Raw genomic sequence first — 140,967 nt, forward strand, 5'->3', positions numbered from 1 at the left:
CTCCTCATAGTCAGCATGAAGATCTTTCTTCTTCTTCTGCCTGGTGGTGTCATTCACCTTCTGGGCCATCTTAAATGCGGAGAGGGTCTCTTCGTTGCAGTACTTTTCCAGCCTCTCTAGCTCTCTTCTGGTGTCCTTTCCCCTGTTGATGTACATTTCTTTGAGGGATTTCTGCTTTGCAAGATTTTCCTTTGTCTCCTGCAGCTCTTGGATCATCAGGATTCTTTCGTTCTTCTCCTTGCAGCAGTGTTGCCTCTCTCTCTCCAACAGTTCAGTGAGCTGCCCCACATCCCGGCGGAGTCTTTCAAGCTCCATCTCTTTACCGTTGCCCTGCTGTCTGAAGTAAACAGTTCTGTTGTTCCCTCTTGCTTCGGTTGCTTGCTGCATTTTCTTTGGCTGGTTGTCGTAGACACAAAGAATTGCTGCTGTTAGAGTTTGAAGATTGTCTCTGATGAACAGAAATATCTAGACAAAGTCTTGCTTAGTGATCGTTGAGTAGTCTCTCTCTAAGTGCTGACACTTGTTGAAAGGAACAAAACGATATGACTGTCTGGACAGCAGTTGTCTTATTTAAACATCTGATGAGTCATCAAAGACAAATAGAATGCAATCTGTCCTTTGAAAACTCAGAATGATTCCACTCTTTGTGGCTTTGAAGAGTTCCGAAGTTCAATTTCTTCATCTACTCTCTTTTCCCAGCGTGTTTACATTTAAAATCACAAAATGTCATCTAAATGTAAAAACAAGGGCCGCCCCACTAACACTATATGTGTGTTATTAAAACCTATTACTGATCCCAGATTGACTGGGACTATATTTTAATTTGATAAATCTTTCCTGTATCTCATGTCAAACATGCTGTATAATGGCAACACTTGGTAAACGAATGCTTTTGTTTTTTTGTAATACCCCAATATGGGTGTAATTCACACCAATGTGCATAAAACATCTGTAGAAGTAACACAACAGTTTTCATGTAGCTGTAAGTGTGCGTCAAGGGTGAGCTGCTCCCTTCTTCTTCCTACCTGTTCCTCCTGGGCCTCCAAAGCATGCTTTTCCTTAAGTATTGCAACACGAGCAAGAAGTGCAGCTTTTTCTGCCTGTACTTTGATGCAGGAAGAGGATTTACTTTTACCACTGGCTGCACTTTTGCGGTTAGAGTGTTTACTGGTAACATTTGATATGCTGTCATCAGGTCTGACATCATCAAAAGGGTTCACATCAACATCATCATTACTGTCATTGTTTGTCAACCAATTTTCAACATCAGAAATGAAACCCTTCTCAGCAAGCATTTTTGCAGAAAACCATGTATCTTGTTTATCCCTTTCATCAGTGGGCATCCTCCAGCGAGCCAAACAAGTCTGGGGGAATCCAACGTTGAATCTGCCTCTATGCAACGATGGCGTTCTTTCACGTTCTTTCAGCTTCCAATTGTCCAATTTAAAGCTAAGTTTTTGACTTAATGTAGTGGCTTGATCTTGCGTATCAAAAGTTTGCCACTGAGGGGCTGATAGCCTACCGTACTTAATTGACGCGCTGTTTCCGTGTTTCGTGGCAATAATTCAATCAACTCCGTGCTGTCACACTCAAAACGGGTTTATCTGAATCATTCATTTACAATACATATTCTGGTTGTCTACATACACTTATTCCACTATAACTTGAATGTAAAACAAAGCCAGGATAAATGTTCCATTCACGATACATTTCAACAGCGCGTCAGTTAAGTGCGGAAGGCTATCAGCCCCTCAGTGGCTCAAACTTTTGATACGCAAGATCAAGCCACTACATTAAGTCAAAAACTGTGTGCCTCTCACGGTGGGCTGCTCACCTGTCCGTGATTAACTCTTCCTCTACTTGTGACCTTCCCAACACCAAAGTGAATGTGCCCCCTACTGTCACCACAAGGAACTACCACAGAGCACACATACATACTGAACACACAAATGGCTCTAACAGTCAGTATACAGTTTCATTTTTTTGACACAAAGACTACAGAAGCCTAAATGACGCTTTCTATTGACATAACCTGTTCACCTGATGAGAACAAATGTCAATATTGTCACAAACACAGCAACGGGAAGGCCTTAAACTACTCTGATTCTGAGATCAAATGAGTGTATTGTTAAAGATACTTTAAATAAATATTTCAACCCCTTTTGAGATGTCTGAAGTTTGATTCTATCTTTTTCCTTTTTCTTCTTTTTTCAACACTGTGGCTTTTTTTTTACACGTTAAGCATTATGACTGATATGTTCTCGTTAAACAGTAATGTAAGTCCTGTTGTGTTTATCACCTTTATCCATCACTTTCATTCATCGTTAAATATCACACTATATCTCATGTATCGCTCAAATATTGACAGCATGTTCTTAGTAACATATCTCTACAATGACATAAAACAAGCCACAACTCTGTGAAGGGAAATGATGTTATTTTTTCTTTTATTATTTTTTCAAGTGCAAATTGGAGGACAATTAAGAGTAGCCAATTAACCTATGGTGAATGTTTTTGGATGTTTGGCAGGAAACCGGAGCGTCCCGGAGAAAAACCTGCAAAGGTTTGGGGAGAACAGACAAACTCCACACAGGAAGTTCCCCGCTGGTCAGCAGGTTCTTCCTGTGAGGCCACAGTGCTAATCACTGTAACCACCATGCCCCCATAAGATGACGTGAAGTTTTCATATGTCACCTTTTTGAATAAGCCTTATTACAAAACATGTTTTACATGTGAAAAAGGTTTATCAGTTAGGGGGTTTTAAGGTTGGGGAGGAGGTGGGAGGGTCGAGGAAGAAGGTTCTTTTTTTTTCTTCCAGCTTTGAGGTTTTACGAGCCCCAGTGAGTGTCTGAATTGTTTCAGCTTGGACATCTGCTTCACTGGCTCTTGAGGCTTGTCTTCAGATGCTGCTGCACCCTCCTCCACAGATTCCAGCTGCAATGTTTCTTCAGCTGGAGATCCCTCAGGTCCTGAAGTTACATCAGGGACGGTCACCTCCATGCACAGCTCATCTTGAGTCTCCTCCCGGCTGGCTCTCTTTCTTCTTGGGAGCATGTACTCCTCCCTATTGGCCTTCAGTTCACTGGAAAGCTCCATGTTTTGTGAGGTGAGAAGAGTGATCTGTGTTTTGAGCCCCTCCACCTCTTGACATTGGATGCTCTCCTTCTCCATGAATAGCTGCTGCAGTCCACTGATCTCCTGCTCCATCTTTTGCTGGAGGACAGCATTTTTAGTGTTCAAATTCCAGATTAAAACTTGGCTCTCTGCAATTGTGTTGTAGAGAGACTTGTTTTCTGTCTCAAGCTCTCGCTGGCGGTTTTCAGTCTGCTGTTTCAGAGCGAGAACATCTGTTTGGTCTCTCTGGCTGAGCTCGTCCGTGGACACTCTTAACTTCTCCTGTTCTTGTTGGAGAAGCGTTGTCTTGTCCTTCTCTTGCTGGAGCTCAGCTGTGAACTTCTCTTGGCTGGCTTTATAAGCCACTTGCAGCTTCTTATACTCCTCCTCCATGCTCTTCTGATTGCTGAGCTGACTTCTGAGGTCGTCCAGCTCAGTCTGGAACTTGATGTCCTTCTCAAAAGCAGCCTGCTGCAGGACAGCAATCTCCTCGGTGGCCTTCTGACAGAGGGCTTCCTGCTCAGCTCTCAAGGTCCAAATCAGCTGCTGGTCTTGGGACACTCTTTCTGCGTGAGCCTGGCTTTGCTGTTCCTTCTCACGCAGAAGGGATTCCACCAGCTGATTGGCGGCGAGCTTGTCAGCTTCATACTTGAGCTTGAGCTCATGGTGTGAGACTTTGAGGTTGTCTACTTCACCTTGAAGGACATTGTTTTTCTCCTTCTCACCCTGGAGGTCAGCACTGAACTTCTCAGTACTAACTAGGTGTGCCACCTTCAGCTCCTCATAGTCAGCATGAAGATCTTTCTTCTTCTTCTGCCTGGTGGTGTCATTCACCTTCTGGGCCATCTTAAATGCGGAGAGGGTCTCTTCGTTGCAGTACTTTTCCAGCCTCTCTAGCTCTCTTCTGGTGTCCTTTCCCCTGTTGATGTACATTTCTTTGAGGGATTTCTGCTTTGCAAGATTTTCCTTTGTCTCCTGCAGCTCTTGGATCATCAGGATTCTTTCGTTCTTCTCCTTGCAGCAGTGTTGCCTCTCTCTCTCCAACAGTTCAGTGAGCTGCCCCACATCCCGGCGGAGTCTTTCAAGCTCCATCTCTTTACCGTTGCCCTGCTGTCTGAAGTAAACAGTTCTGTTGTTCCCTCTTGCTTCGGTTGCTTGCTGCATTTTCTTTGGCTGGTTGTCGTAGACACAAAGAATTGCTGCTGTTAGAGTTTGAAGATTGTCTCTGATGAACAGAAATATCTAGACAAAGTCTTGCTTAGTGATCGTTGAGTAGTCTCTCTCTAAGTGCTGACACTTGTTGAAAGGAACAAAACGATATGACTGTCTGGACAGCAGTTGTCTTATTTAAACATCTGATGAGTCATCAAAGACAAATAGAATGCAATCTGTCCTTTGAAAACTCAGAATGATTCCACTCTTTGTGGCTTTGAAGAGTTCCGAAGTTCAATTTCTTCATCTACCCTCTTTTCCCAGCGTGTTTACATTTAAAATCACAAAATGTCATCTAAATGTAAAAACAAGGGCCGCCCCACTAACACTATATGTGTGTTATTAAAACCTATTACTGATCCCAGATTGACTGGGACTATATTTTAATTTGATAAATCTTTCCTGTATCTCATGTCAAACATGCTGTATAATGGAAACACATGGTAAACGAATGCTTTTGTTTTTTTGTAATACCCCAATATGGGTGTAATTCACACCAATGTGCATAAAACATCTGTAGAAGTAACACAACAGTTTTCATGTAGCTGTAAGTGTGCAACCCCGTCTTAATCATAAAAAGTACCACATAATGTGTGCTTCATATTGCAGACAAACATTGAAGTGTTCCACATGAAGCAAAGAAAGGATTTATTTCAAAGTGAATTAGTCAGTATACAGTTTCATTTTTTTGACACAAAGACTACAGAAGCCTAAATGACGCTTTCTATTGACATAACCTGTTCACCTGATGAGAACAAATGTCAATATTGTCACAAACACAGCAACGGGAAGGCCTTAAACTACTCTGATTCTGAGATCAAATGAGTGTATTGTTAAAGATACTTTAAATAAATATTTCAACCCCTTTTGAGATGTCTGAAGTTTGATTCTATCTTTTTCCTTTTTCTTCTTTTTTCAACACTGTGGCTTTTTTTTACACGTTAACCATTATGACTGATATGTTCCCGTTAAACAGTAATGTAAGTCCTGTTGTGTTTATCACCTTTATCCATCACTTTCATTCATCGTTAAATATCACACTATATCTCATGTATCGCTCAAATATTGACAGCATGTTCTTAGTAACATATCTCTACAATGACATAAAACAAGCCACAACTCTGTGAAGGGAAATTATGTTATTTTTTCTTTTATTATTTTTTCAAGTGCAAATTGGAGGACAATTAAGAGTAGCCAATTAACCTATGGTGAATGTTTTTGGATGTTTGGCAGGAAACCGGAGCGTCCCGGAGAAAAACCTGCAAAGGTTTGGGGAGAACAGACAAACTCCACACAGGAAGTTCCCCGCTGGTCAGCAGGTTCTTCCTGTGAGGCCACAGTGCTAATCACTGTAACCACCATGCCCCCATAAGATGACGTGAAGTTTTCATATGTCACCTTTTTGAATAAGCCTTATTACAAAACATCTTTTACATGTGAAAAAGGTTTATCAGTTAGGGGGTTTTAAGGTTGGGGAGGAGGTGGGAGGGTCGAGGAAGAAGGTTCTTTTTTTTTCTTCCAGCTTTGAGGTTTTACGAGCCCCAGTGAGTGTCTGAATTGTTTCAGCTTGGACATCTGCTTCACTGGCTCTTGAGGCTTGTCTTCAGATGCTGCTGCACCCTCCTCCACAGATTCCAGCTGCAATGTTTCTTCAGCTGGAGATCCCTCAGGTCCTGAAGTTACATCAGGGACGGTCACCTCCATGCACAGCTCATCTTGAGTCTCCTCCCGGCTGGCTCTCTTTCTTCTTGGGAGCATGTACTCCTCCCTATTGGCCTTCAGTTCACTGGAAAGCTCCATGTTTTGTGAGGTGAGAAGAGTGATCTGTGTTTTGAGCCCCTCCACCTCTTGACATTGGATGCTCTCCTTCTCCATGAATAGCTGCTGCAGTCCACTGATCTCCTGCTCCATCTTGTGCTGGAGGACAGCATTTTTAGTGTTCAAATTCCAGATTAAAACTTGGCTCTCTGCAATTGTGTTGTAGAGAGACTTGTTTTCTGTCTCAAGCTCTCGCTGGCGGTTTTCAGTCTGCTGTTTCAGAGCGAGAACATCTGTTTGGTCTCTCTGGCTGAGCTCGTCCGTGGACACTCTTAACTTCTCCTGTTCTTGTTGGAGAAGCGTTGTCTTGTCCTTCTCTTGCTGGAGCTCAGCTGTGAACTTCTCTTGGCTGGCTTTATAAGCCACTTGCAGCTTCTTATACTCCTCCTCCATGCTCTTCTGATTGCTGAGCTGACTTCTGAGGTCGTCCAGCTCAGTCTGGAACTTGATGTCCTTCTCAAAAGCAGCCTGCTGCAGGACAGCAATCTCCTCGGTGGCCTTCTGACAGAGGGCTTCCTGCTCAGCTCTCAAGGTCCAAATCAGCTGCTGGTCTTGGGACACTCTTTCTGCGTGAGCCTGGCTTTGCTGTTCCTTCTCACGCAGAAGGGATTCCACCAGCTGATTGGCGGCGAGCTTGTCAGCTTCATACTTGAGCTTGAGCTCATGGTGTGAGACTTTGAGGTTGTCTACTTCACCTTGAAGGACATTGTTTTTCTCCTTCTCACCCTGGAGGTCAGCACTGAACTTCTCAGTACTAACTAGGTGTGCCACCTTCAGCTCCTCATAGTCAGCATGAAGATCTTTCTTCTTCTTCTGCCTGGTGGTGTCATTCACCTTCTGGGCCATCTTAAATGCGGAGAGGGTCTCTTCGTTGCAGTACTTTTCCAGCCTCTCTAGCTCTCTTCTGGTGTCCTTTCCCCTGTTGATGTACATTTCTTTGAGGGATTTCTGCTTTGCAAGATTTTCCTTTGTCTCCTGCAGCTCTTGGATCATCAGGATTCTTTCGTTCTTCTCCTTGCAGCAGTGTTGCCTCTCTCTCTCCAACAGTTCAGTGAGCTGCCCCACATCCCGGCGGAGTCTTTCAAGCTCCATCTCTTTACCGTTGCCCTGCTGTCTGAAGTAAACAGTTCTGTTGTTCCCTCTTGCTTCGGTTGCTTGCTGCATTTTCTTTGGCTGGTTGTCGTAGACACAAAGAATTGCTGCTGTTAGAGTTTGAAGATTGTCTCTGATGAACAGAAATATCTAGACAAAGTCTTGCTTAGTGATCGTTGAGTAGTCTCTCTCTAAGTGCTGACACTTGTTGAAAGGAACAAAACGATATGACTGTCTGGACAGCAGTTGTCTTATTTAAACATCTGATGAGTCATCAAAGACAAATAGAATGCAATCTGTCCTTTGAAAACTCAGAATGATTCCACTCTTTGTGGCTTTGAAGAGTTCCGAAGTTCAATTTCTTCATCTACTCTCTTTTCCCAGCGTGTTTACATTTAAAATCACAAAATGTCATCTAAATGTAAAAACAAGGGCCGCCCCACTAACACTATATGTGTGTTATTAAAACCTATTACTGATCCCAGATTGACTGGGACTATATTTTAATTTGATAAATCTTTCCTGTATCTCATGTCAAACATGCTGTATAATGGCAACACTTGGTAAACGAATGCTTTTGTTTTTTTGTAATACCCCAATATGGGTGTAATTCACACCAATGTGCATAAAACATCTGTAGAAGTAACACAACAGTTTTCATGTAGCTGTAAGTGTGCAACCCCGTCTTAATCATAAAAAGTACCACATAATGTGTGCTTCATATTGCAGACAAACATTTAAGTGTTCCACATGAAGCAAAGAAAGGATTTATTTCAAAGTGAATTAGTCAGTATACAGTTTCATTTTTTTGACACAAAGACTACAGAAGCCTAAATGACGCTTTCTATTGACATAACCTGTTCACCTGATGAGAACAAATGTCAATATTGTCACAAACACAGCAACGGGAAGGCCTTAAACTACTCTGATTCTGAGATCAAATGAGTGTATTGTTAAAGATACTTTAAATAAATATTTCAACCCCTTTTGAGATGTCTGAAGTTTGATTCTATCTTTTTCCTTTTTCTTCTTTTTTCAACACTGTGGCTTTTTTTTACACGTTAACCATTATGACTGATATGTTCCCGTTAAACGGTAATGTAAGTCCTGTTGTGTTTATCACCTTTATCCATCACTTTCATTCATCATTAAATATCACACTATATCTCATGTATCGCTCAAATATTGACAGCATGTTCTTAGTAACATATCTCTACAATGACATAAAACAAGCCACAACTCTGTGAAGGGAAATGATGTTATTTTTTCTTTTATTATTTTTTCAAGTGCAAATTGGAGGACAATTAAGAGTAGCCAATTAACCTATGGTGAATGTTTTTGGATGTTTGGCAGGAAACCGGAGCGTCCCGGAGAAAAACCTGCAAAGGTTTGGGGAGAACAGACAAACTCCACACAGGAAGTTCCCCGCTGGTCAGCAGGTTCTTCCTGTGAGGCCACAGTGCTAATCACTGTAACCACCATGCCCCCATAAGATGACGTGAAGTTTTCATATGTCACCTTTTTGAATAAGCCTTATTACAAAACATCTTTTACATGTGAAAAAGGTTTATCAGTTAGGGGGTTTTAAGGTTGGGGAGGAGGTGGGAGGGTCGAGGAAGAAGGTTCTTTTTTTTTCTTCCAGCTTTGAGGTTTTACGAGCCCCAGTGAGTGTCTGAATTGTTTCAGCTTGGACATCTGCTTCACTGGCTCTTGAGGCTTGTCTTCAGATGCTGCTGCACCCTCCTCCACAGATTCCAGCTGCAATGTTTCTTCAGCTGGAGATCCCTCAGGTCCTGAAGTTACATCAGGGACGGTCACCTCCATGCACAGCTCATCTTGAGTCTCCTCCCGGCTGGCTCTCTTTCTTCTTGGGAGCATGTACTCCTCCCTATTGGCCTTCAGTTCACTGGAAAGCTCCATGTTTTGTGAGGTGAGAAGAGTGATCTGTGTTTTGAGCCCCTCCACCTCTTGACATTGGATGCTCTCCTTCTCCATGAATAGCTGCTGCAGTCCACTGATCTCCTGCTCCATCTTGTGCTGGAGGACAGCATTTTTAGTGTTCAAATTCCAGATTAAAACTTGGCTCTCTGCAATTGTGTTGTAGAGAGACTTGTTTTCTGTCTCAAGCTCTCGCTGGCGGTTTTCAGTCTGCTGTTTCAGAGCGAGAACATCTGTTTGGTCTCTCTGGCTGAGCTCGTCCGTGGACACTCTTAACTTCTCCTGTTCTTGTTGGAGAAGCGTTGTCTTGTCCTTCTCTTGCTGGAGCTCAGCTGTGAACTTCTCTTGGCTGGCTTTATAAGCCACTTGCAGCTTCTTATACTCCTCCTCCATGCTCTTCTGATTGCTGAGCTGACTTCTGAGGTCGTCCAGCTCAGTCTGGAACTTGATGTCCTTCTCAAAAGCAGCCTGCTGCAGGACAGCAATCTCCTCGGTGGCCTTCTGACAGAGGGCTTCCTGCTCAGCTCTCAAGGTCCAAATCAGCTGCTGGTCTTGGGACACTCTTTCTGCGTGAGCCTGGCTTTGCTGTTCCTTCTCACGCAGAAGGGATTCCACCAGCTGATTGGCGGCGAGCTTGTCAGCTTCATACTTGAGCTTGAGCTCATGGTGTGAGACTTTGAGGTTGTCTACTTCACCTTGAAGGACATTGTTTTTCTCCTTCTCACCCTGGAGGTCAGCACTGAACTTCTCAGTACTAACTAGGTGTGCCACCTTCAGCTCCTCATAGTCAGCATGAAGATCTTTCTTCTTCTTCTGCCTGGTGGTGTCATTCACCTTCTGGGCCATCTTAAATGCGGAGAGGGTCTCTTCGTTGCAGTACTTTTCCAGCCTCTCTAGCTCTCTTCTGGTGTCCTTTCCCCTGTTGATGTACATTTCTTTGAGGGATTTCTGCTTTGCAAGATTTTCCTTTGTCTCCTGCAGCTCTTGGATCATCAGGATTCTTTCGTTCTTCTCCTTGCAGCAGTGTTGCCTCTCTCTCTCCAACAGTTCAGTGAGCTGCCCCACATCCCGGCGGAGTCTTTCAAGCTCCATCTCTTTACCGTTGCCCTGCTGTCTGAAGTAAACAGTTCTGTTGTTCCCTCTTGCTTCGGTTGCTTGCTGCATTTTCTTTGGCTGGTTGTCGTAGACACAAAGAATTGCTGCTGTTAGAGTTTGAAGATTGTCTCTGATGAACAGAAATATCTAGACAAAGTCTTGCTTAGTGATCGTTGAGTAGTCTCTCTCTAAGTGCTGACACTTGTTGAAAGGAACAAAACGATATGACTGTCTGGACAGCAGTTGTCTTATTTAAACATCTGATGAGTCATCAAAGACAAATAGAATGCAATCTGTCCTTTGAAAACTCAGAATGATTCCACTCTTTGTGGCTTTGAAGAGTTCCGAAGTTCAATTTCTTCATCTACTCTCTTTTCCCAGCGTGTTTACATTTAAAATCACAAAATGTCATCTAAATGTAAAAACAAGGGCCGCCCCACTAACACTATATGTGTGTTATTAAAACCTATTACTGATCCCAGATTGACTGGGACTATATTTTAATTTGATAAATCTTTCCTGTATCTCATGTCAAACATTCTGTATAATGGCAACACTTGGTAAACGAATGCTTTTGTTTTTTTGTAATACCCCAATATGGGTGTAATTCACACCAATGTGCATAAAACATCTGTAGAAGTAACACAACAGTTTTCATGTAGCTGTAAGTGTGCAACCCCGTCTTAATCATAAAAAGTACCACATAATGTGTGCTTCATATTGCAGACAAACATTGAAGTATTCCACATGAAGCAAAGAAAGGATTCATTTCAAAGTGAATTAGTCAGTATACAGTTTCATTTTTTTGACACAAAGACTACAGAAGCCTAAATGACGCTTTCTATTGACATAACCTGTTCACCTGATGAGAACAAATGTCAATATTGTCACAAACACAGCAACGGGAAGGCCTTAAACTACTCTGATTCTGAGATCAAATGAGTGTATTGTTAAAGATACTTTAAATAAATATTTCAACCCCTTTTGAGATGTCTGAAGTTTGATTCTATCTTTTTCCTTTTTCTTCTTTTTTCAACACTGTGGCTTTTTTTTTACACGTTAACCATTATGACTGATATGTTCCCGTTAAACGGTAATGTAAGTCCTGTTGTGTTTATCACCTTTATCCATCACTTTCATTCATCGTTAAATATCACACTATATCTCATGTATCGCTCAAATATTGACAGCATGTTCTTAGTAACATATCTCTACAATGACATAAAACAAGCCACAACTCTGTGAAGGGAAATGATGTTATTTTTTCTTTTATTATTTTTTCAAGTGCAAATTGGAGGACAATTAAGAGTAGCCAATTAACCTATGGTGAATGTTTTTGGATGTTTGGCAGGAAACCGGAGCGTCCCGGAGAAAAACCTGCAAAGGTTTGGGGAGAACAGACAAACTCCACACAGGAAGTTCCCCGCTGGTCAGCAGGTTCTTCCTGTGAGGCCACAGTGCTAATCACTGTAACCACCATGCCCCCATAAGATGACGTGAAGTTTTCATATGTCACCTTTTTGAATAAGCCTTATTACAAAACATCTTTTACATGTGAAAAAGGTTTATCAGTTAGGGGGTTTTAAGGTTGGGGAGGAGGTGGGAGGGTCGAGGAAGAAGGTTCTTTTTTTTTCTTCCAGCTTTGAGGTTTTACGAGCCCCAGTGAGTGTCTGAATTGTTTCAGCTTGGACATCTGCTTCACTGGCTCTTGAGGCTTGTCTTCAGATGCTGCTGCACCCTCCTCCACAGATTCCAGCTGCAATGTTTCTTCAGCTGGAGATCCCTCAGGTCCTGAAGTTACATCAGGGACGGTCACCTCCATGCACAGCTCATCTTGAGTCTCCTCGCGGCTGGCTCTCTTTCTTCTTGGGAGCATGTACTCCTCCCTATTGGCCTTCAGTTCACTGGAAAGCTCCATGTTTTGTGAGGTGAGAAGAGTGATCTGTGTTTTGAGCCCCTCCACCTCTTGACATTGGATGCTCTCCTTCTCCATGAATAGCTGCTGCAGTCCACTGATCTCCTGCTCCATCTTGTGCTGGAGGACAGCATTTTTAGTGTTCAAATTCCAGATTAAAACTTGGCTCTCTGCAATTGTGTTGTAGAGAGACTTGTTTTCTGTCTCAAGCTCTCGCTGGCGGTTTTCAGTCTGCTGTTTCAGAGCGAGAACATCTGTTTGGTCTCTCTGGCTGAGCTCGTCCGTGGACACTCTTAACTTCTCCTGTTCTTGTTGGAGAAGCGTTGTCTTGTCCTTCTCTTGCTGGAGCTCAGCTGTGAACTTCTCTTGGCTGGCTTTATAAGCCACTTGCAGCTTCTTATACTCCTCCTCCATGCTCTTCTGATTGCTGAGCTGACTTCTGAGGTCGTCCAGCTCAGTCTGGAACTTGATGTCCTTCTCAAAAGCAGCCTGCTGCAGGACAGCAATCTCCTCGGTGGCCTTCTGACAGAGGGCTTCCTGCTCAGCTCTCAAGGTCCAAATCAGCTGCTGGTCTTGGGACACTCTTTCTGCGTGAGCCTGGCTTTGCTGTTCCTTCTCACGCAGAAGGGATTCCACCAGCTGATTGGCGGCGAGCTTGTCAGCTTCATACTTGAGCTTGAGCTCATGGTGTGAGACTTTGAGGTTGTCTACTTCACCTTGAAGGACATTGTTTTTCTCCTTCTCACCCTGGAGGTCAGCACTGAACTTCTCAGTACTAACTAGGTGTGCCACCTTCAGCTCCTCATAGTCAGCATGAAGATCTTTCTTCTTCTTCTGCCTGGTGGTGTCATTCACCTTCTGGGCCATCTTAAATGCGGAGAGGGTCTCTTTGTTGCAGTACTTTTCCAGCCTCTCTAGCTCTCTTCTGGTGTCCTTTCCCCTGTTGATGTACATTTCTTTGAGGGATTTCTGCTTTGCAAGATTTTCCTTTGTCTCCTGCAGCTCTTGGATCATCAGGATTCTTTCGTTCTTCTCCTTGCAGCAGTGTTGCCTCTCTCTCTCCAACAGTTCAGTGAGCTGCCCCACATCCCGGCGGAGTCTTTCAAGCTCCATCTCTTTACCGTTGCCCTGCTGTCTGAAGTAAACAGTTCTGTTGTTCCCTCTTGCTTCGGTTGCTTGCTGCATTTTCTTTGGCTGGTTGTCGTAGACACAAAGAATTGCTGCTGTTAGAGTTTGAAGATTGTCTCTGATGAACAGAAATATCTAGACAAAGTCTTGCTTAGTGATCGTTGAGTAGTCTCTCTCTAAGTGCTGACACTTGTTGAAAGGAACAAAACGATATGACTGTCTGGACAGCAGTTGTCTTATTTAAACATCTGATGAGTCATCAAAGACAAATAGAATGCAATCTGTCCTTTGAAAACTCAGAATGATTCCACTCTTTGTGGCTTTGAAGAGTTCCGAAGTTCAATTTCTTCATCTACTCTCTTTTCCCAGCGTGTTTACATTTAAAATCACAAAATGTCATCTAAATGTAAAAACAAGGGCCGCCCCACTAACACTATATGTGTGTTATTAAAACCTATTACTGATCCCAGATTGACTGGGACTATATTTTAATTTGATAAATCTTTCCTGTATCTCATGTCAAACATGCTGTATAATGGCAACACTTGGTAAACGAATGCTTTTGTTTTTTTGTAATACCCCAATATGGGTGTAATTCACACCAATGTGCATAAAACATCTGTAGAAGTAACACAACAGTTTTCATGTAGCTGTAAGTGTGCAACCCCGTCTTAATCATAAAAAGTACCACATAATGTGTGCTTCATATTGCAGACAAACATTTAAGTGTTCCACATGAAGCAAAGAAAGGATTTATTTCAAAGTGAATTAGTCAGTATACAGTTTCATTTTTTTGACACAAAGACTACAGAAGCCTAAATGACGCTTTCTATTGACATAACCTGTTCACCTGATGAGAACAAATGTCAATATTGTCACAAACACAGCAACGGGAAGGCCTTAAACTACTCTGATTCTGAGATCAAATGAGTGTATTGTTAAAGATACTTTAAATAAATATTTCAACCCCTTTTGAGATGTCTGAAGTTTGATTCTATCTTTTTCCTTTTTCTTCTTTTTTCAACACTGTGGCTTTTTTTTACACGTTAACCATTATGACTGATATGTTCCCGTTAAACGGTAATGTAAGTCCTGTTGTGTTTATCACCTTTATCCATCACTTTCATTCATCGTTAAATATCACACTATATCTCATGTATCGCTCAAATATTGACAGCATGTTCTTAGTAACATATCTCTACAATGACATAAAACAAGCCACAACTCTGTGAAGGGAAATGATGTTATTTTTTCTTTTATTATTTTTTCAAGTGCAAATTGGAGGACAATTAAGAGTAGCCAATTAACCTATGGTGAATGTTTTTGGATGTTTGGCAGGAAACCGGAGCGTCCCGGAGAAAAACCTGCAAAGGTTTGGGGAGAACAGACAAACTCCACACAGGAAGTTCCCCGCTGGTCAGCAGGTTCTTCCTGTGAGGCCACAGTGCTAATCACTGTAACCACCATGCCCCCATAAGATGACGTGAAGTTTTCATATGTCACCTTTTTGAATAAGCCTTATTACAAAACATCTTTTACATGTGAAAAAGGTTTATCAGTTAGGGGGTTTTAAGGTTGGGGAGGAGGTGGGAGGGTCGAGGAAGAAGGTTCTTTTTTTTTCTTCCAGCTTTGAGGTTTTACAAGCCCCAGTGAGTGTCTGAATTGTTTCAGCTTGGACATCTGCTTCACTGGCTCTTGAGGCTTGTCTTCAGATGCTGCTGCACCCTCCTCCACAGATTCCAGCTGCAATGTTTCTTCAGCTGGAGATCCCTCAGGTCCTGAAGTTACATCAGGGACGGTCACCTCCATGCACAGCTCATCTTGAGTCTCCTCCCGGCTGGCTCTCTTTCTTCTTGGGAGCATGTACTCCTCCCTATTGGCCTTCAGTTCACTGGAAAGCTCCATGTTTTGTGAGGTGAGAAGAGTGATCTGTGTTTTGAGCCCCTCCACCTCTTGACATTGGATGCTCTCCTTCTCCATGAATAGCTGCTGCAGTCCACTGATCTCCTGCTCCATCTTGTGCTGGAGGACAGCATTTTTAGTGTTCAAATTCCAGATTAAAACTTGGCTCTCTGCAATTGTGTTGTAGAGAGACTTGTTTTCTGTCTCAAGCTCTCGCTGGCGGTTTTCAGTCTGCTGTTTCAGAGCGAGAACATCTGTTTGGTCTCTCTGGCTGAGCTCGTCCGTGGACACTCTTAACTTCTCCTGTTCTTGTTGGAGAAGCGTTGTCTTGTCCTTCTCTTGCTGGAGCTCAGCTGTGAACTTCTCTTGGCTGGCTTTATAAGCCACTTGCAGCTTCTTATACTCCTCCTCCATGCTCTTCTGATTGCTGAGCTGACTTCTGAGGTCGTCCAGCTCAGTCTGGAACTTGATGTCCTTCTCAAAAGCAGCCTGCTGCAGGACAGCAATCTCCTCGGTGGCCTTCTGACAGAGGGCTTCCTGCTCAGCTCTCAAGGTCCAAATCAGCTGCTGGTCTTGGGACACTCTTTCTGCGTGAGCCTGGCTTTGCTGTTCCTTCTCACGCAGAAGGGATTCCACCAGCTGATTGGCGGCGAGCTTGTCAGCTTCATACTTGAGCTTGAGCTCATGGTGTGAGACTTTGAGGTTGTCTACTTCACCTTGAAGGACATTGTTTTTCTCCTTCTCACCCTGGAGGTCAGCACTGAACTTCTCAGTACTAACTAGGTGTGCCACCTTCAGCTCCTCATAGTCAGCATGAAGATCTTTCTTCTTCTTCTGCCTGGTGGTGTCATTCACCTTCTGGGCCATCTTAAATGCGGAGAGGGTCTCTTCGTTGCAGTACTTTTCCAGCCTCTCTAGCTCTCTTCTGGTGTCCTTTCCCCTGTTGATGTACATTTCTTTGAGGGATTTCTGCTTTGCAAGATTTTCCTTTGTCTCCTGCAGCTCTTGGATCATCAGGATTCTTTCGTTCTTCTCCTTGCAGCAGTGTTGCCTCTCTCTCTCCAACAGTTCAGTGAGCTGCCCCACATCCCGGCGGAGTCTTTCAAGCTCCATCTCTTTACCGTTGCCCTGCTGTCTGAAGTAAACAGTTCTGTTGTTCCCTCTTGCTTCGGTTGCTTGCTGCATTTTCTTTGGCTGGTTGTCGTAGACACAAAGAATTGCTGCTGTTAGAGTTTGAAGATTGTCTCTGATGAACAGAAATATCTAGACAAAGTCTTGCTTAGTGATCGTTGAGTAGTCTCTCTCTAAGTGCTGACACTTGTTGAAAGGAACAAAACGATATGACTGTCTGGACAGCAGTTGTCTTATTTAAACATCTGATGAGTCATCAAAGACAAATAGAATGCAATCTGTCCTTTGAAAACTCAGAATGATTCCACTCTTTGTGGCTTTGAAGAGTTCCGAAGTTCAATTTCTTCATCTACTCTCTTTTCCCAGCGTGTTTACATTTAAAATCACAAAATGTCATCTAAATGTAAAAACAAGGGCCGCCCCACTAACACTATATGTGTGTTATTAAAACCTATTACTGATCCCAGATTGACTGGGACTATATTTTAATTTGATAAATCTTTCCTGTATCTCATGTCAAACATGCTGTATAATGGCAACACTTGGTAAACGAATGCTTTTGTTTTTTTGTAATACCCCAATATGGGTGTAATTCACACCAATGTGCATAAAACATCTGTAGAAGTAACACAACAGTTTTCATGTAGCTGTAAGTGTGCGTCAAGGGTGAGCTGCTCCCTTCTTCTTCCTAACTGTTCCTCCTGGGCCTCCAAAGCATGCTTTTCCTTAAGTATTGCAACACGAGCAAGAAGTGCAGCTTTTTCTGCCTGTACTTTGATGCAGGAAGAGCATTTACTTTTACCACTGGCTGCACTTTTGCGGTTAGAGTGTTTACTGGTAACATTTGATATGCTGTCATCAGGTCTGACATCATCAAAAGGGTTCACATCAACATCATCATTACTGTCATTGTTTGTCAACCAATTTTCAACATCAGAAATGAAACCCTTCTCAGCAAGCATTTTTGCAGAAAACCATGTATCTTGTTTATCCCTTTCATCAGTGGGCATTAAAGGCACCAGAGAATCATGCGCAACTTTTGCTTCCCCACACAGACAAACCATTTTTTCAAGTGTACATTTTACCTCTTTCACCCTGCTGCGCTGCATGAGCTCCAGAGTAATTTTTCTTAGATTTCTGGCCTTATTTAATTGATCTTTTCTTATATTTTGTAGCCTTTCTACTTTTTCAGCCAGAGCTTTGTAAGTTAATTTAACAGATCTTTTACCCTTTACAGACTGTGTTTCATTAACGTTACCCATTTCCGCTGCAGCCGCAGCAGGATCAGCTGTTCGAGCCGCCGCCGGATCAGCTGTGCACGCAGCTGCCGGCTCGTCAATTTTACCGTCCATTATGTCCCCGTTTTGTTTATATTGTTCCATAACGCACGTCCAGCACGAACATTACAATCGATCACAAAGTTCAGTCTTATTTCGCAACGATCAGTTTATTTTTGGCAACCAATGCATTGGGATTACGCTCGCAAAGTTGTGTGCACACATTTAAACATGGCCATGGTAGCGCTACCCATACCTCAGAGTCGGTGGGCGCCGTTGAGTTGGACTGGTCTGACAACGATACCTTTTGGAACACGCTGTCGGCGGTGTGCTGAAAGTCAAAAAAGGATTTATTTTACATATTTAAAATACATTTAAACTCATCGTTGTTAGACTAGCAGTTCAACGCTGCTCGCTGCCTTCAATGCGACATATTGCACAGCGACATATTGCACGGCGATGATCGGCGTCCTCCTCGTAACCAAACGATGCACCCGGCGTCCTCCTCGTAACCAAACGATGCACCCGGCGTCCTCCTCGTAACCAAACGATGCACCCGGCGTCCTCCAGCGAGCCAAACAAGTCTGGGGGAATCCAACGTTGAATCTGCCTCTATGCAACGATGGCGTTCTTTCACGTTCTTTCAGCTTCCAATTGTCCAATTTAAAGCTAAGTTTTTGACTTAATGTAGTGGCTTGATCTTGCGTATATCAAAAGTTTGCCACTGAGGGGCTGATAGCCTACCGTACTTAATTGACGCGCTGTTTCCGTGTTTCGTGGCAATAATTCAATCAACTCCGTGCTGTCACACTCAAAACGGGTTTATCTGAATCGTTCATTTACAATACATATTCTGGTTGTCTACATACACTTATTCCACTATAACTTGAATGTAAAACAAAGCCAGGATAAATGTTCCATTCACGATACATTTCAACAGCGCGTCAATTAAGTGCGGTAGGCTATCAGCCCCTATGTGGCTCAAATTTTTGATACGCAAGATCAAGCCACTACATTAAGTCAAAAACTGTGTGCCTCTCACGGTGGGCTGCTCACCTGTCCGTGATTAACTCTTCCTCTACTTGTGACCTTCCCAACACCAAAGTGAATGTGCCCCCTACTGTCACCACAAGGAACTACCACAGAGCACACATACATACTGAACACACAAATGGCTCTAACAGTCAGTATACAGTTTTATTTTTTTGACACAAAGACTACAGAAGCCTAAATGACGCTTTCTATTGACATAACCTGTTCACCTGATGAGAACAAATGTCAATATTGTCACAAACACAGCAACGGGAAGGCCTTAAACTACTCTGATTCTGAGATCAAATGAGTGTATTGTTAAAGATACTTTAAATAAATATTTCAACCCCTTTTGAGATGTCTGAAGTTTGATTCTATCTTTTTCCTTTTTCTTCTTTTTTCAACACTGTGGCTTTTTTTTACACGTTAACCATTATGACTGATATGTTCCCGTTAAACAGTAATGTAAGTCCTGTTGTGTTTATCACCTTTATCCATCACTTTCATTCATCGTTAAATATCACACTATATCTCATGTATCGCTCAAATATTGACAGCATGTTCTTAGTAACATATCTCTACAATGACATAAAACAAGCCACAACTCTGTGAAGGGAAATGATGTTATTTTTTCTTTTATTATTTTTTCAAGTGCAAATTGGAGGACAATTAAGAGTAGCCAATTAACCTATGGTGAATGTTTTTGGATGTTTGGCAGGAAACCGGAGCGTCCCGGAGAAAAACCTGCAAAGGTTTGGGGAGAACAGACAAACTCCACACAGGAAGTTCCCCGCTGGTCAGCAGGTTCTTCCTGTGAGGCCACAGTGCTAATCACTGTAACCACCATGCCCCCATAAGATGACGTGAAGTTTTCATATGTCACTTTTTTGAATAAGCCTTATTACAAAACATCTTTTACATGTGAAAAAGGTTTATCAGTTAGGGGGTTTTAAGGTTGGGGAGGAGGTGGGAGGGTCGAGGAAGAAGGTTCTTTTTTTTTCTTCCAGCTTTGAGGTTTTACGAGCCCCAGTGAGTGTCTGAATTGTTTCAGCTTGGACATCTGCTTCACTGGCTCTTGAGGCTTGTCTTCAGATGCTGCTGCACCCTCCTCCACAGATTCCAGCTGCAATGTTTCTTCAGCTGGAGATCCCTCAGGTCCTGAAGTTACATCAGGGACGGTCACCTCCATGCACAGCTCATCTTGAGTCTCCTCCCGGCTGGCTCTCTTTCTTCTTGGGAGCATGTACTCCTCCCTATTGGCCTTCAGTTCACTGGAAAGCTCCATGTTTTGTGAGGTGAGAAGAGTGATCTGTGTTTTGAGCCCCTCCACCTCTTGACATTGGATGCTCTCCTTCTCCATGAATAGCTGCTGCAGTCCACTGATCTCCTGCTCCATCTTGTGCTGGAGGACAGCATTTTTAGTGTTCAAATTCCAGATTAAAACTTGGCTCTCTGCAATTGTGTTGTAGAGAGACTTGTTTTCTGTCTCAAGCTCTCGCTGGCGGTTTTCAGTCTGCTGTTTCAGAGCGAGAACATCTGTTTGGTCTCTCTGGCTGAGCTCGTCCGTGGACACTCTTAACTTCTCCTGTTCTTGTTGGAGAAGCGTTGTCTTGTCCTTCTCTTGCTGGAGCTCAGCTGTGAACTTCTCTTGGCTGGCTTTATAAGCCACTTGCAGCTTCTTATACTCCTCCTCCATGCTCTTCTGATTGCTGAGCTGACTTCTGAGGTCGTCCAGCTCAGTCTGGAACTTGATGTCCTTCTCAAAAGCAGCCTGCTGCAGGACAGCAATCTCCTCGGTGGCCTTCTGACAGAGGGCTTCCTGCTCAGCTCTCAAGGTCCAAATCAGCTGCTGGTCTTGGGACACTCTTTCTGCGTGAGCCTGGCTTTGCTGTTCCTTCTCACGCAGAAGGGATTCCACCAGCTGATTGGCGGCGAGCTTGTCAGCTTCATACTTGAGCTTGAGCTCATGGTGTGAGACTTTGAGGTTGTCTACTTCACCTTGAAGGACATTGTTTTTCTCCTTCTCACCCTGGAGGTCAGCACTGAACTTCTCAGTACTAACTAGGTGTGCCACCTTCAGCTCCTCATAGTCAGCATGAAGATCTTTCTTCTTCTTCTGCCTGGTGGTGTCATTCACCTTCTGGGCCATCTTAAATGCGGAGAGGGTCTCTTCGTTGCAGTACTTTTCCAGCCTCTCTAGCTCTCTTCTGGTGTCCTTTCCCCTGTTGATGTACATTTCTTTGAGGGATTTCTGCTTTGCAAGACTTTCCTTTGTCTCCTGCAGCTCTTGGATCATCAGGATTCTTTCGTTCTTCTCCTTGCAGCAGTGTTGCCTCTCTCTCTCCAACAGTTCAGTGAGCTGCCCCACATCCCGGCGGAGTCTTTCAAGCTCCATCTCTTTACCGTTGCCCTGCTGTCTGAAGTAAACAGTTCTGTTGTTCCCTCTTGCTTCGGTTGCTTGCTGCATTTTCTTTGGCTGGTTGTCGTAGACACAAAGAATTGCTGCTGTTAGAGTTTGAAGATTGTCTCTGATGAACAGAAATATCTAGACAAAGTCTTGCTTAGTGATCGTTGAGTAGTCTCTCTCTAAGTGCTGACACTTGTTGAAAGGAACAAAACGATATGACTGTCTGGACAGCAGTTGTCTTATTTAAACATCTGATGAGTCATCAAAGACAAATAGAATGCAATCTGTCCTTTGAAAACTCAGAATGATTCCACTCTTTGTGGCTTTGAAGAGTTCCGAAGTTCAATTTCTTCATCTACTCTCTTTTCCCAGCGTGTTTACATTTAAAATCACAAAATGTGATCTAAATGTAAAAACAAGGGCAGCCCCACTAACACTATATGTGTGTTATTAAAACCTATTACTGATCCCAGATTGACTGAAAACTATATTTTAATTTGATAAATCTTTCCTGTATCTCATGTCAAACATGCTGTATAATGGCAACACGTGGTAAAAGAATGCTTTTGTTTTTTGTAATACCCCAATATGGGTGTAATTCACCCCCATGTGCATAAAACATCTGTAGAAGTAACACAACAGTTTTCATGTAGCTGTAAGTGTGTAACCCCGTCTTAATCATAAAAAGTACCACATAATGTGTGCTTCATATTGCAGACAAACATTGAAGTATTCCACATGAAGCAAAGAAAGGATTTATTTCAAAGTGAATTAGTCAGTATACAGTTTCATTTTTTTGACGCAAAGACTACAGAAGCCTAAATGACGCTTTCTATTGACATAACCTGTTCACCTGATGAGAACAAATGTCAATATTGTCACAAACACAGCAACGGGAAGGCCTTAAACTACTTTGATTCTGAGATCAAATGAGTGTATTGTTAAAGATACTTTAAATAAATATTTCAACCCCTTTTGAGATGTCTGAAGTTTGATTCTATCTTTTGCCTTTTTCTTCTTTTTTCAACACTGTGGCTTTTTTTTACACGTTAACCATTATGACTGATATGTTCTCGTTAAACAGTAATGTAAGTCCTGTTGTGTTTATCACCTTTATCCATCACTTTCATTCATCGTTAAATATCACACTATATCTCATGTATCTCTCAAATATTGACAACATGTTCTTAATAACATATCCCTACAATTACATAAAAAAGGAACAACTCTATAAATGGAAATGATGTTATTTTTTCTTTTATTATTTTTTCAAGTGCAAATTGGAGGACAATTAAGAGTAGCCAATTAACCTATGGTGAATGTTTTTGGATGTTTGGCAGGAAACCGGAGCGTCCCGGAGAAAAACCTGCAAAGGTTTGGGGAGAACAGACAAACTCCACACAGGAAGTTCCCCGCTGGTCAGCAGGTTCTTCCTGTGAGGCCACAGTGCTAATCACTGTAACCACCATGCCCCCATAAGATGACGTGAAGTTTTCATATGTCACCTTTTTGAATAAGCCTTATTACAGAACATGTTTTACATGTGAAAAAGGTTTATCAGTTAGGGGGTTTTAAGGTTGGGGAGGAGGTGGGAGGGTCGAGGAAGAAGGTTCTTTTTTTTTCTTCCAGCTTTGAGGTTTTACGAGCCCCAGTGAGTGTCTGAATTGTTTCAGCTTGGACATCTGCTTCACTGGCTCTTGAGGCTTGTCTTCAGATGCTGCTGCACCCTCCTCCACAGGCTCCAGCTGCAATGTTTCTTCAGCTGGAGATCCCTCAGGTCCTGAAGTTACATCAGGGACGGTCACCTCCATGCACAGCTCATCTTGAGTCTCCTCCCGGCTGGCTCTCTTTCTTCTTGGGAGCATGTACTCCTCCCTATTGGCCTTCAGTTCACTGGAAAGCTCCATGTTTTGTGAGGTGAGAAGAGTGATCTGTGTTTTGAGCCCCTCCACCTCTTGACATTGGATGCTCTCCTTCTCCATGAATAGCTGCTGTAGTCCACTGATCTCCTGCTCCATCTTGTGCTGGAGGACAGCATTTTTAGTGTTCAAATTCCAGATTAAAACCTGGCTCTCTGCAATTGTGTTGTAGAGAGACTTGTTTTCTGTCTCAAGCTCTCGCTGGCGGTTTTCAGTCTGCTGTTTCAGAGCGAGAACATCTGTTTGGTCTCTCTGGCTGAGCTCGTCCGTGGACACTCTTAACTTCTCCTGTTCTTGTTGGAGAAGCGTTGTCTTGTCCTTCTCTTGCTGGAGCTCAGCTGTGAACTTCTCTTGGCTGGCTTTATAAGCCACTTGCAGCTTCTTATACTCCTCCTCCATGCTCTTCTGATTGCTGAGCTGACGTCTGAGGTTTTCCAGCTCAGACTGGAACTTGATGTCCTTCTCAAAAGCAGCCTGCTGCAGGACAGCAATCTCCTCGGTGGCCTTCTGACAGAGGGCTTCCTGCTCAGCTCTCAAGGTCCAAATCAGCTGCTGGTCTTGGGACACTCTTTCTGCGTGAGCCTGGCTTTGCTGTTCCTTCTCACGCAGAAGGGATTCCACCAGCTGATTGGCGGCGAGCTTGTCAGCTTCATACTTGAGCTTGAGCTCATGGTGTGAGACTTTGAGGTTGTCTACTTCACCTTGAAGGACATTGTTTTTCTCCTTCTCACCCTGGAGGTCAGCACTGAACTTCTCAGTACTAACTAGGTGTGCCACCTTCAGCTCCTCATAGTCAGCATGAAGATCTTTCTTCTTCTTCTGCCTGGTGGTGTCATTCACCTTCTGGGCCATCTTAAATGCGGAGAGGGTCTCTTCGTTGCAGTACTTTTCCAGCCTCTCTAGCTCTCTTCTGGTGTCCTTTCCCCTGTTGATGTACATTTCTTTGAGGGATTTCTGCTTTGCAAGACTTTCCTTTGTCTCCTGCAGCTCTTGGATCATCAGGATTCTTTCGTTCTTCTCCTTGCAGCAGTGTTGCCTCTCTCTCTCCAACAGTTCAGTGAGCTGCCCCACATCCCGGCGGAGTCTTTTAAGCTCCATCTCTTTACCGTTGCCCTGCTGTCTGAAGTAAACAGTTCTGTTGTTCCCTCTTGCTTCGGTTGCTTGCTGCATTTTCTTTGGCTGGTTGTCGTAGACACAAAGAATTGCTGCTGTTAGAGTTTGAAGATTGTCTCTGATGAACAGAAATATCTAGACAAAGTCTTGCTTAGTGATCGTTGAGTAGTCTCTCTCTAAGTGCTGACACTTGTTGAAAGGAACAAAACGATATGACTGTCTGGACAGCAGTTGTCTTATTTAAACATCTGATGAGTCATCAAAGACAAATAGAATGCAATCTGTCCTTTGAAAACTCAGAATGATTCCACTCTTTGTGGCTTTGAAGAGTTCCGAAGTTCAATTTCTTCATCTACTCTCTTTTCCCAGCGTGTTTACATTTAAAATCACAAAATGTGATCTAAATGTAAAAACAAGGGCCGCCCCACTAACACTATATGTGTGTTATTAAAACCTATTACTGATCCCAGATTGACTGGGACTATATTTTAATTTGATAAATCTTTCCTGTATCTCATGTCAAACATGCTGTATAATGGCAACACGTGGTAAAAGAATGCTTTTGTTTTTTGTAATACCCCAATATGGATGTAATTCACACCAAACATCTGAGATAAACATATTTGTATCAAGTTATTTACTAAATTATGACAACAAATTGAATTTCATAGTCCTCACTGTGACTGCTGGGGGATATCCAGCTTTCCACTGATCCTCAAGTAAACAATCAACAAGGGCTTTCTAGCGCAATTTCAATACACAGTTATTAAAAACATACAAATAGATTTTAAAAAACCAAACAGGGTGTTCTTTCTAATGGTCTCGCTAATCCCAAAAGATAGTCACAAAGCAGAGCCCTTAATATAGCCTATTATTGTGCGAGTGTGTATTTAATGGATCAGTTGTTTATACTATCTGTTACCATTAGTCCACATTTAGCCTCATACAAGAGTTATTTCATCAAAGAATAGCTCAGCAAAAAATATTTAGTAATTTGTTGGGAGAATATTGTGGTTTATGAATTTATTTTCGCTTGAATATCATTGTGTGTACATTTTATTCGAGTAGGCCTCACAGTTGTTTGGGTTTTTCTTCAGTCATATTTAATTATTCGGGATGGTCTGGTTTTATCTACCTTGACTTAATTAACTGATGGCCCTGCCCCGACCCCTTCCCCCCCCCCTCCCCCCTGTCTCCTCCCTCTGGGCGTTCCCCGCGTGAAGATCTAACACCCTAACTTCTGGAGGCAGCCAATCAGATTGTCTCCTTGCTACGTCACCACAGCGCTGACACAACAACAGCTCGTATTGATTTGTTTCCTCTTTAGCATTAGCATCCGCAGCGTAGCCACTGATAGACTGAACGTTTAGAAAACTTAATCGGAGGTCCAATGTTCATCTGTGGTCTATGTCATCTGTCTTTTGGCGTTACTGTCCGCTAAAGGCAGCAATAACAGAACTGCCGACGCGCTGTTTAGCTGCCAGGCTGCTAGCTAGCTGTAGCTAACATCGGCGATCCAGCAGAGAAAGATGGGGTCCATCCTGAGCCGCAGAATCGCTGGTGTGGAGGATATCGATATCCAGGCTAACTCGGCCTACCGTTTTCCACCAAAATCTGGTAAAAGATCCGACAGTGTTTCGTGGTTTAGTTCAGCTCAGACACACGCATTCATCATCTAAATGAGAGGAAAACATCACGGCACACGACGAACATATAGCTTCATGTTATTTCTCTCCTGTTGAGTTGCACCAACTAACTGTACACAATGTTGCATTTGTGATTGTAAAGATGTGACGTTTATGAGCCTGACTGTTGCTTAAATGTCTTGCTTTATGCTGGAAATAAGATATTTACAGTATACAGACGTAATGCTTCTGATGGCGACGTCCAGGTGATCTCCGTAATCACAATGCGTGAAACATTGTATGAACAGCACTGTTGCAGAATACACAGACGTGTACCGAGTTTCTTTTTTTATTATTATTTTTAATTGAGTTATAGAATTGCGTACATCCACAAACACGCCTCTCATTTCTCCAAATTATTTCAGCGTCCCAAGAGGCACGTTTTTCTCAGAGAAAAAATGTCAAATCTGTGCAAAAGAAAATGCCTTTTGGTCTTTTGTTTGAACTATTTCACCTTGTAGAAAGGATTCCTTCAGGTGGTTTAAGCCTAGTAGGTGGAGACAGGTGTGTCACCGTGAATTGAGGGAAATCTGACTCAGCTGAAACAAAGTTTAACACCATAAAGACCAGGAGACATTTTATTGTCACCTGGCATTTCAGGTGATCATATAATCTAAGAACCAATGTGCTGATAATGGACTTCCTGGAAATAATACATTGTGTTTTTAAGGGTGGTTTAAAAACTACACTTGTACAAAAAAACAAACATTTTGAGTAATTCATTTGCTAATTAGATTCAAGCTACCACCCATGCTGACCCAGTTTAGTTATTATTTTTCCGGCAGGTTTTAATTGTCTTGAAATGTATCTTTTCACTAAACTGATTGTAGCACATTTATAACACTGTCCCTCCTGTTATCCTCAGGGAATTATTTTGCAAGCCACTTCTTCATGGGAGGAGAGAAGTTTGACACGCCACATCCAGAGGGATACCTCTTTGGAGAAAACATGGACCTGAATTTTCTTGGAAATAGGCCGGTACAGGTGAGAATGGATGAAGAAGGTACATTTGAATTCATCCCAGCAGTTCATTTTTTTTTACTCTCTATTGTTCAGACATGCTACGCACACAAAGGCTGAAATACACATGCACAAACAGGTAGCCTATAGAGATGTACAAGTGAGAGGGCTGACATGGACGAGTGTCTCGGCCTGGACAGTGCCCAGGAAGTGAACTTGCACCTGGCTGCCCAATTTCAAGTTATTGAAGAGGTTTGAGGCACTCAGGGGGGGAGTAGACAAAAAGGTTTTATTTCATCAGCACTAAAGACTAAAAGAAAATGCCAACATGTTTCAGGCATACAGGCTGTACTTTGCCCTGGAGAAGGCAGGTATGGCTGTGACTTCCCCCGCTGTGGCTCAGACCTAATCAATACTAAGTTGGATCCTCACACTGAAGACCACCAGGGGGGCAAATTATTTTTGAAAATGTTTTATCGTTTTCCACACCCATGCAGCATGCACCCATGCTTTTTTTTTGCCAAATTTCAAAACTTAGACTGTACAGAGACTTGAACTGATGACCCTCTGGTTTCCAAGCAGAGTCCCTACATACTGAGCTACTGAGTCCTTGTTTCCTTCAAGGTCTTCTGAGATTTAAGAACTGTATTATCGCCACAGCTTTAAAGCCTTTTTTTTTATTTTTATAAAGGGCTTGTTTTTGCTCATAGAATGAGTCATGATTTCTCATCATGATCCTTTACATTACTCTCATTATTTCACCAGTTTCCATATGTGACACCTGCACCCCACGAGCCAGTGAAAACTCTGAGGAGTCTTGTCAACATCAGAAAGGACTCTCTGCGTTTGGTCAGGTAACGACAACAGAGCAATACAACATTATGAATCACCGTAAAAGTCGAGTCAACGCTAAAGTTTTGACCAACCTTTTGATCTTGATTCTAGATACAAAGACGACTCGGACCCAGTGGCTGAAGACGGGGGAAAACCAAAGGTTCAGTACGGCGTGGAGTTCACCTTCGATGCTGATGCCCGGGTGGCCATCACGCTCTACTGCCAGGCGTTTGAAGAGTTCTCCAATGGGATGGCAGTGTAAGGACTTCTTAAAGCGCCTTCATTTTAGACAGGAGTCGCAGAAAGTGTTTTCCTCTCTCTCTCTCTCTCTCTCTCTCTCTCTCTCTCTCTCTCTCTCTCTCTCTCTCTCTCTCTCTGAGAAGACTGTTACCATATAAATAGATTTTTTAATTATCTGACACATAACAGGATTTGGATGTTAAAAACCAGAGACATCTTAACTCTGTTTCTTAGAGCACAGCAACCAGAATAGATACGCTGGGTCCTTAGCAACCACCGGTAACCATGGATACTGCAGATATGATTTGTGAAAAGATGAAAGCAATATTTGAAACTGAAGTTATTTTTTTCATAATGAGAGTGAAAGATGAGCTATTCCTCCAGGATCATAGAGAACAGATCCTGCTCCTGTTGTGCTCTGCTCTTGAGTTTGTTTTTTTTCTTTCTTCCTGTCAGTCAAACTCTTGTTGTCTTTAACGCTCTGTGTAACATGCTGTCTGCAGGTACAGCCCGAAGAATCCATCGCTGGTGTCTGAAACTGTGCATTACAAGAGAGGGGTGAGCCAGCAGTTCTCCATGCCGTCTTTCAAAATCGATTTCAGCGAGTGGAAAGAGGAAGATGTAAGTATCTGCAGCAGTAAGTTTATCTCCAGTGTTGTTGGCTTGTTTCTGCTGATACTGAGGAGGCACATAATAAGATATACAACTTTTCCCTTGAAGCTGAACTATGACCTGGACCGAGGAGTGTTTCCCATGGTGATCCAGGCCGTGGTTGATGAAGGTGACGGTGGGTTACTATGGCTACATAACATTCAGATAGTTTCTATTCTTTATTGATACTGGCTTGCAAAAAGTTTAGAGACTCAAACAGCTCAATATTTGGATCAAACATTATTCTGTCTTTTCTTTTTAAGATTGCCTCGGACATGCACACGTGCTATTGGCAGCCTTTGAAAGAGTAAGTATGCATCATATGAAATGAAGATACTTTCAGTCATCCTGAAACAAGATCTAATCCATGCTTGTTTGTTTTCTCACCCTCAGCACGTTGATGGCAGTTTCTCAGTCAAGCCTCTGAAGCAGAAACAAATCGTACGTTTATGACTGCCATTCTTAATTGATTTAGTGGAATGTATTGTGAATTTACATATATATATATGTATGTATATATATTTTACTGATTTTTTTTCAGCCGTAATCCTTGTCTGTAAATTAAGAAGCACATTCTGAATGTGCTCCAGAATGTGGTTAATGCAGTGCTTGAAGTTTTTTAACACAGAGCATCAGAGGCCCTCGTTCTCATCTGCAGCGTGAGAAAAATCTGTGCCGAGCCTCATGGGAGTCGCAGTAAAGCAGATCTTCACAGACCATGTTGAATGTAAACTTAGATTGCAAAGAGCTCAACGATTTCTTTTCAATTTAGACTCTCTGGTTCATTTGGAAATGTATATATGTGAGCTTTGGGAAACATGAAACGTAAAACACTTAAGTTTACGTCCCTTTTTTCCAGGTGGACCGTGTGAGCTACCTTTTACAGGAGATCTATGGCATCGAGAACAAGAACAACCAAGAAACAAAGGTCTCGATTAAAATACTTCCTCGTGCTCAAATCACTTTGCTGAAGGAGTCAATCAAAGTTGAATCTCATTCGAGTAACTCTGGTTTGATTTTTTTTTTTTTCTGCCTTTTTCAGCCGTCAGATGATGAGAACAGCGACAACAGCAACGAGTGTGTCGTGTGTCTGTCCGACCTGCGAGACACACTCATCCTGCCCTGCAGACATCTGTGTCTGTGCAACTCCTGCGCAGACACTCTGCGTTACCAGGCCAACAACTGTCCCATCTGCAGGCTGCGTAAGACCTCTCACTTAGTTTTAATAAATCTTGTAAAGCTTTATTTGTTGAATAGCTAATGGTTCATGTATATATTATTTACAATGTTGTTGGTGTTCATTTTAAGCGTGTGTTTCTCTCCTCAGCTTTCAGAGCCCTGCTGCAGATCAGAGCAGTGAGGAAAAAGCCCGGCGCTCTCTCCCCGGTGTCTTTCAGCCCCGTTCTGGCTCAGACCATGGACCACGACGAACACTCAGTGAGTCTCATGCACACCTGCGTATAATCAGTTAAAAATCTGCGTGAATTTGCTCGGATGTGCAGCGACATCAAAAGGGAATCTGAGATAATTTAAGGTGCATACCGTATTTTAAAGGTTTGTTGTGATATGATGTCCTGCAGTAAAAACAATGAAAGGGACAGCGTCCATAGAACAGCTGGAAAGCCTAACTTAAATGATGCCAACACTTCCAAGTAATAATATACAGCATGCAGCTGCTTCATAGCAAAGTCCTGAAGCTGCCAAACTCCTGATTACACTTTGTTGTACATTGGCAGAAAACACGTGCACATGAAATGCAGCAGAACGTTTCACACTCATATTGCAAATTTTGAGCCCTGTGAAAGCGCGTAGCGTTAGCAGTGAAATGGCTATCATCATTCATTTTGCTGACATTTTTTTTTTTAGTCACCACTCCTCCTCGACTATGTTCTTCTCTGCAGGGCACAGACTCGGTCCCTCCCGGCTTTGAGCCCATCTCACTGTTGGAAGCTCTGAACGGTCTGCGGTCAGTGTCTCCTGCCATTCCATCCGCCCCCCTCTATGATGACATCAACTTCTCGGGGGGTGTGGGAGGTGACGGCCGGCAGCTGAGCTCCCCCGAGCATTTAAGTGACGGCAGTCTGCAGAAAGGCAAAGTCAGCAAGTCGCCTGACAGGTAAGCATCTCAGATTGAATGTGAAAAACATGGCTGTAAATGATCAGGATAGGACGGGAAATAAAGAGATATCCTTGCATGTGTAGCCTTAGTGACACCTCACACTACATCAGGCTCTGTGAGTTCAGTTAGTTCTTACATTTATATCAGATTTTCTTGAGTGGAGGACAGTTTACTCATGATGTATATTTTTCTTATGATTTTCTGTTTTCTTTAACCTTTCTGCTTTCTTCACAACTGCAGCACCCTTAGGTCTCCGTCCTCTCCCATCCAGGAGGAAGATGAGGAGAAGTTGTCCGAGATGTCCGACGCTCAGCCACACACGCTGCTGTCCAGCAGCCCCGCCCCCACAGACGTAAGCCGCCACTTCCCCACCTGACATTTAAACTCACACTCTGCTGCTAACAAAAAAAAAAACTTAAAAAGGATTTATCTCATTCTCCTCCTCTCAGGCCACAGCGACCGAGGACGCTGCAGAATCCCTATCTCCAGATGATGGTGAGTACTCTCAACCAAACAGTGACAGTTTCTCAGGGATTTAGCTGTATTTACATTTTCTCTCATGTGTGCTTCAGAGGACAGGCCCCCTTCTGGAGAAGACATCCTTCAGGACTGCAGCAGTGAGCACAGCAGCTTGACCAAAACAGAGAGCGACCCAGCGGGTGACTTGTCTCTGCCAGGTGAGAAAAACTTAAGAGGAAGAGTCAAGGACAATATTCTTTCACATCAGCTTAGCAATTGATAGCAATCAAAACTCAGACTGCCTGTTTCTTGCTAATTTTTAACTTCTTCAAATGTGATTAATCTTTGAATGTCTCTAATGTCTCTACTCTTAAATTCTTCTGTGATTGCCTCTGCTTTGTATTTAACCCTGAGCTCTTGTGCTCCCGTTTCCTAACCCTCTTCTGTTTCCTGCCATTCTGTGCCTTCTTACTGCCTCCCTTTGGGCAGCTCTAGGTCCTGATTCCTGCTCTATTGGTATGGAGGAATAACTGTGGTATGTAGGCTTTCCTATCCGCTCTGCTTCTCTTGTGTATGAGCTCAACCCTGTTCTCTCAGTGAAGGAAACGATGGGTTATTTATTTCCAATGACAATCCAGTTTCTCAACCTAGACTTTTATCTAATCAAACAATGTTTCTCCATTCATGTGAAGTCTGATCGGCTAGCTTCCTTGCAGCCAATCAAAGTTGAATCTGTTGCATCTTTGTCTCCAGGCTCATCCGAGTCAACAGAAAGCCTGAAGAGTCAGAGCACAAACTGCTCCAGCCAGCCTCTGCTGTGTCCCGCGAGCAGCCTTCATCTGGAGGACGAGCACCTCGACCCCTGACTCTAATGCAACATTTACACCCCCCCCCCCCTTCGTCCTTCAGAACTGATTTCCTCTCTACAAAACAGATCATTCAATCCCTCTATTCCTTTCCCTCTCACAATCCTCCTGTGTGGTCAGAGCTGACGTCAGGCCCCTGAAAGGAAGCCCCTGAAAGGAAACCCCTCAGGACGTGGGAGGACTCTTGTTCATTCCTTCAATGTCTTTGACTTTAGAGAAGAAATTTGACACCACACAAAGATGTTCCCTGTGTCTAAGGGTATGATGGTCCCCCCCCTCCCCCCCAGCTCCAAAACATTTCAGCTCCTGTCAGATGGTGTTGAGTTGTGTGTGTGTGTAAGTCGGAGTAGCCGTGTAGTAATAACGTGGATTCCAATGAAATTTCACTACCGGTTATGGTGGTGCTTTTTAAGCACACTTAAGAGAAATGAACTCTGTATCAGCTGTTTGACACCAAGTTCAGAAGAGTTTGTAAACTAAGTTTAGATATTGTATCCATCAGTGACATACATGAATAACTTTAACTTGTTTTTTCCAGCAATTTGCTTTGAGTTATGAGCAGAAATCTAAAAAAAAACCTAAAAAAAATATGAATTATATGTCTGTGTGTCTATTTGAAGTGATTTTGCACTCGTTTATAATCCATTCCTTATAACAAAGAGTTTATAATGAGATTAGTTGAAGTCGTATGCAGTCTCAAACATCGTCATGTCTGTTTTTTTTATTCTATCTATGTGATATCTATGTATCCTAACTACTAGAATCATGTATAGTAACTTCCAAATGGTATACTATATTACTTATTCAAAGAGATAATGAAGAAATAGAGCTACGTTCAAGGACGATGCACATTATTTAAGCGTCAACATCCTAACAGCTGAGCACAAAGAGAGCTAACAAACTGCAACAAGCGTAGATACTCCAGCTACATACATGCTGACACAATATGACACATTGTGCTTGTCGTAGATGTGGCAGATGTCTGTACAGTCTTTTTGTGGCAATGCCGGTGTCTGCTTATGTGGTATAGCTTAAAAAAAAAAAGGGGGGTCAGGTGCTTAAATTTCTTACCTTGGTCCTGTATGTGTAGCGCCATGCATATAGATCTTTGTGCCTTGACTTGATTATGGCTGCCTGCTTGTTGCATTGGACATTAGTGTTCTTATTAATGCCACAAACAATACATAGCTGTTTCCAGCCCATAGACAGGATTTTTGATGCTGATGTACAGAGCCCTTTTTTTTTTTTTTTTCTATCGCAAGCCTCATGCTACTGGAAAAAAAAAATGTATCGTCTTATTGTGTTTTTTTGCAATATTAATTTGAAGTGTTTGTTGACTTTTGTTATGACTGTGTATCAAATATGCATTAAAGGTTTGTATTAAGGTTGTTTGATCGGAAGGAACACACCCAATGCACTAAATGCAAAACGTTGCATTTCAACAATTTGGGCTAGCATTTGCATGTGAATTTGTAAAGGTCTGAAACATTTCATTGCTTTTTTTTTTTTTATTGAGATGGTTATTTTGTCTTTTTATCCCTCTTTTCTTCTGTGCCATTTCAACTTGACACCGTGCCTTCCTCTTCCTGTTCTGACCACGGTTGACCTGGTATCCAGGATCACTCCACAGTAGGTGGTCTGTGGCTCTCTGTTCAAATCAGTTCCTGTCTCTCCTTGTGTGTATAACAGCATGTGAATAACAATAAAGACCGATGATTCAGTACTTCAGCTCCCAGTTGTCTTCTGAACTCATACAATTTTGATGATTCAAATCTGTTGAAATATCCACAGATATCAAGACAGTGGCTGAATTACTTCATTTAAATTACATTTGACCTTGATGTCCTGGTCTGAGATTAACAGGATGTTTTTTTTCTAATTCAGGGTATCTGGACAAAGTGATTTATTGATTTATCACTAATTACACACTGGGATTACTTGTGGGAAGAGGTGGGTTAAAAGAAAGATTAATATGCCTCAGGTCAAAGGACGCAATGCATAATAATGTAAAAAAAAAAAAAACGTTTCAAAAGTACTGCCAAGGTATGAATAAAATACTATTTATGATCAGTGACACTATTTTTTATATGTTTTTTGTTGATTGTGAGCTTCAACATGGAATTTTTGTCTCCTTCACACATATTACTACATTGATACGTCATGCTGTAGTTAGAACAAATCAAATATTAAATTGTTGAAGTCGGAGGAATGTGTTCTGAGCCTGCCTTACCAGCCGCGGTTGACATAAGTCCTCTATATGACAAATCAGGCAAATCAGCGCCGTCTGCTGGCAAAGTAACAAACACAATTTGGACCATGAAGCCAGGCTTGTCAGTTAATTAACTGATGAATAAACAAAGTCTGGTGGCAGCAGGATGAAGGATAAAACACAACCTGCACTGCCCTGTCAACAAGTTCATTAGATGCAACCCCAGTTAAGAGGATGAATAACACACACACACACACACACACACACACACACACACACACACACACACACACACACACACACACACACACACACACACACACAAGCCTCTCAACAAGTGTCTTTGAGCAGGTAAAAATAGCAATCTGACTTCTGTTGACTCTGTACGTCTATTATATAAAATGCGATACAAAGTGAGTAATCTGCCTGCAGCAGTTGTTTTCACATTAGTACAGTTGTTATCAGTCACAACTCCACCTACAAGTGCCACACTTACATTTAATTATTAACATGTAAATATTTGAACATGTTTTTTAGTCGTCTATATCAACAACTTTTGTCACAGCTGCTTTGTGCTGATGTCATTTCGGATTGTCTATCATTTTATTTAACATTGGTAATGAATGTTTTCTTGTATGGCTAATCATTGTTGTTGACTTGTTTCTTGATGTAATAAAAAGCTAACTTCATAGCTAAGTATTTCAAATACAGTTTTTTTCAAACAAAGGCCACAATGTAAGCTAATCCCCCTAGTACTGTATCATTTTAAGACATTAGTCAATAAATAACTTTAATGTAGGTTTATAGGCTTTGAAATTTATATGGTTAAAAGTATGTTTGTATCAGGACTGAAGAGGATTAGGGCAACTGAAATGGGAGGGTTCTGACTTTTTTTTTTTTTTAAACTTCAAAACTTTTAAAAAACTCAGACTTTTACCTGAGGGTAAAAGTTAAAATGTAGTGTCAGAATTCTGACTTTCATCTCATAATTCTGACTTTAATCGCAGAGTCAGAATTCTAAAAATCAGTGGCCCTAATCCTTTACCGTACTTTCTAATAAGCCTTTAATGCTCAGAAAATGATGGATTGGTCCTTTCCAATTGTGACAATATTCCAACTAGTTTTGTTTTTCACTTTACGTATAGATATTTATAGAGAGGTTTTAACTATAAGTATTAAAACATGAAATATGCTAAAAACGTGCTTTACTTAGATCAGCCGTCTGTGTGTGACAGTTCATCACAGTTTGATACAGTATCTACCGTGCGCTCTGAAAGTTTCCTACGGTGTTTCACGTTACAAACAAAATGCCATTCTTCAGCAGTATTGGTTGACTGCAGCTCAGCTAGAATGACAGGTGTACATTAGTGTACAGTTTAATAAGTATTCTGGTTTCAGTGTTGCCTCAAGCTTGCCTGTAAAAACATAATACAGTGAGAAAATGTGTCTGCAAGTTTATTTGTATACACACATGTTGTTAATGTGAAAACACGATCCGTATCAGTTTAATGTCAAATGTTACTTATCACAGTCTCAATTTCAAAATTCCTGTCTCCATCTGAATTCTTTAAAAAATATTTTTGGCCTGTCTGAAAATCTGAAACATGTTTTAGCATTACAAAAAGAACAGCTTGTCAGTTGGTTGGTTAAAACGGGCTGTTTTAAAAGGCCGTGAGGTCCACCACTTTTTACAAGCTGCACAGATTGACAAAGCAACAGGTCAGAGAAGGTCACCTCATCCCTGGACAAGCTATGTTTTTTGCTTCTGACCTCTGATTATCACATGAGGAAAGAGGATCTCATTTTCGATTGGCCAGCTGTGCAGATGATGTGGCAGATTTCCCGTTCATCACCGTAGTGAAATCCGAAAAGATTACACTGATACAAAACAATTCTAAGTATTCCTCTTGAAGCTCTCAGGGCTGCATTCAACAATATGAGAGCTGAGCCTGTGGTGTGAACTCAGTTTTTCAGCAGAATACCTCCAAAAACAGCTAACAATACACTTACTAAATATTACTAAACATTGTTTGCGCAACCATAATAAACTACAAATACATGACAGGACTATCTTATGTATTAAATGAGAAATGATTGAAGAGGGCTTTAGGATTATCAAAAAAATACTTTGTGAACTTTCAGAACTTGTTTGTGTGTTGACAGCCAATCAAAAGTCTGTATAACCAGGTTTACCTCAAGGCAGTCAGAGCAAGTGCTCTCTCATTTAATTAGTCTGTGCTAAACCTCTCTGAGGCATGAAATCATCCCTACAGTGATCCACACAAATCTCTCTCTCCTCCCCCCCCTCACTCCTTTAGCCCACACGCCCTTGATCTCTGAAAACGTGTATCGCTGTATCCCATCACACCCGGGTCTCTCTAATCCTGACCCTGAATAACACACACCTGAATTTATAGTTAGTGCACGTGACAGTGTGTACTGCTAGGTAAACACTAGTTCAACAATTCAATTCAATTCAATTCAATTCAATTCAATTCAATTCAATTCAATTTTATTTGTGTAGCGTCAACTCATAACAAGTGTTATCTCGAGACACTTTACAAAAAGCAGGTAAAATACCTTACTCTTTGTCTGTTAACATTACCAAAGAGCAGGTAAAAAGACCTTACTCATTGTTATGTTACAAAAAGCAGGTAAAAGACCTTACTACTTAACAACAGCTTTCCCTTTTGAGGAGCGGCCGCATAATTCTTATCCATAAAATGGCATCATCACAAAGTAACACAATTTACATAAAGTCTAAAAATATCCAACACTTTCTTAAACAAGGTACAAGATTAAAAAAAGTTAAAAAAGTTAAAAACCGTAGCAAAAGTGGGTCAAACTTGAGAAAATTATAAAAAAAGAATAATGAGAAGCTTAATTCACAGAGCTGTCTGTCAAAAATAGAACGCTGAAGAAATATTCTAAGAGTGTGTCTCAGTGTGTCATTCGGAAGCAGGGGGATTTAGAGACTTTGGAGGCACGTGCAGCTTTCCTGCTTTGAGACACCTACTTTACAGCACGAGATCTGAGACAAAGAAAAGGAGCTGGAGGAGAAAGCAGGAGAGACAGGAGGCTCAGCATCTTGACTGAGTGAGTGAGTTAACTTGTAGTCAGAGCTGTTGGACAAACAGAGAACAGAGAGGTTGTTTCTTTTTGTTTTGGCAGGGCATGACTTTCTTTTGGAGCATTGTTCACTGCATCAGTATTCGGCTGGAGTTATAGCAAACAAATTGAGAGAGTATTCCTGACAAATAACCAGAAGAGCATTTCTTGTGTTATTGAAACATCATGGCACAGGTCTGCGGCTCACCGTTCCTCAAGCCTTTTTTCCTGAAGACGCCCGTAAGAGTGGTAAACCCACTGCGACAGAGAAGACATACACTCCCTGCAAGTGAGTTCAGGAACCTCACGCCACAGGACGCCATCAGTGTGTTTGAGATTGAGAGAGAAGGTACGTCAAGCTTAAACAATAAAACGTCATACTCCGTCAAACTGTGTTTGGCAAATTAATCACATAGTAGGCTATGTTCAGTGTCTCAATGAGGAATTTCTAGCATATCTTCAACACTGCTTTTGGGTTTTCAATAACCTTTTTGAGAAGACTCATTCATTTAATCCTCTCTGTTCTTGTTCTTTGTCCTAATTACTCACAGAGCTTAACCCACAGTCTCAACTGGTTCTTTTCTCTCCGCAGCATTTGTCTCTGTGTCTGGAGAGTGTCCTCTTACCCTTGATGAAGTGCTTAACTTCCTTGGTCAGTGCCCTGAGCTGTCGCTGGGCTGGTTTGAAGAGGGCCGGCTGGTGGCTTTCATCATCGGCTCTGGCTGGGACAAGGAGAGACTATCACAGGTAGGACTGAACATGGACTATATCAAAATATCAGACAAATCTGGTTTTACCCTTAAATAGTGATAGTTGATAGTTGAGTGATCTTTGGTAGCATTTTGGGCTCATGGGTGCCTTAAAATCATTATTGTAATCCCCTCCCTTACAGGAAGCGATGACTCAGCATGTCCCAGACACCCCCACTGTGCACATCCATGTGCTGTCCGTGCACCGTCACTGTCGCCAGCAAGGCAAAGGCTCCATCCTCCTGTGGCGCTACCTGCAGTACCTGCGCTGTGTGCCGGGTCTCCGGAGAGCTCTGCTGATCTGCGAGGACTTCCTTGTGCCCTTCTACCAAAAGGCGGGTTTCAAGGAGAAAGGGCCATCGGCCATCTCCGTATCGAACATGCAATTCCAAGAGATGGAGTACATGGTCGGCGGGCAGGCGTACACAAGACGGAACAGCGGCTGCTAGTCTATCAGGTCCTACCCCCCCCAACCCCACACACACTCTGTCCACTTACCTCTAACCTGAACTCACGGCAGAAAAGATTAACAAAACAAAGCTGACAGATGGACAGATAGTGGCAAAGAGCCAGTGTGCAGCAATAGACCTCATCCAATATTTGTTACAAGGTCTGTCTGTTCCTCCGATTGTGAGCTCCTCACATGACCTCACTGAACAAGGATGACTGTTGAAGGACTGAGGGAACCAGGAGGGGTTCCTGCACAGAAATGTAAACAGTTGCTTTGCATTAGATGTGAAACAGACATCAAATAATGTCCCCTCTGTTGTCAGTATTATATTGGCTTATTCAGTTTAATATTTTTTTTATTGTAATTTGTCAAATAACTCACAATCCAGTGTTTGCAATGTGATTTTTTTTTAGCATACATTAGGTATGAAAAGGACAGCTGTGATGAATCCTTCCTGTAACAACTGATAACAGGAAGTAACCTTAATGATGTACATATTGATCATGTGGCCATAATAAATATTGTGTTGTGAACTGTAAATCTGTATGATGATAATAAATAAATCAGAAGATGATGAATAAGTATTTTTCGGGGGACGACAGTAGCGTAATGGTTAGTTCGCATGCCTCATGTAGGGAGGCTGTAGTCCTCCAAGCGGGCAGCTTCGGCTCCGACCTGTGGCTTTGTTTCCTTGCATGTCATTCCCCTCTCTCTCTCTCTCTCTTCTCTCCCTGATTTCTGACTCTATCCACTGTCCTACCTCTTAATAAAAGGCATAACAAGCCCCCCAAAAAACCTTTAAAAAAATAAATAATTTCAAGCCATAAATAGAAATCAAAGACCATTTTAATTTGTACATTTTCTTTTTTTCTGTTTTCTGTTTCAGTTACATGTGAGTAGACAGGTAGCTAAAACACTACCATGTTCAGAACAATCATCACTTCTTGGGAAGCAATACACCAAATAAAGAAAACATTCGAGTGCTCAGCGTAACGTAACAAAAATATGGCAGTAGTTGGTACATTTTTCAACAAGGCACCAAAGGTATCAATGTAAGATGTTTGTCCCTGCTTTTGTATGAAGTTGCCTGAATAACAATACAACCTTTGTCTTGTTTTTTTTTTTTTTTGAGTGTGACTGTAAATTAAAAAAAAAAGAGATATTCCTTGTCTCTGTACCAGCGGTGGCTTCTCTTATTCCTGTCTCACGTGTGTGTAGGGCAGCTGGGAGCTTTGATGAAGTTCGGAATTGTGGTACCTTTGTCCCACTAGACAGTGAAGGCAGGACAAAGACTGCACAGGAACAAGGAAGTGATTAAAGGGAGTCCTTAAGAGGAGTGGCATAGGTATTGATACTGACAGAGTAAAAAAAACACAATTATATTGTCACAGTCACAGAGAGTGGGGAACAGAGTATACGGCTTTGAACATCTGCTAGTCCGCATCCTTTGACCTGATGCCTCCCAGGTTGTGCTCACGCCGTCCACAGCTCAGTGGAGGTGAGCGTTGAGGTCGTACTTCTCGCAGAATTTGTCCGTGAAGGGGATGCAGGTGAGCAACTCGCACCAGTCGCACTTGATCGGGTAGACGTAGAAGAGCACCACGAGGCCTGAGAAGAGCCCGACAAACACCAGCAGGAAGACGATGATCTGACAGCGTTTGCGGTACAGGTCCATGCGGCCGAAACTGATGTAGGGTAAGAAGGCGAAGGACAGGAAGAAACCGGAGATGAAGCCACTAATGTGGGCAAAGTTGTCGATCCAGGGCAAGAGCCCAAAGGCAAAGAGGAAGAGCACCACACACAGCAGCTTGGTGAAGGCTCTCCAGGGCTGCGCCAGGATCTGCCAGCTCTGAAACAACTCGACAAACAGGCAGGCCAGGATCCCGAACTGAGAGCCGGCTGGCCCCACCTGAGACAAAGACAGCAGGGAGATGTTTGTTTGAATGTTATGTGCATTTTGAGATGTGCAAAGACAATTTGCAACACATTTAGAAAAGTCTAAGAGAGCTAATAAATGTGAAGGTTATAAAAGGAAGCTGTCAATCAATAATAATGAGTGTATACTTCTGGTGAAAAATTGGACACATCATTTGTGATATAGTTGCTGATCACCTCTGCTCTGTAGGGCAGGAAGATGGCAGAGGCTAAGTTGCCAGTGATGCCACTGATGATGTAAATGATTGAGATACGCAGCCAGCCAGCCAGCTTCTCCAGGTCCCTCAGGATGGTCATCTGGAAAGCCACCGACACCAGGCAGTGAAGGATCCTGGGGAGAAATGGACACAGCGCTCACGTGTGTGCAATGTGACCTGCTGTATGTCTGCCTAAGTATGTTGAAAAGCCTTGATGTGTTGGGAGGATAATTCCTCTGAGTACAAGAGGGGGAAAAAAAAAAAAAAACCCTCAACAGCCCATCGACAAAATCGCTCTCCGTCTCTGTGAAGCTTAATGAGTTCGTGTAGCGAGGGCACTTTGTTTAATTACCCAGAGGACAGATAACAGACAAGCTCCAAGATGAAGCACTGCTCCTCTTCACAGCGAGGTCAGCTCCTTGTGCTGAGTGTCTGTCTTCATATATCACAGGAAAATACATTTCCAGACACCGCTGATAACCAGTTATGTAGATATAGCTGGTGATGGAAATTACGTCTCTTTTTAGAAGAGGTGGGGGAAAAAAATCGATTTAGGTAAAAAAAAAAAAAAAAAAAAAAAAAAATCAAGATTCTTATCTTCTGATATTTTAAATAGATTCATAACTTCAAAAAAATTGACTCAGTAGAAAGCCAAATGGACCGGAAGAAATTCAGCAAGTCTCACAGATGACTTGATCCTGGAGTATGTACTAATTCCAAAATAGACTTTAAATCGTGTCGAATCGTGAGACACCAGAAGATTCCCAGCCCTACTTTTCAGTGATCCGGATCATTTGGCTCAGCTAAGAGAAGAGCAGTTTGATTCAAAATTGGCGCTTCTCTTGGTCGCACTTTAGCTTAATCAGCCAAACATTTTACTGAGAGCATTCATTGTAATTACACTAAATGGTGTATTCTTCAGAATCACACTATTTTATATGATGTTTGGAATACACATTAGTGTGATACCACTGAGCAGTAGATGTGGAAACGAAAGATCATCCCTTCATTCTGTTGTGCTAAACAGGAGCTGGTTGGTTCCCATTGTTTGCAGTGTTTTTCTGTCTTCTGTCTAATTTCTGTCTATATGTCTTTATCTTTCAGTACATTCCTTTTGTTGTGACTATGAGTACAACAGGAGCTCCTGACAATTTCCTTGTTTGTGACAGACGCGACTCTGATTTGGATCTTTTAATAATCCTGCTCCGTCACTGCTGTGTACAAGCACAACGATGCAGTACATCCGTATCAGACTGTCGGTCCTTCTCAAATTGTGCTTTCACCGATCCATAGCATGACCTTAAGAGATAAATGGTGCTTCAATAAGATCACTAAATAAAATCTCTCTAAATAACACTCAGTAGTTGTAATATGAAAACCTTTCTCATTTTTTTGCCCAACTGTTCTGCCAGGTACATATTTAAAAAAGTACATCTACTTTCAATGATCTGGACAGCTTCTGACTCACCCAGCATGAAGGAAAAGTGACAGCCAGAGTCTGTAAAACTGATCTGGGATCTCAGGGTTGAGGAATGGCAACAGTCCACAGACATCATCCATGCAGTGCACCTGGAGAAAGTTTCAAAGTTTCACCAAAAAATCTTGTTTGGTGTTCAGTAAGTACTCACATGCACACTAGATTTCAAATAGCAGCACATGCAGCCAAAAAGAAGTTTGTCATTTGTGTGGAGAAGGTCAGCAGCTTACTTGAGAGCAGAGTGTTGCCTCCTCGTGAAAGTAGCCCTTCATGAAGTCGCAATACTCCCGAGATGTGATTTCACACCTTGAATAATAAAAAAACAACAACAAAACACATTTGCTAAATCAGTACATCCTGAGTCGTACTAGTCAAAAAAAAAAGAAAAAAAGAACGCTTGTCAAAGGTCAACTTGCTCTCCTCACCTCCCTTTGGTTCCGATGCAGCAGGGTCGGCCTGTGATGGTACAGTCTATGTGAGGCAGGTTGGTGTGGTTTCCTGTGTTGTACCTGGTACAAATCTGAAAGTCAAAGCATTTTTTTATGTTGTTTTTTTTTTTGACGCAGGGATTTAAATTTGTAACGTTTCAAATTGTAAATCCATAAATAAAGAAGAAACATAATAGAGCGTACATGTCGATTTGAAGTGATGTGAAACAGTCCTAACAAGCAGAGCGAGAGAGAAATAACTTGAATATGCCGCTAGTAACATCAAAGGCAAATGTATCCATTGTTTGCATGGAATACATTTACAGACAGACCCTGAGAGCAGCGATTATTTTCAATGTTTTTTCAAATTTTTACATTCTTCTGATGCAAATCAAGCTATTTTTAAAATACTGGAACAAGAACAATGAATTCCTTTCAAGCTTTTCCTCAACGCCCAATCAAATTGCGGATCTTATTCTCTTTCTATTTCCGTGTATAACATTAACCCTTTTCACTGTATTATATGAACTTCCTGTTTTATTCTCTGCTCTTGTTATTGCACCCTAGACCTCTCTGATGATTTTATTTGTATCAGCCTCTTCTCTCTTCTCGAGGATTTAAAAATACAAAATGATAATGTTGACGAAGATGAGGATGAGATAGGAGTCCCTGCTTTACGTCTTTATACCAGACGGGGTTTTCTTTTTTACTCACTGGCCACTTGGTGATGTCGTCCGGCCATTCATGAGGTGATACTGAGGCAGGCTCTAAACATATCCTGTAGTGAAGATGGACATATCACGTTTACCAAATTGCTATGAGGAGATTTCACCTTTAATCTGCTATGAAAAGTCTCTTACCTCGGATCCTGGTGGCACACAGAGCCGTGTTGTCTGTCTTCACCATTTAACTTGGGCGTGCTGGAATGCTTGGGCCACTTCACCCACACAGCTAGAGTACTCTGGAAATGAAACCACAAACGGAATCGGTGAGAAGAAGTAACCCGCCACTTTATTTATTTCTTTTTTAATTCAAAAGGTAACGAAACAAATAAGAATTTGGGGCGTTCACACACCGAGCATTCCTCCTCTGAGGTTTGGAGGCATCCAGAGCGATCGTTCCGCACACAGCAGGCGGAGTTACGCTCGACAGCGCTCTTTTCCCTGATAAGATCGTGCACCTGCTTGTCCTGCCGCATGCACGGAGAGAATTTGGCCCCCAAGTGGATCAGAGATTCCTAACACAGGAGAGATGGAGGAAAAGTCAAAGTGAAGTGGACATCGATGAACAAGTGATTATTTGTTTGTGTGTTTTTTTTTTGAGTGCTTACCGAGCTCGGCCCGATCCAAAAGTTCTCCTGCTGTACAAACTTGACATTTTCATACACACCTTTGTTTCTTAAAACCTGAATAAAAAGAAAAAACAAAGAGTAAAGTCAATATAGAATGATGTGACGATAATAAATGAAGATATTATAACAAAAATGTTCATTCCAACAGAGCTGTAACTCACAGAATCAACCGTCTCATGCTGGGAAAAGCCCACTGGTGCAATACCATAGATACAAACAGCCAGGATGGTGATGAGCAAATGGACAAATGTAATCCAGTATGTAAAAAAAGGCCTGGAGGAGACAGAGAGGATGTATATTTTTAAAATAAAGCAGTGCTCATTCTGAATCATTGAAGAAATCGGTTATTATCCTGAGAGGTGCGGTACCTGTGGTCATCCATGTCCTCGATCTGCCTCTTCACATAGCTGTCGATGCGCTTGCGGTAGGTGCGGTTTGTGAGCTTCCCCACCATGCCCAAACCATAGGGCCTCTTTTCTCGGGCGAAAAGCTTCTTGACAGGTACAACGATGCGCTGGCCACGCCGCTGTCCAGTCACACTCACCACCTCCTGCCGTAAGGGCACCTTTGGTGGTCCGGGAGTTCCTTCTTTGGCTTTCCGCCACCCTCGCTCCAGAGGTCTGAAAGAGTACACAGCAGAGGAAGAGAAGTCTGTCATCTATTCTCTAGTATTTTAAAGTAGATCTAAAGGGGACATATTATGAAAAATCCACTTTTGCAGTGTTTTTGAACATATATTTGGGTAACCTGAGTGTCTACCGACCCACAAAATGTGAAATAAATCCATCCAGACCTTTTTTAGTGGTCTGCATAAGTCTTACAACACAGAGAAAAATGCTCCGTTTCAAATATTCTCAGTTTGTGATGTCACAGTGGGATTCTGGTAAAAAAATTCTGGTATCTCCACCCATGGACTCCATCCCCAGCCTAGAACAAAACATTTGCGCAGGTCTGCCACTTATATTCTCTCTACAGAGGAGTGATGTCTCCCAGGAAAAACTCATAGGGAACTCATCGCATTTAAAGAGACACGCACACCAAAACGGAGCGTTCTGAGAGAGCTGGTTTATACAGGGATCAAAAACCTCCTCTGATGCTTGATTCATGTTCTACTTTGACTAAAGCACAGCACAGATGTTTCATTTAGACCACAGGGGACTGTTTGAAAAAGTGGAAAAGGGCTATAATATGTCCTCTTTAAAGCTTGTATGGGCAATAACGCGGCCACAGTTCAGTAACTCACAGCATGAGATGACTTCTCTCCAGCTCCGACTTATCCAGGGCGCTTCCTGTCAGCTCCGTCTCATCCTTCTTGCCGCTGGGCTCGACGTCTTTCATAGCGGCCTCAGACGGAGACTCGAACACCTCGTCCGTGTAAGTGGACAACTCCTCCTGCATCAGAATATCCTACAGAGAACATTCATCATCCCCGTGGTTTGAACATTAATATTCAACTGTTACATGAACATGGTTACATAGGAACTCCCTCCAAACATTACTGTTGTTCCCCCGCCTTACTCTGGCAAAGAACGACGTGTCCAGCTCATCAGGAAAGTCGACCATGTCCTCGTCCATGAAGCTGGCCGGGGTGAAGCTGCGTCTTTGGGCCCGTCTTATCGTGCTCTCCCGTAAGGAGCGCCCCTGAGATTCAAAGTAATACAGTATTAATGAAGTCCAACAAGGAACACTTTGCTACAGTTTTTTTAGGCATTTGTTGTCCTGTTGATAAATCGTATTTGTTATTTTTTTAAAACTTTGAACATATTTATTTTTAAACTGTTGATCATATTCGTCCGGCTTACCTTCACCAGTGCTGCCGCCGCCCTGAAGCTCATCTTGGCCACTGACTCCCTCTTCCGTCGACGAGGCAGTCGGTTGAGACCTGAGCGGGAGCTGGTGAAGGAGCAGAGGGAGGCAGCTCCAGGGGTTATAGGGGTCTGAGGCACGCTGTAGCCATCCACCTCTTCCACCATGCGAAAGGCCCGTCCTCGCGCCAATGGGTCCACAATCTGGAGGACAAAGAGTTCAAAACGTGGTAGTTCTAAAGTGTATTTAATTATCATGTGGTAAAATTGAACCTTGAAAATTCAGCACTCGTCTTTAATATGATTAAACACAGGCTCCGATTCCTCAAATATTATAAAATGTTTTTCTTTTGTAACATAAAACTGTCTAACATCTGCATGACACATTTAAAGAAAATTAAAGGAACAGTATGCTGCAAAATAAGCCCTACTTCTTTACCTTTTGCATGCCATGCTGTGAGGAGGGGACATAGAGAGGAGGCGGGGTCTCCGTGCTGGTTAAGGAGATGTTGTCCTGGCTGGGCAGATCCATCTCTCGGATCACCTGCGGTTTCAGCTTTCCATAGCGCAGGCTGCAGTGGCGCAGGCTTTTCCTCTGCCATTTCTGGGAGGCATCGCCGTCTTTACTGACCCCGAACCAGTCAGCTGTTCCCCTAACACCACAAACATCTCGACATCTCAGATGGGGGTTCACACAAAAGCTAACAAGCATGCTTCATTTCTCACAGAGAGGTTTAATGCTGTCTGGTCAAACGTGTCAAAGAAGTAACGAGGCATGGGACTAATGAAACCACAATTTCAAAGGTCATAGAGAAGTGCTCTACATAATACGAGTTATTGGCAGAGTAGGCGGGACAAGCCCAGGCATGTTTATTTCCAGACACATGGGATACACAGGTAGTGAAGTAGAGAAGGGAGATTTGTGTCTTTTGAGTGAGCCAGATCATTTCACACGGTTTCCAAATGACTCTCCATTCAGCACTTCTTCCGGAAATTTATCAATCAAAAAAGGGAATGGATCTATTATGGAAACATGAGCCCATATACTTCTTAACTCATTTAATGTTTTATACGACCCCAATTCCTAAAAATTTGGGACTGAAATCCAATATTTAATTGAAAAAAGAGACAACATGTTCAAGTTTGAAACTGAGGAGTTTCATTGTTTTTGCATAATAAAATATACATTGAATTTGATGCCGGTGATACATTTACAGAGTAATTTTCACCACTCTGTTGCATCACTTTTTCTTTTAACAACACTTTGTAAGCGTTTTGGAAACTGAGGCGACCGATTTCTTTCATTTTGAAAGTGGGATGTTTTACTATATTTGTCTAATGTAATATTGAATAAACGTTGCACAAAATGTAAGGACATTTGTGTTTGGTAGATTATTTCTTTTTTTGTAACAATGCTTCTAGGCAATAAATATAATACCAATGGAAAGCCTGTTTATTTCGCTTTTAAATGGTGCCACATTTGTAAGGAACATGCATTTGTGGGATAAGCTCCCATGAAATACTTGCCAAATCTTCTCTGCCAATGCCGAACAGCGCCCTCTTTTTGATAAGTGTCTCGTGATAATATTTGTTATGAACTGGCGCTATATAAATAAAGATTGATTGAATTTACAGAGAACACCAAAACAAAACAAAATCTGCACTTAAGTGTGAGTCGGCTTTCAGCATTTACTTCAAGAAGCCTACTTGTTCAGTACGACACATCATTAGAAGCCAGGTACACACACTGCTACGCCTACCAAGTGTCAGTGGACATAAACTCAAAGTCTACATGTTCAAAGACAAGGAGAGAAAGAGGGAAATTACTTGAGTTCTGATGCTGCGGTTACATTCCAATTCATTCAGATGTAACTTATCTACACTGGCACAAACAGACAGCAGATTCAATAAACACACACAAAGGAAGCACATTTTTTATCTTCTCCTATCTCCCTTTTATCCCATTCCACCCAACCGCGCTGAAAATGTACACAATCGCGTTGTTGAAGTTGAAGTCCTAATGAGTACCAGAACAAACATTGTTACTGCACCCTGAGGGCAGGAAGTGGAAGTGGAAACATTCTTCAAAGGAGAGTTGAGGCGAGCTGGCTGTTAATTACCAGGTGCAGAGTCAGTGTTGAGGAAAGTTTGGCTATTTCTCACTAGTTAATGAAGCTCTTAAAAAAAACAAAAAAACAGACAGAAATAACAGACATGTTTTACTCGTCCTGTTCTCTCAAAATACAGAATATACAGTCCATACTTTGGTCTTTCTTTGCCACAGCGGGCATGACCTTGGTTACATAAGTATCAGTAAGTATGACTGAACAGAAGACGTATGTAATCTCCAGATTCGTCCAGATGTTTGATATTTGACAGATTTGAGTAGAAGCGGCTTTTCTCCCTTTGCCAGGTCGGTCATTACTGTACTTCTAAATTAAGAGAACTGTGTTACAGGGAAATGACGGCTATTTTGGTTTCAGGTTGTCTTGTGACTCATTTACTCAAAAGAATGTTTGTTGCTACTGTATGACTCACAGATGCAATACGTATCACTGTCTGCATAAAGCAGCATTGGCATGTCAGAATTAACATTGCATTTCTCCGGCTGTACCTGAGCAGAGTTCTGGAGAGTGAGTGGTGTTTCCTGGTGCCGCGGCGAGCAGCCCGCTGCCCCTTAATAGGCACCGTGTTAATCCGCTCAAAGTGCACCCTTCTGCTGCTGTGACCAGGCAGAGCAGGGCAGGAAGGAAGGAAGGAAGGTTGCAAAGGGACAGACACAGGGAGAAAGAGAAGAGACAACAAGACGCAGTGAGAAGGAAAAAAAGGTGCAGCTGGACAGTGCTGTAGCCACCATGCAGACAGAGCAAAGCAGATTGTTAGGTCGTCTTTTTATTTATGCATACAACGTTAGGATAGTTATTACAATGAACCCAAGATTTTATATCAGATACAGCCATGCAATTTAGAAAAAAAAGGAAAGGAATGAAGAAGGACACAGGCTCCCAACTTCCTTCATTTAACTCATGGGTATTGTTTGAGCATTCCAAATGTAAAATACACACAGTGTGGCCTATAAAATGTGAAAAATAGCAATAGTTGCATGTTTTTCTGCAAATATTGTTTCTCATGTTAGTCTTCAAATATGCTGAACCCCCTTCAAATCAAGAAATCAATGCATGAATGGATGGATATGCCTTTACCTCTTTATGGTCTGAGTGATGGATGACTGGCGTTGTAAGACAGGTCGCCGGGTGTCAAAGAGGTCCCGGGGTGGGGACTGGAGGTGAGAGGTCTCCACTGGCATGCTGATGCTGCGCAGGAACCCCTGCCTCTTCATCGGCTACACAGGAAAGGATGAGGAGGAGGACAAAAGTGTGAACACAGTGGTATGAACAAAGTGAAAAGACTTGACGATATGGTTGACAGTGTTGAGAAGTGGATTTCCAGCCAGAGCGAGCACCTGAACAAACGTGGGAGGCTCGTCCAGTGACATCTGAGCTGTGGGAATGTCCAATCTGAGCCAGGGAGGTTTCTTCCTCTGCAGGCTGCTGGTGCTCTCCCGCCGTGGTTCAGCCATGTTCTCTGTCCCACCCCAGGCCTGCCAGCTACACAGGAAGAGAAGAAGATGAGGAAATCATTAATCACATGTTACCTCTAGTTACTCTCATGACAAATCGACATGTAAGCCTGTTGTTTGCGGCTATAAACGTAATGGTCAACATAATTGTGTGTTGCAAAATTGTTTCACAAGAGGGTGCTAAGGCCCCTTATTTGAATCAAGCATGGGTGGTCATATATTTCTGTTCAATGAAACTCCTCTACAGCTGTACTCTCGTCCCTTGTTTTGCTCACAGTGCCTTTGAAAAAAAGTTATAAATCATAGTGCTCGAGAGTGAGGAAGTCTCTGGTATTAAAAAGAATCCCTTAATCATAGAGTTCAAATTAAACGTAATCCCTTTGTTTGGCTAAAAAATTTTCCTCTTCCAGGAGACATCTACAAGAAGCTAACGATTGTGCTTGCTTCCCAAGACGAGGCCTGTGGGCCTTTAAAAAGGCTGCTCAATAAAAAACCGCATCAGCAGCCTTGTTATCACACCACTCTAGTTTTATTGCCCCCCACCACCCTAACCTCACTTCTCCGAGGGCCTGGTGGTTCATTTCCCGTCATTTTCTTAATTCCCATCATTCCCACGGAACAACATGAACTGCTTTAACAGCACACACAGCCATCTTTGCAATTTCAAAGATCCTGCTGTTTCCTTAAAAAAAAAAAAAAAAAGAAGAAGTTGTGAACGAACATTTATGCGTCCATTATTTATTAAAGCAATCCGAGAAGAGGAATGCAAAAAAAAATCTGCCGGGAACAAATGTGTGGTGATCTGCGAAAAATGGGTGTTTCCTCCACTGTGGAGCTGTTGCTAAACCAAATGAATTTGAAAAATGCCTTCCCGTCAGTAAGTTATTTCTGCTTCAGAGTCCCATTGAGTTGAAAAGCCTCACAAACACGGCCTCATCACACACTAATTCTTCGAGGTAAAATCGGGCACTCACAGGAGCAGCCACAGTAGGTCACGTCCTGACGTCTCTTGTTACAAGTCCAGCGCTTTGGAAGAGAAGTCTCCAGTTTCGAATGAACACATCTGCTTCACATTGCACTTTTTAATGCACCACAGGCTTCTGTTTTAGCCCAAGTGATGACAGGAAGTGTAGCCAGTGGATTTCAGCAGAGACTGGAGTTAAAAAAAAAACTTCAGTCAGTGGGCAGCAGAGGTCATCACCTGAGTGTTCATCTTTAAACACAGTCAAGCTTTTGCTTACAGATGTTTTCTTTATTCTCTAGTTCACCCGAGGACTCAGGTGTTATTTGCTATATCCCACTGCTGGTATTACTGCTTTAATAACGTTTGTGAAAGGAGAACATCTAGGTTGGATGATGTTAACTCAGCAGTGTGTGCATCTTTCTGTTGGAAGTGCAAGTATTCATCCTTCATTCATCATCTCACTGGATGCTTTTTGCATTGACTGCCAGGATTTTATATCGAATGCTGTTTGACCTTATGTGACATTGTCTAGACTGAATCAAAGCATGCTGCTGCCGCCGCTGCAGAGAGAGGTGGTCAGATGAGGACAAGTAAACAAAGTGCAAAGAGACACAGTCTGCTAAACTCTGCTTTCACTTGCGAGTTCATGTCCGCATGACTTCACTCGTTCTTTTTTAGCATTTCTAAAGAAAGCGGCCGCAAAGCCGTTTGCCTCTAAATGCACTGAGGAGCATCATCGCAAGTCTTTATCTATCTCGTGCACTTGCTTGCTAACATTAGAGAAATGCAAATCTGTCACCAGTATCCCTGCACGGCAGCCATCTCTCCTGCCCCCGGGGCCACAACACCCAACATTTAATTACTTTCGCCATCAGTTCAAACAGCGGGACTCCTGATACAGAGCAGATCAGTGAAGGGAGGGGGGGGGGGGGGGGGGCATCAGCTTCATCGTTGCGGATTGGAACAGAGTGGGAATGAAGGGAAAGCAGACAGTGGGGTCCAAGTTTTCCTCCATGCTAAACACCGTTTGATTGCTTTATGCCTGTTTCCCCTGAATGCTGTGTTGACGCTGCTCCGCCTGCAGATACTTGACAGAGCGACGGCGGAAGCGAACTAAACAACACTCATTGTTCCTGCACGGCACTTCCTTCTCCAGCTTTAGCCTCTTTTCCTGTCTACTATCTCCCACTATACCTTTCATCACTACTCACATGCAGAATCTGTGCTTAGTGTTTTCCATTTGAAAAAAAAAATAAAAATAGCTGCACTGTTGTTTTTATTGCCTGTTGTCTTATTGCTATAGCCAGATTAAACCGCCTCACAGGAAGATTTTAAAATGAAAGGAGAGCATTGCCTAAAATATGCGAAAGCTTTAAATGACAGCGAGCAAAGATACCATCACTGAACATCTTTGTCTCACACATCACTAGGAAACATTTTCTGACATGAGCCAGGAAACAGAAGTCTTGAAGAAGATGCCAGCAAAACTTGAAACAGTCATGAAAGCATGTAGCTACTGTAGTGGTTGTCTGTTAGCCCTCAACCAGTTGGTCGCTGCCCAAGATAAAACCTCCAAACATTCAACATACAGCAAAGCTGAAGGCCTCCGTCTCCCTCTTTCTCTCGTATCTGCTTCCAAAGTCAACATGGCTGGTGAACTGGCACGGGCCTGCAACTCGTGTCTCAGGAGGAGTTCATATACCCCTGAACAGTTGGCACGGTCGCTGCTCAGATGAAAGAATCATGGCTACATGACTGACTCAGACTCCGGTCTCACTCAGAGAGAACTCTGAATGCCACTCTCTGCGTCAGGTGGAGGATTTGGAAATCGCTGCTCGGAGAAGGCCGGACACAAGGCCGGTTGCTGTCTGAGAGCGACGAGTCTTCATTTGCAGGGTGTCCTTCAGAAGGAGAGATATCCTTGGAAGAAGGAGAGTTGATTGAATTTTGTGTTTGGCATTTATCCAGCCTGGAGGATTAGCCCTCCAATAACAGTGCGTGTAGTCTGTTCATGGTCAAGTTCGACCGTCGTAGAAAGTCAAGTGTAAAGCAATAGCTTAGTAAGGCTAAACTACAATGATATATACATTAAGCCTGAGCAACGCCATACTGTAGCTACTACAGCATCCAGTCTTATCTGACCTTCGAGGATGACTGTGTTCATTTCTGGTTGAGATCTCACAGGGCAGCATTTCAAAGCGGTTAATAGTTTCCCACAGTGTTTACATTTCCAGCACTGATTCGGCGCTCTCATTCTTTGCGCCGTGATCTTATCCAGTTTATCGAAATCTTTTGTTTTGACGTCAGGATTCTCATCTGAAGAAGAAGCAGAAACAAAAACCACACCCATAACTTTGCACAAGAAATGGCTTCCTGCCGTCTTTTCCCCCCCTCCTTCCGTCCTCGTTCGAATCCAACACTTCCTACTCAATACACGAGAAGTTTGTAAATGCTCTGGGCTGACACTGTCTCTGCAGGCCACTTCTTCTCTCCATTAAGCAGGGGGGAAGACAGACAGGCGGACAAAACACAGAGGACAAGCTCTCCAGGTGCGGGGGACGTCCAGCGGGCTTTAATGACTGGAGCTGACAGGCATAACACCAGCGCTCTCATTCTCTGTCTGCGAAGCCACAATCTATTGTAATACGCCCCGCATACAAACTCCCCGGCAGAGAGAGGTTTTTTCCATGCCATCATTTAATGTAATCACTTTGTAATGGTCTCCAGTCAGGCAAAGCAAGGAAGGCACTGGCTTATTACAAGAGACGCCCAGCTGTCACAGGTGAGGCTTAAAGTCAAACAGAAGACGGCACTCAGTGGTTTGAGTTTTAAAAAAAGGCACCCTTGAAAACACTCAATCCAGAGTAAGAAAGAAAGGCTCAGTGAAGTTCAGGGGCTGTGCTGCTGCTTCATCTGATGACTCGTGTGTTTCAAGTATGTCATGAGGCTTGCATAGCATTGCCCTCCTGTTTCACATTAATCATTAATCAAACTTTAATCCGGTTATGGCCTGTTTTCTTTTTATTTTCTTTTTTTTATTGGATTCCTCAGGATTTTCCTTTTCCTCGTTTAAAAATATTCAGTCAATCGTCATCACTGCTCATGAAGAGAAATGATCAACATAAAAGACTATCTCACTGTAAGCATGACTCTACAAAGTGCACAGCTCTATATTGGAAGAGTAGTTATTGAATATTAGATTTCTGGGAAGGTCTTGTGAAATATTTGCACATTCTTGAAATCTTCATGCGTTTCTAAATCCCAGCCCATGCCATACCCGCATTCCTTTAGCTCCTCTGGCTGAAACCAAACCGGGCTGAAATGGCAGAGGAGGAAACCGCATGAAGTCTAACCATAATGGACAGGAGCTGGCTGGATTCCGGGTACTTTGTGTGCTCTGCTGCTGTGTGCTCCTCTGCAGGAGGCAGGCTGGTTGCAGCCGTGCAGAGGGAAGCTGACATGAGGCGTTGAGGTTGGTGAGGCCTCGGACTGACGGCCAGGTAGGACTCTGTTTACACTGGACAGGGATTACAGAGTCAGGGTGGACAGTATGAGAGAGGAATTATGGCATAGCATGCAGGGGCAGGCGCCATGATGGATGACCTCATTTATTTAAGGAGTGAGAAGTCCGGATACCTCATTCTTAAGAGCTGCGGCACTTCCTGCCCTCAAGCATTCGTTCTTCCTTTCTCTCATCCTCCCTCTCTTCCTGCATGCCGCTTCTGATTATTGTCAGAACATTGTTGAACACTCTGGATTTAATCGCCGTGTAAGCGTTAACTTCACAGTTTATGATTTAAGTTTTAAATTCAATCGTTTCAGTATAATGGACGTGGGGGGGGGAGGTGCGCGGGCAGACGGACACTGACACAAACACTTCAAGGAATCTTGGTGTTCATGCGTTACTTTTAATGACAGTGGTCCTGTTCTATCGGAAAGGTATCCTTAAACGACTTCTTTAACTGATTTCCGACTCTATCCACTATCCTAGCTCTACAATAAATTAACTTGACCTTCAAGGGGGGCGGGAGGTGCCATTGGGGGGAGGGCGGGCTGCCCCTCTAATATAATGGTAGGGGAAACACTGATGGAAGCATGATCCAGATGGACAAACATTTTACTCTCTTCACCGAAAACCAAATAGCACCAACAGGTTATGTTGGTTTTGCTCATTCTCTACCTGTTAGTCACTTACTATAAATGCTCCTACTCTCCATTGTTTCTTGTTTCACGCCATGCTACAGGCTTTGCTTGAAACTGGAAACAATGGAGGGAACTCTACTCTATTCAGGGAGTCACTCTCTCAACTAATAATACAAGAATCTTTTTTGGCAACAGCTCTCCTCACAGAGAGAGAGAAAGAGAGAGAGAGAGAGAGGGAGAGAGAGAGAGAGAAAGAAGACATTAAAAAGTGAGTCAAATGAGACGCTGAACGTTGTCTTGTGAAATAAACCTCAATATACCGAGGCTGTACTGTAGTTCTCCTAAACAGGATTTTGTAATGATGAGCAGAAACTCGTGACCTCATCGTCATTCCAGTGAATGGGTGGAGGTATGTGAAACAAATAAAAAAAGCAACAGCCACGTTTAACATTAATGTTTGACACTTTATAACCCTGCAGGCATGAGTGTTGTGAGTTTGTTCTTCCTTGCAGGAATCTGAGGCCCATCTGCGCATTAATTGCAGAATGAGGCTTTTGATCTTTATATAGCACATGGTGCTTCTAAGCAGAACGAATTAAGAAGCTGAAAAAACTACAAAAGCTACAGATTTTTTTTTTTTTCAGTTTGGTAACGGGGAAAGGAACAGAGCAAAGAAAGAGGAACTAAAATAAATGTGTTGCTAGGTGACTAAAGCCATTGTGCTAGTGAAAGTTAAGTTAGCTCTATAACATAAGCAGGGGAGTCATTATGCATTGCTGTAATGTGCCTTCTCATTTCTAGCTGTTCTGTTGACTGCGTGATCGATGTGAAAGTCACTTGTAACTTGTGATTTCTCCCTTCAATAAAAGGTCAAATTGAGCTGCTAACAACAGTCAAAGTTTAAAGCCTCTCCCTGTCTCTCTAACTGCCCGTCCTACTCCACAGAAACAGCCCCGGGCCACTGAGTGAAGTGTAACTGAGCTCCAGTAAAGCCGCAGTCATCTGAATTGACCCTACCGACATGTGACAGGCTGTCACGTCAAACCAGCCCCTTACGACATTAAAAAACACACACAGCAGAAATATCTGTCGCAGCTGACCCTGAGATCAAGTGTCAGAGCGAGCTAGCTGAGGGGCAGGCTTGGAGGCCCGCCGGGAGCTGCTGCGACTGGCAAGTGTGGGTGGCTGAGGGTGGGCGCGAGCTGGCAGACCCAGCCAAGAAGGGTGGAGCCGCTCATGCCTTTTCCCCCATGTTTTCCAAGACCTTTAGCTCGAGGCTGCCAGCGCTCGCTGGGGTTTTAACAATGGAAACTTAACCTATTCGTCTCAGCGGTTACTGTCTGGAGTGACAGATTTGTCTTGATATCCAACGTCAGGCTCCCCCACTGTCATAACAGTGTTTACTAAATGACAGGATCCAGTGCCAGAGATATGAATAGCACATGAAAGTATAAATGGCCTCTCCTAACGGCAGGCTCTGAGCATGTGGGGTATTTATAGTGAGCGCTTGCAAATGTACGTCTGGATGAAACTGTAGACCAACATAAAAAACATCCTGCTCCAGAACTCAGCTCAGTGGGCTTTTTTTTTTCTTTTCTTTTTTTTTTTTTGATATCAAAAGCAAACGTGGCTACACCCTTCAAAAAAAAAAAAAGCTCTGCACATCACACACACTACAGACACACTATGCGTCCCATTAGAAGAAGCAATATCTGTCGACACCATCACTCCTGTCTCCCCTTACAAAGCCTTACATATTGCATGTAGAAAATTGTGCTTGGATATTTTATCAGCACAGGACAGAGCCCTTTGTACGTGCAGCAATATCCTGCACAGGAAATCAATATGGCGGAGAGGCGAGGACACAACACAGAGAGCAAAATATACAATTACTAAAGAACATTACCTCTGCATAGCACAAAGTTCAATTTTTGCGACTCAGGTGAAATACTGTTGTACGTGTTGCTAATTCTGCACCTGAATTATTTAGTCATTCTGCACAGGTGAATTATTTACTGCATGCATCCTACTGGAGCTGCTGCGCACACAACTGAGGCCTCTTAGTTTTAATTTTCTCAGGCTTGTTAGCGCGTCTGTTTTAGCTCACATCAGATGGTAACATCCTGTCTTCACTACAGTGGAAAAAATAAGGCTTGCTAAGCAAATATGTGCTGTGTCTCTGTGCAGTGTGTGTGTCTCCTATCTTGAAAGGAAGGACATTGACAGCTAAAAAAAAAAAACTCCCTCATCGTGGGCTATATATACCTCACAGGCTACCAGATATGGCTCTATACAATAACAAGAGAGTTGTGTGTACACTGCATGAGCGCTTGAGTTAGATCAGGTAACACCCTGTTGAATCAGCTCACAGTGAAAAAGCCTTCACGACTTTGGGAAAAAAGCAGTTGATAAGCAGCTAGCTCTCCAGCTGCCAGACCTCTTTGTTTGTCTTAGAAGCTTATCTCCCCCTTACTGTATCTCCAGCTGTACCCGACAAGGAAGCTCATGCCCACCCCAGAGTGGGAAAATCAAAAAAAAAAAAGCTTCTGAAGCCATGCCGTACAACTCCACGAAAGAAAGAGAGCGAGAGAGAGAGAGAGAGCATGACAAAACCCGGTCAGTTAATGAAATTCAACAGGAGTGTGACACTCCAGATGACCCGGCTAATGTCAGAGGCTAACAGAGAGCCGCGGTGGATGTTTAAACATTACAGCTAAAAAGGTAACCACATAATGAATATGGCTACAGTCACATGTCTGGCTCTGTCTTTTGTAAGATACCACAGTTTATTCTGCACACATGGTTTGAGGGATGTTGAAAAATTGGATTAAAGTAAGAATTTGTCTGCATATTGTAAGCAACGAATGATGAAATTAGATTTAAAAAAAACTGGAATTTGAAACGTCTTTCTTTGAATGGCGTTTTATTTGTTATTTGACAGGGGAAAACAGAGACGCATGAATCTAAACGTCCCTCGTTAAGAATGGAATTCTTTGATTTGTGTTTTAAATGTCCAAAATAAGCACAGAATCGAACAATTCAGACCAAAGCAATGAACACTTTGGGGCTATGTATTTCACCTGCCTTGGTTTTTATGCAACACCTTAGAGATTTGCTTTGCTTGGGGCGCAGGTTTAGCCACTTGTAAGTGCGGTTTGGCCTTTTAATGTGTTTTTTTTTTTCTCACAACAAGGGTAGGTGTTTGGAGCTTCTCATTGTGGTGTTGATTGAATGATGCATCATGTTGGTTGTTCTATTTGTGTAGTCCCCTGTCTTCTTGCAATATTTGCACACAGTTTTTGTCTTGTCTGTTATCTTCTCACCTCTTTCATTTTCTGCTTTGGGGAAGCCAAAACGCTTCCACAACTCCAATTTAAAAGACGTGGTGCGTCCTAATTTTCAAAATCTTGCTCTGCAGCTGCCAACCGTTCTGCTCTAGAGCTGCTGACGCTCACGCTATCATTGGGATTCATTTTGATAAGTACCGATGTGAATCTTGACACCTTTGAATAGATTTATCACGATTTTTTACAATGAATCTTTACATCCCTAGTCCTCGTCCTGCTGGTCGCTGTTTGCTGCATTGTATCCTCCACTCTCTCAAGAAACATTTCCTGTCTGTCCAAAGCTGATCCATCAAAATACCGGTAAAATCCAACCAAAAAATATACTTGGGGGGGAAAAAAAAAAAAGCAGAATGCGCTTGTGGTAACAAATGGAAGTAAGCAAAAGTTTCATCCAGTCCACCAAAATGTGTCCTGAGACTGCGACAACAAGAAGCACATTGTCTACAAGAGGTTTGACATTCTCTCATTAAGTGAGTAATAGGAGAATCTCAGAAACAGTGCGCCCCATCAACATGTGATCCCCATCTAAATAGTTTCCAGCATGATATCAGCCTGAATCAGGCTTACAAAAGGCTCCATTGTGAGTCCGAGTGTGGACCGTGCTAAACAACGACCATTGTGCAGCCTGATTGAGTCAAGGAAAGCAAAAACAGACTCAAGTTTTCATTTCTCCATCAATGGAAATGGCACACTAAGCAAATTCCCAGCCGGGGTGATTACATTGAGTTAAGTCAAGTTATGGTTTAGCAGGGATATTATATTAGCGTGTATGATTCATGGGCAAAATGTGTATCCAAGGTAATCTTATCAGGTCATAAAAACAGGTGGTGATGTTACAAAGACAACCGTTCAGGTTTATCTTTGTTATCTTATCAATCAGCAGGATTAAAATACTCTACAGCGGCGATCCATCAGCTCTGTCACCTCACATCCTCTCCCTGCAGGAGACCACCAGCACAGAGAGAGATTGGCTTACTGCTTATTTTACTATTTTACTGAGGAGCTCCAGAAGGAAGGAAGTGCAGAGAAGAAGAAGAAGGGGGGGGGGGGGGGGGTGTGCAAATCAAGGCAGGAAACACACTACAGACCAGGCGCATTCTCCATGTCCGGCCTACAGAGCCAAGGAAACAACATACACTCGCTAACATGCACAGGAACACATCCACACTGCGCACGTAAACATACACGTCCCCTTCCAAGGCCGTGATATCGCAAACGTCACTGTACGTGCATATAATGAAGGGCCTTGTCTGGCCTGCCGCCCACTCCTGCCTGATGAAGAGCAAAGCAGAGAGTTCAGAGTGAGATCTAGGCGTAGGGTGACATTGGAGCTGACACGTCTATTGGAGAGAACAGAGGAAGTGCGGCCTGTAGAGATGGGACGAACAAATTAGCATGGATTCACGCAGAGAAGAGAACGGAGGATGTCAGGTCTTTCATGATGCCGATATTTTCCAAAGTCAACGTCAGATTTTGGCATTTTAAAAGGTTTCTGAAGGCAATCAAGAATCATTGGCTTAACTGACTTTTTATTTTTTTTATTACACCATCAAATTAAAGTTTTGCCTCTCAAGAGTATGAATGACTTTGAAGAATTTAAAAAGCTGTTCCAAAACATAATCAAGACAACAAAATGACTCGTGCTTACAGTGAATAAATGCTCCAATTCTTTGGAATCAAAGTCCGAAGAATTAATGAAAGTGTACTAGCCTGAAGTTTGTTTGTTTTTTTCTCTGAGAGTTAGCCAAAGGCGACTGAGCGAGTTGGAAAACCCCTCTTCGGCTGATTTCGTTATCTTGTTGAACGCAGCTGTTGCCCTTAAAACGCCCCAAACCCCTTTCAGGATACCCACAAATGAAACCTGAATAAATAAGAGAGGAGCGACTATTTAAATTGTAGAAAATGAAAGCATATCAAACATTCAAAATGCACAGTATATAAAATAAAAAAACAAAGGTTTGATTCAAAGCTACTTGTATTTTTCACAGGTATACTGAACCTTCATATCAAGGTCTAATTGGGGCTTTTACTCCTCGTCAATCATTCAAACAATTCACCTCATACCATTTCTGAAATTCCTTCAGTGTCTCTGACCTTCACATTCATTTCTCAGAAAATATTTCTCGGACAGATTAATAGGACTGTGACAGCCCTGACTGCAGATTATTGAGTGCATTGATTTTCACCACTGCAGGGTGTGAATATGTGTACACATTCACACACGTGTGGGCGGGTGTGTGTGTGTGTGTGTGTGTGTGTGTGTGTGTGTGCAGTGTTTCTGTGTAGGTGTTCACAGCATCAGTTGAGAGTCAAGTGAAGGACAGAATATCAATTAACGCTAAAGCCATGCTTCTGCACAAAAACACATGCAGTTTCACACTTTAAAAACTGGATCGTCTTACAGGTAGGAGGACTTTCATTTATTTTTGCTGAGTCAACACTTGCAGAAACCTAATTATTCGACAGGGTTTACAGTATTCATCACATGGAGCAGCACAAATAACAACTAGTTTATTTAACAAGAGATCCTGTGTTTTGGATCCGTTTCATCTTTTACAACAGCAAATATTTGGATGAGATAAAAGCACACGAGGCAGCGGTGAAGTGTCCTCCCTGCATTAAGTCTTTCTGGTAGGGCATGACTTGTGGATGATAAACGGGTGCTTCTTCGCAGCTACAGTATACGCCCTCTTTCCCAGCGCTGCATGTGGCGCAAAGAGCACACACATTCATTTCCCTGACCATCTACCACAACATTCCCCTCTGTTCAGACTTTTCTGTAATAATGTAATAAAATGAACTTAACAAACAAACACTGTCTCTGATATTTGCTGCCCACTGGATAAATCTGAGGGTCTGATCGTTACTCAGTCAGTGCTGGGGCACACATTCGGGTCATGATACACCTTGTCACAGGGTGTGAAATAGTCAAGATTGTGGAGAAATGACACAAATGGATGTTTGGTGAGATTTGGGTCGACGTGGGAATCTCATCATTTTAGCCCCTTTTAAAAAAAAAAAAAATTGGAAGAGATGTTTCAACACCATTTTCCCTTCCTGATACTCATTCCTATAACTAGACTTGTGCGTTTGTCTCTCAACCGGAAGGTCTGGGATTCATTCCCAAGCTCCCGCAGCCACATGTGGAAGTGTCACTGGGAAAGACGCTGAACCCCAAATCGCTCACACTGTTGCGTCAGCAGAGTGCGCATGTGTATGAATGGAGAGAGATAACACTACTGGAGGCTTTACGTAGCAGCCTCTGCCAACAGTTAGTGCATGTGATGTGAATGGGGGACTGAGACGTGAACTGAAAAGCACTTTGAGTAGACTAGGAAAGCGCTAAACTGCGAAATAGCACGAGTCCATTTAGGCTATTTGTTTATATTTTGGTACCAAGCAAAACTAACACATGTTAAAAAAGTTATGTAGTTAATATTATAATTATTTAACAGCCATATATACTACTACCTAATAAGGATTTAATGTTATTGCTACCATTGTTTTATGGCCTGACTGAGTTCAGTGAAATCTCCAAAACAATCTAGGCTAACATTAGCAGCGGCTAACTTAACTCTGCATGTAAATATACCTAGACTGCTTATTTCTGACATTTTGCTAACTTTGATGTTATGTGGCGACAGTAGCCCAGGCTGTAGAGACTTGGGGTCGGTAACCCGCAGGTCACCGACTTCAGTTCTGAACTGCCTGTGCCTGTCAGTGTGGTAAATGGTAAATGGACTTGAGCTTATAAAGCGCTTTTCTAGTCTTCCGACTACTCAAAGCGCTTTTACACTGCATGTCACACCCACCCATTCACACCCTGATGGTAGTGATCGCTATGTAGTATCATCCATCAGAAGTAACTTATCCCATTCATACACCACCACCGAAGCAGCGGGAGCAATTCAGGGTTTGCCCAAGGACACATCGGACATGTTGTCCAGCTGGAACCCTCGACCTTCCGGTTGAGAGGCGACGAGTCTACCAACTGAGCCACAGCTGGTGCAGCCCCATCATTCTTACACCTCTCCATTGATTTGCATTAAGTCCAGTTTGCATGTGTGTGTGTAGCACATTTCATTTATAGCAGAGAGATAAATCTACCTCCCTTACACTTCTTAAAATCTTCTTACACTCCCTGCTTGCACTTTACTGTTTTCTAATGGGAAAAAAAACGTTATAGGGGTTACTTAATTGAGGTATTAAAAGGTGAATCGAGCGGTGTACTTCTTGCTACCTGACGTTGAACTTAAAGAAATATCAGAGGCATTCCTGAAACTGGTGTATCGGAAAGTTTGATAAGCAGCTTTCAAAGAAAAAACAACTTTAAAATAGTAACAAGCACTCGTAGATCCACGTGTTGTAGTGGATCAATGAACACAGGACTAACTGCACTCATTCAGAACATTCGCATTAGATGGCCTAATTAATTATAACATGAAAACTATTCTAACCTTTTCAACCTGCAAACTCATGCAAGTGTAAACTTCACCCCAAAACCAGCCTCCTCCTCAGATTCTTTTGCAATGTGCTGCCAGCGTGCAGGAGACAAAAATAGCAACACCTGTGAGTGATTGCATTCGGGCATTTATTTGCAGTCAGCACAAAAGCACAGGCTGAAGAAATAATCTAATCAGAACAGACTGGTGATCACGCAAATAAAACTCTAATGTCCAAGGTTATTGTTAATGATAACGATAATCTCACGGCAATAATCAGTTAACACGCAAGACACTGACATAAACTACTCTGAGAAAGTGACGGAGCATCCAGGGACACACCCAGAGGTGAAGCCAAGGTCTCCAACATGGGACAAATTAAAGCTAGGGTGACTGGGGAGGAAGAAGGGAGAATGAAGCCATGCAGCTGGGCCACTAGATCTGTGGAAAAAACTCCTGACAAAGGCACAGGAAGAACCGAGAAGGCTGGGGCAGGTCCTCTGGGACAGTCACAAGCCCAGTGTGGGGGAGGCCTCCTTATTTGCTCTGTCCATTGGAAATATGGTCAGTTTTCCTCCACAAGTCCCACACTACTACGTGGAGGGACGCAATCTTACTCTGCTAGTGTTTGAGAGCAACAAACACTGTCGTAGCAGCAGCAACAAACAATGGGAAATGTAATACTGTGAGGCGACAAATGGTCTAATTCAGGCAAAATGAGAGAAGTGAAACTAACAGCGTGGGCGTAGAAACCCCGACAATCTAGAGGAATACATTACTTAAGAATTGCACTACAGTTGCTGTTTGTGTTTGAATGAGTGAGTATGCTTCACCGCATATTCAAAGTCATGAGCCTTCACTATAAACTGGGCGTGATCAACTAGGCACCATAAATGAAAGGGCTTTACATCATTTTCCCCTGGCATGCAGCGTTACAAGCGCTGTCAGATGGCAAATGGAAGGGAAAGTTGGCACAGGAGTGATATAAAGAGAGAGGGAGTGGAAAAAGGGGAACGCTGAAGGTTACATGAATCAGGTACTTGTTCAAAAAGTGTTTGACTTGATGCCAAATCAATCTGTCAGACTGACATATATCAAACAGGTTGACAAATACATATATTTGAATAAGAAGTACAACTTCATATTTATATAGGAGTCATGGTGCAACCTCTTCTCTGCACTGATTTTTTTTTTATTTCAGGGGTCCAAGTTCAGGAAAAACAGAAGTGCATTCACACTAAGATCCTCCTCTTCTGAAAAAAAAAACAAAAAACAGTGAAAGACAAATCAGAGAGGAGGTTAAAAACACACCCTCAGGAAGCTACTGCAGTGAGTTTGTTGCATGGTACGTGATGTTTGTGAGACTGCCCCAACATCTCTGGCACTGTCAGCCGCCATATATGTATATATAAATACATATCTGTGTGTGTGTGTGTGTGTGTGTGTGTGTGTGTGTGTGTGTGTGTGTGTGTGTGTGTGTGTGTAGCTACATTCACATTCACTTGCAGTCTGGTGATACACAATGAGGATTCACAGCCTCTGGGTATGACGGCTGACTGTGCCAGAGACATTGGGGCGGGAGGAAGAGTGGAAGGGGTAATGGTTGGAGGTGGTGGTGGTGGTGGTGGTGGGGGGGAGGAGGGGGGAGGGGGGGTATCCTATTTAAAACTGCACTCTCATAGCTGCTGTTACACTGCTGGGTTACTGTATCAGTCAGGGTGTTCTTGGATGTAGTCCTCTGGCCTGACAATGATCTGAGAACGAGTAAACAGACACAACACAGTGTTGTTACAGCATGCATCGGAACGCACTGAAAGTACAGACGTAACTCTTCTATGACAAATCAAATGAAGAAGGTTTCAAAGAATGTGACTAATGGCTTTTATTCATGTTAATATGAACAACTTTTGGGTTGCTTAAATGGTCATCTGTAGAATTCTGTCATATGACATTTTTTTTTTTACAAGCTGATCTTGTTGTTCTAGCGTTGGAACAAAAACCTTTCCGTCAAAGGATTTCGCCCTGGCAAGACGACACAACTGCAACATACCTGACAAGCCAGCAACATATTTCTCTCTCTTTCTCTTGAGGCAACCGGTCAAGACAGATATTTATTGAGTTACCTCCAAACACGCCCTCTGCGGAAGATCAAAGTTCAAAGAGGCATTGCTCGCCTTCTGAGGAAAGAGGAAAAAAGCACAGCATTCCCACAGGCCCGGGAAATGGGCTTTGTCGTGAGGTTAACCAGCCAGTCAATGAGGAAAAAAAACAACAAAAAAAAAGCTATGTGAGCAACGACACCCTGTAACTATACCAACCCTAAATTAGATGTTTTCATCCCTGCCAAAGCTTAATGTTGGCCTTAACCAGATAACTGTGAAAACAATTCATAGTAACCTGTATTTTCAAAGTCACCACACCTCTGATTTTCCTCCAAACCCTGTGTGTCTGAAGGTTTCTAGTAAATTCTGTGAATGGTTGCTTCATGAGTCTGTCAGGCTCATGACAGATGAGGTGCTGAATGAGAGAAAGGGGCAGGGTGGGCTGCTGGCAGACAGAGGCCTTGGAGGCTCAGAGGTGGACCTGAAATAGCCCTGCTGCTGCATTATAGCATTACATCACAGCTGACTTCAACATCATGGCGGCCGCTGCATCATGCCAGCGTTAAGGTGTCATGGGATGTGAAACAACTGAACGCAACGGCCGTTAGTCACACAACCAAGCAGTGAGAGGGGAAAGCACTCCGAGATCGAGCGCGGTACCCGTTATCCAAAAAGGACGATAAAATCGAATTAACGTGTAATTCAATGAACAACAAAGGCACATATTAGTTCTCCTTTTACTCTGGTATAATTGCGTAGTGTATCTTTCATTCCTTCTTGCATTCATTTGCACTGCACTCACACATATCTGTTTCTTTTCCACACACACACACATAGCACATTACCTGACATGTGGGGGGGGGGAAAAAATCACAGCTCCCACTCCTGACAACTCTGTCAAAACCGTGACAACATCAAAGACCAAAAAGTGTGAAATGATCGAGCACCGGCACGGTTGAGATCAAACACCGCCTCTGGGCTCTCTCACCATCAATCCCTGACAAACCATACCTGACGTGCTTTTTCAAGCTACAACCTCGGTTGGAGTTCAGTTGTGGGAACCCGTTGTAAGCATTATTACTCTGCAGGGAGGCATGCACATTGTCTCTGAAGTGGCAGAACAAGTTGGTTAAGATGTTTGACATCTCTACTTGCTGCTGCCGTGCCCCATATTCACAAATCAGCGCATGCAGGAGACAGCTCACCAGAACACTTTTCAACACAAAGACGACAGATATATGACAGTCTGAAAAGAAACATTTGACCCTTCTCTTTATTAATACAACTCATTAGGCTTTTTCAAACATTTAAGGGTGTTCAAGAATCTTCAGAAGGAGATCAATGCTTTCTTGAGTTTTACTGTAATACATGTATCCAATATATTGAAAAAAGAATCAGATAGAAAATGGGAGATTAAGTACAGTAAATCAGCCATGCAGAAGAAGTTTCATAGAAAAAGAATAATTTTAACATACTTTTCCTTGATGTTCAAATTTTAAAAACGGGTCAATTTGACCCGAAGGACCCTAGGAGGGTTAAGTTGAGTTGAGGAAAGACAGGAAATGTTGGGAGGAGAGAGTGGGGGGGCTGACATGCAGCGAATGGCCGAGGTTGGATTTGAACCAACAGCCGGGTTGGGGGGCCTGGAATAACAGCTAGGCTATCTGGCAGCCCGTGCATTTGATCTTTTTAATGCTGAAGTCAGCCTTCAGACAGATTTCAACTAAATGTGAACGAGTGAAATCGCTGATCGACGAACAAGCATGCAGTATAGAATATAATACAGTAGTCTCATTCAAGACATGCATTGCCATTAAGTAGTACAGATAGCTAGGCAGACCGAATAGCAGCCTATTACCACATTTGATTTGATTTGATATTTCCCACAACCCCACGATACGATACATATCGTGATACACGTCCATTGATTTTGTACAATGATCATGTCCTACACAGAATTCACCACGACAGCTGTTCTTTATTGTTGAGAATAGCAGCAGAAGCAGAAGTATCCTACAACTTAAACACTCTTCGTAACACAATTCAGGTCCTCAGAGATCCTAGAAATATATTACAATATTTGAATCCCAGAGCTATGGCTAAGGCGTTAAAGTGAACTGCACCATATGGTCGACTGTCTTTCAAAACTGTCATCGCAGCTTTGCAGCCATAATCGATTCTTTCACGTCTGCATCAATACACATATTTGCAAGGCGCACACATGACGATATATCGCACAGCCCGACACCTCACCATATAGCATCACTTGTTAAACGTATGTTCTTAGCAGATTTCAAAACATGCAAAGTTTAGGTCCCCTGCTAAACAAGATTCTCAAGTGAACAAATGTTTTCCTCGTGATGCAGATGTGTTTGCTGGTGAAACAGCCCGAGGTTATTTTGGAAAAGCATGTGCTCAGCACACACACACACGGGACTGTTTAGCTCAGTTTCGCTCATTTCGTCTGTTTGGGGAGAGAGAGCACTCTGTCCACATTGGACTAAAGACAATGACTAACAATCATAAAGAGTACACCCATGCTAGGAAGACGGGCAGATTTCAGGGGAGGGGGGGGGTTGTTCCAGTAAATCTGTGGCTGCTAATGTAATCCAACTGAAGCCTTGCAATCTGGACATCAGAAACTGTGTCCTGCCTTTGGGTGCATCGTCTTGAAGTGATTAGGCCACAAAACAGTGCTATAGTGTTGAGAAGTGATGCATGCTTTGGGAGATAGGGAAAGAAAGTCTCTTACAGAATGAATAGAGGAGGGCTGGAGCTCTTTTGAAGGCAACACCATGAAGCAGTCGTACAAGATTGTGCACTTGGCCAGCCTGACAGATAGACAGATACCGCGCCATGAGTCATGCAGGCATGACTACAGTGTGGCCCCCTTCAGCAGCCCCCCCTGAAAAAAAAACTCACATACCAGCCGGTCAACACAGATAGTCCACCTGCCTCATCAGAACTACACCCAGCTCACTCCAAGTATCACATATACCCACATGTACCCACATAAACACACACACACACACACACACACACACACTTTGGGAATATTGGAGGAGATACAGCGGATGAGCATGCCTGCCACTATCACACATGAAGGCCTAGCTTTATCGGTGCGATTACATCACCCGGAGCCATGATAACCCCTCCCTCCATGTGATACAGTTTCAGGAACACTGGGCACACAAACCAGGCCATGTGGTCCTGTGTCCTGTCTGCCAAAATAACTCAGCAGTTTCTATTACAGTACGGTTTCACTTCAGTCTGGCCAGGTATTGTAGGACATTGGAGAGCGTAACCTTCCCCATGACAACAAGTTTGCACTTTTGTTTGCTTTCATCCTCAGATGAGTCAAATCTAGACATTCAGGTGGCCCCATGCATATGATTTAGAGGGATTTGTTCCCTTTGTGCCTGTCTGCCATGACTCACTTGGAGTCACTGTGTGTTACTGCCTCATGAAAACCACATTTCAGAAGGAAACAAAGATCTGAGGAAGAGAGAGTACTTTAAGGTTCAGAGGTCAAGAGGTAAATTCCGTTGGATGCTCTTTTTTTTTATCCACATGGTCTCGACCAGCGTAACCTTTGTGAGACGATAGAATTGAGTGACAATGAATCAAGCGTTCGAGGGAAACGACGCCGATACAGCTGATGACTATAGGAGAAAGGAGGCAGAGTAGGGAGGAGGAAGTGGGTGACAAAGATGCATGAGGTCATGGTGTGACTTTATGTGTTGCAAAAAAGTGTTCAGTTGTTCAAAAACACAGTCACGCAATGAATCTACATGTAGGTTTAAACGGTGTCACATCGCAATGAGACCATGATGACCTCCATCTGTCTCCAGAACGGCCCACATGATGTAATGTTGCCAAATATCAGGCTATACCTTTAAGAGTAATCTTTTGCTTTCTAATGCTTCTGGTTCTGACACTCGCAAGAAGTCTACTTCTGAATGGGGTCATGTTTGAGTAAAAAAAAAAAAAAAAAAGTAGACTATTCTTATTCAGCTTCTCAGCCTGTGTCTTGTTTTTGTAAATGAGGCTCATGTCACAGTTCATTGACTCCACTTCAGCATCTCTTAAATGAGTATGGTTACACACTTTTATAAAAAAGGTGATTAGGCCTAAAGGTAGACCCTATAATACTGTGAGCCCTTTAAATTAAGCACTTTTCCAATGTGAACTTCACCAAAAGCGGCACAAACGACCAGCGCCTGCTCACTTTGCTCAAACCTGTCAGTGAAGGATTCCCCAATTGACCAAAAATTCAATCGACTAGTAATCCCTCGTCTCCTCCGCGGTCACGACGCGTGAGCGCTTCCTACGGCCGCTGCCTTCCGTATGGCAAACCCTCAGGAGACATTCATGAAATAATGACACAACTTACCCTTAGAAACAACCGGCTCAGATGATCTCCAGCAGTGATTAAAAAAAAAAAAAAAATTTAAAAAAAAATCTGATTCCACAGATTTTCTTTTCCCCGAGCAGCCAATGAGTGATTCGTCACATCATCCTGATAGCAGCAGGAATAAACGCGCTTCTTCTGGCAACCCACAGATGTTATCTAAGCCCAGCCCGGTGCCGTGGTGTTCAATCTGGTCGCTCCTGATCACAACAGCAGCAGCAGCGGCAGCGGCAGCGGCAGTCCAGGCTGATGTATGAGGCCGAAATGTGGCTGCCGTCCGGTTCTCTGCTCCCCACCTACGGATAGAGCATTCCCACACTGCTCCATGGATCGACCCGGGCTAAGTTTTCTTCTGCCGGTTGTAGGCTAATTCAGTTTGACGGAGAGTCAGCCCCGCCCTGGACTGGAGACGGTCTGTGGAGAAGGGAGAAGGCGAGCCCGTCAAGATCTCCAACCAATCGGTGTGTACACAGGGAGGCGCTGCTTCTCCCGGTGAACGGCGGTGACTAAGCGATACTCCGCCAGAGAACTCAACCCCGGGGTTAAACTCTCTCTCTCTCCGGCTGCCGTGACTCCACCTACAACCTCCGCGATCCTCTTTAATGAGCTGTTATCACAGCAACCTGTTAACTACACAGACAAATGTTGGAACATTGGCACATTGTATAGGAAATCAACCCCCCCCCCCACCTAAAGTCTGGCTTTGATTACAGAGGAGAAAGCAACACATACATAGTTTAATTATTTGTAGTTTCTAATCACTGCCTGACCAAACCCAAAGATGAGGAACCTTAAAAGTAAGCATTACCTTGACCCAAAAAAAAAAAATCACGTGACCTGGTACAAAGGTGAGTCTGTTTTCTCTGACTCACAACCTCAATAGTTTGGCTGTAAGCAAAGACCAAACATTCATTCTACTGATGACATACTGTAAAAGAATCAATAAACCTATGTTGACTTAATGCAGGTTATTGCACCATGCATTAGTTTAAGCTCACTTTCAGCTGAGAATAATAAATGCAAATAAATAAATTATGTTATAGGCCTACATGTCTTTCTGGGTAAAATATATAATAAAACAAACGTGTAACCTTCATAGAACAAAATATCAATTTTGGTTCGTGTTTACAAAGACCATGTAATGGTTAAAAATCCTAAGTGTCCTCCACAAATCATTGAGCAGCCACATGCAACATAACACCAGTGTGATAACATCCTGGGGACGTGTCTGTTTATGCTACTTATGAGGTTAAACTTCAAACCTCGTGGGTATATCCAATAAAAGAGACAATTTACAGAGCTCAAGGCATTTCAAATACCTCAGCCTTTCTCTGTGGAGAAGCCTAAAATCCAGTGTCCTCAATCATTAGTTAGAAAAAAGAAAAGAAAAAAAACACTTAATAAGTTGGCAGCTTCAAAATCATTTTTGCATTCTACAGGTTAAAAAAAAAAAATCATTTGAAATAAAGCCACTTTTACTGCATTAGGTATTACTCGCTGCTGCTCTAATGAAAAGACCATTTTCATGCATTCCATCATAGATTCACTGAAAGCTCGGAGCCACCTGGGAACATTCTCCAGGAGAGAGATGGATGTGAGGAAGCAGAGGGTTTCTGAGGTGCTGACAGGGGGCACCAAGTAAGCACTTCTCTTCAGATGAAGTTTCGAGGCACAAGCGACTCGGGTTCCTGGAAACGTCTCTTTCATGACTACTTTGATGTTCTTCTCGATTAAGACCAGTCCCACGCGAAATGTGGCTGCCAGGGCAGGTCTGCTGTAACAATAAAGGAAGACATAATATGACCCCGTTTTTTTTCCGCTGACAGGGCCACTATGTTTGTGTTCCTAGAACAAGTGATCACTAGAGAGCAGCTTGAGTTTTTCAGATGATATTCTCTGCAGAAGTAGCAATATGATGACTGAATTCTTCTGACTTTTTACATGTGTAAAATATTCAAACCACACTAATACAAGTCCTGCATTAAGTTAAGTTAAGTAAATAAGAGGAAAATATCACGTACACAACTAAAAGTACTCATCACAGCCTACTCCTTTCAGAGTATTATTTTACCTGCATGGTGCCAAAATGAATCGCAAAAATTTTACATATAGGCCTACTTTTCAGTTCAAATCTAATAATAATGCAGCATGTATTTTAATAAAATCACATGTTCTGTAGGCTTATATAAAATCTTAATGTGCAAAATAGCTCTTGATAAAATGAAATTCCTGGAATAAATGTTGCCTTGTGAATGAAACTTGAAACATAATGCAAACACTCACTTAAAGTAAACTACCTTAAAACTGCACTGAAGACCTGTGCAGTATTTCAATCAATCTATTTAGCAGCTATCCACCACTTTTCAGCAAATAATTGTCAATGTTGTTGTTCCAAGTATAGCCCAGGCATAATCAGCCATTTTACTTTCATTTATATTGCTTTGCTACATATCAGGATGTCTTAATATGTTTCACTTTTTTTTAAATGATTTTTTATTGTTGTTAATACTATTATGGTAATATTCTGTACAGCAGTTTGTGACCTCGCTCTGTAAAAGGTGCTATACCAAATAAACATATTATTATTATATTTATTCAAATGATGCTTTTCCTGCCAAATAGTAATGTGTAGTGAAAAAAATGTAAATTCAAAGTAAATGAAAAGTCTTGTTTTGTAAAAAGTGTGGGTTTGAAATATTTGAACACCTCCTCTGCAGCTCCTCCACAAATAAACAATCAGCAGCTCCCCTCCCTTGTAGTAATTCCAATCTGTCGCAAGAAACCAATGTTTCCTGTTTTTTTTTTGTTTTCAATAGCTTCAAAAAGAAAGAAATCTGTCAATTTAAATGTGATTGTACATTTAAAAAATGTACATGTATAGTTCACTACATGAAAAGGAGAAATCTTTCCTCTCATCTCGAGTCTTCTCTCCGTCCAGCACCCATGGGTCTCGTCCCTGTCAACATGAATGATAGGAACAATTAAAAGAGAGCTCGATCAGACACTTGCTCCTGAATGTGCCAAAAGATGGTATTTCCACCACAGGAGTGACTTTATCGGACATCATCGACTCTTTTACAAGCACTCTGCTATGTAAGGGCTGTTTACAGGCCTGCTGGGACATTCTGATTGATATACCATGAAGTAGTGGTAATTAATGGCAAACTTTTCCCCCTGGAAGGCTGAAGACGGGGCAAAGGCAACAATTAGGAAGCGACACAGGACCTGTAGGAGCACTTAAGGCCCCCTGAAGACCCATCAATCAGACAAGGATAAAAGGGTTGAGTGCGAGGGTAATGTTTAACCGAGAGGACATCGTCAAACCAGGACGATGGAGGGGAGACCATCATTGCTGTGTAAAGAACAGAGAGAGGCACTGGGTTGTATGGGTGACAGGGTTTACTATGCACCAGGTCAAAAAGTGTTAACAAGCATGTTACCTTCTGAAGGATGCTTCTGTGGCTCAAGTGATTGTGCCATGGTAAGAAATGTTGGGCCATTCTTTATGGATTAAGGTATTTTGAGATTTTGCGTATAGCAAAGACATCTAAATCCCCAACAAAATATTTTCAAATTGAGGATTACTTTGCAAGGAGAGCACTGAGCACAGTAAAGGGAGCACTTGCAAAACTCAACCTACAGCGGTGCTGCAAAGAAACACAGCAGAGGGAGGCTGTTAGAGAAATCAGAAGGGGGGGAAATCGTTTGCTGTGTGGTCATGTTAAGATTTGAAGATTTACACTCCCTTGTTTTAGTGATAAGAGCAGTACGATCCTGCAGACAGCCCTCCCTCCCTCCCTCCCTCCGTGCCTGCCTGACTCATTGCTTGCTCCCTCTGAGAGCCACAGGTGTGAGATGAGACAAGAAGCTGTTATCAGAGCAGACCGGGAAAGGTCAGGGGGCTGGAGATTGCAGCAGGCTCAATCAACAAACCAGACAGGTGGTAGACTGAGTTTTTCTCTTTTAATGGTCACCTCAAAAAGCCATGTTGGTGTATAAACCACACCTTGTAGTTTAAAAGAGATTCTGCAGCATAACTTCTGTTTTACAAATATGTCCGAGGCTTAACTAATTTACCATATTGCAGAAACAACAACCTTAAATATGTGGTCTAAGCAAGTAGAATGGACATAGTGTGCTACATGCATATATTCATATAGTTATTCTGTTCAAATCTTTGAGGCATAAGATCCCAGATGTAGTTCTCCATAAACCTCTGTTGTCCAGGTGTGTGAACCTGGCCTCACACGGGCTAATCCCCCTGCTTCCCCCTCCCAGTGAGAACTCATCCACCTGCTCTGCCAACAAGGAAAGAGACTCATCATGAATCATTAATTGTCATCACTTAATAATTAATCCCATCAAACACTGAAAATGCAGATGCCTACCAGCTGCTGCCCCTCATTGGCTGTGTGTGTGTGTGTGTGTGTGAGCGTGTGTGTGTGTGTGTGGGGGGGGATAATGATTGTAGTTAAAGATGCTGCAAGAAGGGTTTCTTGGAAGCAATTTGAGAAAATATTATGGATTATTTGTACCATTCCATCAACCTTGAAAATAAATTGAATTATATATATCAATGACTTCCACCACTTGTAATAGGTTGAGGAGTTTGTAGTGTAATTAACATGTAGTGAAGTAGATGCCATTTAATCAACTTAAAAGTCACATCAGTTTGCCATAGATTTGTGATGGCCTTTTTAAAAAAATATATATAAAAATCATGCCACACTGATGCAGGTTACTAGTTTGCAGATCATGCAAGTTATTTCAACTTTGTAAAATTGGTATCATTAATCATCAAGGAGATACAAATAAACAAATAAAGGCTAGATAAAATGAATAATTTTGGATATTCTCTTTAAATAACCTAATAACTCAAAGTATTTCAGCTTTTGTAATGGACGTACTGGGATTCAAGCATCAAACATCCTATACAGGAAAGCAACTTTTTTTTTCCTGTTTTATTTTTATTAAAACAAAATTCACATAAACATTTAGAAATATATTATAGCATAACCAAAACAAATACGTGGAGGAACCATCCTCTTCAAACGGCAATGAGGAGAAAACATTAAACCCAGTAGATCAACCCTGATTCTTCCTAGGAGTCTCTGACTCATCGAGTAGTAAGAAGATGCATTCTGCTCGTCCATCTGCACACACAGACGAGTCCCCGGCCCCGGCTCAGCTTCACTATCACTGCCTGCTGACTGCTGGTGTTGAAAGTGATCCAGAATGCAAAACCTCAGCCAAGCTGTGGTAGCTAAGATTATCAGAGCAGCAACAAAAGAAAGCTGCCCAGCCCAGACCTCCTGACATTCAGTGGAAGCACAGTCAAAGCAAACAATGGCCTTCACTGGTCCACCAGCCATGACAAAGTCAACAGCCAACACCAGGACTGTTTGACTGAACATGCTCAGCAGATTTCTGTCTGGATAATATCCTGGCTCAATAAGTCAGCTGAGGTCTGTGTGTCCAAAAGTGGTTACATGATAAATGAAGCGACTGTGATTCTACAGAGACATCATGTTTAACACCATCTGTGAATAAGCAATTACTCTACTGTTTGAGAAAAGATTCAAAATCAAAGAGACAGAGCGCATGATTTGAACAGGGCCGTTTTTTTTCATTGTTGAAGTTTATGAACCGATCCTTCATCGAATGATGTGTGCACTTGCAACACGCACACACAAGGCAGCCACTTCATAAACATGCTGCACTCAGCACCTGTTTCTCTTTGAAAAAAAATCTGATAAAATTAAATCAGAAAATTAAGATCAGAGTGAGCAACTGCTCCCTACAAATGCACTAATAGACTTTAGAAGTCAGTTATTTAAATTTCAAATGATTTTTCTAAATAACTGAATATTTTTTTAAACTTGTATAAATCCAGAAGGATCTTAAAAACATTATAATAATTCAGAGCTGACCTGGAAAACAGCATACCATGAAGAAGTTTTAAGAAATATGTACAAATGAATAAAACATACTTAAAAAACATTTCTGCATCTGAAGAACATATTTGGACATCAGGACCCCATAAGGTCGAGGCTGTTAAAGGAGGGTGTTGTGAATTAACCCTATAAAGTGACAAACTAACAGGATGAAAAAAAAAGGGCCAATTCATTATATAACCAGCATTGTGGGGAAGAAAATCTGTCTCCCTGCAGACTCAGTCTGAACAAATTGCAAGATTTAGAAGGTCAATCTCTGGCCTATAAAAGCATGAAACACAGCACAAAATAGCTTTTATGCGAGAAAATGCTTTTTCATTGTACAAAACACAGAGATAAATAACTGCAAGAGAGGCTTCTCTTTAATGGGTCATGTGTCTGTGCTCAATCTTAATTATGTATGAATGCATCATCTGTGCATTCATTTTGCAAATATGTCTTATTTTTGTTTTTAGTTCATGCAGTCATTAGCTTCAGAATATTATTATTTTTTTTACCCACACAGCACAGCAGCAAACTTGTAGGCTCTTCTAATAATGTTGTTGTCATCGTGGCATCGTGTCACACAGTTTGTCTTCCAGAAAGCCAAGTGGACCCACAGTTCATGCCTGGGGCCAAACTGGCGCCATCAACTTCCTGGGCACAGACATGAGCACGGGCACGACAGCTCTATTTTTAAACTTCTTATTAGAGCAGACCTGTTTTTCAAACGAAGGCTGAAATGATAAGACATCAGCAGGGGAAAGGTCAGTGTTTGGGTGGTTTGAACCTACAAAGCAGAGTGAGGCTGTTATGTTTGGCAGGTGGAAAAACGTACACTGCAAAGTCGTGCATTTGAATTTCAAAAAGCAAGTATGACACGTGAGTGACATGGAAATGTAGCATCGTAAATCATTAAAAAAACAAACAAACAAAAAAACGTCCTTTTACGTCATGCAAAAAAAGCTGCACGGTCCCTTTAAGAGATACAAAACAATATCCTACTTCCTGTATAGTAGCGTTAGCGTTGAACTTCTAAGCTATGCTTCTAAGTCATTTATGCATTTAATTATATAAAAAGCGCTGCTGACATATGGACAGCGCCGTTGTTGTCGGTGGTGTGTTTTTAAGTTTTCAGACCTAGCTGTATATATTATGTCCGAAAGAAAAAGAAAGAAGGTAGTATGTACAGAAGCAGCAGTCGCACCTGAACACGTTTTAGCCGAACATAAACACCAGACGGATTTGACGCCAGAGAAACAGACTAAGCATGAAAGTGCTGCGGTAGGACGAAGCCATTATTTTACCACCAACAATGATCTGCAGTCAAGACTGGGGGAGGATTTTTTTCACCAGCCGTGCATCAGTTTGGCTAAAGAGTTCCTCGGCAAGGTAATATCACAGCCTACATTTTCCTCCCAATTTGTGAAGGATTCTGTTGGGGACATGCAGCATGTTGCAACGACTGACTTGCAAACTTTGTGTTTCGTGCAGGGTTGAAGTGACCTGTCTATTCCAAACACTGTGCTACATAATCTTAACAACTCTAATTTCAACTAAAAGTGCAATTTTATGTAGAAAAATAATATTTTTGTGGTCTTGAAAATGACTGCAAATGCAGGTTTTGACAGCCTAGGATCATAGCTTGATTTTTTTTAAATCTACCATCAGCAGTTCAAAACCAAAAAGGCATTAAGTTTACTCTCATTGAAAAGGTTTTTGTTTCATGAATTCATTATATCGGCCAACAAACTGAAACAAAATCTGTCTTGTTCCTTGTCCCCCTGCAGGTGTTGGTGCGAATGTGTGCAGATGGCTCTGAGCTGCGAGCAAGGATAGTGGAGACTGAGGCGTACCTTGGAGGAGAGGACAAAGCCTCCCACTCTGCAGGAGGCAAACGCACTGAGAGGAACACCGCTATGTTCATGAAGCCCGGCACCATCTATGTGTATCCAATCTATGGCATCTACCTCTGTATGAACGTGTCCAGTGAAGGTAGAGCCACAGGTGTTCCTTATGATAAGCCCTTTTTCAGCTGCATGGTAACAGATCACTTTTAAAAGGTCCTTTTGAGGTCTATGTGAATTCTAACAAGTGTGTTATATGAAATACAATTTTACAAGGGAGTTTTCAATCATCAGTGGGTGAAGGGCAAAAAGGAAGGAGACAGATTGGAGCCTCACTGACTGATGCGTATTGTGTGCCGTTTTTTTTTCCTCAGGAGAGGGTGCCGCCGTGTTGCTGCGCTCCCTCGAGCCCCTGCAGGGTCACCCAGTCATGAGGCAACTGAGGGCAGCCAGACGCAAAGAGGGAGCCCGACAACTGAAGGACAAAGAGCTCTGCAATGGGCCGTCTAAGCTGTGCCAGGCTCTCAATATACCCCGCTGCTTTGACCGTCGAGACCTAGCCACAGACCCAGAGGTGTGGCTGGAGAGGGACCCAAACAGCGATCCAAAAGCAAACCATGATATAGTATCAGCACCACGTGTTGGGATCGAGTCCCATGGGGAGTGGGCCAAGAAGCCTTGGCGCTTTTATCTTCGCGGCCATCCCTGTGTAAGCGTGGCGAACAAAGAGGCAGAAAGACAGTCTCTGTCTGGTAAAGTGATGAGCAATTTGGGGCCCTCCGGTGTGCAGTCTGACACAGGACAGCACAATGTCAAAAGGACTTAACAGGAATAGTCATCAGACCATTCAGCCATCTGTTCCCTTTTACTAAGCCAGTATGAAAAAAATGTATGTTGTCTATCCAACATGTGAAATGAATAAGTTTCAAAATGCTTCCATAATATTTATTGGCAATGACTCAAAGTTTAATGAAAAGTTATGGATCAGAACTTTAATAAGGTAGATTGAAACTTAATTTATAAGGTTTAATTAAAAAAAGTTCTGAAATGTACTTTTAGTCACTCATAATTCTTTTTTTTTTGTTTATGTCTAACAATCTGAATTTCTCCTCTCAGTGGTTCCACAGATGTTTGGAAAGATCTCTCTTTCTCTCAAAGGAAAAGCAGCCTGTGTCTGATGTTTAGAGTCTTGCCTTTCTCGCTGTCTTTCTCTCCCCCACCTTCGGGATTCCTGAGGAGAGGCAGTTGGACGTCTGGAATAATCATTACTCAAGTGTGCCCCTCTGGTCAGTACAGATGATCGAACACATCTGGGACAGGAAGTCGGAAATTAAACACAATTTCTTCAAGTTCAATAAACAACTGAGGCGTTTTTTTTTTTTTTTTGGTATGTACAAAATAATTTAATGTTGTAAACAAAAAAAAAAAGGCTGATAAAAGAAAAGCTATTTCTTCATTGTGTAAATCTGCACACATAAACGTAATTACTGTGTCACTTTATTTTAAAAGAGCGTTGTTGACGAACAGCACTTAGCTGTGAGAACAGCAGGCTATTAACTGTCATCATTCCTGTGGGTGAGCGCTGATACCGTCCCTCTCGCCGTGGCACTACTCCATGGGGGACTGAAAGATTGAAATAATGGGATCCTCGTGGTTGGTCACCACGAGGACACTGCGGAACTTGTCAAACAGTGTCTTGAGCTGCGAGCGCCTCATGTTCTCATTGTACATAATCTCTTCCAGGTGGTGATGACCTCGGAAATAGTGAAGCAGCCTGGAAGAAGTCAACATAACAGAGAGATTACACAAGATTAGTTCAAATCAACCATGACACCGTACTTGTAGATCTGCAGACAGTTTTCTTTCTGTGCAGCAGGTAGCACTGAGCTATGACTCCTGCATTGGCAGTGGTGGTTCTAGAGTCTGCTGGGGCCCTTGGCAAAAAAATGATCAAGGGCCCCTCCAAAAACTATTATTTCAAACATTGTCAAGATGCTCTTCCTCTTCCAGTGGAGAACTTCAGTTTTCACAAGAGTAATACATGACATGCTAAGCAGGGCAATGAGAGGGAGTGCTGTCAGATGGGGCCCCACTAGGGAGGTTTCCCCACTGTCGTTGCAAAATTTGCGTATTCTGAGCTACTGCTGTGGTTTAGAGATTTTCCACCCTCTGGGTCCCCAAGCAGTTGCCTGCCCTGCCTGTTGACAAGCAGTGCCTCTGTGCACTGGTTAACCTTATAAACATTTCCTATTTTCAGTATGCGCTGAACTGAAAGCTGGCAAATCATCTTGATTCTCCATTTTCTATTACAGTTTCCTAACATTAAATAAAAACTATTTTAATAAGGCCACTCTCCAAATGAATGCAGATTTATTTCCTAAGAGACAAGGCACTAACAGTGATTTGTAACATCATTTATCACCAAAATTCAGCGTTGCTGTTAAGGCGCCTTCAGGCTACATGACATAGGCAACCATGAAAGTTCATTTGAAATGACTGAGAGAGACGGGTCTAATAAAAAGCTTGTTTTCAATTTGTGGCAGATTGCACAAGATCATGAGGTTTGTTAGAAAGTGGAATGACTTTGTGGTGAATTATAAAAGCCTAATGCAAACAAGAAAAAAAGCAAACGAGGGCAGAGAAATGTTTTTCCCCCCATTAAGCATACAAATATGGCCTTTAAGAAATGATGCAGTGGTGATTGTATCTTGTATGGTGTTCTGTCGGGTTCTGGTTGTTTGGTTGGTAGCTGTCAGTCAGAGTCAGAGTCTCACTGGGCGGCAGTAGCTCAGTCCGTAGGGACTTGGGTTGGGAACCTGAGGGTCGCCGGTTCAAGTTTCTATTCCATAAGTCCTGTTTGTGCATGTGTGTGATTCGGGGCATGTCTCTCAATAACAGAGTGTAAAACCAGAATTCCCCTCAGGGATTAATAAAGTATATAAAATAAAAAAATAAAAAAACGTTGTGCCAATTTAGCCCTACAGTTCTCATAAAGACTGTCTTCATTTTTACAATCTCATTAAAGGCAGATAGTTGGACTGAACTGAAAGACATTAAATGACAAAAAAATACAGTTAATGCAGAAGAAGTCTGTAATAGGTCTGATTTATTACCTGGCAAACATCCGCAGATCCTCTTGATTTTGTGCAGCAGGAATGTTCAGGATCACCTGCCTCTCATGCTCTGTCAGACTTGCTAGCAGCGTTTCTGTCATCCTCTTGTTTAGTGGAGAGTCCCCACCGGGCAGTAACTCTGCACTGGAGTTGTCCATGCTAGGACTGGTGAGGGTCATGTCATCACTGCTGGCTGTACACAGGAAGCAGACAGGGCATCATAGGCTGTCTTGACCCTGTTGCACTTCTAAAAGCTTGGCACAAGAGGGAGAGTGGAGAGAGGACTTACTCGGGGAGCCGAAGCTGAGAGCGCTCGGAGTACTAAGACTGCGGCCTCCGACTCTGGTGGCAAGTGGTGGGTCTTCATCCCTAAACCCTGGCTCGTCCTCGCTGGGCGGAACCAATAAGCAGACGTACGTGTGCAGCTGGATCAGCAGGCGCCGCTGGAGCATCCACACCACCATCTGAATCAGCTGGGCCTGGTCAGGAGCACAGCAGCAAACTGCATCTCAGCTGAGCACAGGACAAACACGTCAAACTAAACATGCTTACCGGTATGTCCAACCAGGGAATACAGGAGAAACGCTTTAAATGGGTTTCTGGGTCCCAGTCAGAATCAAAATAGAGTAACAGCCATCGCCTTGATCTTGTTCTCATAAAAAATGGAGGCTGCAGGAGCTGGAGCCGATGTCCCTCTGCCATTTATAATTCATCACCATCACTCTAGCAACTCTGCCAAAACAAGATGGGTCGTAGAAGAACACCAGATGGTTCTGCTCTTACTAGACAGTATCTAAATTTGCATTAGTGGTCGGGTGTATGCTAGGGATTCAGCAGGAAAAGTCACCTTTAATACTGTATGCTTTTCCGAACTGTAGTTCTGAAGTCAGTTTAAGTTAAATATGAAGGTTTCAAAAGCAAACAATTCATTGATGGGGTGCTTTTGTTAATTTCTGAGAGCATAAAAAAAAAGATTCTTTCCCCAACACTGGGAGGAACACATCGTGAAAACGATGGACTTTATCACCGCCATACATAACTATAGTTTGTGCACGTTTTATAAGGTTCTTATGTACTTTAGTAGTTTGTTTAAGGTACTTTTCTGTGTAGTGTGTCTATGTGTTCAAGTGTGGAGGTGGAAGGTCATATTTGTGTATTTGTACTTTCAAAATAAACCTACCTCCTGTGCGGGAGCTTCCAGGGGGTTTCTGAACTCGGCCAGTGAGACAGGCAGAGAGAACTTGGCTAACACGGTGGGCAGATCATGGCCAGGAAACTGCAGGGAGAACTGCTCCGCCAACGGTGAGTATCTGTCCATAAAGAGACGCCACACATATGACTCTGGGACACAGATTTTCTTTTCGTTTCTGACATTGACACAGCTTAATTATCCACAACGTTGTTCAGGAAAGGCAAAACAAGTTCTGCCAACTTCCTAGCCCAGGTCTTTTCTAACTTATTTTTGGTCAATTAAAAAAAATGACAGGCTTTGGAAATCTTCATCTTAAAAAAAGATGTTATAAAAGACTTTTGTTTACAAGGCAACAGTAAAACTGTGAAGCGCAGCATTTTCAGTCCTTAGTCAGTTACAAGATGGCTTCCTTCACATCATGAACACTCACAGGGAGATGTTGGCATGAGGAGACAGCATGTAGACGTTGTTCTCACACAGAGGGTAGATGATGATCGCTTTGCCCCAGTAAACCAAGTGAGCGGCAATTTGAAAGATCTGGGGGTGAAAATGTTCTGTAATTAGTATAGAAAAATGTGAAAAAAAGACAAATCACACCACAAAGAGTGCTGCAATTAAAAGCCAACACTTAAAGAGTGGGGGCAAAAAATGTACAGCTCAGACTTGTACCGTCTCGGATCTGCTCTGAATGACCATTTCCCCCCACTAGATGGCAGTAAGACACCATCAACAATCTTTTTTTTTTTGTTAATCAAGACTCTGGTGTCCTTAAATGCAGCGGGGATGCAGGCAGCGTGACAGCTCTGTACCTGCAGTAAGGCCAGGTCAGCATCCTGAGCGAGCTGCTGCAGGTTTTTTACTGCTGAGCACGTTTTGATGAGGCGCACCATCGCAGGCGAGCAGTCCACGGGAAGCTGGCTCAGCAGTGCCTTCTCACTTTCCAGTAGCAGCAGGGCATGATAAGGTCTTCGGGAATGAAAAAAAAAAAACAACAACATTGTGAAACTGTTTGCTCCAGAGAGATCAAGACTGCATCCTCAAAAGAAGAGCTTAAGATTTATTACCAGGCTTTGAAACAAAACAAAACAACCCATGTACAATTAAACTAGTTGCATTTAACCCTCAGAGGTAGAAATGAGGGCGACATTGATAACAGCTCTGATGTCAGTACTCTGGAGTATCTATAGGTGGCAGTATGGCCCACAGAAAACACCCATGGTAGCTTGAGGGTAACTTGCTTTACATAGCGAGTCAGCACTGAAACTTTTGAAATATTCAGGCCCTAATCAGCTGTTAAAGACATACCTCATTTAAGATAAAAAGCTGTTAGGGGAAATTTCAGTTAGTTTCAAGAATCTGAGACTTCTTGTCAGGCTTGTTGACCTGCTGTGAGTCAGACTAATGTGACCGTGTGTAGGATGTGGCCAATTGAGTGTTAGTGCAATTTAGGATACTCTAAATCTGCATTCAGCATAAAAACAAGACAATTAGGATGTAACATCAGAAAATCTGTTGAAATATTGCATTAGAAAAAAAACTTTCTCTGTAATAACGCTCTGTACTTGTGTTCATGCTTTTAGAAACGTGCCAAGTATCCCTTATAAGTTGCAAGAGGCCTTTTTCATTATCACAGTCAACAGGTGCTGATAGGGGTGTTGCCAGAAGAGGAAAACATTTTCACTGTACAGAAGTAGCTCTTAGATGGCTAATCAATTTTAAAAAAAATTCAGTACAAGACCAAAAAAAAAAAAAAGAAGCAAGGACCCACCTTATAGCCTTAAGGCTGTGCTCTAAGGCCTCTGGGGGGATATAAGTGCCACCTATCACGTGGATCTTGTGCGGTAAACAGAAGCTCACCTCCAGCCAGTTGTTTATGTGCAGTCGCACCACGCCAGTTGTACAAAGGCTGCAGAAAAACAAAATCATTAGAGTCACACGTTCTGAACAATCTAAATTTTGAATGGTAACAAAAAGAGGAAAAGATCACACACCTGTCATAAGCTTCTTTCAGGTCTCTGGCCAGCTTACATTTGGGAAGGATTTGTCTAAATGGGGATTGGGGGCTTCCATCTGTGTGGATCAGAAAACAGAAAATACATTCATATGTATCATTCAATCTCATAAATTCAACAACGATGTGGGAATTACAAACCAAACCGTTTTGTGATTTGTCCCTTTTTTTATAGAATGACAAAGCTGTACTTTGTGGTCATCGACAGCGATGTGTTACAAGTGTGTATCTCACTCTCAGTCATGGTGGTGATTTCATCCTGGACTGCCAGCATCAGTTTGGCTTCTCTGGTCAGGTACTGGCAGCGCCGCTCCTCGTGCTGCAGAGCTATCGCGATGCGGCGGGACAAATTGTGCATGCAGTTGATGACCGATGGATCAGCATTTGCCTGTAAAGAAACACACATTAAATGAAGTGCTTATTTCTGTATTTATCTTTAGCCACTGGCATAGTAGCATTTTTTCCTCGGGTCCACTCATACAAACATGACATTAAAATCAACACAGATGACATCACTAAAAGTCTGATGTAATATGGAAAAACCCAAAAATAATGAGAACAACAAATATGCCACTGCATTTACAACACCGCTTTCACTTTTAGCTCAGTAAGCTTTCAGATCAAACTTTACCGTCCTGTGAACTGTTACCTGTCAAATATATAAAGCATGTTCTTTTAGTATTTAAGATTATTGTTGGAGTACTCAAAATCATTCTTGGGCTCAAGTCCGGTCTTGAGACCACTTTTTGAAGGTCTCGGTCTCGCCTCGGAATAGAAATCATTTTTACTCAGCCTCAGACTGGGCGGACTCAGGATTTTAAATCAAGACCGCTCAAGACCAACCACTGCAAGGCTATTTTTCCCCCACGTCATTACAGTGATTAGAAGATGTCTCGGTCTCGCCCTGCCTTGGTCTTGGTCTTGACTCGGTCTCAATCTTTAATTGTCTTGGTCTTGTCTCGGCCTCGGAGCCCTCTGGCCTCGGGTATGTCTTGGTCAAAATGCTGCTGCTAGGCTCCTTACAGGAACACGCAAGCGAGAGCATATCACCTGAGGTCTGCTGATCAGTCACTTCTGGTTGCACCTGACGCTAGGCTGAAGCATAGGGGAGACTGGGCGTTCTCAGTTGTAGCCCCTAAACTGTGGAACCAGTTGCCCCCGCAGGTTAGGCTGGCACTCATGTTGCCCGTGTTTAAATCTCATCTAAAAGCTGTTCTGTATGCTAAATAAGAGTTTGTTTGTTTCTATGGTATTATTCTTTTTTTGTTTGTTTTGTTTTGTCTATTGTTATTTTTCTTTGTAAATACATTTGTTTTACACAAGATGTCTTTCTTTTTTTGTTTTTCAAATTTTAAGGTGAGGCGAATCGACTGAGTGAACAAACAAATACTGACAGATAATCCAACTTTACTGTCAATTGTGTCAAATGTTTTTTTCTCCTCAGGAAGGTAAATAAAGCTGGACAAGCTACATGAAAAGATTTGAGTATGAATGAGCGAATGAAACGTTTGAATGTTAAGTGCACAAAGAGAACGCGATAAATCTCAAAATGATGACTGAACTCTTACTTTTTAAAAATACACATGACTCCCAGATAACCAACACACCACTGTTATTTTGATGGAGATTCAGCTGCTAGGCCGATAACCCAAACAAGACCGAGCTCTGTTTCATCCCATCTCAGCTGTGCTGGGACTTACTGGGTACAGTGACTCAGCATGGGCAGGGCCATGCTCGCCTAGCTGGGCAGCATGATTAAGCAGTTTAGAATCGCTCCTCCCTCAGAGTTCCCGTGCTATCACAGATAGAGAGTATACTAAAATATTATCACTCACAAACATCCCCTCCGTTAGTAGAAAACAAAAAACGCACGTGCCCCGCCCCACAGGCAGCCGACTCAATTGTGCCATTATTTCAAATAAAGGAGTCAGATTCATCGTATTCAAATGGTACAAGAACAAACAACCCAACAATAAAAAGCTTTCCATACCCTCAGAGCAAACACCACATTGAACAAGATCATGGTTGGCATTTCTCTCTTGGGTGAAGGATCTGTCTTTGAAACCTGCACAGACACAAAAACAAAAATTTCACTTTAGAATAGAAAATGAAAATGAAAAACACACAAATTGTAATTACACAGAATGAGCGCAGATTATGATTAGTCAACACTCAACATAACAATGTTATGACTTTCTGTTTCATTCCAGAAGTCAATTCAAGCTGGACCTCCGTGTTTTACGTCAAGGAGCAATAGTTTATCTTGTCTTTACTGGATAGGACAGCTGAAGAGAGACAGGAAATGTTGGGAGGAGAGAGAGAGGGGGCTGACATGCAGCAAAGGGCAGAGGTCGGATTCAAACCCACAGCTTCTGCGATTAGGACTATAACCCTCTTTACACGGAGCGCACGACATAACCACTCGGCTAGTGGCCATTCAAATATCTAAATACGGAGCAGAGAGAACTCCCATGATTCCCCGCTAGCCTCAACGTCATCTCTTGTCATTGTTTTGATTGACAGTCCCCTGCCGGCCGATTTTACATACTGTGCGTTTAAACCTGAAAACAATCTGTTTCTGTTCAGTCACTGATATGTTCATCCGTATTACAGATTCTACATAGAATTGTAGAATCTGGACGCAGGTGTTTGAATTGTCAGCATGGGAAGTGCTTTGGTTTCTGTTTGTAGTACATTTGTAGTCCGAGCTAATATTGACCAATTTCCTATCAGCAGGCTTCGGTGAAAACAGGAGAAACAGTCGATGTCAGTAGGGGGCGCTACTGAAGAAAACACTTGCTGTATCAGATCATGTTGAAATGCAACACTTTTATTATTACTATAGCGACCACTACTTTTACTACTACTACTAATAAAAACAATAATAATAATATAACTCAGGCAAACTTGATATACTGCAAATGTATGTAGCTGCTAATAAAAACCATAATGGGATTAATCTAAAGAAAATCTTTGTTCTTATTGAAAATAATCTTCGTTAAAGTTCTGAGAGCTGTTACTTGTGTTGGTGGATCGTACCTGAGTGATGGAAGGATGCTGAAGAAGAGTCGGGTGACCCACAAATCGAACATTGTCTATCTTCAGTTCAAACTTCTTCCCGCAAATATCGGATTTGGTGGCCAGGATGGTGGCCAGTATGATGTCAGAGAACCTTTAGGGAAGGAAGAGCGGACTCAGTAAAAAAGAAGAAGAAAAGAAGAAGACAGAAGTGTGCAGGAGGGGGGAGGGGGGGGAGATGAGAGGGCCCAGCACAGAAAACAGCTGGGACAATTAGGAAAGTTCAAATTAGCTCTGTGCGTTTTGATTCGTCACATTCCTGTCTATGAGAGGGGTTGCGTTAATTAGATGCATCTGCCTGGAATATAATTCAACACTGAGAGTATCAAATACAAGCGCTTGTGTGGCTACTGGAGAGGAGGAAAGAGGAAGAGGCCTCCTTACAGAAGCAGTGAAGTCGCTGTATGAATGAAGAGTGTGAAAGACTCATGCTGGTTTGTCTTAAGTAAACTCATGCTGCAATCAAAAGGGATCCAAATCAAGACGTTAAATTCCAGAAGAGAATTAAACACACTTTAGACTTACCCACCAACACAACGTGAACAGAAGGTGTTGTCCATTGACTTTATCGTCACTTCAATTGGTTTCCAATGCTACGACTAAAGTGCTAATGGTAATAAAATCAGAGTTTTGATTTCAGTTGTAAACTAAAGGATTTCTTTTAAAAAGGCAAACAAGTGCAGAAGGAAAGCAAAACTGACATCAAGAATTAACCAAGGCACCGATTCACTAGATCTAAGAACTGCTCATTTACAAGGATTGGACTGAGATCAGGGTTGGGGATCCGTAGGGGACACAAAAATAAAAGGAGAGAAGGGAGTAAAAAAAAGACAGGGGTGATCTAAGCGAAGGAAAGGTGGTTGAAGATGATTTGGTCTTACCCTGCTACCAACTGTTCGTCAGTTAGTGGAGACTGTTCTCTGAAATGGGAATGGGGCCATCAAAAAGAAGAAAAAAAAAAGCAAACAAAAGGGAAAATGCAACACACAGTTGGGCTGAATGCATAAAATGGACATTAAAAACAAAGCACCCAAAACAAACATGTGATACTGTGATATGAAAGAGCTGGTCTGCATGTTCATTCAAGCACATCACAGGATCCTCCTTCATTTTATCATGCAGCACAACGACCACCTTAGAAGAGTTGACGTGGACACATTACCCATAGTGCATCTAAAAACATGACGTTAGACACTCAGGAACTGCTGCAGTTTGTACATTAAGGTAAAAAAAATAAATAACTCGTATACCACTTACTGTATTGTGTACTCAAAAAAAGAAGGAAAAGCACTTTTACAGTAGAAAAATGTGTCTGCTGTTAAAGTGAGATTTCGTGATGATACCTTACGCTTTCTGTTAGAGCTGGGCAACTAATCAAATTCAAGTACGATTTTTAATTCCCACGACAAGGTGACGGAGATTAAACCATTAACGCACTGCATGCTGGGATGTGCTTGCTTTGTCCAAAGGTTTTGTCATGTGTGGTTAATGTTTAAATTGGTGGTTGTTATATATATATATAAAAAATACTATACCAATTTTGGCACATTTTCTTTGGGCGCTACTCACACGTTTAGCTGTGTTGCTCATTCCACGAATTGACGATCCTTACAAGTTATACCTCGTTAAAAAGGTGACTAATCAGGCTTTCCAACGATATATAATACAACACCAATTAGTATTATCAAAGGGGTGAAATAATTGACCGAAATAATGTTTCCAAACTTTTTTTTGAGGAGTTTATATATATTATTATTTATTTTTTTATAAATTCACATTTTTGTTCACTTGTTTGTTTTCATTTGTTGCTTGGAGTGTTTCAGTTTGATAACAGCACGTGATGCAGATGTTAGAAAATTTTGATGAGTCATCATGATCTCAACATCAGCCAGAATAACGGTGATCAGGATTTTCACCATAATGGAGCAGCCCTACTTACTGTACTGACTGTGATAGCTGGTTGTTTCCTGTAAAATATTGATGCGCTACGTTTGAAATGTCAGTACATTACAGTTGCGAAAACTACCGTCTACTGTATTTCTGTACTTATTTTGAATAGTCTACTGAAATAACGGACTCCCATTGTGAACTTAACATTTCAATTGGAAAAGATAATTAAGTAATTTCGTGAAATAAAAAAGCTCTGTCAGTGTTGCAACAAGGCTGCCAGTAGCTGTCGTTGTATTTTTTTAATACGAGTATTTTACAAGAGGTTTGAAGTGGAGTGAGGGGAGAGTTATTAAAAGAATAACTTCACTTTGGTTACAAACTAAAATAATCACTTGTTGCTGATTTCTATTTTATAGTCGTGACCAAAGGTATTTCAATCCACAAATCACTGACCACTATTACCATCAATTAAGCTGCAGCATGATGAAAACTACATGCTATGATATTTGAATGTACAAACAGGAGACGCTCATCAAGTGGTTTGGCCAATTTTGCTGGTATTCATTAAACACACTCAGTTCTGATTACTCATGAATGGCTAAGAGGGAAAAACTCTGAGTGAACCGTCTGAGCTGAAAAGGTTTCTTGCTTTTACATTTTTACATGACGCATGTTTACTAGCTTTAGCATTTGTAGTCCTCCCATCGTTGCAAAGTCAGTTAGTTTGTATCTTAAACAACAGATGTTCCTTAATGTAATCCTCTTAAATGGTAAACATTTAACGTTCACATGGTGTAATGACAATCTGCTGCGTCAGCATACACCACTGTCACTCTTTCAGCAATTCATCCCTCCTTTTTAGTCACTTAGGCTGTTGTTAAATCATGAACTGCTTGTAATATTACCACTTTCTATTAGTGACAGCTACTTGTTCCAACACTCAGAAAAAAAGAAAATCTGATATGGTTAACATCGCATCAAATCAAATCACAAGCAACAAAACAACAACCCACTGTGCCCACTTTTCTATCTATACCTCACAAGAAGAGAGACATTTGACATAAGAGTTTTTGTGTGTTTTCTTAAGGTTTGGTATAATATTAAAATGTTTTTCATCTTTATACCCAGATACACAAAATGAAGGACAAAAAAATACCTTGAATCACCATCCTGATCTTCAAGACCCTCCCCGTTGGTGTTCAGTGCATAAGGACTCCGTTGTTTTGCTTGTGGACAGAAATGATCATTCACATTATTGACGTCATTATAAAAGGAATGCCAAAAGCAACAAGACACAATTAATACAAACATGTTCTCGATACCAATCCAATAAATGTAACAAGTATAAATGTACTGCAGGGGTGTTTGGTGATCTGCATGTGTCCTCCTGTTGATTTATAAAGCCATATAGTGTGTTGTCATTAAGGGTCTGCATATCTGTGAGTGGTCTTTCAACATTGTTGCTCTTCCCGGCTCATTTGTTGCTGCAATCCAGTTTTCTAGTGTTATGAACGTAGCCTAAACAGAGTGGAATGAGGCTCACATCTAAGCGGCTCTATGTTTAAATACACTTGTATATCAGCTGCATTGAATCCTAACAAACTGCGCTCTTGTATGTTCCTGGAGTGACTTCCTCAGTAAGTTGGTTGTAACTTAATCCCTTTTAGTTATCAACACACACTGTGAGAAAATTACAACTTCAGATATCCTTCAAGGAAGAGGAAAACTGTTTTTTTTGTTTTTGTTTTTTAAAAAAGAGGAACAGGGGACAGCAGTGAACCTCCTCAAAAGGAAGTCTCGGTGTTTTGTGAAATGTTTCAAGGTGGTTAACAGGTTTCAGAAACTGTGTGATAATGCAAGCATGTATATTATATTCTATGTGTGCTGACTGCTGATATAAACTGTATATCCAGCCTGCGCAGCTGAGAAGAATCAGACAGTTTCTCTGTTATTGTCAAAAATCAGTGCCTACCTGTAAGAGCTGACGGACATTCAGACACTCTTTGAAAAGGGTATCTGAAAAGGAGTTTATTCCCCCTGCTGCCAGAGCTGACCAGTATGACGCTAATCGGGCTGGTTTTATCACCAGTCTTGTACACACTTTGCTGTGTTTGGCTGTACATTGATTTTCGGTCATCTGGCAACCCGGCTGTTGGGTTCAACATCATGTTAGCATTCTCGATAGCTTCACGTTAGCCAAGTCGCAAAATCGGTGACGTAGCGTCAGACCAACCAATGAACGTCAGCTTGTAACACCCGGTTTCAACATGTGCCATACAAAAACCCCTCGTTTTGATCTCATGAAAGTCGTATTCGTGATAATTCGGAGGCCTGTCCGTACACTTCTCTGTACAACAACAATCGCACTGGCAGGGCTTGCGTGTGTCACTTCGAATAATAGTCGACAGGAACAAAGAAAGCCGGGATATGGTTCCGCCTGGATCGACACCTTTGAATTGACTTCAAACAATATGGGTTACAATGTAAACAACCTATGAAAGCAACCCATGCTACAACTAGGAAATCATGTCGCCTAAAGGAGTGTGGAAAACAAAATTATGTAGACGGTACAATTAATAAAAAAATACCAATGTGTAGGCTGCTGCAAACAGCCTGAACACAAAACATGCAGTTAGGTTTGCTATGTAATTTTTTTTTTTAATGTGAGTTAAATTTGAATTTTTGGGGTAAAATAACCTTTTCACGCACACTGGTCACTTCAGTGCTGTTTTCTGCTAAATGCGTGGGTTTGATGCCTGATTTCACATCAGCCACTCCGGTGGACTTTAACAAGTCAGCCCAGTTTTGTCATCCATTGGCCAGCAGTTGTAAGTGTACCAAAAAATCAAGAAGGCTGACGAAAGACACAAATGCCACGGTTCAGGAATTTCTTGCAAATCCTGTTATTATAAAGGAGCCTTTCAGTTTATTTTTTTTAAACATCAAGTAGTATTGATAGTATTTTAGTTTAGGTAAAATACATGGTTGATCAGCTGTCCACTAAGTTGGACATCATGCATTGCTGGCTACATTTCAATGACAATTAATATTAGGTTAATACTGAGACTTTGCTGATACTGAAAATAACTGTGATTATAACAGGTTTTTTTTTCTCATTAAATGTCTGCTGTGTGCTGTTCTGTCAGCCTCCAGGTAAAAATATGCAGGTAGTTTGAGCTCATCAAGCATGTTTTTATATTTATAGTTAATTATTTAACTTTTGCTTTTACGTGTTTTTATGATGTTTTGGATAAATGTGCTATATAAATAAAGTTGACTTGACTTGACTATATTGTATTAAACAGGAAAACCCCAAAACTCAAAGATGATCATCCATCGAATTTAAATGGGTTTTTTTTCCAACCCCATTGAACATGTGACAACTGGTGACAACTGAAAATGTGTCTTTGAAAGGGAAACAAATCTGTTATTTTAATTATGCACTAAAAAAACAAATGAATAAAAGTATTGTTTTGAATTGTAGCGTCGCATGATGTCCGCTCCAGTGGGCGCCTTTGTAACTTCTCCAGGATTATGAATATTAAATAAAATAAAAAAACGAATGTCCCTTTGCATGTCCTCAGAAGTAGCCAAATGTTTTTTTTTGTTTTTTTTTTTTAAACCTGGCTACCTGATTTTATCATTCATGCATGCAAGGGTTTAATTGCAATTTTCAGTCATAAGGCTGTTTAAGTGAGAGGCTTTAGTCAAGTAAATAAACTGAATGGACCAAATAAGGCTGACACTCGATGTGTACTGGTAGCTGTTTCTCAATGTTTCACCCTGATGATACTGCATTCCATTTATTGTTACTGAGGACCGCACCCATAGCCTACACATAAAACCTAATTCCAAGCAACCCGGGATATCCGGAAGAAATATTTCCCTTCGCAAATAATGTAGCCTAATTCTCAAACTCTCAGGTGAAACATCCTTAAAGACCTTCCTCTTATAGATCCAATTACGCCAGTGAAATCAAACTGATTGTTTATAATTGTAAATGTCATTTCAAGGAAGATAATTTTTCTTTATTATGAATTAGCCTATACTCCATTTAAACAATGTAAATGTTCATATTAACTGTTAAGACTAACATTTAAGGTTCTTTAAAAAATGTTTTTTTTACTAATTTCAGCCTATTCATATTTTTGTTGTAAGTTTTTATTCAATATCAACAGCTTCATGACAGTGGCATCAGTGTTAGTCTATTGCTGAGGCTATAAACCCATTTTCGGTTAAAACAAATGATCTATAGGCCAAATACAGTGGTTGATACAAAATTACTGCGATTCTAAAAGAAGCGTAAAAAAAGCGTAGGGAGCTGTCCGAGGTCCTGCAGAGACGAGCACGTTGCAGGTGTTCGCAGCTGCCTACGGAGTCTAATCACGATGTCGATGTCTTGATATTGGGATGAAACATGGGCCTATGCATTTTTGCCATTGTGTCAGGAGGATGTAATCATTATTTACAATATAAAGTGGGATTATCCATACATGGTCAATCAGAATCACTTAAAAAAAACGAATTTAAACACCTCATGGCTAGTCTTTATACTGATGGGAATGATCGTCTGATAGGCTTCTTGCTATATTGCAATTAGGGATGAATCAGAAGAGCAGCCATTCGGAAGTAATTCGAATTTTTAGAGTGTGGGATATGTATTTGAAATGTAGGCTAAATTGTATCTTGTTTTTTCGCTTCAGTCCTTCCGACTGAGTTTTTCCTTTGGCTGGTAGCCTACTCAAGCAATTCTTGATTAACGATCAAACACAGCAGGTTGTGTTTACACAACCAAAACGAACTATTTCCCCACCTCTGGGCACAATCTTGGCAGTGCAGATATGTTCTTTTCGTGTAATCTTTGTAAATCTGCAGAGCAATTCTTGGTCAACCCACTTCCCCTTTCCGTCCAATTGAATATCTTGGGGAGGAGGAGGAGGAGAGGTGATTTAAAAGTGGCATCGGGTACTGACGGACGTAGACTTGTGTTGCAAAGCAGGCCATCATGGTTGAATGGACAGATTTTGAGCGCGCCACCATCCAGGACATCTTCTCCAAATTGGACTACGAGTTCGTTGGACCTGCAGCTCTTTGCAGGTTTACCATCTTATGTGTTTCCTTAACATTAATGGAAGTACGTTGTGCATGCATAGATACATATATTTTTTTTTACATATACATCCTTTGACATGTTTTCTCAGGTGTCTGGTGGTCTACCCCTGGACTCAGAGATATTTCGGCGGATTTGGAAACCTCTACAATGCCGCCGCTATCGCTGGGAATCCAATGGTTGCAGCTCATGGAAAAGTTGTCCTGCACGGTTTGGACCGGGCTGTGAAGAACATGGACAACATCAAGGACACCTATGCAGAACTGAGCGTGCTGCACTCCGAGAAACTGCGCGTGGACCCAGACAATTTCAACGTAAGGATACTTGGCAAAAATGAAGTTGGGAATGATATCTATCACTGATCTCATGTTTCTTGTCTTGCAGCTCCTGGCTGACTGTCTGACTATTGTGGTAGCCGGTCAGATGGGTAATGACTTCACTGGTGAAGTGCAGGCAGCTCTCCAGAAGTTCCTGGCCGTTGTGGTGTCCTCCCTGGGCAGGCAGTACCACTAGAGCGCTTCAGCACAAGTCCATCCATGTGGCTCATTTAATTCACTAAAGCATTAAAGCTGTAGTTTTTTTTATTGTGTCTCAAAAGATAAATAAAGTCAACTATATGCTTATTTAAACAGTTTGATTTGCCTGTCTGTTTTTGATCAAAAAGTCAAAAGACAAATGTGAAAACCCTTTACAGAGTTGTGGTGGCATCCTCTCAAATCCAAATATGAGGCTCTGTTGAGTCCATTATCGTTCCATATCAGACACACCTTCCAACGTAACATAATGTAAACCCACGAATCCAATGCAATAATTACAGCTACAATCTGCTTACATTGATGCATGAAAGTCTAATTTGGATGGTAGTCACTTGGGACGTCTGATGGGCCAGTCAGGGCAGGACCTTTCACCCGGACTGGGGGATGTATCTACTGTATGAATGTATGTACTGGGCTACAATCCCATGTGAATCTTAAATTCAGACATTATCGGAACCTGTGTCAATGTATTTCTATAAAAAAAAAAAGAAAGATAGGTTGCCAGGCCCCCCTTGAAATGTGATTGGCCACCCCTGGTGCAACCCCAAAATCCTGAACTGTGATTGGCTATTTGATTTGTCAAATCAAGATTTCAGGCTTTGGTGTAACAGGCTGGTAGTCGTTCTGTTTATAGCCCATGTAGTTTGTCTTTACTGTAACGTGAGGGTCCGATGTGTGGTGGATGTTAAGAGATTAACATTAGTTAAGAGAAACAGAAGGATGGAGACGGATAACTTTCTCAGCAGCACTTTACTGTCATCCAAATGGCTCTGCTACACAACAACCAACACTTCCTTGTTACTCATCACATTAGCCAATCAGAGGTTAGGATGATTAAACTCAAGGCAAACATTATGACAAACACAGAAGTAGATTTGATATAATTTGGTCACAGTTACTAGGTGCTACTGCAAACATTAAAACATGTAAGTATATCAATATTAACTTCGTAAACTCAAATATGTAAATAGTTCACTGTAAAAATGTTAACTTGTTTTTAACGTAAACTTAAATACATGGATTAACTCAAATATATGCATTTACTTCACTTTTAAATCTTACAGTACTTTAAATTGTCAATAAATTATCTATTATGAATCATTTTGCACATCTTTTTTGTATTAGATATGGTAAAGGCATCAGTCCATAAAAAATGCTTCCAAACCTCTGCATTCTGTCGAACTTGCAATTAAGGGTCCAGTAAAGTTAATAAGATTGATCTTCATACTGCAAGTGTTGCTGGAGCTTTTTTTTGACCTCTTACGGTGTACAACACACAATTGAACAATCTAAAATCCGTCTATACCGTATTCATAGCATCATAGCGTTATAAGAGAAAGTGTTCATCCGGGTTGTGTCCAAGAAGTCTTAATATTCTTCCTGTAGTATTTCCCGCAAATTCATTCAAACCTGCATGTGGCCTAATTGATATTAATGCTGTTTTAAGTTGCGCGAAATTGTTGCATCAATTAAACCCCCTTCTAGAAAATAGACCAAACAAATAGTTCAACTGCGTTTGATACTTTATTTAAATATTCAGACTGACAAGGGTTATCCAAGCTGCCCGTCCGCCTTCAGCTGCATGCTGCATGTTGCTGTTTATCGGTACTTCTCAGACAGGGCACGAGCCAGGGAGGCCAGGAACTTGTCCATGCTCACATGGACCTCGGGAGTGAAGTCGGCGGGGAACATGATGGCCAAGACCACAAGGATGTTGTGAGCGATAATCTAAAAACAGAGAGGAAATACATGGTAAGAAATAAATCGGAAAAAATAAAATAAAATCTTAATGTAATAAATGTAGTAAGTTTGAAAACCAGCACGAATCATCTATGCCACACCTTGAAGTTGGCAGGGTCCACACGCAGAGTGAAGGCGTGAAGCTCGCTGAGGTTCAGAAGACCAGCTGTCATATCGTCAATTTTGCTCACAGCCAGTGCAACTCCACCCATCACAGTAGCTCCGTGCTTCTTCACCTGGGCAGAGCCGGGGCTCAAGTCCTTCCAGTGGGAGAAGTAGATCTTGGTCTGGGGGTACACCACCAGCATCCTGTATACCAAAATTGAGAGAGTAGATGAGTAAAAAGGAAGACTGGAAAACAAGTCACTTCAGTCTGTTTGGGTTGATATTTACCTGGACAGAGCATCAGCGCCGATGTCCCCGGCCTTGCCTGACACTTTAGACCAGAAGGCCTGGACTGTTGCCTTGTCCTTGGCGGAGAGACTAGTCATCTTGCTGGTTGTTTGGTTGAGGTTGGAGGTGAATGCCGTGAAGAGCTCTGACTCTGGGTGCTTTTATATCAAACAGGGCATGGGCACACCCGGCCCACCTCAAAGATAGCGTGGCATTTGGAACAGTTCCATATCTGGCAGCTTGAATGAGATAACACCAAAAAGACTTCTCAATATGACTCTGAAAAACTACGAAACCAAAAGTTAATCTTCAGTAATTCCAAACACTCTTTGGGCTTCTTAAATAACTCACAAATGTCAACGAATTCCGATAATAAACTAAAAGAAAAATAGTGAGCCTAATTACAAATTAAGCGGCAGCCATGATGACACAGAAACAAGTCAAGGCGGGATCATATGAGAAGTTAGAAAACGATGATCAAAAGCCAAAATTGACTAATTTGTCAGGGATTAATACCTTCATTTAAATTAATTCCAGTTGTCCATAATATGTGTGTATTTGTATTATTATGGCAGACTTTAAAAAATAAAATATTGCATTGTTATAGCACACGAAACAGACAACATTTAAAGCCATTCGCCTAAGAAATAAAATATTTTTTTTAATGATGAGAATGTCGTTTAAAATATGGATGTGCGAAACGTGACGTTACAGTGCATATAACCTTCTCATGACTCACTTCAGACCTTTTAATTTAGGCTCTACATTTATTATATAGGCTTTTGGGTTATATGTTTATAGCAACATACATGGGGTCATATGCGGTGAACTTTCCTGCCAGTAAAGGCTTATCTACAGGGCAATGCAGGCTTTAAGGGGAGGATCCGCTCAGAGGGGGCACAGATAAAGTTTTAAAAGCATGAAGTTGTTGCTTCACTGTCGTTCATTCCCCGTTAACTTTAATCGTTTGGAATACCGTGGATGTCTCATCCGCATACTGCAATTTTAACCCTCTAGTACTACATTTTGATTGATTTGTGCTTACATTGGTCACCATTAATGTTCCGAGCGATCCTCCAAGACGATCAGGGGAGAATTTGTTATGCAACAAGCTACTAATAGGGAAATATCTGTTCAAACTGGCTTTAGAACAAGAAGGACGGAAACTTACTGAACTGCAATTACAGGTCTATTGGACTCACTGCTCACCTTTTCCAGGTAAAACATAAAACCAATCAACCAAAAGACGCGCATCATGTTTTTTCTTTTTTTTTATTTCAAGAGAGATGTTATTTTCAGTGTCAACTCAATACAGCCTAACTAAAAAAAAAACCCGAGATGTTTACATCCCTTTTTGAATACAAGAGGCTCAACACTCATTCTTGCTTCCAAATTACATATTTCCTTTTATGGATTTCCTTATTGGAGACTTTGTCGTGTACAAGCACTTACATGCCATACAAGTATGACAAATCAATGTCGCAAAAAAAGTCAATAACAAACCTCAATGCATTTGCGTTGATTAAGTAAATCTCGTTTTCTACATGACGTCAATACTCCTGGCTGCAATTCAGGCAATCTAACCAAATGCAGTGATTTGTCTACAGGCACACTCAATTCGTTAGAATTAAAAATACTGGTAGCCTATCATACGCTAAATTCATTCGCTTATGGCTCAATCCAATAGGCTATGTAATATTTCCTGATGCTCTTTAATGTTAACATTAAAAATGACTTTAAATGCCCATGAAAAAAACCCACAATTGCCTCCTACAGTAGCCTTTTCCATAGCATTCTGAAAGTGACTATGATTTAAATAATGTGATATATATTGTACCCTGTAGAAACTTAAAATAGGTATTCTGATAAGATGAGAAAAAGTGCAAGTGTAAGTCATAAGGTGACTCAATTGTCCTCGAAATCGCCATCTTTTCTGCACGGTCATTTTTAAATATAGAGACCTAGCAATCAGATTCCTGCGCTATTATTCAGCACAATGATTCAGATACAAAAATCAGCTCACATGGCAACGAATTAGTATGAACATTAGCCATAATGTTGCTGGGAAAGGTCACAGTGGATTTTTTGGGCTAAGAATCCTGCAGCTGTCCGAGGTCCTTACGTCCTATCAGTGACCGTAGGGGGGCAGCAGATATCAAGTAGGCTACAAATATTTTTACAATTTAAATAATACAATTAAAGTGGCTTAAGGGAAATTAACTATGCCGAAATGTTAACTCCTAAATGTTATTTTAGGCTTCAGAAAACTGTAACCAACTGTTTTTGTAAATAACTTCATTTTGTCTGATTATATCATTGTAGGCCTATATGCTATGCTCCCGTTTCTATTATCTAGATAGGCCTATATTCTGTTTTCTTAAACAGACGTGTATTGACAACTGATGCATAAACATACAAACAATGACAGACAAAAAAAACAATAATAAAATAAACAGTTCAGATAGGTCTTTAGATTCTACAGAGCATTACAACAACAAAAGGGAACTGTTCACAAACTAAAATGTAGGCTATTCCTTTAGTGGAACTAGAAGTCTTTGCTTGTCTTAAAGTTCTGTGACGTCAGTGTACCATTTGAGGTGAGGAGCAGGCTGGCAAGATACATGCAAGAGGAAGAAATGGTATGATCAGCTAATCCTGTGAAGGGTGGAAAACCTTAAAATGTTTGAGCCACCATTTTCTTTTTTTTAATGTAATGAGTTCTGTTTCACCACATAGACGATAGTAACAATGGCAACAAAGGTCTATTTGTTTATCACGTCCAGAGAAAGGGCTGCAGGTAAGATGGGATACACCCTCTACTTGGGTTGAAAGCATTCTGTCTCAAAGCGATACATCTCTCTGGAGTCATGAATTTAGTATGTTCTCAGCCTTTTCTGATGGGGTTGAAATTGTAAGAGCATCTCTATGTCTTTGTTTTTGTCGATAACAAGGGGAAGCTACTATCTAAAACTGACCTGGAATAATATACGACTTCCGAGTAGTTCAAGCAACATTAATATTTTTCCCATCTGAACAATCAGAAACTAACCAATCATCTATAGATGTACAGATTTGATCAGACCAGACCATAGAGTTTAATATTTCATGGTTCTTTTTTAAAATCCATGTATCTACTCATAAATCTTTCAGAAAACAAAATGGACTGGAGGAGGAGGAATGTTTTGTTCTAGGTGACCATCCGTCTAAAGTGATGATGAAGTCACCACCCACTAAAAATAATACGTCCATGTGAAATCCACCCTTAGCAACATAATTTGGACGATACTGCTAGTAGCCTACTAAACATACTTTTACTATTGTTACTGACATTGAAAGGGTATCTTACAGCGGTAAAATTGTCTCTGACTCTGAGATAGAAATGGAAACACGTTTAGTGGATCAGCACTCTTGGCTTTAGTGACTACCTTTCCTAAAGTCAACCAACTATGCAGACCTATTATGTTTTTTTTGTTGTTGTTGTTTTAAAATAAACGATGCAGTTAAATGCGAATCTACGGAAGCGTATTGCATTCATGTGGAGAATTATTTTTTTGTGCCTGGTTTCTTGTTATTACGAGATAAAGATCTTGTTATAACGAGAAAAGAGCTCTTAATTAGGGTGTTGGTTGTGGTCTTTATTGTTGTCCTTCTCTGCCCCACAGGTTATGTTATGTAGCAGTAACTTCTAGCATTTTGTGTGCAAAAGAGGAAGGAATGATGCTAATGCCACTAATCCCTAAAACATCAGTGCTAACGTTACTATATCTAACTTTATTAAGCTAGCGTTAATGTTCCAATTATTCCCTGCATGTCCCACACATAAAGATCCAGAAATCACCAGCTGTCTGATGAAGATGGCGATCCCTGGAATGGGACAAGGTAACTAACACAGCAGTTAGGCAGATATTGAACAATTAAGTTACATATGTAATGTTATAGCTAAGTTCAAGTGGGTCTGGCTAACTTAAAGGCTTACTATGAAAAATGAAGATGACGCCAACAGACTATCCTTGCTTGACAAACTCAGAACGTTGTACTATCAAACAATCAAGGAAGCACCTAAGACATAATAAATTGGCTGCCAAGATGACAAGAAAAGTAGAATTAGGATGGATACATGACGGAAAGCAAGTGAGAAAACGCTGTGGTGGAGGATGCAGAATCTTTGATATTAGAGAGTGCCACAAAAAAATACATATATATTTTAATATATCGCATGCAAAACAGCTGTTTTTCCCAAGTGGGAAATCAAGAAAGGGAAAATGGGAAGAATTCAGTCACAACATTGTTGACTTTCAGGAAGCAGAACTTGAGGATACTGTTAATGTGGGAGAGCTGTATGAGGCACTGAAATTGGGGCTCTTAAGATTTTACTTACTGACGGAGCTTCTGGAAGAAAATGGAAGAGACAAAACAGACAGATACAGTGGAAACAGCTAATCAACAGACAGAGACGACAAAAACAGATAAGCAAAGTAATACAGAGACCATTGTTTTCTCTTCTGCTGTTGACATTATTGCTCTCTCCTCTCTCAGTGACATATCTGAAGTCATCATAGGTCCATTGCTAGGTGGACGCTTTGCAATTCATCTTGATGATACTCTTTTACACCTGCCTCTCCTTCAGACAGACAAAGAGGAACTAAGCTCCATCCCCTCCACTTCCACTCCTATTCCACCTGTTTCAGATTATGTTGTACATGCTGCCCCACCAAGTCCTGGCTATGAACTTGTACATGTGACTGTTAACCTTCACAGAGCGAATCTCTTACAGGAAATGGTTGGCCAATTCAAAGACCCCGCGATAATGGACTACACCTTGAAATACAGCTTCACCGGTGATGACATGTATAGCCGCATGTCATCACTCAACCGCTGGCTGTCGAGGTGGTGTCCAGCAAACGATGTGGGCTTCATAGATAACTGGCAGTTTTTTAGGGGGAAAACCTGGTCTGCTAGCTAGAGACGGTATCCATCCTACTTTGGACGGTGCAGCTCTATTATCGAGAAACACAGCAGAGGTTATAAGTCCAAAACCTTGACAACAACACAGAGTTCAGACCAGGAGGCAGAGCTGCAGTCTTACACGCTTCTCTGCGCCTCCCTTAGATCTGTCTCCCAGTCACTATAGCTGTAATTCTGAATTGAACTGTAGTTATACTATAGGTATCGTGAAAATGGACGATTTACGCCTTTTCTCAGGCAACATTAAAGTGACAGCTGGTCAACACATGTAATAAGAGAGGGAATATAAACTTAATGAAAATCAGCAGGAGCAAAACATCAGGTTCATATATTAATAATGTTGCATATTTTTTGATAGAAAAAATGGGAAAATATTGCCATACTTGATGACTGTATTGTGATGCTCTCACTCTTGCCCTGAGAGCTACTTGCATAGTGACTGCCCTTCACATCACCCCTTAGTGGAACATGGTAAGCCCTGTTCTGCAAATTCATCTCATTTATAAAAAAGGGACTCAAGGTTCGGAGCGTGGGTTCTTCATGTTTCACTGAAGCTTTATCAAAAAGTTAAAACAGAACATAGATATAGACAAGCAATTGTGTTTTTCTTATTGTTTGTGCCGCTTCTTTTGTCTGAATGCTAAAATCGTCTGTATTTTAAAGCTTATACTTTAAAAAAAATCTTCCCCCCTAGGTGGTTTGGATCCATGTCACCTTTTTCATCCCTGATCAGTTTGCACCCCTGGGGTAAACGTCCTGGATGCATCCTGGATGTAAAAACAATGGGGCCTGAATTAATTGGAGTTGGAGCAGGTTAAATCATTCAGTCATGGGTCATATTTACCTGGCCAGAGCATCGGTACCGATGGCCTCCGCTTGTAAAGACACTATGTTCCAGAAGGCTCTGACTGTGGCTATGTCCTTACCAGTGAGACTGGTCATTTTGTCTGTTGATTCAGAGTTGCTGAAATCTGCAATGCAGCCAAACCGTTCAGGGTTTTTATGCCTGAAACAGAGGTGGGACACACCCCATTGCCTCCTCAGATGCAAGTTAGGCTGCACAAGGTGTATCACAAGAAAATGATGTTTCAATGGGCTATTCTTTCAATAGTTTGAGTAAATTATTTCAATCAGGAGTAAGTAAAAGTTTAAAAGATGAAAGGTTTATTTTACATAATGTGACATAGAATGATTGTCAGAGAATCTTTGGCGCTTGAACTCTACAGGGAGACAGGGTGATGTCTGCCCTGAGCGGCAACAAGATCTATCCCTATGGGATGAAGGAGGTGATGAAACTGCGAAGGCTTGGTGGCGTTGGGGAGGTGGAGGGTCGCTCGTAACGATGGCATGAATGAACTAGTGGAAGAGAAAACCATTTTTTAAAAGAGACAGCAGCACTGTGATAGGCTAACAATGAGGGAGTGGAGCAGTGCTATTTGATAGACGTGACCAGGTGATGATTACGAGAAGTAATGAGTGAGCATGTGTGGAGGAGTTATTTGAAAATGGTATGAGAATAAACAATGAAACGAGTGTGCAAAATATAGTCTTCCTGTCTGAACTTTCACTAGAGCTACATTTAGAAAATGAGATTTAGCCTATCACTTTATCACAATGACAAACGCATTTATTTAACTTCATTTAGAAGCAACGTGTCAGTGGAAGAATAAAAACAATGTTGTCAAAATGTAGGTTTGTTTAAGAAATACATGAAGGCCTATCAAAAGATTGCTTACACAAGACAAGGGATTTCATTTAAGGCACTTCAAATGTAATGAGTAAATTGAATATAATCAACAAAGGATGATGCAACAGCTTTGATTTATCATCCCTCCTTGTTTTTAAACACAACTTGTTTTTTTAAATGTATTAATTTATTTGTGTTTTAACATTAGGCAATGGAATTGTAAGATCCAACATCGATCGCTGTCCAAGGTGCTGATACCCCATTTGCAGTAGTTTTAGATAGCTAATCGATACATTGTAGGTGTGGCCTCTTCTTATTGTAGCAGAAATACAACACAGATGTTGACGGACCCACCACTCACCCAATCACACGCTCCGTAAGTTGCATCTGGTGCAGGGAAGTGCAGGATCTACTGACCGGCACAGAAGACGTTAGAGTCGACATTATGGTTGAATGGACCGACTTTAAGTGCGCCACCATTTAGGAAATCTTCTCCAAGATGGACTATGAGATCGTGGTTCCAACAATGCTTTCTAGGTGAGATATGCGTGTTCCTTTCACAATAGAGTTAAACAAAGAAAAACGATGACATAGTCAGGAAAGCAAGGCCACGAAGGAAACAACACAAAGACACCTTGCATTTGAAACTGCCGGATTTGAATTAAAGAAACAGAGGTCGCAATCGCCGGTAAAAGCCTTGCCCGGTAAATACTATTATGAAATAAATAATATTACATTAAGTAGAGTAGGATCTAACACATTTTTGAGAAGTTTTTAATGTTTAATTAGAACATTTTCAAAAAATGTGTGCAGTGGTGGAAATGACAGGGTGTTGTGGAAATTACAATTTATGTATGTTGATATAGAAAATCTTAATTTGAAAACAGTGAACACATTTATTTGAAATACTTCTATTGAAATGCAAAATATGAGTTGATACAAATATGTTCAAGCAATAACAGAAAAATCTAAATGACATTAATTCATTTTAAAACATTCTTAAAAATCTAACCGGTCTCTTAGATTGACAGTATTGTATGACTTACTTCATAGAACTCTAAAACAATACAAACATGTTTGTTGAACTGTTACAAGACAAAACTAACAAATTGTGCATGTACAATTCAAAATATAGACAATGTTAATTTAAATTATTATTTTATTGTATATCAGAATCACAACAATTAATTGACAGTGATAGATATATTTTAGAAAATCAAATAGGTCTCTCAGTTGAAAAGTTGTTACTTTATAGGACTCGCTAAAATGTTCCTTGTATTTTTAGTGTGTGCGTGTGTCAACTTTATAGAAGATGATTTGAAATTTTAGTACATGTGTGGACTTCAGCATTAAAAGCACTATAAAGTTATTGTGTGTTGAACAGATGTTTGTGTGAGTTTCTGAATATCATTAAAGACTAAATATAATCAAGAGTTTTTACTACGTTCTTTCCAGACTGACACTTCAATCTCCTTGTGATGTTTTGTCACTGGTAAAGGATCAGGGATAAGGCCTATTACATTCACAGGTTGGTACCAGATGATGTCATCTCTTGATGGCCAATAGTAACCTATGCGTCCCATTGTTTTAACAAGAGCACCGCTGCAACCATCATCATCTTGCATAATGCCCGGGTACACATCTCCATCATAGCTGACCAATTAGCCCCTCATGTAAGTCCAGAATTTGCAGACCTAAATTATGGTATGTGTCAGGATGTGATGTGCTGGTTGAGGATTGAAGTATTTACAGCCATGAGGTGCCAAGAAAAAGAAGCTCATGGTCCTCTGTGACATTGAAATGATGTGTTGGGGAGAGCACTGAAAACCATTACCTGATGCATTTTCATTGTGCCGCGAATTGCAACTGAGATGGCACGTGCACATCCATTTCCTCAATGTTTTCTGGCTCAACATAGAATAGTTTTAGTGGATTTTTGCTGCTGAAGCTCCTCAAACAGCACTGGAGCATTTGGTATGGCCTTCCATCTATCAAGTCATCGATATGACATGTTGGTTAAAAGGTAGACATTTGTCTTTGTGTGGTCGGCCCATCACTGACAACATGCAGTACTGAAGCAGAGGGATGTTGGTCCTTGAGGTAAGTAAGAACTTTTGCTAGATGAGCCCAGATAGCTAAGGGGTCATGGTGAAAAGAGGAGATGATAGAGCAGACTGAAATGACACCTTTCTTGCTTTAGGCCACACCAGTGTGAAGTGAGGCCTGTTTGTGTGCATCCCCAAAATGAACTGCTTGGATTTCACTGCTGTATTTGCAGAGGAAGTTCTTTGCAAAGTCGATGAGCAGGACAATCTCATCTTCACTGGCATTTTCCTTGACACCACGACGAACAGTGTACTGGTGTCTGATATTGAAGACATGTTTCCCTAACTTTTTCTTGAGACCTATAAGAAAGTCTTCCATCAAGGTGTGTAGAGTTTAATCCTCCTGCACCGTTTTCCTTTTTTTTGCAGTTACCACATACTTCAAATACTCAGACGACACAGCCATAGTTGCACTCCTTAATAACAATATGTCAGTTACAGACTCCCAGCACACCATGTCTCACTTCACACATGCACAGAAATGAACATCACTAACGCTGGTTACCCACTAACACAATGCTACTGTTGAAATGTTCAATCCTTCAAATATCTTGGACTCACACCACTGACACTCATAAAAAGCTGCCAGAAAAGACTTTAGGCCATATGAAAACATAGAGCCCCGTCTGTTTCACCTCACCTTCTGAAAGAAAGCATCATCAAAAACTGCAGTTCCTTGAGTGTCCACTTGAGGCTGGCTCCAAATAAAGTCACATACACAACTTGTAAGAGGTGGTGTAGGTGTAGTGCTGCACACTAAAACACAGTACTTACGGAAGGCTCTGTCATTAGTTCTAGACTGATACGGCAAAATATCAGAACAGTTCTGTACAAACTAAAGATTCAAGCCGTAAAAGTCCAGGGGCCTCATTTATCAACAGTGCGTAGAAAGTGTTCTAAGTTCGGTCTTACGAATGAAATTTAGAACGTTTCTAAGTCCAAAAAAATCCGTATTTATCAAACATGCGGACGCCGTTTGTACGCACACCGGTAATCAGTGTTGATAAATCCCACATGTTCTTAACCAGCAGGCTCATGCATGTTCGGGGACATTTGCATTCAGAAACGCCTCCACTAAACCATTAATGGTAACAACACACCTCTTTAAAAACCACGTGAACATATTTAGCCTACCTCGGCGGAATAATACGAGAGCAAAGAAAATAAGCTTTATAACAGAAATGTAAGTGGATGAGGATGAATAAAAACTGGTAATAAACAAATAAAATAAGGTTAGTAACTCTCGCACTGTGATCCAATTAAATTACAAGACCTCTACGGTACCCGCCTCACCCGCAAAGCAACCAGCATTGTGTGTGACCCCACCCACCCCTCACACAGCCTCTTCAGCCTCCTGCCATTGGGGAGACGGTACTGCAGCCTGCGGGCCGGCTCCACCAGACTGGGAAACAGCTTCTTCCACCAAGCTGTCAGGAAGCTTAACTCTCTCCCCTCTCTTCCTTCCCTCCCCTCTGCCCCCACAAACACTGGATGTTGAAACCCCCTCCTGTTTGCCACCAAGAACTCTGGACTAATAACTCTGAAGCTAACTATTCAAAAGTACACTCAGTTTACTGCACATTGCACATATTGCACAAGTTTACTTTTTGTTTAAATTTTATTTTATTTTATTTACCATTTTGTACCTTTTGAACAATTTAGAATTTATTACTGTAAATATTATTTATCTTATTTTACCTCATTTCATTTGATCTATTTTACCTTATTTTGGTTGTATTGCACCGTGGGACGGAGAAAAACACAATTTTGATTCTGGCATATTTTGAAATTGACAATAAAGTTGACTTTGACTTTGACTTTGACTTGATAAGTCTTTTGGATATGCAGAATAAGGGGCAGAAGCTGAACAGTGATGATTAAAAGTTTGGGTTCGTCTGGTAGAAATGTGATGATGAAGATGGTTCATAGCAAGATCAGCGTCTCATCACTGGGAGAGCTGGGGGTGCAGGGACTGAGTTTGTGAAAGACAGTAAAAGGGAGTTGTCAGATGAAGTAGTTGAGACTAGATTTGGTTGAGGAGGAGTAATGCTTGTTGGGTGCTAAAATAAAGTTAGGAGAAAAACAGGAATTGTCTTTGTTCTTATCTTCTTCGCTTCTCTATGAAAAAGAGGGTGAAGGGGAAGGTAGAGCAACACATGTTAAAACATTTCTTATCTGAATTTTTAGGCCTGACAGATTCAAGTAAGAATTCCTGATACATCAGCTACAATAATAGGGGTTGATGTGAAAAAATCTCAGCAGCAGGTCCTTCACAATCTTAACTACTGACAAAACTATCCTCGTGACTAAACAACAACTTTAGTGTCTTCGTATAAACTATCACTAAAATCCATCTCATGTTTCTCCCTCTCCTTTTTTTGTCCTGCTTTTACCCAGCCTCACCTCACCCACATCCCTTTGATATTTACCCTCAGTGTAAAGTCAGCTGCTGAGTGAGTCCCTCTCAGCAAACAGAGCCTCCTCTGTGTCTGCAACCAGAGAGGACGACATTCCTCTGCCCAGGCCTCAAATAAAGACCCAAATTCTTGCAAAAATAATTCAGTTTCCCGCTGGGACTGCAAACCTATCCGCTGCTCCTGGGTATAGCTGCCTCTCTCAAGGTGGACAATCAGTGTCTTTGTAAAGCCAGGCTAATGCCAACAGCTAAACCCAAAGCAGGTCACTCTGCTAGCAGTCAGTCATGCTGCCTGAGCGGTGCAGATGCTCTGCCGTGCTGTGGGAACAGGATTATCGCTTGCAAACATCATTCTCTTTACAGCTGGAATACTAGACAAACTTTTGTTTTGCTGTTGGATTATGGATTTTCCGGATACTTATTTTCCAAATGGATTTAACAGCCAAACTAAAACATCACTTGGACTAAGAGAGAGCTTGACAACAATGAGTCTCCATCAAGTGGGAGGTAGGCCACAGTTATTTTTGTTTTCTGACCCAGATATACAACAAGCTGTCAAATTAGTCAAGCTGCATTGAGCTGCTAATTTTATATTGGCTACAGCATGCTAATGATTTAAGAAGAGGCTGACAATTTGACTGATCACCTCTGGGGGCAATAGTTCTTCAAATGTTTTAAACCATCAACAATCAAGAAGCAAAATGTCACAGTGACTCAGGGTATTTACGTTCCATCATGAGCTCTCAGAAAACAAGAATCTTTTTTTTTAGCTCTGAAAAGGGAATAACCTGCCACAGTGGCAGACAATTTATACCGTCCACAGGTACAAATTAAACAACACACTAACAACAAAAACATTTTTAAGGTGTTTTGTAACTCCTGTTTCCTAAATCAGTCACTGTACAACTGAAACTTAGGTAAAAAAGCTGCTTTAATTCAAGACACAAGGGGGTAATCAGCCAGTCACTCAGGGAATTAGGAAGGATTCAATGTTAGACCACTTAACATGCTTTATTTCAGCATTCAAAATAATTAAAAACATCTCAATTTATTATACATATACAAAATAGGTACAGATCCTTGTGTTGTTTTTCACTCAATGGTGTGTTTGTCTTCTCTCACAAACTCTTAACTGATGGCTGTTTCTTGTGCATTTTGAAAAAAAAAAAGAATCTCTTTGCGATTGCCAAATAAGAAACAAACTCCAAACAGATTTGTGGATGAAGGGGAGGAGAAGAATTTGTACGACAGAAAGGTGTTGGGGAGTTTGAAAACATCAAAACCAAATTCAGAGCATATGCTGCTCCGAGACAGAGCAAGTAATTGACCGCCAGCTCTACCAAGACTGCAAACAAGACAAGTTTGTCTCATCCTAGACTCCAAGAGTAAAAGATGTGGTTGACTTTTAGCACCAAGAGGGCCCTGCTACTTCAGAGTGACCTCAAAGAAAGAATAGCACCTTAAGTTTGAGCTGTTCCTGCTTCTGTTAAAAGTCAGTAAACGCCGACTACCCCACCAACCGCCACAACATCTACAGGCATCACTTCAAAAACACTGGGCCCCCACACCCCCCCCTTTTTTTTTTTTTACAAAATGAAATCCTTGCTTTTGTGAGGTAGCCAGAGGATTTTTTTTTTCTTTTCAAAAAAAGAGGTTTGAACCCATGTTTCTCTGCTGGTGGTTTTAATGTGACTTCTTTAAAAGAAAGGGTAAAACTGAAAGGAACAAACAGGAAAGCAACCACAACACAATCAAATCACAACAGCTACAACATCAGCGGATGAGGAGGAGGGAGTTGTCAGTGTTGTCTTAGAAGGTGGAAGGGATGGGCAGAACAACAGAGACAAACATGGCTGTCAGTTTCACCGTTTATTCATCAACACCGGAAACGTGTTACAAAGCAATTGGGTTCTGTCTGTTGGGACTGTCCTTTCATTCCTCTCACTGCAGTGGTGTATAAAAATACAAAAGTCACCTTTGTGTTTCTGTTGGTTTCTGTAAACTCCAGAAGGGCCTGGTTCGGCTGGTTGAAGAGGGGAAGTAAATTTTTACACTTTACAGAAGCATATATTATTTTCTTGTTGCCAGTGAAACAAAACGTCTTCTTTACAGGATCCTTGGTGTTGGTGATGATAAAAAAAACAAAAAAAAACAAAACAAGAGTCAGAAACAAAAAAAAAGTAGTGGTCCCGAACACGACAATGCAGACTCTGCCACATTGCCGCCATCTTGTTGAAGTGCAGGTTTCAGGCAAAAGTGGACCATTGGAACAACGGCCGAATGGAAACTCGTAGAATCACGAGCGGAGGGTCGATTTCAGAAAAATGGCAATAGAGAAACGTTTTGGTGGGGCTTCTTTTAGAGAGAGAGATGACTGCTAGGAAAAATAAAACACACACACACACACACAACAACAATTTCAAGTCCAGATTTCTCTTTTTACAAGAAACAGACAGGTCCAACTTCAAGGCCGAACTCTTGGTCTGGAGCACCAACATCCATAGGAGCGATATCAATGATGGGAAGGCGAGATGTTTTCGATGTCTTGTAGTCGATGACTGTCTTGCCCCATGTACCGGTGTGTGACTGAAGGGGAGAAAAGAAGAAAGGCGTATAAGTATCGACATTCTAAGTGATTCCTAGGAAATAAATGGGAAAAATCTCCATTTTAGCTTTTACGTTTGACCAAAGCAAATAAGGAGCAAGACTAGTTGCAATAGCTAGCATGCATTTTTGTTTTTGTCAACTGTGATTCTTAATTTGCTCTCTATCTGACTCACACGTGTTTGTGTACCACCAGGGAGGGAAAATATCTGTTGATTGGTGATCCCTGACCGTTAACTTCCAAGTAACTGGTTTCCCAGTTTTAACGGTTTAGCATTAAGCATTTAGCAACCTTTTAGTTGTCAATGGGACTTGTGGGAGAGAATCAACATAAGTTTTCTCACCGTGCATCCATCCTCCAGGACGCTGTAGGTGAAACGGCTGTTGCCCTCTGCTCTGATCTCGATCTCGTTGGAGCCCTGGAGGAGCAGGGACTTCTTGAGGTTGCCAGTGCTGGCGTCCATGTAGGCAACGCTGTTCTTGCAGTGGTAGGTGACATTCTGGGTAGCCTCAGTGGACATGAGACGCAGGAAGGTCATCTGGATGTTGACATCCTCGGGTTGAGAGCCCTCGCTACCGTACTCGAACTGTGGAGGCAAGAGGAGTGAGGACATTTTAGAGACTGGTAGAGATGGATTTAGATGCCGAACTGAACAAGAGAAGACCAAGTCAGGCTAAGAAAAAGGAGAGAGAAAGTGCTTCAATTATTTACCTGGAATCCGTCGGACATGGCCTCTCCGAACCAGACGTGCTTCTTCTCCTTGATGTTCTTGCTGACGTACCAGTTCTTCTTGGCAACCTCAGGCTGAGTTGGTGTTACGCAAGTCTCTCCGGTCTCCATGTTGCAGTAGACCTTGATGGCATCCTGAGTGCAGCCCTGGTCAGGGTCAATCCAGTACTGTCCTGAAGAGGGCAGAGTCAAGAGAGGCAAAGATCAGAAAAGTCTGGTATTTGTCTTCCAGTTTTCATCCGAAATGCTGCTATATACTGTTATGAACATGTTCCACCTCCTCTAAATCCCTTTACTCACCGCTCTTCCAGTCAGGATGGCACATCTTGAGGTCACGGCAGGTTCTGGCAGGGTTCTTGCGGGTTCCATCAGGGCTGCGGATCTGTTCGATCTGCTGGCTCAGGCTCTTCAGGGTGCTATCAACCTCCAGGTCGCGATCGCGGAGAACGTTAGCGTCATCAGCACGGAACATGCGGAAGGGATCAGGAGCCTTCTCCTGAGGCTGGGAGATGAAGCCAAGGTCGAATCCGCCACCAGGGGCACCGGGAGCTCCGGCGGGTCCAGGAGGTCCGGGAGGACCCTGGCAGATGAGAGAGGAAAGAGGAGGAAAAGAAGATGGAGGTTCATTTACTGTTGTCATAGGCTGATGTCATACATTTCCTCAGTGAGGCCCTCAAAGTGAGTCAGGAGATAAATGGATGTGTAGATAAACATTTAGTCAGACTCACAGCAGGTCCCATCTCTCCAGATCGTCCACGAGGTCCAGGGGGTCCAGTAGGTCCAGGAAGACCAGACATACCGTCCTTTCCAGGAGAACCAGCAGATCCAGAAGCTCCCTGCAGACATCATTAAGAAGAACTTTAAAGTCTCTGAATGCCACTCACTCCAAACACTTCAAGACCTTGGTAATATATAAATGCAAAACATTTTGAACTGCTTAAGGTTAGTTAACTCACTCTAGGTCCAGCGGGTCCAGCAGAACCGGCGGGTCCTGTCTCTCCAGAAGATCCCTGCATTGTTAAGAATAGATGTTAGGCTTTAAGTCTGTATATTGAATATGCTGTTTAATTTTAGGTATAACTTTAGAGTTACATACAGAAGGTCCAGGGGCTCCCTGCATTCCAGTGAAACCTCTGTGTCCCTTCATGCCTCTTTCTCCAGCCTCTCCAGACTCTCCCTTGTCTCCACGGAGACCAAGAGCTCCCTGAAAAGAGGATTAACTCGAGTGAGGGTGTTGGATTTATTTCCTCTGCAAGCATGGTTCATTTGATTTAAGTGGTCTCTCAAAAGAGGTGATGTTGTGACTTACAGCAGGGCCACGAGGTCCAGCAGGGCCAGCAGAGCCAGCGGGTCCAGCAGGTCCCTGAAAGAAAATTCCAAAAGTCAAATGTAAAATGTGGCGATGGCAAGGCAGGCTGCCTCAAAACAATCTATGCTCTCACCTACAGTAGCTCTAGTATCATCATCTGCGTTTTTGATTTCTTCAGGACAATTGTACTCACACTGAATAAAAATAAAAAGTCATGACACTCACAGTCTCTCCACGGTCTCCATTCTTTCCAGCGGGTCCGACAGGTCCGGGGGCACCAGAGGGTCCAGGGGCACCAGGGGCTCCAGATTGGCCAGACTCTCCACGTTCTCCCTGAAATGCAAAGACATTTTTTTTCACCTTTACTTGTCCTATTTTTAAGGGATTTGAAGGGTTACTGTAGTTAAAAAAGCTGAGATAAAACAAGCGTTGTTTGGAAATATATTTTTTACAAAAGTAACTTCACATGTAAAAAGGTTTAATGATTCATGCCACTTTTATCTTCACACAAAAAATACTTGCAGATGGTATAGCTGGCAGCTTTATTGGTGATTTTTTATATAATAGCTTTTCAGCTATTATACCACAACAAATGCTCAGTATCCAGAAGAAGTTACGAAGAAGGTAACATGCTGTTAGCTCAACTATCTTGCATGCTGGTCCTCCAAACGCTTGTGTCAGATCCTTAAAAAACCTTTCTGACTTTTCAAGATCTATTCTGCAGAAGAAGCAAGAGCTGCAATCTCTTATGTATCGAACTCTTAGGATTCCAAATCTACATCAGTTGTCAACCATTTCATTTGTGAATGCCTTGGCTCTTCTGCAATGGTGAGTTGGCAAAGATGTCATGTGAACTCACCTTGGGTCCAGCAGGTCCATCGCGACCAGATGATCCCTCGCTACCAGGGCTTCCCTAAAGAAAGAAGGTTGACTGATTAGGAAACACCTTCAGGGTTAACTGATATAGACTTTAGTGTATACAAATCAAAAAGAGAGCCTTAGTGTAAGGCTAAAATTGTTTCTATATACCTCACGTCCAACCTCGCCGGGGGCTCCAGCCATTCCAGGGGGTCCCATGGGTCCAGGAGGTCCGCGCTCACCACCGGGTCCAGAAGAACCTTGTTTTCCGACCTCACCCTGTGAATGACCCAGACACAGTCAGTCTATCATGGTTTGCTTAGTGTTGAAAGTTATTTCAACACTGATTTGAATTTTCTGGATTTTAACTGCTGTGTGCTTTACAACATCATAAATGTTGTTGAAGGCTTCTAGATTCTGGCTTCATTAAAGTCACTATCAAGTACACTTCATAGAGTAACACCAAGAACTTACAGAAGGTCCGGGCATGCCAGGGAAACCTCTCTCTCCTCTCTGTCCAGGCAGACCAACAATACCACGTTGTCCAGCAATACCTGAAGGTCCAGGCAGACCAGAGCTACCCTGTGGAGGGCAACAAGGAGAGTCAAAGAGAAAGTGCTTAGACATCAAGATGTAGGGTTACAGAAGCTGAAAAGGTCTGCAAGCAGTCATTTGTAATTTTGAATACTTTTTTGTCTATGATTTAGGGGTAAAATTGGTTAGTAAATATTTTGAAAACCAATCATTTAATGTGTTTTAAAATAAAACAGAAGGGGCAAATTTCACCAGCATTTTAATGCGTTCTGATAGTTTTGAATAAAAGATAACTTACAGGAGCACCATCAGCACCAGGGCCTCCCTTCTCTCCTGCAGGTCCTGGGGGTCCAGCAGCGCCCATCTCACCAGTGCGACCAGCAGGTCCAGTCTCACCACGGTTTCCTTTTAGTCCCTCCTTGCCAGAAGGTCCAGAGGGTCCGGGAGGTCCAGCGTTGCCCTATGAGAGGAATAAAACACTGCTTTAAACTATCCTGGACGTTTAGAGCTGTCCCAGGAACAGGAAGCGCTATTACAATATTAGAGAAAGCCTTACAGAGGGGCCGGGAGGTCCAACTCTGCCAGCAGCACCAGGGAAGCCAGTTGCACCCTGGGGAGACAAACAGAGATCAGTAAGCTGAATGTGTCTGGGATTTGGCAGTATTAAATCAATGTTAATGCAAAAGAGTGTGATTACTTACGGGAGGTCCACCAGGTCCGCGGGCTCCCTTACCGCCAGTGTTTCCAATGGGACCCTGAAAGGACACAATGTTGAGTAAAACATTGAAGTGGATAGTGGGTCGCAATATTGGAAATGCACACTAACTTTCAGTCTACCTAGCACGGACTAAGCTAAGACTGAGCTGGGCACAAGGCCTCCTGGCTAACAGCTTCAATGCAAAATGTACTCCCCATATAGTGTGTGTATAAAGACATTAGCTTTTTTGTACCATGCTGTTAAACATGTTTATTTTGTCTGTCAAAATACGCAATTCAATGTGAAACCTAATGGGGATTCATGGTTTTTTGAGCAAGCCTCAAGTTGACATTCAAGTGTAGTTTTTTTGCACTTCCGCATTTGCTTCATTTTTCAACAATGGATATTTTCCCACTTGGTCATTGAACATCTGAGAATCAGTGCCAGGTAATGTAGCTATTGAGAATGGCAGGCTGATGCTTTTTCAACACTCTTACTGTACAAGGTGTGAATGTGTTGGTTTACAAACCTGAGGTCCAGGGGCACCAGTAGGTCCAGCAGCGCCGGGGACACCAGCATCTCCCTTAGCACCATTATCTCCAGCCTCTCCCTTAGCTCCAGGCTGTCCATCAGCACCCTGTGGATAAAGAGTGAAAAAGAAAGAATCCTCAGTTCTATCTTGAAGCTATAAACAAAAGGAAAATAGTTGGTGAAAGAAGCTAGGACGTTTCTGAATACTCACAGGAGGTCCAGCGAATCCAGCGGGTCCAGATGGTCCGGACTCTCCACGCTCACCCTGAGAAAGTAAAAGGAAGAGTCAGCCAAGGATTGCAAAAAGTTCTTGAGAACTTTAAACTGAGGCTTCGTCTTCTGCGCCCTAAAGAACAAGACAGATTCTTACAGGGGCTCCGCGGGCTCCGGAAGGTCCAACAGCTCCTGGGGCGCCAGGCTCTCCTTTGTCTCCAGAGGCTCCAGCAGGTCCAGGAAGTCCAATAGGTCCAGTCAAACCACGGACACCATCCTTACCAGGAGCGCCATCAACACCCTTGCCTCCTTGGTCACCCTGTGATATAAGTTGGAGTCTGAGTTATACAAGTGGTGATCATACATCAGTCCCTGTAATATTTTGAGACTCCTGTGGGTGGTGCTGTTTGTTGTTCGTGAATAAAAATGAATTTGCAGTTGGTGTGATGGTGATGGCAATCTTTGTGCTAAACATGCTGTAAAGATACTGAAACTCACAATCCTGTAAGTGGTCTAAGAGTCATGCTTTGGTAATGTACATCACTGTAACAAGAGACACACAATTCTCTGTACTGCTAATGTTGGGAGTTATAGGAATATTGTTGTAACAACTCACTCTGTCTCCTCTCAGTCCTGGAAGACCACCGGCACCGCGCTCACCAGGCATTCCCTGCAGTCCAGGAGGACCCTGAGCTCCAGGAGCACCAGGGGCACCAGCATCACCCTGAGGAAAAGGAGAGCAAGAGGTTAAACATCAAATCAAGGACAACTTAACAGGAGATTGTTTCCCTTCATGGGGTTTACCTTAGCACCATCGTTTCCAGCAGATCCAGGGGATCCACGGGCACCAGCGGGTCCAAGAGCGCCAGGGGCACCACGCTCACCAGGGAATCCTCTGTCACCCTGAGACAAAGTAGTGTCAGAAGGTTAGGTAAGTCATAAGTCACGAAAAAGAATCATACTTGATCCCTCAAGATTATCTTGATAGGTATGATGACCACAAGTGACTTACTCTAGATCCAGCAGGTCCTGGGGCTCCAGCTTCACCGGGCACACCCTAAATAGAGAGAGAGGCAATTAATAGGTTCACTGATTATGAGGTATGAAAGTGATTCAGAAACACAGTTGATCATATCTTGGTCATTACCTGCTCTCCAGACTTTCCACTCTCACCAATGGCACCTTGGGGTCCGGGAAGACCCTGGAATCCAGGACCTCCAGCAGCTCCCTGCTCTCCTCTCTCACCAGCAGGACCCTATGGATGAGCAAGAGTAGAGCTGTTACAGCTAACAGAAAGTTACCAAAGGTAAGGCATTTTTGGAGTATGGCTTGCTGTTGAGATGATAATAGATTTTTTTTGTAATTTGTGGTAAGACACTATCAGGCCATTGAGGGATTCAGCTTGATGTGGGGTTTTTGTATTCAGTTTACTTACAGCAGGTCCAGAGGGGCCTGGAGCACCAACATCACCGTCCTTTCCAGCGGCACCCTGGGTAGATAGATTGCAGGCTTTTAGACACACAGGCTGTAGTTGTTATGCATTCAATTTCAACTTTAGAGTGCAGGACAACAAGAAGGCAGACTTTAAACAACTTACACCAGGGCCAGATGGTCCCATGACACCTCTCTCACCGGGCTTTCCACCCTCACCCTACACACAGGAGGAGAAAAGCACTTTAGCAAAATACGTGGAGACAATTTATTCGGCCTATTTCTAATTTCAAAATGTAGTGATGCTGTGTAGCAGTAGCGACGTTACTCACAGCAGCTCCTTTGGGTCCAGGGAATCCCATGACTCCAGGCTGGCCTCTGGCTCCAACAGGGCCAGGGGGTCCAGGGCGGCCATCTTGTCCAGAAGCTCCCTTTTATAAAACAATGGGTTAATGTTTAAATGAAGTTGTAGATTATAAGGAAAATATAATAATGTAAATAAACTTACAGCAGGTCCAGTCTTGCCATCAGGTCCAGGGCTGCCAGGGCTACCAGTCATACCCTACAGGTGAAAGTCAGTGATCAGAACAAGGCTCACACAGTAAACATTACAAAGTCAACAATGTTTCTGGCGATTATGTTTGGGCAGGATGCTCACCTTAGCTCCAGGCAGACCAGCCTCACCAGTGCGGCCAGACTCACCAGTGGAACCTTTAGGTCCAACAGCACCAGGGGCACCACGCTCACCATTGGCACCCTATGATGTTGGTAAAAAAAAGTGTCAAGACAAAAAGTGATTCAAATAAAATAATGAGTTTGATCAATAACTGATCTGAAGTATATCAAAGCTTGTAAGTGAAACAGAACCAAACAAAAAAGGTCCGTGCATTTGACTCACTTTGGCTCCAGCAGGGCCATCAGAGCCAGGGAATCCACGACCACCGGGGCCGCCCTGTAGAGAAAATCAACACATCTTGGTTAACTCTTTTAGCTCTAATCTAATCTAGCTTTAATCCTAATGCTAACATCTCCTGCAATACCCTAGTTCATTTAAACTTTTTCTGGCCTACAGGGGGCAACAAAGAACTGACTTACATGGTTTAAAAGAGCCAGATGAGTGTCAACTCAGTGCAACATTTATGGCTTATGCTATGGATAATTTAAAATATGGGTAGATAATATTTGTTTTAATAATGTCTTGAAACCAAGGAGGGAAGAACGTTTTACATGCATTAAAGTATGACTCATTTTAAGTTCAGACATAGCTGCCTTAGAATAAAAAGTGCCAATACAAATATTTTAAGGCAGCTTTATAAAGACTTGATTTAATTTCCTTAAAATGTCCACTCCACCTTTCCCCTGCTCATTCTTATTAGTATACAGTATAATATTGTGAAAACGAATTGAGTCGCATACTCTCTCTCCGGGAGCTCCACGGCCTCCTGCAGCACCAGGCTCTCCTCTTGCTCCTCTCTTGCCCTCCTCACCAGAAGGTCCTGGGGGTCCTTGAACTCCTGGGGCACCCTTGAGAACACACACGCAGACAGCATTAGAGACTGAGTGTGTGTGAATAAAGAGGGGTACTCTATGCTGAATGTGGTGAACTGCAACTTACCCCCTCTCCCTTGACACCGGCCTCTCCCTTTGCTCCTGGGGCACCAACTTCACCCTAAGTGGGGGGAAAATGAGGATAAACAACAACATGAACACCAAGAAACACAATTCACTGATCAAAGATAAGAGATCTACAAAAAATCCATAAAAAGCTAGAATAACAAACAAGATGTTGGTAGGAATAAAAAGGGAATTATTAGTTTTACTTTCATCAAATCTCTAAAAATGGACAGATTTCCTCAAATACTTGTTTTGCTTAGTTCAGTTACGTAGAGAGCTTTACTTACAGAGTTACCCTTGGCTCCTGGGGCACCAGCAGCACCCTGAGGTCCGGATGGTCCTCTTGGTCCGGGGAAACCAGGAGCTCCAGCAACTCCAGCAGCACCCTGCAGGGGGCAGCAGACAGCAACAAAACAGTCACATCACGCTGCAAAGCCAGTTCTGAGTAATTGCGGTGCGAATGAATATGTCCCAGCTTGTACACTGGGCTGCTTTGTCAGTTTCTCATCCTTTTGAGACAGGGATTCAAACCCTCGACCTTGATAAACATGTTATGAGAGATACTCACAGGCAGACCCTTAGCTCCAGCAGCTCCATCAATACCAGGGTTTCCCTGAAAGAGAAGAAGGAAAAAGATGTCAACTTATTTTGTTGGTATCTCATCTAATCTTTTCTTGGGATCTCAGCAAATACTTGAGGAGTCTTTTATAGGAAATGATCATGTGTCCTTACAGAAGGTCCAGAGGGGCCAGCAGGTCCTGGGTTACCAGGCTCACCACGGGATCCAGAGGGGCCCTCGGATCCACGAGCACCCTGAGCTCCGGCGTCTCCCTATTCAGAGGGGAATAAAAGGACAGGATTCACTGAGTGTGACCAAATCTAATCGTGAACAAACTAAGATGTGAAGAGATTGAAGATTTGTAGCAGGGGCGGACAAAGAGGAATGTATTTTGAATTAAATGGGGTTGAAAATGATTACAAATCCATCTGGTGGTGTTTGAAAGAGAATAGGACAGCTTTCAAAATGCTCTTGGAATCAATTCCGATGCAAAGCAGCCAACAAGTACTCGACATTTTTTTTAAACTAATAACACACATCATCGTTTTATTGTAAGGTAAACTAATTCTAGTATAGTTTTGAGCAGTTGCAAATCTTAAATGAGAAATTAAATGTAGAAAAAATGTGTCCAGATATGAGCAAACTTTCCATTGCTGCTTTATTGTACTACTGAGGGTGAAAGGTCCATCAAAAATGAAAGAATCCTGATTTAGGCCTGCAACTTTTTAGATGTTATAAGAGGTTACCATGTTTTGGATCTAAACTAAAGGGCAGTTTTGTGTTTTTTTTCAGGAAAGTTAGATCCCTGACTTCAATATGATTACTACAACTCGTAGAGAGTAGCGTGGGGAAGAAGAAATGGACATTGAAAAAAGACCAGTGTTTCAGTATTTTGGATGGTTGTGGTGGATGATGTTGCAGTACCTTGGCTCCAGGGCCACCAGGGAATCCAGGGGGTCCAGCAGGGCCAGTAGGACCCTTAAAAGAAACAATAAGACAAATAAATTTAGACCAACGTACCAGATCCACAAAAACAGTATCATCACAGCTATCAGAGAATGTCAAAACTGCATCTCATAAAACGATCACAGATACTTTATTTAAGCTTCAGCGAATTAAAAACTTACAGGAGGTCCAGCAGAGCCAGCAGCACCATCGTTACCACGAGCTCCCTGCAGCGTATACAAAAACAAGATTGGTTTATCCGTTCAGCAATTAAATTGTGGGTGTGTGTGTTTTTGGGTTTGAGTGTGAACTCACAGCAGCTCCAGAAGCACCAGTGCGACCTCTCTCACCAGGCAAACCACGGGGTCCCTGAGACATAGAAATCAAGAGTTAGTTAGTCAGATACATTATTTTAATCATTTGGAAGGCAAGGTAAATCCAAAATGTTAAAGTCATGGTAAATATGGAGAAGAGGATGCTTGATTACTCACCATAGCACCGGGGGTACCGTTCTCACCAGAAGATCCAGTCTCTCCCTAAACAAACATGAAAATACAGACAGGTGTTAAGAATAACTTCAGCAACATTTAAAATGAATTTCACTAGCCAACATTGCTGCTTCTAGTCAGTGTGCTGCAACATGTATGATTATGGCCAATGTGAGCAAATATGGCTGCTATTAGCCAATACCTAGCCCTCATATCTCCTATTAGCTACTACTAACCAGTGTGTAGACGACTCTAGCCAATGTGTAGCCAACATGGCTGCTACAAGCCAGTGTGTCGCCTTAACTAGCCAATGTGTAGCCAACATGGCTGTTAGAAGCAGATGTGTTGCCAACATGGCTGCTTTAGCCCATGGGAAGCCAGTGTGGCTGCTATTAGCTAACATGCAGCATATATTGCTGCTGCTACAACTGCTACAATGGCTGCTACCACTGTTTTTTGTGACTCTGCTATGACCGAATTATTTCCAGGGCCAGTCTGCCAATGTTACACAAACTGTATTGTCTGTTTACTAGTCATTGTTACAACATTTGTTTAAAAAAAAAAACATGGGCATGTATGAAGCAGAACATATCTGAAGGAGAAATGCCATGGGATGCTTTTTCAATACAGGAGCCCAATTGAGCCAATTTTAGGGAAAAGGTCAGGATAACTTATCTACTGCTGCCACCAATTTTATCATGTTTTTTTTTTTATCTGTGTCTTATCTGTGTCTCTATTGTACTTATTGTACTTGGGTGTTCAAAATAGATATTTCTTTTACACTGTGATTGAGCATGAGAGAGTGAGATAAAAAAAAAGACATTCACCTTGGGACCAGCTGGGCCACCGTCTCCCTTAGCACCATCCAGACCGCTGAATCCCTACAGAGAAAGACAAAACACAAAGAAGTTAACCAAATTGCCTTTATATGATTCATCTGTTTTCATCCACATGAGGCGATGTTAGCTCTGACTCACTCTGTGTCCCTTGATGCCGGGCAGTCCAGGGGTTCCGGGGAAACCGCGAGCTCCCTGGGGGAAAGATAAGAGATAGGAGACAGAATTCATTATCACAACTCAGGTGGTTTTTTTAAACATGAAATCCCTGAGAATTACAAAGCTATTGCAATTTACCTGAGGACCGGAAGGTCCAGTCTCACCACCGCGTCCAGGTTTGCCAGACTCACCCTAGGAAAAAGAAGAGAAAGGAATCATTAGAGGGATAAAGTCATTCTTGAATCCAAACTGATAGAATTTATAGATGGTGAATATGATCACATTCAGGCTGTCCTACTTACATCCTCTCCATTCTTTCCAGGGGCTCCAGCAGCACCACGGGGACCCATGGGACCCTGTAGAGAAAGACATAATTAAAAGGTAAGAAAGGCAACAGACTCCTATGGTAGTGTGTATTTGTGTCCATGTTGCTAATACTCACAGCAGATCCGGGCTCTCCAGACTCACCAGGGGGACCAGTGAATCCCTGAGGTCCCTGTAGGGAGAAATAAACACCATCAACACTCCACTTAAACCGACATTAAAACATGGGTCAAGTTATTGTAACACAGGCATGATCTAACCGCTGGTGAATAGTGAGGGTATCTTTGTTTCATGGCTTCTTTCAGCTCACTCGGGTGGGAACTGCTGCAGAATTTGTAATGCAGTTGTGATTACAAAAACCAAACACTATCTCTCTCTTAATTTGACAGTACTCTCCTTACATTATTTTTAAGCAAATCATTCTTTTTGTATTTTGAATTACTATCATATAGCTAGAACACCATCAAAGACCTATTTGTGCCCTCTTGTTTATCCTTTACAGTAGCTTAAACCATTGAATGATGCTGTGGTGCTTACACACTCTTAGCAAGAAGGATGTTGGGCAGAGTAAAAGGGCTGTCAAGACACTATTTGCTCCTGTCAATGTTCAGCCTGTGTGAGCTCAAGTGTGCTCAGATGAAAAAGCAAATTGTTGTTTTTACAAGTGTCCATCCTTTTTCAGTTGTACTGTGAAGATGGAAGGTGTAATAAGTGTGAGATAGTTTGAGCCTTTACGCCAACTCTCTGAGTGCAGTAATGACCTACAGTACTGATGTTAGGATGATGTATGAAAGACTTTTTCTTTCTCTGCCCTTTCTTCCTTCATCCTCCAAGCTCCAAATACACGCCACACTGAGTTAAGAAAGGAGGAATTGTTGTACTTACACTAGCACCAGGAGATCCAGGGGGTCCACGGGGTCCCATTGGGCCCTGTCAATCAAACATGGCAAGGTCAGATACTGCATCAGTATGATTGCCTGTGGTTTTAAAGTGCTTGTGTGTTTGTGTGCGTTTATGTGCCTGTGTCTTACCATAGGTCCAGGAACAGGCATGGCAGGGGATTTGTCATCATAGCCACCAGACATCTGAGGGGAGAAGTTCTAGAAAAAAAGCAAACAGAAATGTAAATACCATAACCTGTCTGATATGTGTAAACAAATATAGTTTTTAAACAAAGTATATTTTAATGCATTCTGACCCATTGACACACCAAGCTCCCGATTCATTTCTTTAGATACATTAGCTACAGATTTGATGAATTTAAAACAAATTAGTAAAAAAAAGAAGTAATAAATTATTTTGGGCATCCCAGCCAATGAGTTTTGATCTCATCACCTGAGCTGAGTTTCACCAGGAGTTGTGAAGCTAAATGAAATCTCTCCGGAGCCTACTGTTGTTGTGTGACCACAAAAACTACATAAACCATATGCTAGATCTAGCTTTGCTATCGGTGGTGAGCTAAATCTAGTTTAAACTCTTTTATGAGATTCTGTCAGCAACCTTCAATATGTTGTGATCATTAAATCTCTTACATTAACATGCTAAACTATAGTCAGAGTCCACAGGAGGAATATTTTGGAACTGCTGTGCAGATTTGGAATGAAAGTCATGAGCAAAGTAAATCACACCATGCTCCATGCTAAAACAGTGTGTGATCAGGTCGAGGTTCTTTACACTATGAGATAGCATTTCATCTCACAAACATTACAGAGCACTAACCAGACATGCTGTTTTTGTAAGGTGTCCTAAGATAACTATTGTTTTCATTTAGCACTACATTGATAGCATTGATTGACTGGTTAGCATTGATTGATTAGCATATGTGTTGATGATAAATTGTACCTGCAAATATTGTTTTGAAATGTGGACAGCAGTTATAGCATGGTTGTAGTCATCAACATAATTAACTAGGATATGTTGGTATGTCCTGATAGCTTAGCTTAGTGAATTGGCTTGTCAGTCGATGGTAAAATCTAAATAAGAACACGTATATTATCTGGAGAATTTAAGCTATTCTGTATCCTGAACTACAGGAAGGAGTAAATTAAAAATGGATTAAAGTTGATGGTTAACTTTAAAATTGTGCTTAATGAGATGGTTCATCTTTGGAGGTTTTATTATTAAATAAGAAGAATAAATAAGTGTTTGGGCATACTGGATAAAGTCTTTGCATTCTTTGCATGCTAAATATACTGATTCTCTATCTTATCCACTGAGCATCTAACCAGATGCTGATCTGACCTACTGACCCAGACTGACAAACAAACTCCCATTCAGAGCCTTGAATCTTAAGACAGAACTATAGTCTGTGAGAGAGTACTGGATTTCAGTTTCCAATTCCAGCACTTCTTTGATTTTGATATAAGGAAAAACTATTTTGGGCTTGATGGATTGTTTTTGGCTGTTTTTCTAATCTTAATGATTCTAAAAAGCGCAGAAGAAGACATCGCAGTTACAGACTTTAAAAAGTTGATATAAGGCCACAACTCAGTCTTTTTTATGAGCTTCATGTGTGAGCCTTGAGACTTTTATTTTCTGCCCTGGTTGGCTTAGATTTGGACAATTTAAGCTAAATACATAAAAACTAAATTTTCCACAAAACTTACTCCACCAAGGCCAGGGGGTCCAGGGGGGCCGGCAGGTCCAGTCATACCAGGCTGGCCGGGGATACCATCGTTACCAGGAGGACCAGGAAGACCCTGTAGATAGGGGGAAAGACAGAGGAAGATGGACAAGATGGGGGGGTCAGCCTTATGTGATACAATGGATTCAGAACGCCAATGCAAATGAAAACACAGCAACCACTTTGTCACTGACTGTTTGAACCCTTGTTACATCATCAGTGCAGGTTCTTGTTTATAATATCTCAGTTCCTATGTGTGTCCTCGCTTGTCCCTATAGTGACCATGAGGTGTAAGGGTACAGGAAATGGGTAAAAAAAACTACATGTAATGAATTACATCACCAGCAAAACCTTAAAATAACAAGATTGGAATAAATTCTGCACTGAAAAATACAAAAGATTGTGGATATAATATCATAATTATTTAAAATTGCTGAATTGAACAACTAATTATGACAAAAATCAAATCTATGTCAGGGTCAGTAAATTATTGAATTACTTACATTTGATCAGAGATTTTCTCAATTTGCACAAACAGGTCCTCAACACTTAACAGTAAAACTAAAGACAAATCACATCCATCTACTTTTAAAGTTGACTGAATGCATCAGTTTTGTTGACATAATGTTACAGTATATTACTCAGTTTGAAACTTTGATGTACAATACTACAATTGTTTCATTTCAAAGAAGGAACCTTTCCCTAATTGTCTCCAACTTTTCTTCAACTAAGCAAATTTTTCACTTTCCTGCTCCAAACATTTTCACCCACAGGCTGCATGTTTCAACCTGACCTCAGTCTGATTTCAGTTAATAATGAACCCTTTCTAAGCAAATGATGAGCTTTACTTCTCTCTGCTGATTCATAAAATCTTTAAAACAAGTGATAGTGAATTTATACATCAGTGGAAGTGACAAAGTACAAAGAAAAGTTTTGAATACTATACTTCTGTTACTGGGTCATTACACACATCTGTGCTTTATGGTAAGTCTAAAGGAGAAAATTTGAATTCAAAATCAAATTTTATAAATGATCATAACATAATGATCATGATTTATAAATAATCATAACAAAAGCTGAGTATAAGATTATCTTGTTGCCATTTTGACAGGCTGCTGTTCAAACACAATTCAACACTTCTTACATTTTCCACACAAAGATTCTGAACATGTGACAGGACTAGTGAATCTGAATCATGTTTCCACATGTGCCCTAATTTAAACATGTCAGTGAAGCTGCTTGAACTCCATCTTAAAAGACAGTGAACACACCACCTGACCCAAGATTTCTCTAGAATGATAGTATGACCTTACCCTGTCTCCCTTAGGTCCACGCTCTCCCTTGGGTCCCTGTGATAAAAAAAAAAGAAAAGTTTCTTAGTGTTTGAGTACATTTCATTATTCAAACAATGTATGAGAATGTGATTGAAATGATTACTGATGCTAATGATCTGATCAAAAAATGGGTTTAATTGTGTCAGATTTTGTTGACAAATAAACAACATCTACTGATTAAAAAAATAGAATTTAACACCTGATCATCATATTTCTAAATCTTCTTTCCAGTTATGTTTAATTATCAATAAATAGGTCAATATATACATCTAACAGAGCAAACAAATACCCCTTTGTTCCTTTTAATTACGTTTGTAATGTCTATTGCTTGTTTGTTGATGGTCAGGATGAATGTATTGTATAGGAGAGGCATACGATAATATTGATTAATAAAACACTAAAGAAGAATGATGTGAATGAGGGTTGATGAATGATCAATATTTACCTCAACCTGAGGCCCAGTCAAGCCTGCAGAGAGAGAGAGAGAGAGAGAGGACACAGACAGATATTGAATTAAATACACAATAACAAGGTTACAAAAAGTATTTCATATGAAGTTTGGGGCTGAAATTATGGGAGAATTCACCGTTTAGAAAAGACTATAGCAGGAGAGGTAGTTCTCATAAGGACGGAAATGCAGATAGATGCCATAGTTACAGAGTGTGAGAGTTTGTGATGCATTGAGTCATGTAGGTGAAGTGAGAAAAGTGTGTTAGACAGACCGGAAGTGATGAAAGTTTTCGAGTTTACTTTTTTTCAGAGAGAAACAAAATGACAAATTAAAAACGCTGCATTTGTTTTGTGATAAAACAGAGAGAGAGAAATGAAAAACGAATGGACTAGAAAGAAGGAACAGGAGATAGTTGAGGCACCATACCGTCGTCGGGGCAGATGGGGCAGCACTCGTCGTGGGGGATGACGGGGTTGGGGCAGTCAGCCGTGTCTTCGCAGATGACCTCATCGCACATCACCGTGCCGCTGTCGCACACGCAGATTTGGCATGGCTCTGGTTTCCACACATCCCGGTCCGCAAACACCTGGCCGTCCAAGGTGCAGCTTCCGCCTGTACCTGAGGGGGAGGGAGGGAGGGGGGCAAAGGGAGAGACAGGTGAGACACTGAGGCACAAAAGCCCAAACACACGCAAAAGTTTGAAAACTTGAAGTTGACGTTTGCTTAAAAATGAACACTGGAGAAAGAAAAGAAACATGAAGATAAAGATAAGATAAATCATTTGGAGTAAAAATAATTATTGGGCCGCATAAAGCATTTCATTAACATATTCCACAGTATCTGTAATATAGGTTTAATACCAGTGAGGTTTAAAAATATGACGTAACCTGATCATTATGTATCCTCAAGGGAATATGACATGAACTAAAATTTAAAATTAAAGTTAAAATAATCAAAATTAAGGACTAATTTTAGGCTATAGTCTCTCTTAGCTTCAATCTGCACGAGCTTTTGTTTTTGTTAAATACGCCGAGCTTTTGTTTCATAACAGTGACACAGTTCAAACAAACTATGATCAGGAACAGAAAAGGTGTTTCAACAGTTAGAGACGTAAATTAGTCACAGGGGACAGATGGACAGGAAGTGGCCTTTAAGTGGCAACCGAAAGAAGCTGAGGTGACAGAGAGGTCACCGACGGATTGCGTCCGGACGCATGTTCCATCACAGTTACGCACAGATCGCGTCTCCTGGTAGGCCTCATTTAATCTCTTTAACCTCCATATATAAATAAAAGAAACTCAGCGTTCCTATCTGCTCTAACCCAAAAGTTAAATTTTCCGACTTGAGCTGCATCACAGCTGTGAGTTCCTCAGCAAACCCCAAAGTGGGGCTCCTTTCAGAGGCTTATAAATCTCCCAGCATGCCAGAGTGTTGAGCTCAGAGGGGAAAGCAGCAGCGCTGCAGACCATCGACTTGGCAGCTGCGGGTGGAAACAGCCCGCATATGTTTGTAATTAGAGGTAACCAAAAAGAGTGGAAAAGAAGAAAAGGAAGAGGAGGAGGAGGAGGGAAAGGGAGGCGGTGAAAGGGGACGTGGCGTGGATGCAGATGCGGAGATGAGCCTCGGGGTGGCGCTGTGAGACCACTCAAAGGGTCAATAAACATCTGCTTTGGATAGGAAGAGAGGCAAGCAGACAGCTGAGTCCTTTCCAGACTAGAGGAACATCTGGAAAAACTGAATTTCAGTCTCTTGGTGCTTGTTTTCAGGGTTGAGCTGATTTTCTTTGTCTTCTTACAGGAAGAAAACGTTTGTTTTTAAGCAACCACAGAGGCCTTTGTTCCATTTTGTATCATACACTGTGAGTTCTCTGTCTGTGCTACATACTTTTAAACACATCTGAGCTGCAGTTAAAAGGAAAAAAAAAGCTAGCTCAAGTCTGAAGAGGTCAAATGTTTCCAGCAGACAAGACTATGCCTGCTGCCTCCCCCTCCCTCTGTTTTCCTCCCAGTGTGACTCCCTCTCTCACCTGGCCAACTCAACACTTGGCTTGAGGCGGTGAATTTCTGTGCCACATCAATCAGGCCTGTGAAGCACTTTCCCTGTCTGCCTCGTGTCTAGCTGAAGAAAGCAGCGATCTTTGCTGAAGCCCTTTTCTTTTGGCCTCCATTCTTACTTCCAGAAATCTGGAGTTTACCTCCTTTTTCAGGCCCACATCAAGCTTCTAAAGGATGGGGTTCAGGCAGTTCACCTAAGTTTGTTAAACTGATGACATGCAATGAAAGGACAAATAATCAACTTTTGGTATTAAAATGAGGTTATTCATGCATTTCTGCTAGTCTACACTTTGAGCCCTTGCCTAGAGGAAAGCTTAGAAAACCTGCAGCAACTCACTCAGGGGGAGGCGGGGGGAGATTGACACTAACAACCCCAAGAGGAGAGGTGGAGAGCGAGGCCTTCTTTGGATGCCCAATGCATTAAGCACACACTGTACAGTCTAAACTACAAACTGATCTATTGCTCGGTTTATCAATGTAGCTTTGCATCTAAGTTGAGATAAAGGAGGCACAAGCATCAAAGTTCTTATCTCTAGTTCAAACATTTTCCTTTCTTCTCTTTCTAAGATCTCAGCAGTCGTCCAGCCATGAAGAGAAAATCCACTTTCAAAAACCAGTGAGAAAAAAAAAACAAAAAAAGGGGGTTGAGAAGCTCCAGTAAACAATGGTGAAACTTACGGTCGTCCTCGCCCTGCGCCCTGACCAGGAGCACCACTGCGCCGAGCAGCAGCGCCCGCCGCAAATCCACAAAGCTGAACATATCTAGATGCCACTAGACATGTAGACTCTTTGAGGCAAGAGAGGAAAAAAGTTGGGGATGTTTTCTCTTTCTGCTACACTCCACTCATACACGGGTGTTTGGGGCAGGGTCCGCTTGTCTGTTCACAATCCTCCTGACCCCAGCAGAAAACTCCCTACTGCCTACACAAACTTTCCACCAGGGTTTTTATATGGGAGCTGGAAGAACTGGGAGGTGCTGGGGACCGGACTGAGTGGGGACGCACCCTCATTATCCAGCTGCTGCCGCTCACGTTTAGGGAAGACAAGAATGGACCCCTCCTTCAAAGAGAGAAAAAAACAGAAGAAAAGAAGAAGGAAAATCAGCAGGTCCCTCCTTCCATAATTCCACAGCAGAAGGGTTGGAGTTTGGATCAGAGCAGAAAGGGGGGCTGAGGAAACCTGATCTTGAGGAGCATCGGAGGGTCGGAGGAGGATCTCCTCCTACAGCAGCCATGGGTTTTAATCCAGATTTTTACTATACTCTAGTCTACTTCCTGACTCACTTTGATTTCAGTAGATTATTAGAAAACTTGAAGATGCAATTTTTCAGTTTTAGGTTTTCAAAAACATTTCTAGATCTTGACTCGGTTTTGTTCTCATACTTGTGTCTGACAAGATTTAGTCCGCATACAGTTTGTTCTAGGTTTTGTTGCAGCTAAGTACTTCAACTTCTTTTGAAGTGGTTGTAGATTTTCTGATTGCTGTTTTAGGTTTCCTGAGGTTTTCCTGGGTTTAAGGTATCTGAGCGTTAATGTGCAGAACATGGCTGTAGGCTCAATAGTGTTTGTTCTACTTCATAGGTCTAGCTCAGCTTGTGTTTTTGTTTCTGTTCCTGAATTACTAAAGATAATTTGGAAGTTTAACCTCAGGTTTGGAGGGTTTTTTGGTTCCTTCGTTGATTTATCTCTTGCAGCAAATTCACCCAGACATTTGGGTCTTTTTTAAATAAAAAAATTATTTGAACAATTTTTTTTTTCGCCGAGCTATAAAAAGACCCCACATTGTCAAAACGAATGTATTGGTTAAAACATCACATGTGTATTAAACATAATAAAGACACGTTTAAAAAGGCTAAAATAGATATTTGGCCACTTGGGACAGCAGAAATAATTTGTGAAATTAACATTTACTTGACTTCATCTTCTTCGTTAATTTGGCTAATGTGCTAGCTAGCGGAAGCTAATTTCAACACAGCACTTATGGAAAACATCAGCATCAGTGGGGAATAATGTTTTTTTTTTTTTACCATTTGATTAATAAATAATAAAAGTCTGACATTCATCCTCTTTTTGTCGTTTGTTTCTGTTTAAAGCCTCTACTAGCTCCTGATTATCTGCATCTCACTGTTCATTTTTTGCACCAGCTAGGTGTCACTTCTACCTGTGTTCTGTGTGCTGCGGAGCATAAAGAGAAGAGCTTTGTCAGCAAAACACTACATTTATGGGATGGATGGTGAAAGATTGAACTGAATTCGATATAAAGCTACATAAAGCCAAATGGAGCCACTTCTCTGAAGGGTCATCACTAACAGTGATCCTTAGATACACAAGTATGCTATTCTTTAGTTTAACCTTGTCTGTAGTATAAACTGAATCACAGATTTGGTAGGCAGTATCACCTGCCTCCGTCCTTTTAAAAATCAGTCTTTTTATAAATCCTTACGTGGATTGAAATGGCTATTTCAGATATTCTTTAATGTCAAACCTCACACCTAGATTACCCAGAATGCTAGTTTTGCTGAGTGCTGAGTTGGCTCCAATACAGCCTGACAATATATGAGACGATGAAACATCAAACCAAACAACGAAGTCCTGCTAATAGCTGCTGAATTCTCAAATGTTCATAACCCACTAAATACAATATTGGTAAATCAAGGAAACACAAACGGCACCAAATTCATGAGCTTAAAGTCATTAAAAGCAGCATTTAGAGTTAAAAGGGTTAGTTTAAAGGCTAATCTGCAAGTGTGTATTTGTAACATAGCCTACCTAAGAAGATAATGAAGACACATGTCAGGGGTCAGGAGGTTAAATCTTGGATTTGAATATAATGTGAACCCAGTAGTTATTTTTTCTTGGAGACACGTGTGTCTATAAGCTGTCATGTTCATAAAAAGCTGCTATTCATTTAAAAATATTATACAGTGCAATTGCTGACAGATAAAAAGTTAGTCGTACTCATTTACTTAGAGAGTTCACATTTGACATGGTTTTGAACTTGATGAGAAGAGATGCACAAATTTATAGATAGATAGCTAGATAGATAGATAGATACCTGGCTGGAGCAGGTAATTGTTTAAAAAAACCTTTACTGTTTCTTATGAGCAAACCAGATGTTTGCATTTTTAAAGACTGGCTGCCTCTGCCTGAAATACCTGCACAATTGAGGGTTTTGCAGACGTTATGATTGTTATTGGCTCTAAATAATAGAAGCCCTTTTTAAAACGGCTGCAGTTTCTCCCCCCCCCCAGTCCAAATAAAGGTTTAAAGTGGGATGCTCCGGTCCCCCCCTCCCCCCCCTCGCAGAAGGCTGTGCGCAGCGCCGGCCAGGCTGCAGGTGAGCTGTAATTAAGCAGAAAGCAGACATTATGAAGCAGAAGAGCTGCAGGGAGACCCAGAGCAGCAGCTTTCTGCCATCTGATCCACCAGCAGCAGACACGTTGCACAGTCTGGAGCTGGCCAAGCAAGCCTCTAATTCACTCCTCCTCTCTCTCTCTCTCTCTCTCTCTCTCTCTCTCTCTCTCTCACTCACACAAACACACACACACACACACACACACTCAAACACACACAGACTCACTCACACACAGACACTGCAGATACCTCCACATTATCCATGTGTCTGCCTGTTCCTTTTTTTTTTTTACAGGGAAGAGGATGGAATGCAATCCGTCTTTCAGAAAGAAAGGGAGGCAAAGAAATCAGAAGAAAGGGAGGAAAGCGCCACCTCATCATTCCCTGGTTCGACCTCCAGCTCTGATCAGAACTTCAACGTCACAAAGCAACCCCCCTCCTACACACACAGACACACTCCATCAGTGTCTGATGAAAAAAAACAAAACACGTTTACCTAATTTCAGAATCACAACACGGAGACTTTACCCTTACGTCTATGACTATTCAAATGTATTTTCTCTGTATGGTGTTTAACCTGCAGTCTACTAACTCTGAGTCCTGTCAGTCAATCATACTGTGTGCATCATACTGACTTTGGTTCAAACGTGAGGTCTTAAGGTGTACCTAAATAGGGAACTATGTACCCAGCCACAAAGACTTAAAACATACATCTAATACAGTCAATTCTTACAGTACTTGTAAGAAATCATTTAGTCTCTGGTGCTTTTCGAAAACTTGCTTCTAAAGATGCCAGTTTCCTGCAAAACACCAGTTCAAATTCAAACAAAACCCCCTCTAAAATATTCTGTAGATTGTAATACTTTCTTAAGCCCTAACCTTACCCTGATGGAAAAAAGTTAAATTTAACTATTGGGAATGGAGCAGATGATTGTATAAATGAATGAATCAATGAATGAATCAATATTTGCATAGCGCCAGTTCATAACAAATTTTAGCTCGAGGCGCTTTACAAAAAGAGTATACGGGATAATATCCAGCAAGGATTTCTCATTCCGATGCCTTGCTAAAGGGCACCTCGGCAGTGCTCATGGTCCACACTGGGTCTTGAACAGATGACAATCGGTTTCTTGACCCAAATCTACCTCATATCTTGTTCTTAAATGCAGCATGTGATGGTGAATGTTCTAAATGTGATCTATGGATTGTTATTATGTTGCCCAAACTGCAACTGCCGGTCTGATTTAAAAAAATAAATACCATTTTTTTGTTCTTTACTGTTTGGAATGAAACTGCTGTGATGAAGTTTAGGGGGCTATAAAACATGACTTCAAAATAGAAGGTATGTAGTGCATGCAGGTCACAACAGTAATAACAGACATGAGTACAAATGAGTGCTGTTTTTAACATTTTTCTTAGAGCAAATTTGGTTCAAGCTGCAGAGCAGTAAAGCCAAGAAAGTTTTTGTTTTGCTTCTCTGTAGTTTGGTTCATATTTGTTTGTTCGCGTGGAGATAATAATTGAGCCCTTTTTCATTCCGTTTAACATTTTGATTTTAATTAAAGAGTACAGCATAATATACATTTGCATGTAAGCACTATAAATGTACACAAAGGGTTTGATTCCTAAAAAGTTTTAAATTGCACTTGTTGCATGCACTAGGCTGTGAATTCATTGTCTGGGTAGGACTTTCAAGAGGTTTATCTTTAGCATGTTGCAAGGTCACATTAGGTCTTACAAACAGCTTGCAGAACAGCTTGTTTGACCCTCAAGACAAACTATACACACACACATCTGGAGAGCCACAGTGCATATAAGTATAATCTAATTCAAGCACTTTGCAAAGCTATATGGCAATAAAGTCCGAGTGGACAGTGGAGAAAGGAATTCAACTCTGTAATTACAAACGTTTCTCCAGCAGAACACAATTAGGCAAAAAGAAAGTGATCTCATTACTATCAAGGACCAGAGTACGATGATGTTTTTGCTTGTTGTAATTTTGCAAGGATAAACTTAGGATGGATCTAAAGCAGATATGAAGATGAATTATACACATTTCTTCACGCTCCTTATCTGCATAATACACATGCGTTGATAAGAGGGAAATAAAATGAAGTACTCAATCTGAATGAAGGAGTCTGTGTCCACTAATATGTTTTCATTTATGCGACGTCCATTTTCTATACAAAACCAATGTAGTGTAGTGTTTCCACTGCCAGCATCCTCAATGTAAAAACAGTGTCAGCTGTTTTTTTTTTATTATCACTACGCTCACTGTGCTCTCAGCTCTTATAGTTTTTTATTGGAACTTCCTTTAATAAAAGCGACGAATAAGCATACAGAGCAATTTAAAACAGACCTGATCAACACTACCAAGGGAAGCAGAAGTGCAGCGAGACAACTTTCATAACCTTGCAACAGTATAAAAAAAACCTGACATGCATTAGTGGAGAGATGTCTCAGTGGGGCGGCTATACACTGCTACGCAGGGAGCGCGACAGAACTATAAGGGGGTCTGCGTCTTGCTCAAGGGTACCTCGGCAGTACTCAGGAAGTGACCTGGCACCTCTCCAGCTACCACACCAGCTTCCTTTTTTTGGGGTCCAGGGCTTGAGCTGATGACCCTTCAGTTTCCAACCTGTCCCTACAGACTTACACACTCCATCAGGGATTCTCATATTAACCGAGCTGAAATGCAGTCCTTTGTTTTATTGGGTACATTGACTGTTTGAGAGGATTAAACACAAATGGTCCATCACAAAGAATCAAGCTGTAAATCACTTTTTGTCTAAATGTATTATGATCAGGTTTGAAAAAGAGGACAGTACACCATTACACTGCATGGAGGCGATACCTACTCTATGAGAAGAAAATAATGTACATGTGCAATACTAAGCATCTTGGCAGGAGAGGTTTTTTTTTAAATGAATTATTTAGGTAATTTGCATTTGATAGTTGTGAAATGTGAAAGAAAGGTGAGAGAGACATATCACGAAGAAATCCATCTCCCTGAATAATGAAAAAAAATCATGCACAGGTCTTTAAACGAACACAATGTGAGGAAGGAGATGGAACTGTTGGCTTGTGTAAGTGAAATGAAGAAGAGGCAAATTCTTTTTCATGGAAAATATTTGACAAAGAGCTTGAGGAAGCTTGAGGAATGCTCTTCACAGCCTCAAGCACTGATATAACACATCTTACTGAAAAATACAGAGTATAAGTAATCCAACATAGGGCATATCACAAATGTTATAATTAAGAAAAAGACAATATGGAAATTTGAATGAAGCTGTTAAAAAAAAAAAAAAATTCTGACTTAGCTTTACACACCTCAAATTGCAGCAGAGAGACACATTTAGAGCTTTTGATTACTATCAAAAAAGGCATTGATTGTGACATTTTAAAAAGTTCTAATTCTACAGACCTGGTTGTTAAAACAGTAAAGGTATTGATATTAGAAAATTATGACAAATGTGTTCAGAATAAGTGGCGTAGGTGTTTTTCCCCACAGGCCTTGTTAACTATGGCACAGATTTCACTGCTTTGAACTATCTCTGCTTTCCTTTATTTAAGTTCTGACTCTTTTGGTGATGTCACAGGTACATTTGAATACATTTGATCATTTCAAACCATTCCCCAAACCATTCATCATTAGACCTTTACTCACACAATGTCTGCAGACATTTGACCTCATTCACCAACCATTCTATGCAAGAAATGTTTTCTCAAAACCCACATGCAATTTTGGGTCTAAACTGCAAATTGTTTCAATTTGGAATATAAGTTGAATCAACTTTAGAATAAATGCAAAGTCAATTCTGTACAAGCTCGCTTAGAAAGTGAAGGCCGCCAAATTGGAGTTTGGAGTTCACATGTGAAGCTGACTTGAGTGTACAAAGCAGGGGAGTAAAAGGAAGCTACAAGTGTTAAGAGGCTGTGAAATCTGTTTCACTTGTACCTGCTACACATTTCACATCTAAATGTCAACTTGCTCAGACAGCACACACCCACCCACACATGCACGTTCACACACATGCACACATGCATACATGCACACATGCACACATGCATTATCCTCTGCAAAGTCTTTGCATAAGTTTTCAACTCAGTTTGGAAGGAACAAAGATGTAACTGCTGAAACATTACGGTACCATGCAAACTTCTTTAAAAGTGTTTCCCCTTTAGGCCTCATATTATACAATCAGTCACTACTGGTACTTGTGTTTCTGTTTATATTGTTGCCATAACTGGTGACAGGCAGATAGGTGGCTACACAGATGACTGTGTCTAATCATGTTTAACAGTATATTTAATCTAAATGTATATTATAAAATTCATGCCTTGGACAGCTATTTGGAAAAAGCAAATGAACTATAGAGACTAGAACCTTTCTTTTTTAATACAATTTTGTGCATTTTTGAATTACTTTATTCCTTTGCAGTAAATTTGGTTTCTTTTTGAAAGTTTCTTTTCTATTTTTTGTTGCTTAATTTTTCTCTTGGGTATTTTTATTTATTTATTGTATCTTATTTGATTGTTTTCTACATTTTGCCATTTCATTTTCTTTGGAAATTTTTTGATATTGAATCTCATTTTTAGTTGTTTCGAGTAATTTCTATCATTCAATCGACTTTATACAAGAAATATGAATGATCACTTGTCTAATTTTCAAGAGAAGAGATCTGAGAACTATATATCATGTCTAAAGCAAACTATGTTAGTCAAGAGTTTCTCACTCCACCATCTGAACACGAGACCCTGTCTGAAAATTCCCCAAATGCCAAACTTTTGGGAAATGAAGGGTTCTTGTGGCAGAGTGAAGACTAATAACAGTGATAGTACCAATAGTCATAATAATAACACTCAGGACGGAATAATTTAAAGGGGCAACACGACCATCTGAGAGCGTCTACAGGTTTACAAGGGAGCGTTGTATAAGTTTGTTGTTGCTGTTGAAGAGCCTTTTGAGGAGAACCATGACCTTTTCATGGAAGCTGCTTTGGCACAAATCTCAATAACTGCAAAAAAACAATTGTTTACTTCAATTTCCTGTAATAGAATCAAAATATGGGGAGTAACTTTATATCTGTATTAACCACTAAGCATTTTGTTATCATGAAGCACTGACCTGGAATAACTATTCACTTGGGCTATTTTAATGCATTTTAAATATTTTATTCCGGATCTCTTGTTTGAAAATTTGTGGCTTTAATTTTGTTTTATTCTTCTATGAAGCCCTTTGAATTACCTCACTTTATAAAAGTGTGGGGCTTGTCAATGTTTTTTTAAATTTTTAATTATCGTGCACCACCTTCGTCAAATTAATGGGCCGCTGTGGCTCTCTGAACCAGAAGTTTGGGGGTTCGATCTCCAGCTCCTGCAGCAACATGTCCGACGTGTCCTTGGGCAAGACCTTTAAACCCAAGTTGCTCTGGCTGCTTCTTCAGCAGAATATGAATGGGATCAGTTACTTCTGATGGCCACTTTAGCAACCTCTGCTATCATTGTGTGAATGGGTAGGTGTCACATGAAGTGTAAAAGTGCTTTGTCATTAGACTAGAAAAGCGCTATACAAGAGTATGCCCTTCATTACACACATTTCTGTACCTCTATTTGATTAAAGATACTTGTATTGTTTTTATTTCTGGAGCTTGTATAGACCTTAAGCTGAAATTGAAGCACCCTTGGCTGGAAAACAGTCCAAGTTGAGAGCTTTCATTCATCTCTATAGACATATATGTGTATGCAAGTGCAACTGGTCCAACTGTAAATAGTGGCAGCTACATGTACCGAAAACAGGATCTTTGCTGGAAGTCCTTAATCGCTAACAAATATGTTCTTCATATAATGCTTGTAGCTGATATATTATAGTTGCTTTTAATGCCTGTTTGTGCTGTCCAAAAGTAGCCAAGAATATATTTATATATATGTTGCTTGAGATCTTCTTCAAAGTATTTCTGTCTAATTAACATTTTTCACACAAACACAAAACCTTAAGTGATGGGCAGCTGTCAGTCCAGGTGTGCTTGTTGGTTTATGTTTGGCATCTTTCAGCAAAGGCAGGTGAGACGTGGGCTTGGGAGGGAAGGTGGTGAGGTGGATGGAGGGTCCTAAACCTTCATCTTGTGTTCCCCCCAGCTGTTTCCCCCCTCCGGGAGCAGAGTTCCTCCTCATTTTAGTTCCCAACTGTGTCGTTAAAAAAACAAACAGATCGTGTGGAGGAGAGGAGGCGGTTGGAAGAATGTGGAAAGGAGGGATGACAGCAGGATGCAGAGAGGAGGGCTTGAGGAGAGAGCAGAGATAAATCACAGATACAGATGGAGATGTTTGAAGAGGAGACAGCTAGCCGTACACAGTAAGAAGCATTACCTGAATGTTTTAAACTCCTCCTCCAATCCAATTGGCTGGATGAAATAACCTTTTGTGTACATCTACACATGAGCACATTCGCGCTTCTTTTATTATACTATGACAGCGTGAATTGACAATAAAAAAGACACTCAGGGCATATATGTTTAAGAGTTGCATGCCTGAAAAGCTAAATGTATCACGCACTCGCTACAATTCACAAAACAACACAATTAACACTCTAAAATAAGATCTACTTGGCCCTTGTCCTGAGAGAAAGTTGAACTGGCATGTCCCTCGTTGAGACGTTTAAAATTCCTCCCAAGTTTTTTTTTATCCCTCTACTTAGGATCTAAGACTTAATGTAGCACAAGGCTTCGGTATATGTGCATGGGAGGCTGTGGCTAAGTAGTAGAGATGTTTGCCTCAAACCGAAGGTCGTGGGGTTTGATCCTCAGGCGGTTTGAAGACACACTTCAAAGTTTCCTTGGGCAAAACACTGAACCCCAAATGACTCCTGCAATACATGTATGAATGGGATGAGTTAATAATGATGGAAACTTTACATACAGGGGCAGCCTCTGCCATCAGTGTGTGAATGTGGTGTGAATGGGAAGGTGTGACCTGTAGTGTAAAAAGTACTTTGAGTAGTCAGAAGAGAATTCCATCAAGTCCATTTTACCATGTGTGCGTGTGCGTTCAGGTGGGTACATGAAGAGGGCATTGGTTTGATTTAATTTCTGATTTGTGTTTGGAGAAAAAAACCTGAAATGTGACGAAATGTGTTCTGAGTTTGTCAAATGAGTTTAGCAAAACAAAGGACTTGTAGAGCTAGATTTGACTAGACAGAAAAAGGAGCAAAGTTCAGGACATTTTCAACAATAAAAAAATAAATAATAAAATACTTTTCTTTGAGATCCCATGCTCAGAAATGTTGTTCTTTTGTTCTTTTTTTTTACAATGGCTTACAAATTGTCCTCAATACAGCCGCAAAACTAAGAACTCAGTTTTTGCTAAACTGTCAAATGAAAAAAGAAAAAAAGAAAAGTCCTTCACATTGTGAGTTCTGGTCGGGATTTTGGGTCAAGCATAATACATCAACAACAGATATTAGAGCAGGGGCAGGACGGTAAAAAACAAGATCAAAGTTTATGAACAGACGGTGATGAAGAGTAAATGAGATGAAGGAGTGAGGAGGAGGATGATGTGGGAGGATGGCAAGAGAAGACGGTAGATGAATAGAAAGAAACTTGATTTAGAGAAGCCAAAGAGGGAAGAAAAAGGAGATCCAAAGCGACATGGAGAGAAAGAAAAGGGCGTGTGTGTCCTTGGTCAGAAGGCAGTGTGTTGACCAAACAGACTGAAATAGAAGCACTCATTACTCCCTGTACTGCTGTAACTTTTCACTGACTCTGACTGCATGACTTTCTGACTGTCTGGTCTGTCACTCTGCAAATAAGTCTAACCCCCAAATACATAAACGCTAAATACTCACTTTTATTGTGATTCACAGCTTTCTCAAGGAGTCTGCAGACTGAGGCACTTATTTATCCAGAGGTGGAATAAAGTTTGTGGGCTCGATGACAGATTAAGAGCAACCGTTACATTCCTCCAGCATTATTGTGAATAACGCCTATCCTTCATAAAATCAAAAACCTGAACGAACAAAAAACTCACCCATTGTACAGTGTGTGCTGATCAAGACATGCGCTAATCAGACTTATTTAGTATTTTTGAACCAGGCTGTTAACATGTTAATTTCCAGCTACTTTGACTGGGTGTGTATGTGACTTCCTTCTGCTTCTGCAGCCAGCCTCAAGCGGACACCCAACAAACAACTTCTTTTTTTCAACACCAGAGATTGCCGCTTAATTCAAAGTCACAACTCTAAGTACTAACAAAAGGGAATGCACCACTAATAAAGTTACTTGCAGCCTGTTGCGCCAAACACATACCTGCTGAATTCAACATACAGTAGGTGCTGACAAGGACAATAGCCAATCATAGTTTCGAATTTTGTGGCCAAGAATGAACAATCAGGTTCAGGTTATCCCTGACCACCCCCTGGATTCACCCCTGCTGCAGAGGCTGTTGCCACTGGTGACAGCAAATACAACTTATTCATATGAATGGCTTTCCAGGAAGTTATTACAGCTAGTGTTCAGAGTGCTGGTTACTATTTATATGACTGCAGTACTAAGAGATTCAACCTAGAACAGCTACTAAGTGGAAGTTACAGTGATTGCTCAAGCTCAATGCTTTATATATTTGAGTTATTTCTTGTAGTAGCTTCTCTACGGTGGCTGGGAGGTGTCAGGCGAATGCATTTACAAAAACCCTTTGCAAACTCCACAACACAAATGCAAACGAGCCGTAACACTACTCAGCCAACTTCTATTGCTGGGTGAAGAAAGGAATGGACAGACTGCTGATGTGTGTTAGCAACTCCTATCGCAAGGTCCAATTCATAAAAGGTTTTACTCACCTGGTTAGCCTTGCCAACATGCCCATAGAGTGTTGCAGCAAAGTGCATTTTTCCCTTGTTATGTTTATGAATGTAATTATTCTTGTGTCAAAGTACAAATTGTGGCTCTGGTCCAAGAAATAAAAAGGCAGGACAAAGGCAGTTAAATCAAGAGGTGATAATCTCCTTTGAAATATCCGCTAATGAGCGAGCCTGCTGTTACGATGCCTTTGCCTGGATATAATAACTCCTGCTTTGATCACCCAAAAGTGATGACTATGATTATGAACTCTGCATGAGGCCTTTCTTTTTTCACTTGACTTTTTTTTTTTTTGTTGCAACACGAAACATGATAACGACATACGTGTAAGCTAAGCATATACACTAAATTTAAGGACCAGCAAGACTTGAAGGACCAGCAAAACACCGAAACTTTAAAACTGAATTTAAAAAACTGAAGTTATTGTGTTTCTTTAACAACCGAAGAGATACATAATCTAATAATACAGCTGTTATTGATGGCATCATTCTTCCATCCGGCACCACTTTAAATACTTTCGGAGTTCTATTTGATCAGGATATGTTCTTCAACTCACACATGAAAGACATTTCAAGGATAGCATTTTTTCCAACCTCACAGAATTCCAAATATCAGACACATCCTCTCTCAGAACCAAAAATGTAAAATCATGCAGAAAAACTAGTCCTTACATTTCACCCTTCTAGGTTGGATTAATGCTATACCTGATTGTCAGGTTACTTTAATAAGTCTAAAACACTGCAGCATGTGTATTGACTATAACTTGGAAAAGATGATCATTGTTCCAGCTTCTCTGCGCTGGCTTCTTTTAAAATCTAAGAATTGAATCTAAAATCCTTCTTGTCACCTGCATACCGTAGCTCTTAATGGTCAAGCACCATCATCTCTCCAAGAGCTCAGACCCTTTCATGCTTATTGGTAATATTAGTCACAATAATTTGATTAGTAAAATTGAATCCCTTTTTCAGGTCTGTAATATCCATATGTAGGACTCCCTGCTTGTGTGTCTGTCTCTCAATCTGTCTGTGTGTCTGCCGGTCTGTCTGTGTTCACCTCTTTCATTCTGTCTCGCCCTTTATCCCACTCCCTCACTTAAGCTGGTTCATAGCAGATGGATGTTCACCAATGAGACTGGTTCTTTTTGGGATTCAGAAAGATTGTTTTTTTTTAATTTCACTGTTGCCCATTGAAGGATAAAGTTAGGTCTGTTAATAATGTTACAAAGGTAACAGTTTAACCCTGCGCTTTATTAGTACATTGACATTTCAGTCAAAATGTCTGGACAACAGATTGGATGTCTTGGTATTTCATTAAGTGCAGATATGTGTGTCCCCTGCAGGATCAATTCTAATATGGGTTCTTATTTGTCCAATAAGCCTACTTTGAATTAACAAAACATGAACTTTTCATTCTTGTGATTAATAAAATAATGGCATAGTCATTTGGCTTCAATTTGAATCAAAATTGCTGTTTTTAATCAAACATGGCCATTTTGTACTTATAAAAGATGATGATCATAACCTTTGATAGCTTCTTTGAGATCTTGTTATTGAACAGCTCATCAGGTGTGAGGCTGAGTACAGAGCGTATGCCTTCCAGCCTTTCATGAATTAGAATAGAAAAGAGGTCTGCATGCTACCCGAATGAGTTTTTTTAGGGATATGTGTTATAGCAATCAATGAAATTGTCTGTAATCACATATAAATTATGTCAGAGTTTAACATAATCACAGTACCCAGTGCTCGCAGTTATCATAGTGGAAACACCCAGTAAGGCCACTTTAAAAAGAAAACTGCTTTTTTTAAATCAACAACCCTATTGAATGATTGTTTGTCATATGTTTTGG

The 140,967-nt window shown here is 41.6% G+C and overlaps 8 protein-coding genes across 14 annotated transcripts; 4 read left to right on the top strand and 4 right to left on the bottom strand.

The window, feature by feature from the left end:
* The first annotated feature begins 25,372 nt into the window (after positions 1 to 25,372).
* mgrn1b (mahogunin, ring finger 1b) lies at positions 25,373 to 33,630 on the top strand. Of its 3 annotated transcripts, XM_065964710.1 has the most exons (17): positions 25,373 to 25,710; positions 26,644 to 26,762; positions 27,504 to 27,592; positions 27,684 to 27,830; positions 28,316 to 28,433; positions 28,533 to 28,599; positions 28,727 to 28,770; positions 28,857 to 28,904; positions 29,323 to 29,391; positions 29,506 to 29,665; positions 29,791 to 29,900; positions 30,365 to 30,579; positions 30,823 to 30,934; positions 31,032 to 31,077; positions 31,155 to 31,259; positions 31,531 to 31,576; positions 31,795 to 33,630. In XM_065964710.1, the coding sequence occupies exons 1-16, from the start codon at positions 25,623 to 25,625 to the stop codon at positions 31,569 to 31,571; spliced, it is 1,578 nt and encodes a 525-aa protein (XP_065820782.1). In that variant the 5' UTR covers positions 25,373 to 25,622; the 3' UTR covers positions 31,572 to 31,576; positions 31,795 to 33,630. The 3 variants fall into 3 exon arrangements, with proteins under 3 accessions (XP_065820782.1, XP_065820780.1, XP_065820781.1); XM_065964708.1 differs by lacking the exon at positions 31,531 to 31,576; XM_065964709.1 differs by lacking the exon at positions 31,531 to 31,576 and having other exon boundaries at positions 28,533 to 28,593.
* Positions 33,631 to 37,081: 3,451 nt separating this feature from the next.
* aanat2 (arylalkylamine N-acetyltransferase 2) lies at positions 37,082 to 38,903 on the top strand. Its single transcript, XM_020655904.3, has 3 exons — positions 37,082 to 37,573; positions 37,817 to 37,971; positions 38,117 to 38,903. Exons 1-3 carry the CDS (start codon positions 37,411 to 37,413, stop codon positions 38,420 to 38,422), a joined length of 624 nt encoding a protein of 207 aa, XP_020511560.1. The 5' UTR covers positions 37,082 to 37,410; the 3' UTR covers positions 38,423 to 38,903.
* A 349-nt stretch (positions 38,904 to 39,252) lies between these two features.
* rhbdf1a (rhomboid 5 homolog 1a (Drosophila)) lies at positions 39,253 to 69,094 on the bottom strand. 3 transcript variants are annotated; one of them, XM_065964633.1, is made up of 19 exons: positions 68,589 to 69,094; positions 49,081 to 49,225; positions 48,821 to 48,960; positions 48,232 to 48,336; positions 46,057 to 46,270; positions 45,615 to 45,821; positions 45,331 to 45,453; positions 45,056 to 45,219; positions 44,181 to 44,432; positions 43,974 to 44,085; positions 43,792 to 43,866; positions 43,537 to 43,698; positions 43,322 to 43,422; positions 43,176 to 43,239; positions 42,459 to 42,553; positions 42,264 to 42,339; positions 42,025 to 42,125; positions 40,537 to 40,690; positions 39,253 to 40,333 (listed from the first exon to the last, which is right to left on the bottom strand). In XM_065964633.1, exons 2-19 carry the CDS (start codon positions 49,195 to 49,197, stop codon positions 39,914 to 39,916), a joined length of 2,682 nt encoding a protein of 893 aa, XP_065820705.1. In that variant the 5' UTR covers positions 49,198 to 49,225; positions 68,589 to 69,094; the 3' UTR covers positions 39,253 to 39,913. The 3 variants fall into 3 exon arrangements, with proteins under 3 accessions (XP_065820705.1, XP_020511557.2, XP_065820706.1); XM_020655901.3 differs by having other exon boundaries at positions 48,232 to 48,339; XM_065964634.1 differs by lacking the exon at positions 48,232 to 48,336 and having other exon boundaries at positions 68,589 to 69,092.
* Positions 69,095 to 75,532: 6,438 nt separating this feature from the next.
* On the top strand, positions 75,533 to 77,758 carry mpg (N-methylpurine DNA glycosylase). 2 transcript variants are annotated; one of them, XR_010668866.1, is made up of 4 exons: positions 75,533 to 75,931; positions 76,330 to 76,534; positions 76,761 to 77,275; positions 77,503 to 77,758. XR_010668866.1 is itself a non-coding variant. In XM_020655898.3 (3 exons), the coding sequence occupies exons 1-3, from the start codon at positions 75,695 to 75,697 to the stop codon at positions 77,210 to 77,212; spliced, it is 894 nt and encodes a 297-aa protein (XP_020511554.2). In that variant the 5' UTR covers positions 75,533 to 75,694; the 3' UTR covers positions 77,213 to 77,438. The 2 variants fall into 2 exon arrangements, 1 of the variants encoding a protein (XP_020511554.2); XM_020655898.3 differs by lacking the exon at positions 77,503 to 77,758 and having other exon boundaries at positions 76,761 to 77,438.
* A 21-nt stretch (positions 77,759 to 77,779) lies between these two features.
* Positions 77,780 to 90,060, bottom strand: nprl3 (NPR3-like, GATOR1 complex subunit). Of its 2 annotated transcripts, XM_020655896.3 has the most exons (14): positions 89,643 to 90,060; positions 88,827 to 88,896; positions 86,662 to 86,700; positions 85,742 to 85,874; positions 84,693 to 84,767; positions 82,937 to 83,090; positions 82,683 to 82,761; positions 82,460 to 82,597; positions 81,501 to 81,657; positions 81,122 to 81,228; positions 80,680 to 80,809; positions 79,789 to 79,978; positions 79,500 to 79,692; positions 77,780 to 78,160 (listed from the first exon to the last, which is right to left on the bottom strand). In XM_020655896.3, the coding sequence occupies exons 1-14, from the start codon at positions 89,836 to 89,838 to the stop codon at positions 77,995 to 77,997; spliced, it is 1,827 nt and encodes a 608-aa protein (XP_020511552.2). In that variant the 5' UTR covers positions 89,839 to 90,060; the 3' UTR covers positions 77,780 to 77,994. The 2 variants fall into 2 exon arrangements, with proteins under 2 accessions (XP_020511552.2, XP_020511553.2); XM_020655897.3 differs by lacking the exon at positions 86,662 to 86,700.
* A 2,549-nt stretch (positions 90,061 to 92,609) lies between these two features.
* On the top strand, positions 92,610 to 93,409 carry LOC110000577 (hemoglobin subunit beta-2). The gene is made up of 3 exons (XM_020655902.3): positions 92,610 to 92,767; positions 92,872 to 93,094; positions 93,165 to 93,409. Exons 1-3 carry the CDS (start codon positions 92,676 to 92,678, stop codon positions 93,291 to 93,293), a joined length of 444 nt encoding a protein of 147 aa, XP_020511558.1. The 5' UTR covers positions 92,610 to 92,675; the 3' UTR covers positions 93,294 to 93,409.
* A 1,412-nt stretch (positions 93,410 to 94,821) lies between these two features.
* LOC110000575 (hemoglobin embryonic subunit alpha) lies at positions 94,822 to 95,606 on the bottom strand. Its single transcript, XM_020655899.3, has 3 exons — positions 95,450 to 95,606; positions 95,158 to 95,365; positions 94,822 to 95,044 (listed from the first exon to the last, which is right to left on the bottom strand). The coding sequence occupies exons 1-3, from the start codon at positions 95,545 to 95,547 to the stop codon at positions 94,916 to 94,918; spliced, it is 435 nt and encodes a 144-aa protein (XP_020511555.1). The 5' UTR covers positions 95,548 to 95,606; the 3' UTR covers positions 94,822 to 94,915.
* Positions 95,607 to 108,858: 13,252 nt separating this feature from the next.
* col1a1a (collagen, type I, alpha 1a) lies at positions 108,859 to 127,840 on the bottom strand. The gene is made up of 49 exons (XM_065964245.1): positions 127,595 to 127,840; positions 125,289 to 125,480; positions 124,857 to 124,879; positions 124,391 to 124,426; positions 123,061 to 123,153; positions 121,486 to 121,554; positions 121,340 to 121,384; positions 120,573 to 120,626; positions 120,433 to 120,486; positions 120,269 to 120,322; positions 120,113 to 120,166; positions 119,963 to 120,016; positions 119,139 to 119,183; positions 118,963 to 119,016; positions 118,830 to 118,874; positions 118,627 to 118,680; positions 117,876 to 117,974; positions 117,712 to 117,756; positions 117,431 to 117,529; positions 117,145 to 117,198; positions 116,946 to 117,053; positions 116,428 to 116,481; positions 116,188 to 116,286; positions 116,038 to 116,091; positions 115,862 to 115,960; positions 115,696 to 115,749; positions 115,534 to 115,587; positions 115,246 to 115,353; positions 115,111 to 115,155; positions 114,903 to 115,001; positions 114,715 to 114,822; positions 114,256 to 114,417; positions 114,097 to 114,150; positions 113,884 to 113,991; positions 113,359 to 113,412; positions 113,214 to 113,267; positions 112,956 to 113,117; positions 112,598 to 112,705; positions 112,295 to 112,402; positions 112,125 to 112,178; positions 111,491 to 111,598; positions 111,266 to 111,319; positions 111,053 to 111,160; positions 110,913 to 110,966; positions 110,685 to 110,792; positions 110,257 to 110,536; positions 109,939 to 110,129; positions 109,571 to 109,813; positions 108,859 to 109,208 (listed from the first exon to the last, which is right to left on the bottom strand). The coding sequence occupies exons 1-49, from the start codon at positions 127,674 to 127,676 to the stop codon at positions 109,062 to 109,064; spliced, it is 4,344 nt and encodes a 1,447-aa protein (XP_065820317.1). The 5' UTR covers positions 127,677 to 127,840; the 3' UTR covers positions 108,859 to 109,061.
* Between the last annotated feature and the right edge of the window lie 13,127 nt (positions 127,841 to 140,967).

This window comes from Labrus bergylta, chromosome 16 (genome assembly GCF_963930695.1).
Source record: "Labrus bergylta chromosome 16, fLabBer1.1, whole genome shotgun sequence".
In the NCBI taxonomy this organism is placed as follows: Eukaryota; Metazoa; Chordata; class Actinopteri; order Labriformes; family Labridae; genus Labrus; species Labrus bergylta.

Excerpts from the sequence above, each read along its gene's own strand:
- aanat2 (XM_020655904.3), top strand. The coding sequence starts at position 37,411 with ATGGCACAGGTCTGCGGCTCACCGTTCCTCAAGCCTTTTTTCCTGAAG. Across the intron at positions 37,574-37,816 it reads GTTTGAGATTGAGAGAGAAG|CATTTGTCTCTGTGTCTGGA; the intron begins GTACGTCAAGCT and ends TTCTCTCCGCAG. Across the intron at positions 37,972-38,116 it reads ACAAGGAGAGACTATCACAG|GAAGCGATGACTCAGCATGT; the intron begins GTAGGACTGAAC and ends CCTCCCTTACAG.
- mpg (XM_020655898.3), top strand. The coding sequence starts at position 75,695 with ATGTCCGAAAGAAAAAGAAAGAAGGTAGTATGTACAGAAGCAGCAGTC. Across the intron at positions 75,932-76,329 it reads CTAAAGAGTTCCTCGGCAAG|GTGTTGGTGCGAATGTGTGC; the intron begins GTAATATCACAG and ends GTCCCCCTGCAG. Across the intron at positions 76,535-76,760 it reads TATGAACGTGTCCAGTGAAG|GAGAGGGTGCCGCCGTGTTG; the intron begins GTAGAGCCACAG and ends TTTTTTCCTCAG.
- LOC110000577 (XM_020655902.3), top strand. The coding sequence starts at position 92,676 with ATGGTTGAATGGACAGATTTTGAGCGCGCCACCATCCAGGACATCTTC. Across the intron at positions 92,768-92,871 it reads GGACCTGCAGCTCTTTGCAG|GTGTCTGGTGGTCTACCCCT; the intron begins GTTTACCATCTT and ends ATGTTTTCTCAG. Across the intron at positions 93,095-93,164 it reads TGGACCCAGACAATTTCAAC|CTCCTGGCTGACTGTCTGAC; the intron begins GTAAGGATACTT and ends CTTGTCTTGCAG.
- nprl3 (XM_020655896.3), bottom strand. The coding sequence starts at position 89,838 with ATGATGTTGAACCCAACAGCCGGGTTGCCAGATGACCGAAAATCAATG. Across the intron at positions 80,810-81,121 it reads CCTCATGCCAACATCTCCCT|ATACTCACCGTTGGCGGAGC; the intron begins GTGAGTGTTCAT and ends CTTTATGGACAG. Across the intron at positions 79,979-80,679 it reads TGGAAGCTCCCGCACAGGAG|GCCCAGCTGATTCAGATGGT; the intron begins GTAGGTTTATTT and ends GCTCCTGACCAG.
- col1a1a (XM_065964245.1), bottom strand. The coding sequence starts at position 127,676 with ATGTTCAGCTTTGTGGATTTGCGGCGGGCGCTGCTGCTCGGCGCAGTG. Across the intron at positions 115,961-116,037 it reads ATGGCAAGACTGGACCTGCT|GGAGCTTCTGGACAAGATGG; the intron begins GTAAGTTTATTT and ends GTTTTATAAAAG. Across the intron at positions 110,130-110,256 it reads CCATCCTGACTGGAAGAGCG|GACAGTACTGGATTGACCCT; the intron begins GTGAGTAAAGGG and ends TGCCCTCTTCAG.
- mgrn1b (XM_065964708.1), top strand. The coding sequence starts at position 25,623 with ATGGGGTCCATCCTGAGCCGCAGAATCGCTGGTGTGGAGGATATCGAT. Across the intron at positions 28,434-28,532 it reads GCGAGTGGAAAGAGGAAGAT|CTGAACTATGACCTGGACCG; the intron begins GTAAGTATCTGC and ends TTTCCCTTGAAG. Across the intron at positions 29,392-29,505 it reads AGAACAACCAAGAAACAAAG|CCGTCAGATGATGAGAACAG; the intron begins GTCTCGATTAAA and ends TGCCTTTTTCAG.
- LOC110000575 (XM_020655899.3), bottom strand. The coding sequence starts at position 95,547 with ATGACTAGTCTCTCCGCCAAGGACAAGGCAACAGTCCAGGCCTTCTGG. Across the intron at positions 95,366-95,449 it reads GGCGCTGATGCTCTGTCCAG|GATGCTGGTGGTGTACCCCC; the intron begins GTAAATATCAAC and ends TTTGGTATACAG. Across the intron at positions 95,045-95,157 it reads TGGACCCTGCCAACTTCAAG|ATTATCGCTCACAACATCCT; the intron begins GTGTGGCATAGA and ends CTCTGTTTTTAG.
- rhbdf1a (XM_020655901.3), bottom strand. The coding sequence starts at position 49,197 with ATGGCTGAACCACGGCGGGAGAGCACCAGCAGCCTGCAGAGGAAGAAA. Across the intron at positions 48,961-49,080 it reads AGCCTCCCACGTTTGTTCAG|CCGATGAAGAGGCAGGGGTT; the intron begins GTGCTCGCTCTG and ends TTTCCTGTGTAG. Across the intron at positions 45,220-45,330 it reads ACACGTCGTTCTTTGCCAGA|GATATTCTGATGCAGGAGGA; the intron begins GTAAGGCGGGGG and ends TGTTCTCTGTAG.